The sequence below is a fragment of the Paroedura picta genome, chromosome 15, assembly GCF_049243985.1.
Source record: "Paroedura picta isolate Pp20150507F chromosome 15, Ppicta_v3.0, whole genome shotgun sequence".
Lineage (NCBI taxonomy): Eukaryota > Metazoa > Chordata > Lepidosauria > Squamata > Gekkonidae > Paroedura > Paroedura picta.
The window spans coordinates 7,931,461-8,061,920 of record NC_135383.1 but is presented as its reverse complement, the minus strand read 5'-3'; the positions used below and the strand labels follow the sequence as shown (position 1 = coordinate 8,061,920).

Genomic DNA, 130,460 nt, shown 5'->3' with positions numbered 1-130,460 from the left:
AGCCACATTTGACACCAACCCCATGGACTCCTTTTCCCCTTTCTGCAGAGCTGCTCCACCCGGTCAGGGGAAAGCTCCATTTCTCTTCTTTTCTTTGTACAATAGCAGGAGGCTTGGCCACAAAGAGAACAGCCTCTCCCCAAATCCACTTCTCCAGATAATGGACTCCAATCGGGCGGCTTTTATCAGATAACAGGGCCGATCTATAAAGCATGTCACTGCAGGTTAAACTGTACCAAAAAAAAAAAGCATTTTCTTCTCTCTTGGTGATCCGCACTATTGATACCAAGGCTTTCAGTTGTTAGCAATCTCACACGGCGGAAGGGGGGAGGGAGGCGGTCGCTTTGATCCGTCTCTTGTTGCACAGAATAAATGGTGTTTACACAAGGCTGGTTGCATCGGAGTGTGGACGCGGGGGTAGGCTGCAAGGGATCTTGTACAGGTCTGGACGCATGCATTCTGGGGGGGCATCTCAGCCACTGTTCGCCAATACCCGTTTCAAGGAGTTCAGTGGGAACATTTGAGATGGATGGGTGGATGGATGGATGGATGGATGGATGGATGGATGGATGGATGGATGGATGGATGGATGGATGGATGGATGGATAGATAGCAGAGTGTTGGGCTGGATGGACCATTGGCCTGATCCGACATGGTTTCTCTTATACTCTTATGTCTGAGGAAGTGATGGTCTGTATTTTTGGTCTTTGGGAGGTGACAGTGGGAGGACTTCTGGAGTTCTGGCACCACTGGTGGACCTCCTGATAGTAACTGAGTTTTGTCTCCTGTGAGCCACAGAGTGTGGGACTAGATGGGTCCCTGCCTCGATGGATGGATGGATGGATATCCATATATCTATGGGTGGGTGGGTGGGATGGATGGATGGATGGATAGATGGGTGGGTGGATGGACAGGTAGATGGATAGATGGATGGGCAGGTAGACAGGTGGGCAGATGGAAAGATGGACACATTGATTCTTCATGCATTTAGTGATAATGGTCACGTGAAGAGATCCATGCCCACGTCATCAGATGACAGATCCGAGAGACCAGAGTGTGAATCTCCTCTCTGCCATGGAGGCCTGCTGGCTGACCTTGGGCCAGTTCCTATCACCCCAGCTGAGTTCACAGGGGCATTGTTGTGAAGCAGAATGACAAGCCCCATTGGGGAGAACAGCAGGATAGACATGATGAAAACGAATGCTGCTTCCCTGGTCTCATCCCCACCGCCTGCCCACCCCCACCCTCCTCCCACGATTTATAATGTTCTATATCAACTCTCTTCTGCTTGAATTATCAGTTGGAACATTACTTGTCTGCCACATTTCTGAATCCTGAAATGCTCGAAAAAGTTTGCATTCTGTCGAGCTCTCAGAATTGTTCTTGCGTTGCAATTGTTCTCACACCCCTGTCTGGCAGCTCTCCTTGTTCTCCGTCGACTGTTTGCCTGCCTGCCTGCCTGCCTGCCTGCCTGCCTTGTAGAAAAGAAATCCTAACACATTCAATGGTTTCAGTAGTTGTCTCGATTCAGCAGGGCTGGTGTCTCTTGAGTTCCCTCTTTGTCTGTTTTTTTTTTTTTTTTTTGCCTGCCTCCCAACATGGAGCATGTTTTGTCCATGGAGAGCTCTCAATTTGATGGCAGATATTCACACGTTCTTGCTCTACCTCGCTGGGAACCGGAGTGCAGTACAGTAACTGGGGCTTGAGTCGATTCTTCCCACACCTACTCAGAAACAACCAGGATCCGAGTGAGCCAGTTAAATTCTGAGCGCGGATCAGTGACTCCTTGGCCAATGGCCAGCAGACTCTGAGCATGGATCGGTGGCTGTGTTCCCAGCAATGAGCAAATTCTTATCAGGTGTCTGGAAGGGCTCCTCCGGAATTATCGCAGTTCTCCTGTGAGGGGGGTGAGGCCGAGAGAGCCCTGATATTACTGAAGAACAGTTGGCTCTTCTTTGCCACTTTTCTCTATCTGAAGGAGTCTTGAAGCAGAGAGAGCCCTGAAGAAGAAGAAGAGTTGGTTCTTATATGATGCTTTTCTCTACCCAAAGGAGTTTCAAAGTAGCTTCCATTTGCCTTCCCTTTCCTCTCCCCACAAGAGACACCCTGTGAGGGATGTGAGGCTGGCAGCTTTCTCAGTGCTGTGGTGAGACCAAGGTCACCCAGCTGGCTGCATGTGGGGGAGAAGCAGGGAATCGAACCTGGCTCACCAGATTAGAAGTCCGCACTCCTGACCACTACCCCAAGGAATATAGCAAGCAGAGAGAATAGGCCAAAGCCAATTTCCAATAACTGTATGATCAATTAGAAGGGTGTAATCATTTCCTTGAACCCCACTGCATCACCAGTGAGGTCTCTGCCCTCTGCAGGTCCCACTCCAAATTGCCTGGTTTTCCCCAACCTGGATCTGGCAACCCTGCCCGCCCCCAATTTCCTGACAGTGATCAGGGGGCATTCGGCAACCCTACATGTATCAGTGGCTATTTGACATTCTGAGCATGGACTAGTGTATAAAGCACTGAACCCATCTCCGATATGGAGCGTCCAGCTTAAGAGAACACAAACTGTGGCCAGTTTCCTCGATTCCATTTCCAAACGCCTCGGCGAAAATTGAATTGCCTCTCCAGATCTCTAATCCTGCATTCTCGCCGAGCCTGGGTGGAACGAAGCCAGGGGGACCCACGGCGAGGTTTCTCCCGTCGCCGGAGAGCCGGGTCTCCTCGGATTTATTTTTTCTTCCGCCAACCAAATCATCACATCCTTCCAGGGTGGCGGATGAGCCTGAATCGCCTCGAAAGGTTTATGTTTCAGGTGATTAATTTAGAACATTTGTTACAGAAAAGTCGATACGACATTGCAACCTAATGTGGTTAATACACCAGAACACTGTACTCCTCGTGTGTCCGTGGGAAATCGATGCCTGACACCGGGTGACCCTCGACACACTGTAATGAATGGCTGCTCTACAGGCAACCGGCACAATTACAAGGGAAGCCTTGGCTCTGCATAGAGGCGGGAGCCAAGCAAGGGAGCCGAATCCTCACCTGGATGTGCCGCAGATGAGCCTTGAAGGGCAGCCGGGGTGCGTCCATGGTCCGTGACAACCCAGCAAGCAGGACACACAGCATTACTGCCCCTCTCTTTAAAGTCAACGTATACGTTCAAGGCCATTCTGAAAGATGGGGTCTATACATAGTCTTGCTGGCCTGGAGACTTGGTGGGCAGAGCTGGGATTTGGGATGCTGTGGGACCTCAGTGGAGTCCACTCTCCAAAGCACCCATTTCCTCCAGGGGGACTGATCAGTTTAGTCTGGAGATGAGCTGTAATTCCAGGAGATCCCCAGGTTCTTCAGATTCCTCAGTGTGGGGACAGGTATGGGGATATCGCAGGAAAATACCTTCCCCTTTCTTATCCCATCCCCTCACTCCTGAGGTAAAGCAGTGATAGATGTAGCAAAGCAGTTGGTTAGACTGTTGTACTAGGCTAGCGTTTCTCAACTTTTTTGCCCTTGAGAAACCCCTGAAACGTCCTTCAGGCTTAGAGAAACCACAGAGGTGATGCAATCATGCAGAATATGGAAGTAGAGCTGTGACACGCCCACCCGGGGCCCCTCCCCTTCCTGTTCTCTTCCAGGCCATTTTGGGAAGTCGAGGGAACAGGTCAACATGACGATATACGGTCATATCTCCTGATAAATGTTTAACAAATTTTTTAAAACCATGTCAAAATTAATGAATTCCAACCAATTCTGGAAACTCTTCCGGGGCTATTAAGAAACCCCACGGTTTCAGGAAACCCTGGATGAGAAAGCCTGAACTAGCCTCTGGGACACTTGAGTTTCGATCTGCACATTGTCACCAAGCTGCCTGGGCCCAGTCACGATTTCACAGTCTCATCTCCCACATGGGGGAATGGGTGGCCACATGTCCTCCTGTGCTTTTCAGAGGGAGGGCAGAAAAGACAGAACACCCTGCCCAATGAGAAAGACATAGCTTGAATGTGAGGTATGGAGCATGTTTCCCCCCCCCCTGACTTTCTGCCCAGTGGGGATACGAAGCAGGTCACAAAAATATACTTCTAAATCTATATAAAGTATTTTGAAAGGTAAAAAGTAGATAAGATATTCTGGGCTGGTCCCCACTCATATGCTTCCTTGGGAGGTGGCGGGTTCTCCTTCCTTGGAAACTTTGAAGCAGAGGCTAGAGAGCCATCGGACAAAAATTATAATCCTGTGAATTTAGGCAGATGGTGAGTGGGTGGGCAGAAGGGACTGTGTCGGTTCTTGGCTCTTGTGGCCTTTTCTCACATGCCCAGAGAAATGCCAATTGCCACTTTGGAGTCAGGAGGCAAATTTCTTCCAGGCCAAACTGGCCAGGGGTTCTGTGTGTATGTGTGTGTGTGTGTTTTTTGGGGGGGTGGCATTAGGGTCCCGGTGGATGGACAAATCATTGTGAGTTTCCTGCATTTTGCCGGGGGTTGGACTAGATGACCCTGGAGGTCCCTTCCCACCCCATGATACTACAGTAGCACCAGAAAACTGAATTCTGCTAAGCCGAGAAATCTACTACCAGGGTCAGGGGGAGGAAATATTAAGCTCCCTGCTGTGAGTTTTTCACCTACCTGAGTATTGTCCATTTGAGATTTTGTACACGTGCACACACATATATCTGTGCAGGGAAGGACAATACATAACGCTAACAAGACATACCCTATCCGAGGTCTCTCCGTGGTCTTGAAATAAACCAGGCAGCCTTTAGTGTCTGGGGAGAAAAATAATATCTATGACCTTCGTCGTCCAAGGAACAGTATCCTTGGGCTTCGAAGGCCTTTGATAGATGTATCTATGTATTAGGAACCATTTATATAGTATGGGCCGGCTTTGTTTCCTTTCGACAATACAGGCCGCCTAACGGAGATCCAAGTACGGAACCAAGGGCAGCTCTGCTAAATTAGGATAAAGGTCCATCGGTGCCAGCGTTCCTTTCCCAACCACCGCCTGCAACACGCTTCTGATTATCTTACAAAGCAAGGCCCAGAAACAGTACTCTCCTGTTTTTTTTCTAACTCAGCATCTGGAATTGGAGGATTTTGGACAAGTTTCTCAGAAGCCTCCTCAACAACCCTCCATTATATAAAACTGAAATGTTTCTGTATCTGATTAGCCCTGCGGTTCAGGAAAGGCATAAGAACATCAGAAGAGCCCTGCTGGGTCAGACCAGTGGTCTGTCTAGTCCAGGATCCTGGCTCACATAGCTGTCAACCAGTTCCTATGGAGGGTCAACAATAGAGCAGAGAGGCAGCTGTCGCCCTTCACCTTCAACCAGACCATTGAGAAACCCCTGAAACATTCTTCAGGCTTCGAGAAACCCCAGAAGGGGCGCAATTGTGCCAAATATGGTTGGGAAGTATAGCTGTGGACACGCCCACCTGGGGCCCCTCCCTTTCCCTCCCTCTCCAAGCCCATCATTGGCCATTTCGGGAAGGGGAGGTGGGTCAACATGGCCATATATGGTCATATCACTCAATAACTTCTTAACAAAATTTTAAAAATTTGTATCTTAAAAAATTAATTTTCACCCATTCAGGAAACCCTTCCAGAGCTGTCAAGAAACTCCAGTGGTTTCATGAATCTCTAGTAGAAGTTACAGTCCAATATGGAAGCAGGTCTTCTATTTCCCTTTGGTCACCACTACAGAAGCTTTGCTCATGTGGTTAACCCTGCAGCATACTCCCGCGCACAGCAATGGGCATTACATGGCATCTCAGGTTGGGGATAGCCATCCTCAACTTCAGGTGCACCAGGCACCCAAAAAATCCAACTCACAGTGTTTCTATCATGGCTTGAGGAGCCGGTTGCAGCCTTCCTGGAGAAGATTGAGTTCAGGCTTGGCCAAACCGAGTTCTGCCTTCAAGCCTATATTCCGGAGTGGTGCGTGCATACAATAAGGAAGGGCTGTTCTAGATTTGCTCCTAAACCAGATCAGAGAATCTGGTCTGTCCCCCCCACCGCACCCGCCCACCCCATGCCGCTTGGCTGGTTTTTGCCTCAGCCGACAATTCTCTCGAGATAGCTAGCTTTTGCTTTTCGCTGAGCCATGTGAATAAACCGAGGCGATCGTCCTTTAGTCACCCCGGGAGAAGATGAGAGTGACCGGGCAAGACGATGGTGCTAGGAAAAGCTGAAGGCAGCAGGGGGAAAAAAGGAGGTGGGCGGACGCGATCAAAGAAGCCACGGCCCTGGTTTTGCGAGGCCTGAGAACGGCTGTTAAGGATGAGATGTTTTCAAAGACATTGATTCATTGGGCCGCCATAAGTGGGAAGCAATTGGATGCAATTTGGGGGTGCAATCTGAAGCCATTTTTGGTGCAACTTGAGGGAGACCCAACAGGTCATTGTGCACTTTTCACACAGGCGTATAACATCTTGGAATGTCAGTGGCATGTCACTGCTGGAAACAAAAAGCTGAGTTGCATTGGTCTTCTGCCAGCCCAGCAGAGATGATGATGATGATGATGATGATGATGATGATGTTATCCATTCAGTCGTGTCCGACCCTTGGCGATTCTATAGGAAAGTCTTCGCCATGCGCCCCTGTCTCTGACTGCTTCTTTTAATCGGTTCATGGTCATCCCTGTATCGGCTTTGATCGTGTCGAGCCAGCAGATCCTTTGGCGGCCACGTTTCCTTTTGCCCCTGACCATGCGGAGCATTAATGATTTTTCTAGCGACTTTGATCGCATGATGTGTTCAAAGTAAGTGAGCTTTAGCCATAATAGCTTCCCTTCTAATGACATAGTTGGTTTGCTCCTCTCTAAAATGATCTTGTTGGCAACTTTGGCTGTCCACGTTATTTGCAGCATTCGTCTCCAACACCCAGCAGGGATAGTTTCTTGCAATTCTGCAGCCCAGACTGAACAACAGCATCTGCTGGCAGGGGCTCGTGGGAATTGTAGTCCATGGACATCTGGAGGACCACAGGTTGACTACCCCTGCAGTAGAGCAGTCCAGTCAAGGGGTTCCAAAACCAGATGGGGCTCTGTCCAGGATGGAGCCCCTTCAAGGCCAACTTGGAATGCTGCAGGATTTTCCAGCCTTCCTTTCGAAGTGTTGTGTAAGCAGCTTTCGGCGCAAAGAAAAAAATGTGAAAGGCAGAGCCGCAAGGACAAGTGACAAAGGGACTTCTGTAAGGAGGTGAACGGCTTGAAACGCCGCCAGGAATTTTCGGTTGCATAAATATATTTCTGATCATTGCGGCTAAATCATCCCGATTGTCCCATAAATAAAAGGAGAAGGGGATGTTGTAGATTTCTCTACCTTTGCTTAGAACAATTGCTTTTCTTGTCTGAAAAGGACTTTGGGGGAATCATGCAGGCTTTTCTCACTCGGTCTTTGTGTGTTTCTCTCTCCCCTTCTGGCAATAGGCATGGGCGATTGTTTCCCCCCCCCCTTTGTAAATTCAGTTCTTTCTCATTTGACATTTGAAGCGTTGCTTTCAGGGAAAGGCTGCTAAGACTCCATTAGGCAAGCACTTTTTTGCTCAGGTCCTTTGGTTCATTTTGACACCAGTCCTGTCGCGGACGGATGCCACCTTTCTCTGGAGCATCCGGCTTTCCCCCACCCTGCTGCCCAAGACTCTGCAACTGAGAAAGCTGAGGGCTGGACCCAGAATCTTGTTGCTAGACCCCTATGCTACGGGCAGGGCTTTTACGGTCCATTTCATCCAGTGCATTTCCTGAACAGGAGTCACCTCCAAATGGCCCCAGCAGAGAGCTATGAAGTCCCTAGATCTAAAGCACCTCAGTCCAGAGGTCTCTCCAGAGGTCTCTCCAGAGGTCTCTCCAGAGGTCTCTCAGTCTCGGACCTCCCACTATCTGCAGCATGGAAATCACAGGACAAAACTGACAAGAGCCCCTCCTTTTTCTATCTGCAGCAAGGCAATCACAATCCCCACCGTTGCAAGGCTGTTCTTGAAGAATTAACGGAAGGAGATGCATTGGTGGTGCTTTGAACGCTTAAAAAGCACAGCACAAATGGGAAAAGAAACAGCAGATGATGACATCCCCTGAACGGGCCCTCCTCGAAATAATCCCATCCTTAAATGGGAGGAGGGAATAGAGAAACTCAGATCTTTGCCCAATGCGGGTATTGGATAATTTAACAGTTTTAACTACACCAGCTGGGTGTCATGGTTAAGAGCAGCGGCTTCCAATCTGGCGAGCTGGGTTTGATTCCCTGCTCCCCCACGTGCAGCCAGCTGGATGACCTTGGGTTAGTCACAGTCCTGATGGTGCTGTTCTCACAGAGCAGTCCTGTCAAGGCTCTCTCAGCCCCACCTCCCTCACAGGGGGCCCGTTGCGGGGAAAAGAAGGGAAGGCGATTGTAAGCCGCTTTGAGACTCCTTTGGGCATGAAACGAGGGGGGGGGATTAAAGTCAACTCTTCTTCTTCTATTTTATGTTACATTATTTTATTATTTAGGGTCATTATGATATGTTTGCTCAAAAGTTGTGAACCGTCCCAAGCTGGCAGTGCCAAGAGGAGCGGTATAGAAATTCAATTACAAATGAATCAAATGAATGAAAATGTGACGATTATTTCCAAAACCTTCACCCTCTGTGCAATTACAAAGAAGGTAGTCAAAGTGTGAGGATTCCACAGACCTCTTCCTTGCTTGGTGGATCTTGATTAGCCTCCCCCAAAGGAATTTGTGCTGTTGAATGGGAAACGGCATTTGTAAGGCTTTGAATTCAGCACCATGGAAAGATCCCAGTTTCCCCTGGTTCTTCCAGCAGAGGCACTAATGCCAGGGATAGTCAACCTGTGGTCCTCCAGTTGCTCATGGACTACAATTCCCATGAGCCCCTGCCAGCCTTTGCTGGCAGGGGCTCATGGGAATTGTAGTCCATGAACATCTGGAGGACCACAGGTTGACTACCCCTGCTAATGCAACTCTGCGACTTAGAGGTCTTGTCCCCTGAGAATGTCCATGATGGCTTACCATGTGTCCTGATGTCAACATATCACGAGTTTGCCCAGCCCCATAAGTACCTGGGAATTGGGAAAGCCATGGTGTTAGGATTCGAGCCTGCAGAGGAGGAATGGATCCAGAGAGTCACCGTAGAATGCATAGGGTTCGGGATTTGCATCTGGAGACCTGGCTTTGACTCCTTGCTCATCTAAAAAGCCCCCAGGGACAACTTCTTCAGTCCAACCTGCCTCGCAGGATTGTTCTGCGATTCACATTGCAAGTGTGCAGTGGCTACTTTGGTCAAGAGAGGTTACAGACAGGATCGGAAAAAGCAGGGACCCGTTCTCAAGAGCAGCCCTGTGTGAAATGTTGTGTTGTTCCACCCCAAAATGAAGAATTTATTGACTGTATCACTGCCCGTCTCTACTTCCCACTGAGGATGCAAGGGGAGGATGCCACCGTTCTCCTCTCCTCCCTTTCATTCTCGCAACCACCTTGGGATGTGCACAAATACCCAGGGCTGACTCAGACTGTGGGTCCATCAAGGTCAATATCTACTCAGATTGGAAGCAGCTCTCCAGGTTTTTCAGGCAGAGCTCTTTCACATCATAGACCACCTTGTCCTTACAAGTGGAGACGCTGGAGGTAGAACCTGGGACCTTCTGCATGCTAAGCAGATGCCCAACCAAAGAGCCATGTCCATACCTCAAGGTAAATTATGCTGAAAGTCTGTGATGGGCCCAAGTTCATTCAGGTAGCAGCCAAGGTATAGCGTGTATTAGAACCCGGGTCTTCTGGATTTTAGATCAGTGGTCTAAATATTCCCTCACATTGGACTGGGTCCTAGTGCTCTTCCAACCATTTCACAGTGTCTCTCCAATGGAAAGTTCTTGCAATTTGCCAGCGGTTCCAAAACTTCATTTTTAGGCTGGGGAAAAGGTTGCTGCCAGGAAAAGGATTAATACATATTACAATATTTCCCTCCTAAATAAATGCATGGGTTTTTCCCCTCTTGCTTTCTGGCTTTACAATCATTTCCTCTCAACGCCTTGCTGCAGGAATCAAACATTGTTTGTCGAGCGGTTTCCCAGCCGTTCGGCGCTCCATGCAGAAAGGCAGCAAAGAAATGGGATTTTTCAAAGCTCCGAGCCCTTTAAGAGCTAATGAGCTCGGATGGTTGTTGGAATATATGAGTTTTCTGTTGCGCGGCTCTGGCTGCAGGGCTATTTGGTTCTCATCAACTCTGATTTTCCTTGCCTACATGTTCTTAAACTCTGGTTTATTGCAAAACTCGGCTCAGCTGCTCCTCTGGATATTGTTGTTGTGATTGTTGAGGTGCCAGGAGCCATCGAGAGAGCTCCGCTGCTCCGCTTTTTTGGAGAGAGCTTCCTCTCGCAAGCAAGAACGTCGCTGTTTATTACGACACCTGCCCACCGCCCGTTCCCTCTCTGGGTGACTCAACAAGAAGATGCAGGAGGTGGTGCGGAAAGAAAGAACTGGAACGCACAGCGACACAACAGTTGGGTTGCAGAGAAAGCGGGCAAGGAGCACAGAAAGGGGGAAAGGGTAATGCAAGCAAGCAGGAACAGCATATGCTGGTCCACTCAGCCCGGGATGTCATTACTGCTCTAGCCAGATGCCTCATTAGCAGGGAATGGAGGCTGCCTTCTATCACAGGGGTCCCCAGCAGAGTGCCCATGGGTACCATAAGCCAGCCTGCTGATACCTTTCCTGATAGCCACCAAGAGTTTTCAGAAAAGTGGGTGGGCTAAGTCGAGCTTTTGCCCAGCAGGGCTTCTGATTGGTTGCGCAGATTTAAAAGCCAACTTCTGCCTGACGTATTAAAGACATGATTAAAGTGGTAGATAACCTTGCTTCCTGTCATTGTGTGGTTGGCTCCACCTCCTTCAGCAGCCATTTTGAGACTGGCTTTGCCTCTTGGGGCAAATATATCGTGCTTGCACCCACTGACCATTCACGGATAAGAAACAGTGAACAACCATAGGGGGAAAGGATGAGTTTTGCTCAATATTTTAGGATCTCTGAAAGCTTCCCCCCTTCCTCTCCAAAATGCTTACATGGCTACATTTGATGCTGCCCTTGTAACATCTGACATCAGTTACTATGAATATTACAAATACCCAAACAGCTTCCGAGACAGCATGCTTTATAATCTCCCCAACACAGGCCAGGAGCTGGCTGGGCACCAAACCTACATAGAGTGCGTTTTGTCTGAAAATTCCCAGTGACTTGACATTTTGGTGTCCTTTGCCCTGCTCTGACCCTTTGTGCATTCCGAAAGTAGATTCAGGTCAGAGCACATGAGAACCATCCAAATGTTCCACTCCCTGAGAGAGTGCTGGGCTTCAACGGCAGGTCAGGTTACCGAGCAATCGATGCCTTTTTCAGGATTTTCCGGCGAGACGTGGAAACAAATCATTTTCTCAGACTTTGGAGCACCTGGAGCTCTGGAAGGTCTTCGGGTGAGGGCCAGGGCCAGAGAGAGGTCACACACAACTTCTTCTGATCACTTGACCACAGATCCGTGGGACTGCATAACGGTGGAGGCAACGGACAGATTTTTCTTGTATGTGGTATGAGAACCATTCTATGGTGCATTACAAAGAATGATTTCAGGCAAGCAGACATGCTGGTCTGCAACAGAAGAGCAAGATGTGAGTCCAGAGCATCTGAAAGATCAACAAGGTTTCTAGGGTGTAAGCTTTTGAGTGTCAAAGCTTCCTTCATCTTGCTGATCTTCAGCAGTGGAATGAACTGAGAATTGTAAGCCTCTTTGAGATCGATAAGGAAGAAGGGTAGCTAATAAGAGTATTAAAGTAATAAACTGAACAGCAAGTTGGACAACATCTAGATAAGGAATTTCTGATCAGGAGCAGCAAGTAAGGAATGTTGAGGGAAGCCTTAAAAAATGAGCAATATGTGAGGAAAGTTGAGGGAAGCCTAGAAAAATATGTAATAATTAAGGAATGTTAAGTGTGTAATAAGTGAGGGATGATGAGGGAAGCCTCAAAAATGTGTAATAGGAATGTTGAGGGAAGCCTCAAAAATGTGTAATAACTGAGGGATGTTGAGGGAACGCCTCAAAAATGTGTAATAACTGAGGGATGTTGAGGGAACGCCTCAAAAATGTGTAATAACTGAGGGATGTTGAGGGAATGCCTCAAAAATGTGTAATAACTGAGGGATGTTGAGGGAACGCCTCAAAAATGTGTAATAACTGAGGGATGTTGAGGGAAAACTCAAAAACACTTAACAAGACAAATGAGATGTTACAGACAACCCCCAAGAAAACCAAGGTTTCTTCCATAATTCCCAGCCTTGCTTCCAAATGGAGGTGAATCTGAGGCTAGATTTCAAATGTTCAAAACCAGCTCTTTCTCTGTCACACCAAATCAACAGAAAGGCTCCAAATGAATCATACCAGTTATGCTACGAAAACTGCTGGTCCTCTCATTAAAGTCAAGGCAGGATATTTATTGCAGGCTCACAAGAACAAAGGTGTTCATTTGCCAAAGTGTTTAAAGCACATGGGGAAGGCTGTGAAAGCTTGTCAACTCTTCACTGAATTTCTTGGGCAGGTAATGGCTCTCCCCTGTCGGAACGAGATCTATGACCAGGAGAGATTGCCTCCTGCTGCCACAGTAGATCTCTCCGTACACCCTTCAAGAGAGGTTAGTCCCTTCAAAGCTCTCTGCAGGCATGGCCCAAGTTACCTTTTGGGCCTTATTTCCCATGATGCACTGGGCCACAATTTCGATTCTACTAGATCTTTAGTTAATCCTCTCAGAATTACAATTAATCTCCAGGCAACACGAGTCAGTTGCCTGGGAAGAAGAGCTGTATTTTTCTCTTTTTTTGTACTCCACTTTTTACTCCCTCAAGGAGTCTCAAAACAGCCTACAATCGCCTTCCCTTTCCTCTCCCCACAACAGACACCCTGTGAGGGAGGTGAGGTTGAGAGAGCCCTGATATTACAGAAGAAGAAGAAGAGTTGGTTCTTATATGCCGCTTTTCTCTACCCAAAGGAGTCTCAAAGCAGCTTACATTCGCCGTCCCTTTCCTCTCCCTGCAACAGACACCCTGTGAGGGAGGTGAGGCTGGGAGAGCCCTGAGAGAACTGGGTCTGGCCCAAAGTCACCCAGCTGGCTGCAAATGGAGGAGGAGTGGCTTTCCAAATTAGAGGCCATCACTCTTAACCACAACACCAACCTGTCTCTTCAGAGGGCAGACTCTATGGCATCAGGTCTCCACGGAGCTCCTTCCCCTCCCCAGGGACTCCCCCCTTACCCTTGAGTTTCCCAAGCTGGAGTTGGTGACCCTGATCTTGTGCTTGCTCTCTCTTCTTTTGCTCTCTGGGTCGGAAGCAGATTACACAACATCAGCATGAGGGACACCTGTCTCTTCCTGAAGGCCAACCTATTTCTCCAAGCGCGAAACCCCTCACGAGAATAGAGCCCTCAAGTTCCACCCAACACCACCTTTTAGGACCGGCTGTAGCCATGTCTGGCCGATCCCCTTTTTCTCTTTGTGATCTCCCCTTGTTAATATTTCACAAAGCCATTCGCTCTCCTAATAGCTAACGGTTGCCTCCGGCTTTGGGGCTGCGTAATTTGCTTCTCTGTCCACTTCTCCCTCCTCATCTGTGTTACACGCAGGCCCTGAGCAACCTGTGAAAGGGGAAGTTTTCTAGAAAATTTAAGGCTAGAACACGATGTAGCACCGCGCCTGACAACAGCAATCCGAGGTTCTCTCTTCCTGTCACATCCAGTCCTGAGAAATGTGTGACCCCACTCCTACACTTCTTCGGGTGCCATTTGTACAAGAGGAACTTGCAAAGACGTCGTAGGGTGGGAAAACTTTGGGTAGCAAAAAGCAAGGTACAAAAACAAATTATTATTATTATTGCTGCTGTTGCTGCAGCCGTTACTACTACATCAAACTCCCCAAAATGAGAGAAATTGATGAGATTCGTCCGTGTTCTAAAAAACAGATGATACCCTTTGCTACTTGTGGCGCAGAGTGGTAAGGCAGCCGTCTGAAAGCTTTGCCCATGAGGCTGGGAGTTCAATCCCAGCAGCCGGCTCAAGGTTGACTCAGCCTCCCATCCTTCCGAGGTCGGTAAAATGAGTACCCAGCTTGCTGGGGGGTAAACGGTAATGACTGGGGAAGGCACTGGCAAACCACCCCGTATTGAGTCTGCCATGAAAACGCTGGAGGGCGTCACCCCAAGGGTCAGAAATGACTCGGTGCTTGCACAGGGGATACCTTGACCTTTACCCTTTGCTACACAGTTATCCCTTTTATACTTATGCCAAGGTAAGTATTCCAAGTTCATATGATTAATCAATGACGTTTGCTTCCATTGACCCAAATATTCCCCTTCCCCTGCAGTGTGTTCTGGCTTCTCCAGAGGACACAGACCTCTCTTCACACACGGTGCCGCCCGATGGCCTCCTTTTCTCCCTGCCCCTCGTGTCATTCAGAGAAGGCAACACAAAAATAAGGGGGTGGATCAGCATGCGCGTTTTCTTGGTTCTGATAGCCGCTATCTGATCGGGACGCAACGCGGCGGGACCGGCTGTGATGAACTGGCTCTCGCCTGCCCTGTAATTTCACAGCGGTCTGGCTTTCTGGGCCTCTAATCCGAGCATCCTTGCGTTCTGTGCTTCCTTGTTCCATTAAAAGCTCTGCCTCTTGGAAGCCCTCGGACAGGAGGAGATGAGGACGGCTGTCATGTCCCTCCTGAACAGCACTTTGCTTGGAGCTGCGGCTGCTTAAATTTTAAGCATGCTGCTCTGCTTTCTGTGTGCAATGTTGTGGTCTGATATTCTGCAAGCAGGGCTAGTCAGGGCTCCTCAAGCGGTCATGTCCTCAGGCTTGGATCAGGAGGCCTGAGCATCAACCAGAGCTGGAGGCAAGGAGCTGGACCAGGGAGTCTGGCTTACGCCTAGTGGACCAGTCATTCAAGAAAACTCCCCCTCTTAGCCCATGGCTGAAACAAAGGGAGAGGACAGCAGCTCCACCTATTCTCTGGAAGCAGCCCCTGGCATTCCTCCAGCCAGAGTTATCTAGCTCAGGAGGCGGAACATGAATTGTCAGCCTGGCATGGCATCCTTGCCAGACTCTCTTGGCCGGAGCCCTCTGCCTTTGTCAGGTTAGGGTTGTCAGCCTCTTGGTGGCACTGGAGATGTCCTGCTATTACAGCTTATCTCCAGAGGGCCAAGAGATTGGGGAGGGAAAGGGTATAACTCCATAGCACAGCAGTGACCAAACTGGCTGGCAGGAGCTCATGGGAATTGTAGCCTAGAGACATCTGGAGAGACAGAGTTTGGCTACCCCTGCCGTACAGCTTTCCTTCCAAAACACCCATTTTGTCCAGGGGAATGGATCTCTGGAGATGAGACCTAATTCTGGGAGCTCTCCAGCTGCCACCTGGAGAACAGCTACTTTATTTAAAAAAACAACACTTCCAAGTTTGTTTGTTTTTTCATTCTTGCTCCAGCTGCTCATGTTCCTCTCCACGGAGCCTCAGATAGTCTTCATAAGACCTCAGTGCAGTGGCATCATCCCTTTGCCCATTGTGGTCAGTCTGGGCCACTTGCCTATAGACAGCACGGGCCTTTTGCAATACCTGGTCCTTTCAACTGGAGACCCTGGGGATTGAACTTGAGGCCTGCTGCATGCCAAGCTGGTGCGTCATAGCTGAGCCACAGACTCTTCCTCGATCCATTGTCTTTTGCTGCTTTCTTTTTGCCATCGAGTCCCAGCTGATTTACGGTGACCCCGTAGGTTTTTCAAGACAAAAAACGTTCAGAGATGGTTGGCCATTGGTCTGCCCCCGTGGAAGGACCCTGGTGTTCCTTGGAGATCTCTCAGTTTGGTGAGCCAGTTTGGTGTAGTGGTTAGGAGTGCGGACTTCTAATCTGGCATGCCAGGTTCGATTCTGCACTCCCCCACATGCAGCCAGCTGGGTGACCTTGGGCTTGCCACAGCACTGATAAAACTGTTCTGACGGAGCAATAATATCAGGGCTCTCTTAGCCTCACCCACCCCACAGGGTGTCTGTTGCGGGGAGAGGAAAGGGAAGGAGATTGTAAGCCGCTTTGAGCCTCCTTCAGGTAGGGAAAAGCGGCATATAAGAACCAACTCTTCTTCTTCTTCTTCTTCTTCATCCAAATCCTAACCACGGCTGACCCTGCTTAGCTTCGGAGATCTGATGTGTCTGGGCTTGCCTTGGCTATCCAGGCAGGTAATTATGAACTTTGGCCTGGTTACTGAGGCAAATTATAAGCTCTGCAGTTGAGCAGAGAGCCTCTCCAAGAGGCCCAGCATGACTTCCGCACTCATGCGCACTTCACACTCAGTGGAGCTGGGGGATGTTTTGCAGTCAAGCATCCAGAGACTGAAAATCAAGCAGGAAATGAAGCAGGTCCCCTGCTGCTAAAGATGAAATATGGAGGACTCACCACCCAGGTCCCTGAGGTCCAAATCCAGCTTTCCAGCTGCTGAACCCCAAGAGTTAAATACATTTCCCTCTCCTTTTTTCCCCAAAAAAGGGTCGGCAGAAATCAAGCAGAACATCATTTCACCTGCCAGAGAGCCAGAATAAATCAGATTTCGGAGAGGGCGGGGAGTGAATTACATTCAGAGAAAGCCGAGTAATAAAAATGATGTTTAAATGTGACTGGGGAAAGTAATTACATTTCCTTTGGTGGTTTTTACCCTTTTCGGTTCCCTTTGGGGGACAGAATAGTAGAAAAAAAAGACAGTGCGGGAGAGGAGAGAAATGAAAACCGGAGTGGTTAAAACTTCCTCGCCTCAAATTGCTAACAAATGAAACGCGGGGAAGAAGCATTTGGAGGAACAAATCTGTTTTCAAACGACGTTGATTGATGGCTGACCCCGCAAAAGGGCCCCTGCACCTCTGCAGGACTGGCCCATTTCACGGAAGGAAAAGCAAAGCTGAGGCCAGGCGGTCGAGCAGGCAGCTGTGTGGGGAGAGAGCAGCAGTACCGCCAAGGTCCTTCGTGTCTCTGCAGTCAAAGGTGAGCACAGGTGACTTGGAGAGCCAATGGAGAGCCAATTCAATGGCAGGGTGGCCCAACGAGGCAGAAGATGAAGAAGGAAAAGGTTGCTGCACTGGAAGGATGGCACTGAAAGCAACGGGATAGAGTCTACCTTCCAGGGCAGCCATTTTTCTCCAGGTGGACAGATCTCTGTCACTAGAGAGGAGCTCTAGTGTAATTCCAGGAGACCTCCTGGTGGCAGGCAGGCAGGCAAGATAGGCAGGCAGGCAGGCAGGCAGGCAGACTGACTGACTGATAGATGATAGGTAGGTAGATGGATGGATGGATGGAAGGATGGATGGATAGATTAGATAGATAGATAAGATAGAGAGAGAGAGAGAGAGAGAGAGAGACAGACAGACAGGCAGGCAGACAGACACATAGACAAGTAGGTAAATAGGTAGATAGGCAGGCAGACAGATAGATGATAGATAATGATAGATAGAACCAAGACCTTGAACTGGATCCAGAATTCAACCGGGAGCCAGCCGTTTCTACATCACCAGTGAGGAAGCAACACTGAGGGTGAGGGTGGAGTCCATGAATAGAAGAACATCTAGCAAGAGCACAAAAACCAAATTGTCATAACAAGGAGGTTTTTCTCAAGAATATAGAATCGTAGACTCATAGAAGGAGGTTTTTCTCAAGAATATAGAATCGTAGACACATAGAAGGAGTTTTTTCTCAAGAATATTCTTGGAAGAACTGTGAGGAGCTCCCATTCAGCTTTACGCTGGATCGAGAAGTGCATTTCCGGCCGAAGTTTTGACTCCTGGTTTAGATTTGCCAGAGAAGATGTCTAGGCCCTGGAAGAATGGCTGTAGCCGTGGGGAATCCAGCTAAGACAGCTGCCCAGGGGTCATGCTGCAGGAACGGGTTTGCAGCTCCGAGCCTGGAAGATTATGTTACATAAGGAGAAGGGATGAGGGGGGGAAAGAGATATCAAGGACTAGTCAAAAAGTAAATAGGATACTTTGGCACTGCTGCACAAATTAATACTGGGGGAAAAACAGATGGGTTTTGATGAGATTAGACAAGATGGTTTGGCACGGAAAGCATGTTAAAAAAAATAATATTGTGAGACATTCCAGAAGGTGCATTGCAGTGGGATGGAGACACAGCCTCGGTTTTTCTCTAGGAGAATATATCATGGGCAGGCTGAAGGCGGTGCGGTTTGCAGAAGGGCTGGCAGGACGTGCAAATGAACGCGCCGGGGCTCAAGTCCCAACCTGACCCTTATGGATTCCATCAGTCCTGTCGATTTGGTGAACTGTTGGGTTCTCCTATTCTGGGACTGCAATCAGGGCAGGTAGTGCCAGGAATACAAGCCTGGAAATAAACAGTAGAGCCAGTTTAGTTGGAGTTGCCAAACTCCAGGGGGTGGCTGATCTCTCGGAATTCTGACTGAGAACAGAGACCAGTTCCCCTGGAGAAAATGGCTGCTTTGTAACATAGACTCTATTGTGGCCTTCCAGCTGTCCATGGACTACAATTCCCATGAGCACCTTTCAGGAGTTATACTTTTCAGGGGCTCGTGGGAATTGTAGTCCATGGACGGCTGGAGGGCCACAATTGCCCACCCCTGTAGAGATTTCCAAGGAGAGAGGGGGGTGATTTTCAACCATTTACCCTCTAACTTGGGGGACCTCCCCCTCCAACTGTGGGCCTCCAGCTTCCTCCCATCTGTTCCTTGGGTGGGGCCCTCTTGCTTCCAGGAACAGCATTTCGGGGGGCATTTGGGGATTATCCCAGGAATGTGGAGGCAAGGAATCAGTCCTCCGTGGATAGAAATCTCTTCCATCTGCTGAAATTATCTGTAGGAGCAGGAAGACCAGTCTGACTCATAGCTATCAGCATCGGCATCATTACAATATCAAAAAGCATGACTCTTTCCATAAGGATACAACCCAGGTCTCTGCCCCGGTGACTCTGCAATTGCTTCTCGGCCTTTTGGCTAAGATCAAGTGTGGCATTTGCAATCTACCTTTTGGTTGTCGGGGTGGGGAACAGAACAGAAGGAGCAGGAAAGGAAATGACGTGGACACGTTGACTATAAGATGGCAAGAGGTTCAGACCAGGGATTCTGACCTGCTGCCTTATTCTCTGCATGGCCTTGACTGAGGAGGGAGGCCTGCATCTGACCTCATCACCACCACAGGCAGCCTCAATATGGCATCGCAGCCATCTTTGACAAGCAGCCCGCAGCTAAAAGTGATTTCCAGCATCTCACGTTTCCAGTTGGTTATGCCATATTCAAGACATTTACCCTCCTTTTGGACTCAAGTCTCCAACTATGGGTCCTACAGCTCCCTAGATCAGGGGTTCTCAGTATGGAGCCTTGTGATGGATTCCCAGCCCCCCATCTTCAGTCTGTTGTTGTTTATGTTGGACCTACAGGGATCTTTTTAAAGGCTGTTTCTCCTGCCAGTAGGTTCCGTTCCACAGTCATGGGTGCGTTTTTTTGAATCTCTGAGGGAGGCAGTTGGCAGTTGGAAGCCGGGCTCTCTGAGGAAAGGTCAGCGCTGTCCTGGACTGAAAGGAAATAATAATACTATTTATTTATTTATTTATTTTAGATTTATATCCCGCCTCTCCCGACAATGTCGACTCGAGGCGGCTTACAGATTAAAACAAGAAAACGACGCCCCATAAAACCCCATACAATGTTAAAATTAGCGTATCCCGACAACCCTGCAGTTAACAAATTTTAAACATCAGGATGGCGGTAAAACTTAAAAAAAAAAACAACCCACAACTTCACTGCAACAACTTCAAGCCACAAACGTGGATCTAGATGGTATACATGCAGGTTATTGATCGTCTTTGCTTCACGTGTAACTCTCAGCATTTAACATAGAGTGGGACCCCCAGATTGTAACTCCGGGCATCACCACTCCTGGCCTCAACCAAATGTCTGGCGGAAGAGCTCAGTAGTAGTAGTAGTAGTAGTAGTAGTAGTAGTAGTAGTAGTAGTAAATCTTCCTGGATTGAGGAGGTGAGGGAAAGAAAGGTTTTAGGAGCAAGGCTCTGGGATAGAACAGGTTTTCTATTTTCTTTCCCTGAGGTAACGCTTACACTGTTACTTCACCCATGTACATAATCCCTTTTCCTCCGCCTGGTCTTGGGGTTTTTGGTTCAATAAATCAACGGTCATGGTGGTTTTGGCCTACTGCTCCTGCTGTGTTTTTTTAGTGACTAAATCCGGATAGTTGATGGCTGGGCAACTAGGCAAAAGGAGGAGGGGGAATATAACCGCTTCTGTTCGCCCAAGCATGGGTAAGACGCCTCCTGGTTTAAAAAAAGAGGATCTTACCGGTGACACTTTTCTTGATGGCCCCCAAGTGTCCTTTGAAAGTAAGTGGGCCAAATGAGTCCATTGTAGACCTGATCTGTGCAGTTTTTTTTTCAAAAGGTTACTTTGGCAGCACTTTCCCATATTAAACCAATTTGCTCAGCCTGTTCGACAGGGCTTTTGCTTGAAGTGTTGAAGCATTGCTATTAGAGTTTCACATAGCCTCACTCCCTGGTCTTTTGAGAAGAGAGCTGGTGTTTTGAATCCTGTTTTCTCTACAGGAAGGAGTCTCAAAGGGGCTTACATTCGCCTTCCCTTTCCTCTTCCCCCAACAGACACCCTGTAAGAGAAGTGAGACTGAGAGAGCCCTGATATTACTGCTTGGCCTGAAGATCCAAGTTCACCCGGCTGGCTGCATGCGGAGGAGCGGGGAATGAAACCCAGCTCGCCAGATTAGAGGTCGCCTCTTTTAACCACAACACCAGGCTGGCTCCACCTCTTATGGCCACCATCTTGTCATTGCATTCACTACCCTGTGCCAGAAAGGCTCCTGCAGGCTCGGAAAGGTTGGGACCCTGCTCTAAATACTAGCCAGACAACCAGCAGTGGGCTCCTTCCTCAAACCACGAACACTCACAGCCTGACCATCCATTGACTTCAAAAATGGGAAACCGTCCCTGCTGAAAACTCCTATTGGCTCCCATTTGTATTCCATAGACCGTCCTGGATCCAATGCATTTGCCAAGTTTGCAGCCCTAATTTCTCGTTGAAGGGTTTCTTTCCCCCCCCCCCTTCCCTCCTTCACGGGGCTGTTGAGACAGCTGCTGAGTGAAAAGCCAGGAGAGCTGCTTGTAACCTCAATTACCCACGGATAATGAGGCCCAGCACACCTTTCAGGTGCGCGGCTCCATTCCGCATGCTCAGCGTTAAAAGGAGCCAATTTGTTTCCATTACAAAGTAGACAATCGGGTCTTCGGTCCCAGGAACGTTTCTAGAACTCGGCTTCTCCTTGAAGGGCGACACACGTCAGCCGTTCTCCTCGTCTGCTGATGGGTCAAATTGCATCGTGGGACTCTCGTTGTCCTTACCTGGCAGAAAAGCTTCTACAAATCCCAGACTAGATGTTTCAGGTGATATTTGGGTTGCCGCCGAAAGAGTCTGTCTCCTTCCTCACCCCCACCCTGTTCACTGTGCATATTAGGGAATATGCCCTCACCTGGATAGCCCAGGCAAGCACGATCCTGATTGATCTCGGAAGCTACATAGGGCCGACCCTAGTTAGGATTTGGATGGAAGACCTGTGAGGATTGGAGTAAGAGTTCCTCCAAGGAATGATGCAGAGGCAGGAAATGTCAAACCACCTCCAGATGTCCCTTGCCTGGTTGCCAGACAATTCTTGGATCACCTTATTGTTGTTAGGTGCAAAGTCGTGTCCGACCCATCGTGACCCCATGGACAATGATCCTCTGGGCCTTCCTGTCCTCTACCATTCCCCGGAGTCCTTTTAAGTTTGGATCACCTGGCTACACTAAAAACACCATACAGCAGTTCCACGGGGCCTGCAAGACAGGCCTATGGTTGAGGCCCCAAAATCGACCAATGCACTGGTTTCCCTTTGCCTCTGTACAGACAGCGGTAGACAAAGGAGGGCTGGTTTTTCTACCCCACTTTTCACTGCTGAAGGAGTCTCAAAGCAGCTGACAAGTGCCTTCTCTTCCTCTCCCCACAACAAGACAGCCTGTGAGGTAGGTAGTGCTGAGAGAGCTCTGAGAGAACTGTGGGTGGCCCAAGATCACCCAGCTAGCTGCATGTGGATAAGTGGAAAAATCAAACCCAGTTCTCCAGTTTAGGGTCCGCTGCTCTCTTAACCACTGCATCAAGCTGGGTCTCAACCAAACTGGCTCCAAAGGAAGCTCCGCAGGTAGTCAAAAACGTGTAGGCTTCCTTCACCCTTGCTCCAGTTCCTTGACCAGTATCTGGGGGAGCTGGGGAACTCTCAAAGAGATTATGGCACTCTCTACAATTTGGGCTGCAAGATTGCTCTGTGGGAGAAAAGAGCCAGGGTCTTGGGGCTCCTGGGCAGGCGCTGCTGTGACAATGAACGCTAGAGACCATACATTTTCTGCTGGAAACCCCCCCCCCAAAAAAAAAAACAAAGTGATTTGCAATTCCATTTTCCTACTACGCAGACTTGCTGTGGTCTGGCAAAAGCTGAGGTGAGGGAGGTCACTCGCCCCAGCTAATATTTTGCATTTGCGAAGTGCTTTTGAATGCAAAATATTCTCTGTGAGGCAGGTTTGCCCAGCTTGCAAACAGCAGAAGATCTTTGTGGGTGAGGCTAGAGGTCTCTCTGGTTCAGCATTCTGCTCTCCGCGATGGAGCCTGGATCTCACAGTTGCTATGAGGAATCCCCTTCATGCCTCTGTACTCCGTTTCTTCCTGAAATCCAACCATCTGCCCCTTTCCTCCTTTTTAGAAATTCGGAGTCCGTTTGTAATCCCTTCTGGTTTGAGCAAAGAGGAAAGTCAAAGAGAGGAGGGGCAGGAAGGGAGATTCTGCAACTTTTCGTGATTTCGCTCTGTCAATGCTCAGAGGCATGCAATGTATACTCAGCCCTCCCCGCCTTCTTGCATCAGTGCCACCTTGTGGCGTGCCACATACAAACAAATGAAAGGACTCAAGTTCCAAAAAAGAGAAAACGAGGAGGGACGGGGAATGAGAGGAAACATGGAAGATGTTCCTGACAGAGCTGTTTCTCAGTGGAACAGGCTTCCTCGGGAGGTGGTGGGTTCTCCATCTTTGGAGATTTTTAAACAGAGGCTGGATATCCATCTGACGGAGAGGCTGATTCTGTGAAGGCTTAAGGGGGTGGCAGATGGCAGTGGATGAGTGAGAGGGTTGTGGGTGTCCTGCATAGTGCAGGGGGTTGGACTAGATGACCCGTGAGGTCCCTTCCAACTCTATTATTCTATGATTCTACGATAAGGGACACATCTTTTAAAAAGTAAATGGGGGGGATCCTCCCTCCACCCCAATAAAACCGTTACCAAATTGCCAATGAGAGAATTTACCCTGTAGATCCTGAAAGCTGCAGCAAATGCCTGGCTCAGATGAAATAAGAAGAATCAGTGGCTACATCTTAAAAAATGACATTAGGAATTCCCTTCCCTCATAACAGTCTTAACTAGATGTGACTGGAAATTCACAAGGAGTGCATCGAAAAGACAGTCTTGTCAATATGCAGCATCTCCCATCTGTGATCAATAAGATCCTGTTGAATTATCAAACTTTGGATGATGGGGTGCAGGAAAAGGTTGCTACCTTTTGACCCTCCCTCCGAAGAAACCGTATGGTGGCCTAGAGGGACCACTGGCCCGATCCAGTGGGACTCTTGGCGTAGTGGTTAAGAGTGGTGGCGGCTTCGAATCTGACAAGCCAGCTTTGATTCCCTGCTCCTTCACAGGCAGCCAGCTGAGCAACCTTGGGCTAGTCACAGTCCTGTTAGAAGCTGCTCTCACAGCGCAGAGCTATCTCAGCCCCACTTCTCAGAGTGTCTGTTGTGGGGAGAGGAAGGGACGGTGCTTTGAGATACCTTTAAGCCGTGAAAAGTGGGGCATCAAAACCTTCTTGTTGTTACATTTATGAAGGCTGCTTATTTTTTTTTAATTTCCTCTGTTTTCTTTCAGTTATCGATGCTGTAAACATCACCTTTTTCACATTCTGTAATCTTGAATCTCAACCGGAGAGGCAGCATATAGATGATGTCAATCCACCAGTCAATTGGTTTGGGGAACTTATAGGACAGTGCCACTACACTGGGAGGGAAGGTGGCCTGGTATCACCCAGTCTTGGCAGATCTCAGAACTTGGATGGGAGACCAACTGGGAAGGCTCTGCAGAGGAAGGCCATGACCAACCATTCCTGCTTCTCTTGTGTCTTGAAAGCTCCTTGCTGGGGTAGCCATAAGTCTGCTGTGATTTGACCCCGGTTTGCACAAGCAGAATTACATTATGGATTCTATAAGAATAATCAAACTTCACCCTTCACCTTATAAACTTGCACGTTTAAACGGCTTGTTTGGGGTAAGACTGGAAGGGCGAGAGAACTAAATATGAATGAGGATTTTTTTTAAAAAGAAAGAAAATTACGATGTCTCTAAAGGTAACCCAAATACCATCCTAAATTAATAAGCTACACCTACAGTTACGCTTTCAAGAATGACCTTCCACTTGTAGTTAATGATTTTTTTAAGGTTAACTTTTTTTTTTTGCACTAGCTGAGCCATATATTATTTAATTGATGGCAGAATTACTGTGTTCCTATAAATTAAGTCTGAAAGAGACATTTGTTAACTGTTCTGACTTGGAATATTGTAGCTGTAATTTCTCTCTCTCTCTCTTTCCTGTCTTCTTGTCCAAGGTCAGTTCAGCTTTCAGTTGTGTGTCCCGATGGATCCGCAAGTAGGGTACGGGCATCCACAGCAATCTTGTACGTAATTTGCTTTTTAATTTATCATTTCTCTTGGATTTACAAGGGGATAACAAGCTTTTAACAGCCATTTCGGACCGATGCATCTTGACCTACAAAACTGACTGGGATAGAATCTTGAAGATCTGTGCTGATTTATGACAAGCGATGGTCCTTAGTGGAAGGGGTTTCAATGGTCAGCAATTAATGGCCTGACACTGGTAATTTTACCATCCATCACTAATTACAAACACTTGCTATGTGTTTGGTTCACAAAATTGGGGTCTGTGCCTTCAAGAGGAGCTACTAGACCTAGCTTAATTCTGTGTCAAAGAAAGGCAAAGCTCAGATTCTGAAATCTGGACACACTTCAGCTTTAAAAAAAACGTTGCTTGTTTACATTGCCCTCACTTGCCTTCACTCTCACTTTGCCCTCAATGACATTATCATGTTGCAGAACATGGCGTCTGTGTAGTTCCATGATGTCATACATTCACTGGGAAATACTTGACTGGGCTAGTGATGTAATGTTTAAGAGGGGCAGTTTCTACTCTGGAGAAAGGCAGGTTTGATTCCCTGTTCCTTAACAGTTTATTTACCGTTTAATTTACTATTAACAGATTATTTACCACTTACTTATTTTCTGTTAACAGCTAATTTAAAGACATTTTACCATTATTTTGAATTGCTTTAATTCTATTTTAATTTATTAAAAATAGATTGTATATGCACTGCCCAGAACTGGTTCTGGGATAGGCGGTATAGAAATATAATAAGCTAAACTAACTAAACTTGTTCTCCTCAGAGTCGTCCCCTCTTCGCAAATCTCTAGAAGTTTCCCAGCCTTGGTCTAGGAACCCTAGCCTTCTGTTCCCCATGGGTGGCCAGGGGGACCCTACCAGTCTCTGAGGCCCACACACACACACACACACACACACACACACACACACACACACACCTTCAGTTCTACTCCATTGATCTGGGCTCTCTCTCCCTCCGTGCTCCTGAAATGACCTTTCCAGAAACAACTCCTTCTCTGGGTTTGCCCTACAACTCCCTCCCGCCAACAACTGAACCCCAAGTGTGGACTGTGGATTGACAATCTCCGCCCCCCTAGTCTTTCCCCTACCTTGATATTCCCGGAACGTTTTGTGTACACAAAAGTATGTGAAAATGAATGAATTTAATCAACTCTCTCCCCGCCTCCCATTGTTAATAATCATAATGTCAAGGCGATATTAAGTCCGTTAATTTTCCCCCTCCGTTTCCCCCCCCTCCATCCCTCGTCTTCCATTTTCTTTTTTCTTTTTTTGTTTTCACACAGTTGTGCTGTAATTTTCGGTTTAATTAGTTTCTGTGGTTTTGATGACAACAGGTTTACATTTATCTTCTTTTTTAATATGCCTAATTGTTTATCCTTCATTCAGTAATATCTCATTAATTTTATAGCCCTCCTGCTCTCGGTCTCTCTGTGTCTCTCCCCTCAGCATCAGAGGAATTAATTTCTGCGCTATCTGGTGGGCTTGAAATTTGGAAAACACCTTTCCTGGCTCTCTGGCTTCTGAAAAACCCAGCTTGATCCTGCCCACCCCCTGGTGTGCTCCGTGTGAGTAAGTAATTGTTGCACAATAATCATATTGGTGCTCTCCACCCTGGACTCCTTAAAACACGGAGCCAAACCTGGTCTAGACTTTCCATTTTCAGTATTTTGGACGCAAGCAGAGATCTGGCTCACATGCATTTGCACTTCCAGTGCTGTCCAAACTGAGCTACATCCTTCTAAGTTGATTGAATGCCATGGGCTGAGAACAGCATTTATTTATTATCTATCATGTAACACATGGGTGTATAATGTAGCCAAGAGATCTGCCTCTGCTTAAGTATTTGAAAGGTTGTCACTTTGAGGAGGGCAGGATGCGGTTTCCGTTGGCTGCAGAGGAGAGGACGCGCAGTAATGAGTTTAAACTACGATATAGGCTAGATATCAGGAAAACATTTTTCACAGAGTAGTTCAGCAGTGGAATAGGCTGCCTAAGGAGGTGGTGAGCTCCCCCTCACTGGCAGTCTTCAAGGTTGGATACACACTTTTCTTGGATGCTTTGGGCTGATCCTGCGTTGAGCAGGGGGTTGGACTAGATGGCCTGTATGACCCCTTCCAACTCTAGGATTCTATGATTCTGTGCTTCCAAGTTTTCATGGGATCGGGCTTGCCCTAAGGAGGGCAATGTCAAACATCTTCCTTGTCCTCAGAGTCAGAAGTGGGACAGCCCACGCATGAAACTGCTCATATCCAAACCGGTAAAGCTGCCATCTTCCCGTTCCTCAAATCCAGGTGGCTCGATTTGCATAGCATACAAATCATTTGCTCGTTATGCAAATCAAGTGTATCTGTTGTTCCATTGTCTGTTCTCCCGTTGCTTTGTGCCTGCTCTTGGCAACTAGCGATGGGGGGGGGGGGGAGAGATTTAGGGAAAAATCAGTGGAAGCTTCTTTCATTCACGCCAGGCCACCTTCTTGGACAACAGCAGAGCTGTCCGGGGAGAGATGAAGCAAGCGTGTCAATCAGAGATTTGACTCGGCCCATTGGTTAGAACAATGGGAGGCAGGGGCCGGCTTGTTTCTCATTAATCAGTTGGGCAGGAGACCGCTGTTTTGCCTTGTATCTCTGGATCTGTGCATGGTGAAAGCTCGGAAATCCAGCCTAGCTGGCGGTCCAAGTGGGTAGGATGCCCAGAATCCAGACAAAACCAAGACAATGGCACCACATGGCAAGCCTGATAGCTTGGCACAGATGCAACACAATTGTCCTGAGTTGGGCCATTGTTCACCTAGCTCAGCAATGTCTGTGCCGACTGGCAGTGACGGTCGAGGGTCAGGCAGAGAGAGATCTTTCTCCATCCCTGGCCAGAATCTCAGCTCTGTTTTCTATTGGAGATGCCAGCAACAGAGCATGGGCCCTTCTATGTATCCTCTCTGCCATGGAGATATGACCCTTTTTCTTTAGATCCTGTCTTTTTTGCCATTGATGTTAGCGAAGGCAGATAAAATGGATTAAAATACATTCCAATTTGTTGGTCAGAGTCGTCACAAAACTGGTGCCAGCCGCCATGAACGGAATGCACACAGTACTGGGCTGGACACAACCAGTCTTAGGGATCATGGGCCTTCGAGCTGTGCCTCCATAGCTTAGAAGCAGACCAAGAATGCAGGATTGGTGGAGCAAGCTCCATTTGGTTCACTGTAGGGCAAGTCCGGCCACCACGTTTAATTCCAACTAAAGCTTCTAAATTGTCTTCAAGGGCAGTCCTAGAGTGGATTGCAGTTGTCAGAGCTCAAGGCTGCTGTAGGATGAATCACTGGGGTTCAAAATATTGTGTGTTTTTTTTTAATTGTAGATATGTACAGCAGGAAAAATACAAACCGCATCGGTTAAATACCTCATCAAGAAAGATATTGAAACATGTTTATAACATCTGATTAGTCCCACAGTAATCCTGTGACTTTAAATGCTTCTGATTTGGGTCCTAAACTGGGATTCCGCTGCTTCCAGGAGCAATTCGCTTCCTGCAAAACAGCAATTCATGTTCCACCGAAATAGTTTTTATAATAAGGAAGCTTTGGAACAAGGATCCAATCCAGAAGCTCATTATGTTTGAATGATAGTGACTTCCCCGATTCTATATACGCTTTGACGTCTTTCTGTATGAGGTATTTACCCATCCAATTTTGCACTTCATTTGCAAGGACCCGTTTGCAATTTCACTTTGGGCCTTCGTCTTCTTTTCGTACTGAGGACCTGTTCTGCCTTCAAACATGGCATGGATGGATCTAGCTAGACGGGGATTAAATCGATGTGCTCACACCAGCTTGTTCCCATTCACAAGCAAGCATATTTGGTACCAGCTGAAGCTTCTGCAGGGTCTCCCAGGGCAGCCCCATACAGAATGCATTACAGTAGTCAAGCATAGAGAATGAAGCAGCCCAGCTCAGCGTCTTGATACGACCGTGTATACGGCCAGGGTGAGTTTCATTGCAGCACTTGATCAATATGCACATTTGCATCGGCATGTCCAGGAGAGGGTGTTGCAAATGAACAAAAGGAAGTGAAAGGTGTTGCAAATGAACAGAAGGAAGTGAAAGGTATGGCAAACTGCCACATCAAGATCTGCAAATCAAGAATGGGGTTACGAAAGCACCAGTCCCACATCAGAAACAGCGCTGCATAATTCAAAATCTGGAAAATGCATAGGGTTAAGGCAAGCTTTTCTAATCAGGGGTTCCCAAAGGGGTGGGAGTTCATTAAATTTTAAAATGTGTTAAATGTCTATCGGCTGATATGACCATTTGTGGTCATGTCAACCCCCCTCCCAAAATGGCCGATGATGGGCCTGGAGGGGGTGGGATGGGGGGGTCCCTGGGGAGACGTGTCCTCAGCTCTGCTCCCCAGCTATATTCTGCACGATTGTACCACTTCTGGGGTTTCTCAAAGCCTGAATAATGTCTGAGGTTCCTCAACAGTAAAAAAAGCTGAGAAAGTCTAGGTTAGGATCTCTGAAATCCCAACAGAACATCAAAAGATGTGCATGAATTCAGATCTAGTCATGTGGCTTCCTGATCTAGCGGGCTACGTTTTATAAATGATCTTAGATTCTAGAGGCGTAACGGAGCGGCCGGGGATTTGCGGAAGGCTGCGTTTCCCCCAAAGATAAACCTATATGCAAATGGAGCAATGTTTCTTCTCACCTCTTATTGACTTTGGCTCTCCGGATCAATTTTCTTTATTAGCTGATGAATCTCTTCGAAAGACTTTCTGTACTGGATCGGGATAAATTATTTAAGCCGTAAATTGTCTCCACTTTTTACAGGGTTACCGCCAAGTGATTGAGCAGAGTAAGGCGGGGAACAAGGTCACCTCTAAGCAGTTCGAAGACAATCACCGAACATCTAAATGAACAGGCTCACGACTGGGGGCTTCAGGAAACAAAGAGGAGAAAGCTTGAGTTAGACAGATTGCCGGATCCCCACCACCACCATCCAGGGGAAGTGCTTGTTGCTAAACCAGGTGGGTCTTTGGGCCATTATGGTCATCTTCATAGGCCCTGCTTTCACCTTCTGAGATTACGGAGTTGTCAGGTTGCCAGCTGTGGGTTAGAATAGGGGTAGTCAACCTGTGGTCCTCCAGATGTTCATGGACTACAATTCCCATGAGCCCCTGCCAGCGTTTGCTGGCAGGGGCTCATAGGAATTGCAGTCCATGAACATCTGGAGGACCACAGGTTGACTACCCCTGGGTTAGAAAATTCCTGGGGATTGGGGGCGGAGCCTAAGAAGGGCAGGGACCAGGGAGAGAACGGACGTCAACGTTCCTAGTTTTGGAGAAGCTTCGGATCAGTGACTGTAAATGCCTGAACCTTCGGTCTGATGCCATCAGACAGTCCTGCCCTCTTTGCCTGTCTCTCTGTCTCCAATTATTTTGCACTCCTGCCCGAACGTGGCCGGAAAATTCCGGGGCACTCTCTGAAAGCACGCTGGAACTTATTCCATTTCCTCCGCACTCGTCTGCCGAGCGAGACAGCGGAGTCACCTCCCCGGGGTCAGAATTCTGCTTTTAATCTGCCATGCTCTGCTCGAAACCGAGTCCTCCTCGGCCCAAAAGAAATCAAATCACCGAGGCGAGAGCCGATATTAGTCTCTGATCCCCGCGACCGGCTTCAGACTGGCTGGGTGGACCCTGCCGAGTGGGATAATGACGTTCTTGGAAGTATAATGAACAACTGGTGCTTCTGGAGCGCATTCTCCTTCTTCATCCCCCCCTCCCCCCGTGGAATACAATTACCTTTATTTGTGCCAGGGGGGGAGTCACGTCGCAGGGAGAGCCCTAAGCAGACTTGCGCCTTTCTAAGCGTATTGACTCCAGAAGCGAGGAATTCTACATAGGAGTACACCGTTCATCACCCAAGAGCCTGGCATGGTATGTGCCCAGGGACATATGAATGTACAGCATAAGTAAGGGTACTTGCTTTGCTTGCAAAAGAACTTCCAGTGCCATTCTTAACAGACTCATAGAGTTCAAAGGGGCCAGACAGGCCATCTAGTCCCACCCCCTGCTCAATGCAGGATCAGCCTTAAGCATCCAGGAGAAGTCTCTGTCCAGCAGCTGCTTAAAGACCGCCAGTGAGGGGGAGCTCACCACCTCCTTAGGCAGCCCATTCCACTGCAAAACTACAATCATAGACTCCTAGAGCTGGAATTCATCTCCAGACTAGAGCAATCAGTCCCCCTGGAGGTAAGGGCTGCTTTGCAGGGTGGGCTCTATAGCATTCTACACCACTGAGGTCTCTCCCTGCCTCAAATCCTGCCCACTTCTTGCTCCACCCCCAAAGCCTCCAGGTATTTCCCAACCCATAGCTGGCAACCCTAGCTGTTCTGCAGAGTTTCCATTTCCTTACTGCCAGCAGAAGCTGAACAAACGGAGCACATTTTCACAACTGGTACCAAAGGATGTACATTTGCTCTGTCCAGGATTAGGGCTTTTAACACAATATTCCGAGGGGTGGGTGGCTGGATGGGTGGCTGGGTGGCTGGATGAAGAGCGAGGTTAACCTAGCGCCGCCCCCTGAAATGTATTGAATTGTGCAAATACCAACAGAACTTTGGGTGTCTCCATTTGCCCTTGGCAGCCAAGAAATGCTCCAGGCTGTGTTCGCAAGTGATTAATGCATTTTTGGCAACACATGTTTTCCTCTGTCGAGTGAATTACCATGTTCCTCTCAGGCTGCATGACAAATACCTTTATTGATTAAAGTACTTAAATATTTACACTCCTGGGTGACCTTTTCCCTTTAACTAGTCGGTTTTTAAATTGCTTTTTAGTCTTTCCCCGTTCCCCCGCCACTACCCTTACTTCTTTAAATGAAAATGCAGCCAGACCCATCTTTTAACTCGGGACCGAGCTCCTGCCGCCCCACCCTAATCCTAAACTTGGAAGTAAAACCTGTTGGTTGGTTTAAAAAGCCCTTCCTTGCAAGTAAAACTGGAGCGAGTCATTTGGAGATAGATTTTGGTTAAACAATGGCAAATTGGGGGGAGAGGGGAGCACAGTTAAAAGGGTAGAATTGGCGGGGGGGGGGGAGGGAGAGATGGTGATCCACCTTTCCTCCCTCCCAGAGTTTGATATAGCTGTTTACATCAAATGGAAGGTTGCCAGCACTAGTTTGGCAAACACCTGGAGAATTTGCGGAGTGGGTGGGATTTTTGGTTGGGAGGGGATCTCAGTGGAGTCTAATGCTATGGAGCCCACCCTCCAAAGCAGCCATTTTCTCCAGGGGGACTGATCTCTGTCAGCTTGAGATAAGCAATAATTCCAGGGGATCTTCAGGTCCCGCCTGGGGATTGGCATCCCTAATCAAACAGGGTGGGATGGGGGCTCCATGGGAAAAGAAGGGGAAACAGTTGAGAACCTCTCCCCCGATCAGCTGCTGGTGTTAGAAATGGCCATCAAGCAGCAGTCGACCCATGGTGACCCCAGATGGGGTTTTCAAGGCAAGAGAGGGAGGTGGTTGGCCATTGGTGTCCTCTGCTGAGCAACCCTGGATTTCGGCAGCAGGTACTAACTAGGCCCGTCCCTGCTGAGATGATGAGATCTCTCTGCTTGAGACCTTTGGTTAGCCCCTGCCAGCCTGAGCAGGCAATACTTTGACGGACCAGAGGTCTGAGCCAGGATCAGGCCACTTCAAGTGCTGCTTGTTACTGACCCCTCCTCTGTCTGGGGGAAGTCGGGAGTTGTCGAGATTCAGGCGCAACCCCTTCCAGGTTCATCCAAGCCGGAGATTTGCTTCAGCTATTGCAGCCAGAGAAACTCTGGGGCCCATGCTAATAGTGACCGTTCTATTATCGTTCGTCGCCATTTATCATTTCAGCCAGAGGGGTCATGAGGGAGGCGAGGACAGATTGGAACGGAAGGACCAGACGGAGAGCCAATTGGTATTCCAGCTGCCCTGCCTCTCGTAGGATCAAAGATTCTATGAGATCTTTAGGCAGCCACCAAACAGTTGCTCCCGATTTCTCTTTATGCAAATTTCATGCAGATGAGTAAAACCTGGTCCTGTTAATCAGCTATGAATAGAAGGCATCAATTAACAGGAGCAAACAAAAGAAAATGCACAGCTCAGGATAAGGGAGGGAGGTGTCTGGTCTCCAGATCGCTCTCCTTCTGGAATTGCATGGATCTGTGTCACATGGAAATGAGCAAGAAGGAGGCAAAGTTGGAGGCAAGATTTGTTTCCTTGGGTATTCTGTTTCTGAAACAAGAGGTGGGTTCTGCAGTTAGGAAAATCACTTGGGAATTCTGTTTAACAATTTCTAAGCATTGGGAAATGGGAACTGGGAAATGGGACCACAAGGGATCCTCCAGAAGACAAGGTGAACCAATGGTCTATTGCGGCCTTTCTCAACTTTTTTACGACTGAGAAACCCCTGAAACATTCTTCAGGTTTCAAGAGATGGTGCAGAATATGGTTGGGAAGCATCGCTGGGGACACACCCACCTGGGGCCCCTCCCTTTTCCACTCCCTCCAGGCTCAACATTGGCCATTTTGGGAGGGGGGAAGTGGTTAACAATTGTTTAAAAATAGATTAAAAATTAATTCATTCCCACCCATTCAGAAAACCCTCCCAGGGGCATCAAGGAAGCCCAGGGTTTCACGAAACCCTGGTTGAGAAAACCTGGTCTATTGAGATGATAATAGTTGGAAATTGTTCAACGGTGAAATATACGTGAACTGTATTAGATGGAAAGGGCAAGTTATCAATAAAAAGGGTTTGCAATGAAAACGGGAAATATGAGCACAAGAGATTTTGGATATTAATTTTTTTTTTTGTTATCCATCAGCCGTCTCGTCAGTCCTATTTTTCGTTTTACTACCTGGAGGCCGGCAAGGTAGAACAAAACGGGAGAACAATGCCAAGCACAATCACTGGCTGGACTCAAGTGTGGGGAATGGGACCAAAATAACATTGAAGCCACAGTCTCAGGGGAGACCATCTGTGGCAAACAGGATCAGGGGCGGGGATGAAGCTAGAGGGTGAATTTTTGCCTTGCCCAAATGGATCGTTTCCAGGCGAAAACTCGAACGAGAGAACGTCTGGAGTTCTTCAGATCTCCTTATCTCTTCTTTCAGAGCACATAATCCTCCCGATTCCGGGGACAGGACGACGGATGGAATCGTAGAAGCAGATCAAGCAGGTCCTTTCCAGGAAGGTGAGGAACAGAAAAAAGTCAGGGAGGGGAGCGGGTATCTTTCTGGCTGTCATGATTGAGAGGAAAATATTTCCTGCTTCAGCTCCCATGGCTTTATAGCCGCCTATCGCTTGAAAGTACCTTGGCCTATGCAAGGGGGAAAAGCTTATCGGGAGGCAAAGAGCGAAAGTCGCTTCCCCTCAATCTCTTTGAGGCGTAACTTATTTCCTTCCCTCTCCTGCTTAGTGTGAGAGCCAGCTTGGCGCGGTGGTTAAGATCGGCGGCCTGTCATCTGGAGAGCCAGGTTCCCCACTTCACGTGCAGCCAGCTCGGTGACCTTGGGCCAGTCTCAGTTCTCTTAAAGTGTGTCCTTGCAGAACAGTTCTTCCAGAGCTCTCTCAGCCCTGCCTACCTCACAGGGTGTCTGTTCTTCCTCCCTGACAACCCCCCTCCTCACTGTGAAAGCTCAAAGGCCCTCCATGTTTCTGCGTCCTTGGCCCAGGTTTAATCTTAGCAAAGGGACGTGTCGCCATGTTGCTGGCATGACATAATTTCTGGGCTGAATCCAGTCGAATCATAGAGTTTCCGGTAAATGCTAGAGTGGCACATGGTCAGCAGGATGTCCCATGTAGACGTGCCCCAGAAATGGTGTCTTACAATTGACCCAATGGCAACATTTGGCTATTCTTCTTCCTGCCGCCCTCCAGAGCAGAGGCTGTGGATAGAGGCTGCTGCTCTAGGCCTGGCATCCCTGAACCTGTTTTCCTCCCCTTGTTCCACCCTACATCCCATCCCGACCACTTCTGGAGACTGGCAGTCCAGCTGAGCACCCGTGTCGTTTTTCCGATTCTCCTCTACAGGAGGTGTCCTTTCGGGAGCATTCGAAATAGCTCTCCTTGCGGCGGGCCGTGCAGGAAAGGTCGCCAGGCATCTGGGGTGGCAGCCAATTTAGTCGAAAAGCCGACAACTTCAAAGCAAATGCGGGATGTTTGGGAGAAGCGTCCAATGCTTTTGGAGGGCACGCCAGTTGCGATTAGATGCTCGCCATTTCCCAGGGGAGGGAGATGGTTTGAAATATATTTTTTTTATCCTGTTGAACAAACCTCCCGAGGGGGCTTTAGAAATGCAAACGGTGAAGCTCAGAGCAGCGGCTGCGGCAAAACGGCCTTTCATAAAAGCCACAGATCTGCGCAACCTTTTCTTGCCGCTGTGTTGGGAGTTACTGGGCTTCAAAACACACAACCCAGCCCTCTCCAGCACCCACGGCCATCGTTTTGCTTTCTGTTTTTATTTACTTCATTCATATCCTGGCTGTCTCTCCGGTGGGAGCTCCAAGAGGCGTGTCTCCTCCATTTTAACCGCACAACAACCCTGTGAGGCAGGTTAGGCTGAGAGGGAGCGTGTGACAGGCCCAAGATCGTCTCGAGCTAGCACAGTGAAGTGGTTAAGAGCGGTGGCTTCTAATCTGGCGAGCCGGGTTGGATTCCCCGCTCCTTCACACGCAGCCAGCTGGGTGACCTCGGGCTAGTCACAGCCCTGATAGTGCTGTTCTCACAGAGCAGTCTGGTCAGAGCTCTCTCAGCCCCACCGACCTCACAGGGTGCCTGTTGTGAGGAGAGGAAGGGAAGGCGATTGTAAGCTGCTTTGAGACTCCTCCGGGCAGTAAAAAGCAAGGTATAAAACCCAACTCTTCGAGCCCATCTCCCAGATTCTAATCCCATGTTTTTAAGCATTGCATCACACTGGCTCTCTCATCGCCACAGCATCAATGGCAGATCCAAGCTCAGTTATTGCAGAGGACAGTATTGCAGAGGACAGTTATTGTAAGCACAATTAGAATCCAGGACTCCCAGAGATCTCCTTGCATTGCTTCTTCCTGCCACCTCACCCCTCCCTCGGTGCTGGAGATTTTACGTAGCTCTCCTGATGGAAAGCTTAGACGGGTGGCTCCTTCTGGGGTCTCGCTCCTTAAATATATACTGTATCGCTCCGCATCTCATCCGAAGCTGCCCGGTAATAGGCAATTACTGCTCTTAAGCAGACAAGCCCTTCGCCAAGAGAACCAGCGGTGTCTTAAACTCTTCATAAATCCTCTAATAGTGCTTCTATTAATACCCAGTTTCTGGCACGTTCCTAATTACTACGCTCCTGAACAATCCGTCGGCTGGCGTGCTGATGAGACAATGCACCTTTGCTGGCCGGGGGTGGGAGGGTGGTGGGGGGGGAAGAACCATGCAGCCTGGTCCCTTGCTAACTGGCCTCTGAGTGTGGAACTACTGCAGCACTAGATATGTGGATGGGCTAACAACAAAAACAACAACAATTTTTATTTAAATGCCGCCCTTCCAATGCTCAGGGCGGGTAACAGCGCAAAAACAAATACAAAAGTTAAAGTTTTAAAACATCATCGTTTATGCCCCCGACCAAAATCCCAACAGGGGAGGGTTGTAGCCAGAGTTAATCTTCAGCATTCCCTTCTCCCTCCTTCTCCTAGCGGGGAGGCCAGGCTTATATGGGAGATGTTATTTCTGGCCTTGAACATAAGCCTGGTTGAATAGCTCCATTTTGCAGGATCTGCGGAACAAAGCGACTTACGATCGCCTTGCCTTTCCTCTCCCCACCACAGACACCCTGTGAGGGAGGCAAGGCTGAGAGAGCCCTGGGAGAACTGCTTGGTCAGCTCTATCAGTGCTATGGCGAGCCCAAGGTCACCCAGCTGGCTGCATGCGGGTGAGAGGGGAATCCAACCCAGCTCACCAGATTAGGAGCTTGTGCTTCTAACCAAGCTGGCAGGTAGGGATGCCAGTTTCCAGGTAGCACCTGGAGATCTCCGATTGCAATTGATCTCCAATTAAAATCCGTTCCCCTGAAGAAAAAGGTGACCTTGGGCCAGCTGCTGGTCTCCCAGAACTCTCTCAGTCCCACCTACTTCAGAAGGCACCTGTCGTGGGGAGAGGAAGGGAAGGTGATGGCGAGCTGCTTTGAGACTCCTTAGGGCACAGGAAAGTGGCTATGAGAACTAGCTCTTCTTCTTCTTCTTCTGGTAACTCGGTCAGCATGCTCGAGCACCCCCGGCCCCCCACCTCGCTGGCGGCCTAGTTATAAATGCCGTCGTCTCTCCCTTTTGAGCTGTTACATGCCACACGCTGAATGAGAAGGAGCAATTCACGTCTCATTTAAAGAATTCTTCCCCCCTAAAAAAAATTATTATTATCCCTTTACCTTCCCTACGGTTCTTCCCTTATTAAAACAGAACCCAAGCTTCCTTTGGAGAATACAAGCAATTTGTTACCATAACAACACCTCTCCTCTCCTACTTTACAAAGTTTAACTACCGCCTTGTCTCAGCTGGTGTTTCTCCCCTCGGGAGCCGAGGTCCGGCACTGTTCCTCTCGCAAACATGAGCCTTGAAAGGTGGGGAGGGGGAGGAGAGGACAACCCAGGCTAGGAGACGGGCGTTGGGGTAGAGTTCGTGGTGGGCTTGGACCTTCAGCCTTCTTCCCAAATGTTGCATACCCTGATTCCATAGTCAGCCACCTGGATTCTTGTTAAGACACTGAGCTGCCCATTCTAATTCACATGGGTTGGATCCAACCAGGGTTTCCATGAGAGAAAGAGTGCAAGAGCTCTAGTCCCCTTTGACCACCGAAACAGGTTCAACTGGGGTGGGGATGAATGACACTTCCATCTACAAAAGCCACGTGGGACAGGTTCTATAACAAGTAGGAGGATTGAGGAGAAATGTTTGGATCTAGCCCACGTTTGAGCAGAACAGTGTACCAATTGTCTCCTTTACAAAAATAGTGAACCCTGTTTGCCATGGATGGGTACTTCTGTCGCTCAACTGAGAACGGAAATAATCTCTGATGGGGAGTAACCGTAATACGTTGGCACCGGAATGCAGACACGTTCGTCACCAAAGAACAGCTCAAGTTTTGCTCCGCTGTTGAAGAAAATCTGCCATCCGAAGGTATGTTGCCTCTGATCATGGAGGTTCTGTCTAGCTATCATGGAAACCAAGAGCTTTGTTGCTGTTCTAGGGGAACCGATGCTTGTCTGGAAAGGAGCTGGAATTCCATAGGATCCCCAGGTCCCTCCTGGATGCCGGCATCCCTATTATTATCTCAGATGAGACTATTTTACTGATCTGGGGTTTAGAGGTTCTAGCATTTGAAAAGGGAAGAACAGACTGCAGAATACAGGTGCAGAATGTTCAGGTTACAGGTGGGAATACCTGTGTTGAATAGTCCCTTAGGGACTCAAAAGGCTTTCACACAGAAGAAAGGGGGCAGAACAAAGCTGTCTGGAACAGAACCTTCATTTTGCAGATTTATATTTTAAGTTGTCTTGGCAGTAGTATGTGTGAAAAGGATCTAGAAGTCTTAATAGACCAGACATCGAACATGAGTCAGCAGTGTGACTTGGTGGATAAAAAGGCAAATGGTATTTTGGGCTGTATCAAACGGAGTATCGTGTCCAGATCACGGGAGGTGATGGTACTGTTTTACTCTGCTCTGATTCGGCCTCACTTGGAATGCTGTGTTCAGTTTTGGGCATGTCCAGAGGAGGGCAACAAAGATGGTGAGGAGTTTGGAGACCAAAACGTAGGAGGAAAGGTTGGGGAGCTTGGTCTGTTTAGCCTGGAGAGGAGACAACTGGGAGGGGATCTGATAGCCATCTTCAAGGGTGTCATGTAGAGGACGGAGCAGAGTTGTTCTCTCATCCCCCGGAGGGATGCACCAAAGCCAATGGTTTCTCAGTGGAACAGGCTTCCTTGAGAGGTAGTGGGTTCTCCATCTTTGGACATTTTTTATCAAAGGTTGGTTAGCCTTCTGACAGAGAAGCTGATTCTGTGAAGGTTCAAGGGGGTGGCAGGTGACAGTATTTCAGTGACAGGGTTGGGAGTGTCCTGCATGATGCAGGGGGTTAGATTAGATAACCCAGGAGATCATTTCCAACTCTATTCTAATGTTTGTTTGTTTTTTGTATATTCAGGCAAAATTAATCAAGGGCAGCCACCCCTCACACACACACACACACAGTCAGCAGTGGTACAGCCCAATTGACAGTCCCCCCCCCCTACCAAAGTCCCTTTGACCCAGTTCCATTCCTGGTGACCTAAGCCTTCATCCCAAAGGAAGTGCAAAAAAAGAAAAAAGAACTTGCCCTCAGACAAAAAAAAAAAGACGAAGACGAAGACAACAAAATATAGGTTTAAAAAACAGCCATGGTTTTATTGCACATGATGGTGCCTCTCGGAAGCACCCACCATTTGACTCATCGGGAGCTGCAAGGCCAGAAAGAGCAACTCAGGATGAAGGCAGTGCAAAGAAGGCAAAAACCCAGGTCCCCCTCATGCCAATCTGGGGTTCCACAGGGAAAAATTCCTTCTCGGCCCCAATTCAGGCAGCCAGCGAAGCCTGCACTGTCAGGTTAAATGGAGGGTGGGGCATCCTTCCTCCTTGCCTGGAGGCCATTCAATCAACAGGGAGGATGCTTCGTAAGGGGGGAGGGGGAATTAACACATCTATCCATTACGGGTCCTTTCCTTTGGACAGGATCGCCCGGCAGGATGTTGAAGAGGAGAGGAAGAGTAGGCGATTATAATCCACTTTATAAATCCTTCAGGAAGGATTAAAGTGGGTTACAAAAACCCAGGTCTTCCTTTTCTTTCTTCTTTTACTCTTCTGCCTTCTTTCTTGTGTCTTCTGCCTTATTTCTTCGGTCACCTGTATTCTGTCTTCTGCCTTCTTCAATTTTCTTTCTTCAATCTTCTTCTTCTACCCTAAGCACACATGTCAAAATAGCTACTCTATAAAGTTGTAAAAAGGAATTTTTCTTCTGCCTTCTGCCTTCAATCTTCTCTTCTAACTACTATCTTCTATTTTCTTCTGTTTTCTTCTTCCCTAAGCCCTCTGCCTTCTGCCTCCTGCCTTCTGTCTTCTACCTTCTTTCTTCTGCCATCTGCTTTCTATCATCTCTCTTCTTTCTTCTTCCTTCTGCCTTCTATCTTCTGTCTTCTGCCTTCTATCTTGTGCCTTTTGTCTTCTGTCTTCTGCCTTCTCTCTTCTGCCTTCTGTCTTCTATTTTCATCTATTTTCTTCTATTTTCTTCTACCTTCTATCTTTTGCCTTCGGTCTTCTAACTTCACTCTTTGGCCTTCTGTCTTCAATCTTCTCTCTTCTGCCTTCTGTCTTCTATTTTCATCTATTTTCTTCTATTTTCTTCTACCTTCTATCTTTTGCCTTCTGTCTTCTGTCTTCACTCTTTGGCCTTCTGCCTTCAATCTTCTCTCTTCTGCCTTCTATCTTCTATCTTCTATTTTCTTTCTTCTATCTTCTTCTTCTTCCCTAAGCCCTCTCAGCACAATAGCTACACTATGTAGTTTTAAAATGGAATTCTGCCTCACTTACCTCACAAGGGTGCCTGTTGTGTGGAGAGGAAGAGTAGGTGATTGTAATCCACTTTGAGAATCCTTCAGGGAGGATTAAAGTGGGTTACAAAACCCCAGGTCTTCCTTTTCTTCTCTCTTCTGTCTTCTGCCTTCTATCTTCTTTCCTCTATCTTCTTCTATCTTCTTCTTCTTCCCTAAGCCTTCTCAGCAAAAAAGCTACACTATGTAGTTTTAAAATGGAATTCTGCCTCACTTACCTCACAAGGGTGCCTGTTGTGTGGAGAGGAAGAGTAGGTGATTGTAATCCACTTTGAGAATCCTTCAGGGAGGATTAAAGTGGCTTACAAAACCCCAGGTCTTCTTTGTCTTCTCTCTTCTGTGTTCTGCCTTCTATCTTCTGTCTTCAGCCTTCTGTCTTCTTTCTTCTGCCTTCTGCTTTCTATCTTCTCTCTTCTTCTTCCTTCTTCTGCCTTCTGTCTTCACTCTTCTGCCTTCAGCCTTCAATCTTCTCTTCTGCCTTCTGGCTTCTGCTTTCTTTCTTCTTTCTTCTGACGTCTGCCTTCTGCCTTCTGTCTTCTGCCTTCTGCCTTCTGTATTCAGCCTTCTGCCTTCTTTATTCTGCCTTCTATCTTCACTCTTCTGCCTTCAGCAATCTTCTCTTCTGCCTTCTGGCTTCTGCCTTTCTTTCTACTTTCTTCTGATGTCTGCCTTCTGCCTTCTGTATTCGGCCTTCTGTATTCAGCCTTCTGCCTTCTTTATTCTGCCTTCTATCTTCACTCTTCTGCCTTCAGCCTTCAATCTTCTCTTCTGCCTTCTGGCTTCTGCCTTTCTTTCTTCTTTCTTCTTTCTTCTGACGTCTGCCTTCTGCCTTCTGTATTCGGCCTTCTGCCTTCTTTCTTCTGCCTTCTATCTTCTCTCTTCTTTCTTCTTCCTTCTGCCTTCTATCTTCTGCATTCTATCTCCTGCCTTTTGTCTTCTGCCTTCTGCCTTCTCTCTTCTGCCTTCTGTCTTCTTTCATCTATTTTCTTCTACCTTCTATCTTCTGCCTTCTGCCTTCTCTCTTCTGTCTTCTGTCTTCTTTCATCTATTTTTTTCTACCTTCTATCTTTTCTGCCTTCTGCCTTCTATCTTCACTCTTCGGCCTTCTGCCTTCAATCTTCTCTCTTCTGCTTCTATCTTCTATTTTCTTTCTTCTATCTTCTTCTTCTTCCCTAAGCCCTCTCAGCAAAAAAGCTACACTATGTAGTTTTAAAATGGAATTCTGCCTCACTTACCTCACAAGGGTGCCTGTTGTGTGGAGAGGAAGAGTAGGTGATTGTAATCCACTTTGAGAATCCTTCAGGGAGGATTAAAGTGGCTTACAAAACCCCATGTCTTCTTTTTCTTCTCTCTTCTGTGTTCTGCCTTCTATCTTCTGTCTTCAGCCTTCTGTCTTCTTTCTTCTTTCTTCTGCCTTCTGCTTTCTATCTTCTCTCTTCTTCTTCCTTCTTCCTTCTGCCTTCTGTCTTCACTCTTCTGCCTTCTGCCTTCTGCCTTCTGTATTCAGCCTTCTGCCTTCTTTCTTCTGCCTTCTATCTTCTGCCTTCTATCTTTACTCTTCTGCCTTCAGCCAATCTTCTCATCTGCCTTCTGGCTTCTGCCTTCTTTCTTCTTCCTTCTGCCTTCTATCTTCTGTCTTCTGCATTCTATCTCCTGCCTTTTGTCTTCTGCCTTCTGCCTTCTCTCTTCTCTCTTCTGCCTTCTGTCTTCTTTCATCTATTTTCTTCTACCTTCTATCTTCTGCCTTCTGCCTTCTATCTTCACTCTTCTGCCTTCTGCCTTCAATCTTCTCTCTTCTGCCTTCTATCTTCTATTTTCTTTCTTCTATCTTCTTCTTCTTCCCTAAGCCCTCTCAGCACAATAGCTATACTATGTAGTTTTAAAATGGAAATCTGACTCACTTACCTCACAAGGGTGCCTGTTGTGTGGAGAGGAAGAGTAGGTGATTGTAATCCACTTTGAGAATCCTTCAGGGACGATTAAATTGGCTTACAAAACCCCGTCTTCTTTTTCTTCTCTCTTCTGTGTTCTGCCTTCTATCTTCTGTCTTCAGCCTTCTGCCTTCTTTCTTCTGCCTTCTGCTTTCTATCTTCTCTCTTCTTCTTCCTTCTGCCTTCTGCCTTCTCTCTTCTGCCTTCTGTCTTCACTCTTCTGCCTTCAGCCTGCAATCTTCTCTTCTGCCTTCTGGCTTCTGCCTTCTTTGTTCTTTCTTCTGACATCTGCCTTCAGCCTTCTGCCTTCTGTATTCAGCCTTCTGCCTTCTTTCTTCTGCCTTCTATCTTCACTCTTCTGCCTTCAGCCTTCAATCTTCTCTTCTCCCTTCTGGCTTCTGCCTTCTTTCTTCTTTCTTCTGCCTTCTGCCTTCTGCTGTCTTTCTTCTGCCTTCTATCTTCTGCCTTCTATCTTCACTCTTCTGCCTTCAGCCTTCAATCTTCTCTTCTGCCTTCTGCCTTCTGCCTTCAGCCTTCTTTCTTCTTCCTTCTGCCTTCTCTCTTCTGCCTTCTGTCTTCTATTTTCATCTATTTTCTTCTATTTTCTTCTACCTTCTATCTTTTGCCTTCTGTCTTCTATCTTCACTCTTCGGCCTTCTGCCTTCAATCTTCTCTCTTCTGCCTTCTATCTTCTATTTTCTTTCTTCTATCTTCTTCTTTTTCCCTAAGCCTTCTCAGCACAATAGCTACACTATGTAGTTTTAAAATGAAATCTACCTCACTTACCTCACAAGAGTGCCTGTTGTGTGGAGAGGAAGAATAGGTGATTGTAATACACTTTGAGAATCCTTCAGGGAGGATTAAAGTGGGTTACAAAACCCCAGGTCTTCCTTTTCTTCTCTCTTCTGTCTTCTGCCTTCTATCTTCTTGTATCTTCTTCTTCTTCCCTAAGCCTTCTCAGCAAAAAAGCTACACTATGTAGTTTTAAAATGGAATTCTGCCTCACTTACCTCACAAGGGTGCCTGTTGTGTGGAGAGGAAGAGTAGGTGATTGTAATTCACTTTGAGAAACCTTCAGGGATGATTAAAGTGGCTTACAAAACCCCAGATCTTTTTTTTCTTCTCTCTTCTGCGTTCTGCCTTCTATTTTCTGTCTTCAGCCTTCTTTCTTCTGCCTTCTGCTTTCTATCTTCTCTCTTCTTCTTCCTTCTGCCTTCTCTCTTCTGCCTTCTGTCTTCTGTCTTCACTCTTCTGCCTTCAGCCTTCAATCTTCTCTTCTGCCTTCTGGCTTCTGCCTTCTTTCTTTGGCCTGTCTGCCTTCTGCCTTCTGTCTTCTGCCTTCTGTATTCAGCCTTCTGCCTTCTTTCTTCTGCCTTCTACCTTCTCTCTTCTTTCTTCTTCCTTCTGCCTTCTATCTTCTGTCTTCTGCCTTTTATCTTCTGCCTTTTGTCTTCTGCCTTCTGCCTTCTGCTTTCTCTCTTCTGCCTTCTGTCTTCTATTTTCTTCTTCTACCTTCTATCTTCTGCCTTCTGCCTTCTATCTTCACTCTTCGGCCTTCTGCCTTCAATCTTCTCTCTTCTGCCTTCTATCTTCTATTTTCTTTCTTCTATCTTCTTCTTTTTCCCTAAGCCTTCTCAGCACAATAGCTACACTATGTAATTTTAAAATGGAAATCTGCCTCACTTACCTCACAAGGGTGCCTGTTGTGTGGAGAGGAAGAATAGGTGATTGTAATACACTTTGAGAATCCTTCAGGGAGGATTAAAGTGGGTTACAAAACCCCAGGTCTTCCTTTTCTTCTCTCTTCTGTCTTCTGCCTTCTATCTTCTTGTATCTTCTTCTTCTTCCCTAAGCCTTCTCAGCAAAAAAGCTACACTATGTAGTTTTAAAATGGAATTCTGCCTCACTTACCTCACAAGGGTGCCTGTTGTGTGGAGAGGAAGAGTAGGTGATTGTAATACACTTTGAGAATCCTTCAGGGAGGATTAAAGTGGGTTACAAAACCCCAGGTCTTCCTTTTCTTCTCTCTTCTGTCTTCTGCCTTCTATCTTCTTTCTTCTGTCTACTTTTATCTTCTTCTTCTTCCCTAAGCCCTCTCAGCACAATAGCTGCACTATGTAGGTTTAAAATGGAATTCTGCCTCACTTACCTCACAAGGGTGCCTGATGTGGAGAGGAAGAGTAGGTGATTGTAATACACTTTGAGAATCCTTCAGGGAGGATTAAAGTGGGTTACAAAGCCCCAGGTCTTCCTTTTTTCTCTCTTCTGTCTTCTGCCTTCTATCTTCTTTCTTCTATCTACTTTTATCTTCTTCTTCTTCCCTAAGCCCTCTCAGCACAATAGCTACACTATGTAGGTTTAAAATGAAAATCTGCCTCACTTACCTCACAAGGGTGCCTGTTGTGTGGAGAGGAAGAGTAGGTGATTGTAATCCACTTTGAGAATCCTTCAGGGAGGATTAAAGTGGGTTACAAAACCCCAGGTCTTCCTTTTCTTCTCTCTTCTGTCTTCTGCCTTCTATCTTCTTTCTTCTGTCTACTTTTATCTTCTTCTTCTTCCCTAAGCCCTCTCAGCACAATAGCTACACTATGTAGGTTTAAAATGGAATTCTGCCTCACTTACCTCACAAGGGTGCCTGATGTGGAGAGGAAGAGTAGGTGATTGTAATACACTTTGAGAATCCTTCAGGGAGGATTAAAGTGGGTTACAAAGCCCCAGGTCTTCCTTTTTTCTCTCTTCTGTCTTCTGCCTTCTATCTTCTTTCTTCTATCTACTTTTATCTTCTTCTTCTTCCCTAAGCCCTCTCAGCACAATAGCTACACTATGTAGTTTTAAAATGAAAATCTGCCTCACTTACCTCACAAGGGTGCCTGTTGTGTGGAGAGGAAGAGTAGGTGATTGTAATCCACTTTGAGAATCCTTCAGGGAGGATTAAAGTGGCTTACAAAACCCGTCTTCTTTTTCTTCTCTCTTCTGTGTTCTGCCTTCTATCTTCTGTCTTCAGCCTTCTGCCTTCTGCTTTCTATCTTCTCTCTTCGTCCTTCTTCCTTCTGTCTTCTCTCTTCTGCCTTCTATCTTCACTCTTCTGCCTTCAGCCTTCAATCTTCTCTTCTGCCTTCTGGCTTCTGCCTTCTTTCTTCTTTCTTCTGACGTCTACCTTCTGCCTTCTGTATTCAGCCTTCTGCCTTCTTTCTTCTGCCTTCTACCTTCTGCCTTCTATCTTCACTCTTCTGCCTTCAGCCTTCAATCTTCTCTTCTGCCTTCTGGCTTCTGCCTTCTTTCTTCTTTCTTCTGACATCTGCCTTCTGTCTTCTGTCTTCTGCCTTCTGTATTCAGCCTTCTGCCTTCTGCCTTCCTTCTTCTGCCTTCTATCTTCTCTCTTCTTTCTTCTTCCTTCTGCCTTCTATCTTCTGTCTTCTGCCTTTTGTCTTCTGCCTTTTGTCTTCTGCCTTCTCTCTTCTGCCTTCTCTCTTCTGCCTTCTGTCTTCTATTTTCATCTATTTTCTTCTATTTTCTTCTACCTTCTATCTTCTGCCTTCTGCCTGCAATCTTCACTCTTCTCTCTTCTGCCTTCAATCTTCTCTCTTCTGCCTTCTATCTTCTATTTTCTTTCTTCTATCTTCTTTTTCCCTAAGCCCTCTCAGCAATATAGCTACACTACGTAGTTTTAAAATGGAATTTTGCCTCACTTACCTCACAAGGGTGCCTGTTGTGTGGAGAGGAAGAGTAGGTGATTGTAATACACTTTGAGAATCCTTCAGGGAGGATTAAAGTGGGTTACAAAACCCCAAGTCTTCCTTTTCTTCTCTCTTCTGTCTTCTGCCTTCTATCTTCTGTCTTCAGTCTTCTGCCTTCTTTCTTCTGCCTTCTGCTTTCTATCTTCTCTCTTCTTTCTTCTGCCTTCTATCTTCTGTCTTTTCTGCCTTCTATATACTGCCTTTTGTCTTCTGCCTTCTGCCTTCTGCCTTCTGCATTCTATCTTCTGCCTCCTGCCTTCTCTCTTTTGCCTTCTGTCTATTTTCTTCTAATTTTCTTCTATTTTCTTCTGCCTTCACTCTTCTTTCTTCTGCCTTCTTTCTTCTGCCTTCTTTCTTCTGCCTTCAACCTTCTCTATCTTCTCTCTTCTGCCTTCTGTCTTCTATCTTCTATTTTCTTCTATTTTCTTCTGCCTTCTCTCTTCTTTCTTCTGCCTTCTTTCTTCTGCCTTCTATCGTCTGCCTTCTGTCTTCTTGCTTTCTTCTGCCTTCTGCCTTCTTCCTTCTGCCTTCTTCTGCTTCCTACCTTCTATCTTCTCTCTTCTGCCTTCTGTCTTCTATTTTCTTCTGCCTTCTATCTTCACTCTTCTGCCTTCAATCTTCTCTTCTGCCTTCTATCTTGTTTTGTTCTGTCTTCTTCTTCTTCCCTAATCCCTCTGCCTTCTGCCTTGTCTTCTGTCTTTTGCCTTCTTTCTTCTGCCTTCTGTCTTCAGCCTTCTGCCTTCTATCTTCTGCCTTCTGCCTTCTTTCTTCTGCCTTCAACCTTCTAACTTCTCTCTTCTGCCTTCTGTCTTCCATTTTCTTCTACCTTCTATCTTCTGCCTTCTATCTTCACTCTTCTGCCTTCTGCCTTCATTCTTCTCTCTTCTGCCTTCTGCCTTCTATCTTCTATTTTCTTTCTTTCATCTTCTTCTTCCCTAAGCCCACTCAGCAAAATAGCTACACTATGTAGTTTTAAAATGGAATTCTGCCTCACTTACCTCACAAGGGTGCCTGCTGCGTGGAGAGGAAAAGTAGGTGATTGTAATCCACTTTGAGAATCCTTCAAGGAGGATTAAAGTGGGTTACAAAACCCCAGGTCTTCCTTTTCTCTCTTCTGCCTTCTCTCTTCTTTCTTCTGCCTTCTTTCTTCTGCCTTCTTTCTTCTGCCTTCTGCCTTCTATCGTCTGCCTTCTGTCTTCTTGCTTTCTTCTGCCTTCTGCCTTCTGCCTTCTGCCTTCTGCCTTCTTCTGCTTCCTACCTTCTATCTTCTCTCTTCTGCCTTCTGTCTTCTATTTTCTTCTGCCTTCTATCTTCACTCTTCTGCCTTCAATCTTCTCTTCTGCCTTCTATCTTCTATTTTCTTCTGTTTTCTTCTTCTTCCCTAATCCCTCTGCCTTCTGCCTTGTCTTCTGGCTTCTGCCTTCTTTCTTCTGCCTTCTGTCTTCAGCCTTCTGCCTTCTATCTTCTGCCTTCTGCCTTCTATCTTCTCCCTTCTTTCTGCCTTCAACCTTCTATCTTCTCTCTTCTGCCTTCTGTCTTCTATTTTCTTCTACCTTCTATCTTCTGCCTTCTATCTTCACTCTTCGGCCTTCTGCCTTCTTTCTTCTGCCTTCTGCCTTCTATCGTCTGCCTTCTGTCTTCTTGCTTTCTTCTGCCTTCTGCCTTCTTCTGCTTCCTACCTTCTATCTTCTCTCTTTTGCCTTCTGTCTTCTATTTTCTTCTGCCTTCTATCTTCACTCTTCTGCCTTCAATCTTCTCTTCTGCCTTCTATCTTCTATTTTCTTCTGTTTTCTTCTTCTTCCCTAATCCCTCTGCCTTCTGCCTTGTCTTCTGGCTTCTGCCTTCTTTCTTCTGCCTTCTGTCTTCAGCCTTCTGCCTTCTATCTTCTCCCTTCTTTCTGCCTTCAACCTTCTATCTTCTCTCTTCTGCCTTCTGTCTTCTATTTTCTTCTACCTTCTATCTTCTGCCTTCTATCTTCACTCTTCGGCCTTCTGCCTTCATTCTTCTCTCTTCTGCCTTCTATCTTCTATTTTCTTTCTTCCATCTTCTTCTTTTTCCCTAAGCCCTCTCAGCACAATAGCTACACTATGTAGTTTTAAAATGGAATTCTGCCTCACTTACCTCACAAGGGAGCCTGCTGTGTGGAGAGGAAAAGTAGGTGATTGTAATCCACTTTGAGAATCCTTCAGGGAGGATTAAAGTGGCTTACAAAACCCCAGGTCTTCCTTTTCTGTCTTCTGTCTTCTCTCTTCTTTCTTCTGCCTTCTATCTTCTGACTTTTGTCTTCTGCCTTCTGCCTTCTATCTTCTGCCTTCTGCCTTCTCTCTTCTGCCTTCTGCCTTCTATCTTCTGCCTCCTGCCTTCTGTCTTCTATTTTCTTCTACCTTCTATCTTCTGCCTTCAGTCTTCTCTCTTCTGCCTTCCATCTTCTATTTTCTTTCTTCTATCTTCTTCTTCTTCCCTAAGCCCTCTCAGCAATATAGCTACACTATGTAGTTTTAAAATGGAATTCTGCCTCACTTACCTCACAAGGGTGCCTGTTGTATGGAGAGGAAGAGCAGGTGATTGTAATCCACTTTGAGAATCCTTCAGGGAGGATTAAAGTGGGTTACAAAACCCCAGGTCTTCCTTTTCTGTCTTCTGTCTTCTGCATTCTGCCTTCTCTCTTCTTTCTTCTGCCTTCTATCTTCTGACTTTTGTCTTCTGCCTTCTCTCTTCTGCCTTCTGCCTTCTATTTTCTGCCTCCTGCCTTCTATTTTCTTCTATTTTGTACTGCCTTCTCTCTTCTGCCTTCTATCTTCTATTTTCTTTCTTCTATCTTCTTCCCTAAGCCCTCTCATCAAAATATCTACACTATGATGTTTTAAAATGGAATTCTGCCTCACTTACCTCACAATGGTGTCTGTTGTGGAGATAGGATGAGTAGGTGATTGTAATCGAATCCCTGAGTTAGGATTAAAGTGGGTTACAAAGCCACAGGTCTTCCTCTTCTTTCTCTCTTCTGCCTTCTGTCTTCTCCCTTCTTTCTTCTCTCTTCTCTCTTCTTCTCTCTTCTACTCTAAGCTCTCTCAGCAAAATAGCTAGTTAAATTGCAAAATGGAACTCTTCCTTAGTTACCTCACAGTGTCTCTATTATCGGGAGAAAATCTTGATAGGAACACCATCTACAGACAATTCAAGCACCAAGAGATGTTGTAACCCTGTGGGCAATAAGATGTTGATACCAAACAGGCCTAAATATGCAATATGACTAAAGTTGTGCAAGATGGATGCGTTCAGGATTTTTTTTTTTTTAAGTATTCAGGCAGGAAGGATTTTGACTAATTGAACATTTTCCCAGTGGTGCAGCTTACCTGTTTACAATCACAGCAGAAGAGCTAATCTTACCATATATGATAAAATGGCAAAAGTATGGGAAAGGACAGGGGCAGGAAGAAAGGCAGGGAAATTGCCTTTGAGAAGAGAAAGAGAGAGGACATGTGCCTGTCTCTGAGTGCCTCAAGGACACTAAAGCAAAGCTCATAAATCATGTGCTTTTCCAGGGAGCGGTATTATGACATGTGATGACACGTAGCATTGTGGATGACAGCACCCGCTTGCCTCATTGTGACCTGCGGAGAAACCCTTGCTGGCATATGCAGGACTGAAATATTTCAGGAGCTATATTAGGACGACTTGACAGAAGGGGAAACTAGAAGGGGAGGAGAAAAAGGCAGAAATAGAAAGAGTAGAGGCCTTGTCTGATGCATGTTGATGCAGAAGGAACCCCCTTTGATTTCAAAGGGACTTCATAAGACTGGAACCTCAAGGATGTAGGCAAGAGGTAATGGCTGATGGGCCATCTCACCTTGAAGATGCTGGGCAGACATCTGTAGTGCACTTTCTTTAGATACTTCTTCCTTTGCTAACAAAATAAACTTTTCCTTGCTACTCAGTGGTCTCACTTTGATCTTTTGGGCTGGAGGGATGAGGAGCATCCTTGTATGCAACAGCAGGAAGAAGAAGAGAAGAAGAGTTGATTTCTATACCCCACTTTTCACTATTCTAAGAAATCTCAAAGCAGCTGACAATCATTTTCCCTTCCTCTCCCCATAACACGTACCCTGGGAGGTTGATGGGGATGAGTGAGCTCTGACAGAACTCTAAGAGAACAGCTCTAACAGAACTGTGCCTAGCCCAAGGTTACCCAGCTGTGGACAAGTGGGGAATCAAACCCAGCTTGCCAGATTAGAAGCTGCCGCTCTTAACCACTACACAAAGGTGCCAAGATAGTGGTTACCATGCAGCTTCTCCAGGCTGGCCTGAGCACTGGGGCCTTCCTCTGCTTCCTCTGCTCATTCCCCCAGGTGTGCGTGTGGGGGAGCTCAAAGGGTTCCTGAAGCCATCAGCTCTGCTGGGATTTGTTTCCCAGTGACAATAATGGCCAGGTCAGTAAAGCAGCCTCTAATAAAAATGTCCTTGGTGGCTCCTCAAAAACAGACTGAACTGGTTCAGACTGCCAGGTGATCACATGACTGGTTGGTGGAAGGAAGACCATCTACTAGCAAGATGGTCACAACATGTGGTTCAGGCCTGGAGGAGGAGGAGCTAGGCCCATTAGCACTGGCTCCTCAGAACAGCATCTTAAGCAACCGTTTGTCGCCATGGCAATGGAGTTCCATGCTTCTGCCCTAAGAAGGCCATTCCAGATGGCCTTGGCTGCCCCCGATGAAGACATGTTCAAAGCAGTTCTGACACCCGTATGCACATGGCTTCCGTTTCTGTGTACCTTTCAGTCTAAGCGTTAAGGAGAAATGGCATTGTAAGAGATTAAAAGTGCCCTTTTAGGTCAATTTCTATCCACTCAAGTCAAAAATTATCTCTGGCCCTCAGCCTTTTGGGAGAATTTGGGCAGGGCGGGGGGATCGGGAAGGCCTCTGGCATATATGCGCAAACACTCTGAAATGTTTTGCCAGAATGTCAAAGTGACCCACATGGTTACCATGGTCAGATCCATGACTGTTGAACCAATATTTAGAGGCACTAATCCTCTGAATTTGGGAGCCAGGAGGGAACATCTGGGAGAAGGTCTCAGTCTCCATGCCCTGTTGATGGCTTCCCAGAGGAACTAGTTGGCCACTGTATGAGACAGGATGCTGGACTGGATGGACCTCTGGTCTGATCCAGCAGCAGGGCTCTTCTTGTGTTCCTTCCTTCCTTCCTTCCTTCCTTCCTTCCTTCCTTCCTTCCTTCCTTCCTTCCTTCCTTCCTTCCTTCCTTCCCATTCTAATTTAATCCTGACAAATGGAAGCTGTTTTGACTTTAAGTTTAAATCCCCTTGAATGCCTCCCAGGTGCTTGGGTCTGAAACGAAAAATTTGACAGGCTCCCCCATGTTTGTTATGCACCAAATGTATAGGGTTTTTTTTTTCCTTTTAACTAATGCTTGTTAGAAATTCCAGGCCTGGTCTATGGACCCTCTCTGTGCAATTATATAATCTTGTTATGTTAACATGAAAATTAAACACAGGAGATGAATCAGCTAAATTGGATTCACTTATATAGATCGAGAGCCCAGTGGCATATCCAGCGAGAGAACATGCCTGAGCATTTCGGAGGGGACATTTCAATCCGATTGCAGGAGGGAGGAGGACCAAAAATCTTGACCCGAGGGCTCGGCCGATATTAGCCAAAGCAATCAAGGCCAAGCCGCCTTCGCAGGTCCAGGTGTACTGTGGATGCTGCTTAAGAATATTAATTGCAGAACTGCATGGGAAACTGAAGAGCGGCAGAGGGAAGGCAAACCGGCCACAATCTCAGTCTGAGCCGGAGACCCCAATGGTTCCCTAGACAGCAGGGGTCAGAAGAGCATGGCCAGAATCAGAGCATGGCATTACCGCCCTGTTCTCAGCAGGTGGGTGCTCTTGCAAGTCAACAATAAACCCTCACCATTCCCAGATCGGTGACTCATCCCTGGTTTAATTATGTAGAATCATAGAGTTGGAAGGTACATCCTGGGTCATCTATTCTAACCTCCTGCACTATGCAGGACACTTACAAGCCTATCGCTCATCCACTGTCACCTGCCACCCCCTTGAGCCTTCACAGAATCAGCCTCTCTGTCAGATGGCTATCCAGCCTCTGTTTAAAAATCTCCAAAGATGGAGAACCCACCACCTCCCGAGGAAGCCTGTTCCGCTGAGAAACCGCTCTAACTGTCAGGAACTTCTTCCGGATGTTGAGACGGAATTTCTTTTGAATTAATTTCATCCCATTGGTTCTGGTCTGTCCCTCTGGGGCAAGAGAGAACAACTGTGCTCCATCCTCTATATGGCAGCCTTTTAAATACTTGGTTATCAGATCCCCTCTCAGTCGTCTCCTCTCCAGGCTAAACAGACCAAGCTCCCCCAACCTTTCTTCATACGTCTTGGTCTCCAAACCCCTCACCATCTTTGTTGCCCTCCAAACCTATCAGCCATTTTTGGAGGTGGGGGGGACTGTTGACATTGACCACATATGGTCATATCACCCGATAAACATTTCACAAAGTAAAAAAAAAAAACCATTCAAAATCCATTAACTTCCACCCACTCCGGAAACCCTTCCAGGGCCATCAAGAAACTTCAGGGTTTCATGAAACCCTGGTTGAGAAAGCTCGGGCTAGACCTTACTGCAAAATCCAGTGCTCAGAAATTAGACTAATAAAACAGCAGATGGAGCTGGTGAGCAAACAGCCGCTTCCAGAAGGAGCACCGCACAAGCAGGCAGGAGAGCTATGAGACAACTGCCTGGCTTTGGCATTGCAAGAAGAAGAGGCTTCTGGCTCAAGAGTAGAGCCTCTGCTTCCCAGGCAAAAGCTCCTGGGTTCAATCCCCATTGCAAAGAGTCAGGTAATGGGTGGTGTTCTTCAGTATAAGGCAGTTTCATTTTATGGGAGGGGCCACAGCTCACTGGCAGAGCCTCCGCCTGGCATGGCAAAAGTCTCATGTTCGATCCCTCACATCTCCAGTTCAAAGGTTTGGGTAGAAGGTAATTTCCTTCCTCTGCAGAGTCTTCCTTAGTGGTCTCCCACCCAAGTACCAACCAGGGATGACCCCACTTAGCTTCTGAGATCCGACGAGATCAGGCTGTACCATGATGCTGGCGAAGCTCCCCATAAAGCCTGGCATTTAGTATTTTAAAAAATTAAAAAGAGCAGGAAAAAAAGAAGAGAAAATCAGGATGTTTTTCAATTTTGTCTTCCACTTCCAGAGATGGGACAAGCGCTTCTCTTTCCTTTTAGATGTTTTATTGTGATATGAAACACCGGAAGATTTTTTTAGAAATCAGACTAAAAGGGATATTTAGTTCCCTTTTTTCCGGCAAGCGTTTGCATGGCAGACTGGTTGTGAGTCACCTTTTATGCTATGCTAACCTTGCAGGTCTTTATTCACAAAGTTCAAGCCGCCACCCGGCTTTCTGACAAACGACGTCTGGGCCCAGAGAAACAGAACGGCATGCTGGCCACTCGCCTTGCAGTTCTCCTTTGACCAACTGCACCGAAGTCTTCCCTAGGATTTCCTTTCAGTGAGTCACGGGGAGAACGATCCATGCTGCACTGAGCTCCGTGCAAGAAGTGTATCTACCCTCCTCTCCCCTTTCCCCGTCTCTTGAGACCAATCCCAGGAAGATGTTTGGGAGTCTCTCCTGTTAGAATCTGCAAGAGCTGTCATGTGCATGATTCAACAGCATACAACAGAATACCCTACAGGGGGCATCGGAGGAGAGGTGTAGTTAGCATATTTCGAAGAGGAACTTCCTGGTATTTTTAAAATAATCCCCGCCTGCATCCTGATTGGGTCAGTTGGAGACTTCCTGCTCCCTTAAGCATCACTTCCTCCCTGATCGTCTCCAGGAGTCCAACACTCAGACTGATAGGACTATCTCTCTCCTGGTCTACACTGTTGTAATATGTTGTCAGCTATTGATTTAGACTGTCTTTATTGTATATCAGGCTTTCTCGACCAAGGTTTTGTTGGCCGAGACCCTGGGCTTTCTTGACAGCCCTGGAAGGGTATCCAGATTTACAATAAAACAATTTAAAAAGTATGACCATATATGGTCATGTTGACCCCGCACCCACCCCAAATGGCCAATAATTTCAATCCGAATGTATTCTCTGTCCATTCACAGGACGCTTTGGGAAAGCTCTCTTGGATTGTCATTACCTGTGCAGAAGAATGAGAAGGGAGGGCCGGGACAGGAGCAAGGACTGTACCACTTTAGACCACAGGAGGAGTCATCTTTTTGACTGTTCTCCTACATCAAGTAAAATACCTCGAAGTTCAGGAGAATTGGCATAGCAGGCAGCGGACTGGAAGAAGGGCCTTCTCCTTGAAGTCCTGGCTGTCTGTGTCCGGGGAGGTTTTTTGGCATGAGTTCAAGAGCTCTAACCCCCCTCTCCGAGTTCAGAGTGCTTCAGCCTTTTCTTTCTTCTGCTGCATATGTTGATCCTGCTTAGACTGAATCCCGATCAATACACAGTCTAGAGAGCACCGGGGAAATGCATACCACCCTTTCATGTCTGCGGGGATAAGAGCTTGTGCTGAATAAAAAGCCAATCTGGAGCTCAGCCACCCTCTCGATCCTATGGGTTCGGTTGGGTCTAAATCAAAAGGAGCCCGAGCATAAACACAAGGAAAACGGTGCGTAATTGAGCGATAAAACATAACTTTAATAAGATTCGGGCTCCCCTGAATGTTTATGGGGCGGGCTGATCTGCCATTTCTCTCCCCCCCCCTTTCCCCATTCCCATTCCAGGTTGATTCGTACCCTAATTAGATGCCATTACGGCTCTCGTACAAATAATCTTTGGAGCCAAAGTCCGTTCCGCAGAGAGTGATCAGCCGATGGTTTAATTAAATTTTCATGTTTAATCTCCCTCTTTCTTTCCCTCTGTCTCCTTTTGCCTAATAAAAGCTAACACAGCAGGAGGCGCCATGGCTCGAAAGCCACAAGCCCAGAGTTGCAGGCCGCTCCCAGGCCTTCGTCTCGGCCCTCCTCGGTATAAATTACCCCACAATTTTCATATTAACCAAGGGAGACCTTCTGCCTTGGCCAGGCGAAGAGAACAGGGCTTTCCGCCAGCTGTAATGGAAACCATGTGCCGTGCAGAGAACATCCGACCGGCTCTGGTACCAAGAACAGTGGCAGATGGGGAGCAAAGTAATTTGTACCGTACCCCCCAGTCAGTCAAGTTGGAAGACTTCCGCAAGCCCAAAGGTACCAGCTGGCAGGTTGGGCCTGGGGATCTCTGGGTCACGAGAATACAGAGATCAGTTCCCCTGGGAGGGATGTGGTTGCTTTGGAGGGTGACCTGGAGAGGTCCCGCCCCTCCTCAAAACCTGCCATTCTCAAGCTCCAACTACCAATCTACAGAAATGTCTCCATCCAAAGTTGGCAAGCTTGCTAAGGAACTTAAGGTTGACCATTCTGGGTTGGGAAAGGCTTTTGTAAACCACTTTGGGACACCTTTGGGTAGCCAGCATGGTATAGTGATTAAGAGCGGCGGTTTTTAAACTGGCGAGCCGGGTTTGATTCCCCGCTCCTCTACATGCAGCCGGCTGGGTGACCTTGGCCTCATCACAGTCCTGATAGGGCTGTTCTCACAGAGCAGTTTCTTTCAGAGCTCTCTCAGCCCCACCTCCCTCCCAAGGTGCCTGTTGTGGGGAGAGGAAGGGAAGGGGATTGGAAGCCGCTTTGAGACTCCTTCTGGTAGAGTAAAGCGGCATATAAGAACCAACTCTTCTCCTTCTTCTGTTCTGACCAAGCAGTAATATCAGGGCTCTCTCAGCCCCACCTCCCTCCCAGGGTGCCTGTTGTGGGGAGAGGAAGGGAAAGCCATTGGAAGCAGCTTTGAGACTCCTTGGGGCAGTGAAAAGCGGGGTATAAAAACCAACTCTTCTTCTGGTGGAAAGTGAGATATAAAAAAACCAACACTACTCTCACTTCTAAAGTTCTTTGCAGGCCGTATAAGAGCCCTGGATGGGCCAAGTCGGTCCTACATGTCACGTGTTTAATGCCCTTCGATGGCCACTAGGGGTGTCAGAGAGCACTGAGGGAACCCTTCCCTCCTCATACTTGAACGTTTGTTAACGCAACCTCTGCTGGGGGAACGAAGACCGTTCCTCATCCTGCTTTGGCACACGTGGCTTAATATGCTCAGCTCCAGCAGGAGCCTCCCGGCTTCTTGCATGGATTGGGGAATTTTTTCTCTTTTTTTTAAAGAATCATTTCGCGTTCCCGCGTCGCTTTATGATTTTATGTTTAAGTGTCTCTCGCAAGTTTGAAATGTTATAGTTAATTTAGGGCAATAACATTTAAATTATGAATCATCTGCCATAACTATAAATTATACATTTTGTGCAAATGAATATTCAAGCCCTCCATTCAAAGCGGCAGCTGGGCTTGGAGAACGCTCCCGTGCAAATCGCGCTCTAAATCACGGGTTTGTTTTTTAATCTTAATGGAAGGCTCAGGAGGGCCCGCCCACAGCCCCGCAGAGGGGCTCCTCGCCTTCCCGTACACTGAAGGGTCCATGCAGAACAAACAGAATGGAATTAATATCATTCACTGTTAAGTCTCTGCCAAAGCGAGGGAGGGGGGTGGGGGGAAGCAAGCCCTGCATGGATGATCCATTTGAAAAACAGAAGTGGAGAACAGGGTAGAGTGACGTTCGGACAGCCGTGCTGTGCTTTTCTTCTCCCCGAAACAATTCCACGTGTTCTTCTATGCAGAACTTTCACTTTGCGCAGCATGTCAGCATGGCCCATCCATGACCTGGGCCTCGCTTGCGTTGTGTTTGCATGAGCGATTGTGCTGGGAAGGGAACTGTATGATCCCCTTGCAACTAATGCAGAGATGAGATACGTTCTCTTATCCCTGGCAGAAGCTGTCTGAAGGAGGCAAGGCTGGAACATTGCATCTTGCAGGGAGCCAGCAGGCAGCCTCATTTCTGCATGGGTATTTGTTTAAAAATAGATTCAGATGGGTAGGCGTGTTGGTTTGAAGCAGCACAATAAAATCAGAGTCTAGTAGCACCTTTGAGATTAATTCAAGGCGTGAGCTTTCGAGTGCAAGCAATCTTCCTCAGACTAAGAACTCCCTATATGACAAGTGGGAATATATAGTACAAATGAATTATGTTAAATTAGTAAACTATGTCACACATATTCCCACTGTCATGTAGGGAGTTCTTAGTCTGAGGAAGAGTGCTTGCACTCGAAAGCTCACACCTTGAATTAATCTTTGTGGGTCTTAAAGGTGCTGCTGGACTCTGGTTTTATTGTTTAAAAATAATCATGGAAGATTGGCGTTTTGTAACAAATGAATGGGTTGTAACATTGATACGGTATGTGAGGGAGGGTCATACTCCAAATTGGGACTCCCTACCGGTGCAGTTGCTATTTATTTATTAACTTACTGTTTTAAGAGCCTCTTGTGGCGCAGAGTGGTAAGGCAGCAGACATGCAGTCTGAAAGCTCTGCCCATGAGGCTGGAAGTTCGATCCCAGCAGCCGGCTCAAGGTTGACTCAGACTTCCATCCTTCCGAGGTCAGTAAAATTACCCAGCTTGCTGGGGGGTAAACGGTAATGACTGGGGAAGGCACTGGCAAACCACCCTGTATTGAGTCTGCCATGAAAACGCTGGAGGGCGTCACCCCAAGGGCCAGACATGACCCGGTGCTTGCACAGGGGATACCTTTACCTTTTTTTAACTTACTGTATTTTGGGCTGGGATTCTGACCGACGCTGATGGCTAATGATTCCCTTGTCTACACGCTGTGCCTGGGAGCAGGACACTAACTTGAGGCAATCAGCAATGTTAGTTCAATGCATTGCTTGGGCCCTACTGTACAAAATCCACTGAAGCTTGGTTGGGTGGGTGGGCAGGAGGCCGTAGGAACAGAGAAACAAGCAGGGTGGGAAGAGGCTGTTCTGAGGGCATGGGAGGAGATTTCAAAGGAGTTCTTTCTTTGCTTCCTAAATACATCATCTGAAGCATTTCTGTTCTTTGACATTTCTCAGGGCTTTCAGACAGTGTTTTTGAAAGTGGTTGGCAGTTCAGAAAACTGCCTGTCGTATAATAAACAGGGCCCCAGCGGCTAGGGAAGGCGAGCCGAGTTCAGTCACCGAGAATGGCAAATCACTTACCTCACTGTGTGTCTGTTATGGGGGCAGGAAGGGAAGGTGATTCTAAGCTGTTTTGAGATACCCAAGGTATGCTGGGTGACCTTGGGCCAGTCATGGTCCTCTGAAAGCTCTCTTGGCCTCACCCACCTCACAGGGTGTCCATTGTGGGGAGAGGAAGGGAGGGCGATTGTAAGCTCCTTTGTGATACACAAGGCCTGCTGGGTGACCTTGGGCCAATTCCAGTTCACTCAGAGCTTTCTCAGCCTCACCTACCTCACAGGGTGCCTATCATGGGGAGAGGAAGGGTAGGTGATTACAAGCCACTTTGAGACTCCCTTTGGTAGTGGAAACTGAGGTACAAAAGAGAAGTTCTTCTCTCTTCTCAGTGGGTAACCACCTCTGTGCAGCTTCCCCCTTGAAAACTGTACAGGTTGCCTCGGGATGCTCGATTCCCTGGACAAGGAGAACCCTGGGCTGGCGTCCCTCCTTGTAGCCCCTTGAAGGTGCTTTCTCTAAGCAGCCGCCGGGAGAGCAGGGAATCAGAGCCCCGCTCCAACCCCGCCCTGCTCGACATACAGCCATCCGGAGAAACAAGCAAAGGAAATCTCTTTAACAAATCTCTTTGTCGTGCATAATTTACTTTTACACGGCAAAAGGTATATTGCTGATTAGCGGAAACGGCATATGCTCTTTTCCTCCCGATTCGGGCCCTCTGATTTCCAGCCTGCGCCATTGTTCCATCTGGCACTTAACTGACAGCGAATGCTGAAGGAAGCAAGCCTCTCCTTGCATTAAAGTCAGATGTTACTAAAGAATTTATCAAAGTGACAAGACTACAAAAGCCAAGCATTACAGCTCCGGCGTTCCCTTGCCACTCACAAGGAAATAAATGGAAACTTGGATCTGGTTCAGGGTTTTTTTTTCCCCACTCTCTTTTAATTTTCGGCATGCTGGTAAACCACCAGTATGGGGAGAGAGATTCTGCAGCAGAGTTTCCCCGACTCCCGTTCAATTTTGTTCAAAGTTTCCTTGCTGCAATGTGGCGAGCGATGAATGGATTTGCATCAAGGGGTAAAGGAAACAGGAAAGCCCCCAAAAGCATCTATGTGAGACTACAGAGGTGTACAAACGCCAAATGCCAATACAGTTTCAACAAAAAAAGGAAGAGAGTTTGAAAACCATTAATCTGGCTACCAGATTTTAAAAAACCAGAATTAAAAAAATACATGGGACTTTAAACACACCTCACAAAAGTTCATCAGAGAAAACAAGCAAGACCATGACTAATGGACTTTCTAATGAACTCCAGCCAGACACAGGAAAAATACTTCCTAATAGACTTGCTAATGGACTGTTGGGTAGATCTCCTCCCCTTTTGATTGCAAAAACATTCCTTTATTCATTCCAACTGCCCTCACTTGCTATCCATTGCCATCACTGACCCTCAATAATAGAGTGAAACTGCCACAAAGGCTAGAGAATATTTAAAAGGGACATGGTCCCACCCATTACGTGATTCCTGATCGGAAGAGATCGATCCTGTTGCCAATCCAGGAAGAATGAAGCATCAGCCCTTAAAGGAACTAAAAAGTTTTGAATGTCCGGGCATCTGGGGGGCTGGGGTGCAAGAGGGTCAACCCAAAATATATTTGTGGCAAGTTGGTACAAGACAAAGAAGAAGGAGAGTAAGGAGGAGGAAATAATACTTTGTGGGCACAGATTTGCAATTCCTTCTGGCAAAGACTAGAGGGTCAGAGATGTTATCATCCTGTTCCTTTTTCGGCATCATAAAAAAAAGCAAATGACAAATTGTTCCCTTTGCACTTCAAAGCATAACAGAACACCTTCCCCCCCCCCTTTTTTCTGTGCACTTAGCCTTTTAAAAATAGGTTTTAATTTTTTTTAAAAAAATCACCTTTATATCAGTGAAGGAATAGCAAATTCCAAAGGAAATCTCTCTCCTTCCTTGTCTAAACGATTCTTCTCCCAGGGGGTAGAAAATTACTGAAAATGATAACAGTCAGGAACAAGAGAAATCTTAAACCCTAACCTTTATAGGGCCTTCATAAGCACATCAAATGTGATTCATTTCCCTTGCAAATCTTTGCCTTGCAAACATGTGAATGCAAAAGCCTTCAAAAAAAAAAAAGCAGTTCGGATATTAAGCAGAGACAAATTTAATGTTTATTATTAATCCCTGAATAAAATACTTGAAACCACTATGCCTTTGACAAGGATGGATGACACCAGGTATGTGGATAGACTCCTAGAGTTGGAAGGAGCTGGACCGGCCATCTAGTCCCACCCCCCTGCTCAATGCAGGCTCAGCCTCAAGCATCCAGGATAAGGATCTGTCCAGCTGCTGCTTAGAACCCTAAAATCGGAAGGGTCCGGATAGGCCATCTAGTCCCACCCCCTGCTAAACTCAGGTTCAGCCTCAAGCATCCAGGATAAGGATCTGTCCAGCTGCTGCTTAGAACCCTAAAATCGGAAGGGGCCGGACAGGCCATCTAGACCCACCCCCTGCTCAACGCAAGCTCAGCCTCAAGCATCCAGGATAAGGATCTGTCCAGCTGCTGCTTGAAGACATGGTTTTTTCTGCAGGCCTCAGCTGGAAGCAAAACCCTGGGTTCCAGGAACATTCCAGCCTGTCCCTCTTCTGCCTGTGGTCAGTGTACTCAGAGCCCGGCTCGCCTGTCGGAATGAAAGCCGAGGTTGTTAGGAAAGCAATAAAGAGCTAACAAAACAGACGTCCGTCTCTTGTGATCGAGAGATGACCCGCGCTGAACCGAAAGCCTCAGATGGCAGCCGAGACCGTCCCTGTGCCTCCCGGCATACCGATGGCGGACAGCCTGCTTCCTCGCATCGCAATTACCAGTTGCCAGGCCCGCCGCTGGGGAAGACAGGCGGCTGGCAGGCGGGAGTCTGTCGCCCAGCGAAGAGCCAGTGGCGTTTGGCACCTGGGGGACGAGTCTCGTGAAGGCCTGCGATGACCCTTCCAAATTTAACTCGTTGGCGTAGCGGCGGAGGCAAAATGAGCAGCGGGGCTTCCAGAGTTGTTCTCTCACACACTCCGGTGAAGCTGAATATCAAGCGAAACCCCCTCTGGGTTAAGTGGATTGATCCCTGACCCGACTCCAAATTGATTTCAGTCTGGTTCAAGGAAGCCGGCGCTGGGGGTTGGGCCGGGAATGCGGACTCAGCACTCCGAATGTGTAATAAAGGACTCGGCACAAGCGAGGCCTGTCAGGCTATTAAAGGAACCCCCGGCGTTGACCCAGCTGGAATGCTGCACAGGACTCTGGTGGCTCCATCTAGCGCCTGCCGACTTCCAGGCCTCCCCCGGCATTCCAGCTCCTCTCCATGTTACGGAGATTGGTTCCTTTGGAGAAAATGGATGCTTAGGATGGCAGACCCTAGGACGTTGTACTCCACTGGGGTCCCTGGCCTCCCCAGGTTCCATCCTCAAATCTCAAGGAGTATCCCAACCTGGATCTGGCAACCCTTCCTCCCCATGCCGCCCCAGTAGCCAAGGTAGACCTGGCAACTTTAGCTCCATCTCAGAAGCTTGTAAAAACTGCTCTGCTAGATCAGACCAGTAGTTCATCTACCAAACTGTGGTTCTCCAGGTGGCTATGGGATACATGGTGGCAGAGGCTCATGGGAATTGTAGTCCATGGACATCTGGAAAGACATAGTTTGGCCACTTCTGACCTTGGGGGAAAGAGCCAGCTTGTTGTGGGTTAGGAACAACGGCCTCTAATCTTGTGAGCCTAGTTTGATTCTTCCTCCTCCTCCATATGCCTCTAGCTGGGTAACCTTGGTCTAGTCACAGTTCTCTTTGTTCTAGCAGAGCAGTTCTCTTCAAGCTCTCTCAGCTGCACCTATCTCATGGGGGGGGTCTGTTGCAGGGAGAAGAAGGGAAAGGTGTTTGTAAGACCCCTTCAGATAGTGAAAAGTCGAGTATAAAAAACAACTCTTCTTCTTCTTCTTCTTCTTCTTCTTCTTCTACTCCAGCATCCTGTCTCACACAGGGGCCAACCAGTTCTCCTACAAGGCCTGCACCTTTTCATTTCCAGATGTGAGGATTGAAGCAGACCCCTTCCTTCAGAGCAGTTTCTCTGCCACTGAGCTACAGACACTCCCCAGGTCTATGCAGAACCTGGTCCCATTAACCACAGTGGATTTAGACCAGCCTTTTCCCAACCTTTGGACCGTGAAGGATCCACTAAAATAACCTTTCAGACTTTAAGGAGCACCGGATGTGAGTTCACCTGGCCACACCTCCTGCCCCGCCCCCTCATGCCCCTGGAAGTGACATCACCACTCTCGTTAACAAACAGGCTCAAGGAGGCTGAAGGCGGGAGTAGACGTGCAGGCTCCGCCCCTCCATGAGAGAACTCATTCATACTTGGGAGGGGAACCAATGGAAGCAGATGGATCCCCACCCTTTGGCTGAGTCCATTAAGGCAGGAGGGGGAAGGGCACAGACCCCCCCCCCCAAGTTTTGGTGGACTCCTGTTTGGGAATCCCTGCTGAAGCCACACTGCCTCGGCATTACAGTGTCTGATGTGACCTTTCTCAAGACCAACCCTGCGCGCAGGTTCTCCTGAATCCCCTCCTGTGAGTGTCAATGCCGTCGGCTGGCATCTCAAATGCCCCAGCCAGCCTCTTCTCCCTTTCTAGCCATCTGCCTGTTCAGGGTAAAGCTGCATAAAGTATTTATGAATGAATGCATAGGAGGGACATAAGGAAGCGCTTGAGCATCCCCCCCATCACTTTTCCAGGTTGCAAAATAACTATCCTGTCTGGTCCGCTGAAGGATTGCCTATTCTTTTCGGCTCTATCTCCGTTCATCGCATTCCGCGTGGGAAAGGGATAATTTATCTCGATAAACATTTATTTTTCAAATGCTGCAATAATACTTGGATTTATTCAAGTGCTCTCTTGGAAGGCAATGCTTTCTTGGAAAAAAATAAAATAAAATCTTGAATGCTTCTCCTCCCAGGAAGGTGATGTCCTTTTCTAACCTGTGCAAAACCTTTTTATTTTATTTTCAGACATATATACACACACCTGCTTCTGGGTCCAGTGACCAAGTCCTGAAACTCAGGGCGGGGATACACAGAGAAGGGGGTGGAGCTATGCAAATAAGCAATGACTCCATGTCTCCTACCCGGTTCCTTGGGACAAAGTTGAACGGTTGCAATTTGGGGAGCAAATGAAAAAGTGAAATTCTGCGTCCTGCCCCCGAGACAGGAGTCACCATAGTACAGAAGCAGGTGGTATAAGCAAATCCCAAATGCACCAAACATCTACTCCCTTTCTAGCCATCTGCCATGTAAAGATGGAGGAACTCTGCACAGGGTGGCCTTGGTGGAGGGGAGACAGGGATGCCAGCTGAGCATGTGAGCTCATTGCCGGGGAGGAAGCAATGGGGAGGAGTCTGTAAGTACCATTGTCTCACTGGTAAGCATATGTCACTTCCTGTAAAATCAGGAAATGACATGAGAGACGCTCTAGTCTTTTACAAAAAAAACCTAGTCTTTTACAAAAAAAACCATAGAGTTTTACAAAAACCATAGCGTTTTTGTAAACACTAGAGTAACGGTGGCCAAATTGTGGCTCCCCTTGGCAGGGTTTCATGGTAATTGTAGTCCATGGACATCTGGGGAGCTACAATTTGGCCATTCTTGCATTAGAGCATGTTTTGGCTGGAAGTGACATCAGAGCACCCCCAGGATTCTAGCACCCCACACACACACATGCACACACACACACACACACACACTGCCTCCTCTGGACACTGATTTCTTCTCTTACCTTCTTCCCAGTTCCTGCAATGTATTGTGGGATCAAGGTAGGTACTGTAGGATCAAAGTAAGTGTACTGACACGGGGCATGTCTAATCCATTCTGACTTTTGGGGCAGCTGTCATTTATCTTATTCGGAGCATTCGGAATGTTTCTCTTGTTTTCCTTTCTCTCTCGCCCTATGATTTCTTATATTCGGGCAGTCTCTCCACGTCTGGAAGACTTTTTAATGCTTCTTGCAAATCTTGTTGGAACCAATCTTTCCAGCATGCAATTCTGCACAGATAGGTCTGATTTATTCCCCCAGTCTGGCTAACATATACAGAGTCAGACTCTCTCCCCACGATTTCCCCTTGGGAAATTCCTGCAGGTGCCTGGGGAGAAAGGCTGAAGTAGTGCATATAATTTAGGAAGGGCCCTCCATGGGGATATGATTTGCCCGGGTCCATGGTCAGCACACCCACATCCTCCCTTTGCTGTGAAGTTACTTCCTTCCACCCAAATTTGCAATGTAAATGTCCTGCTTCACTAAGAACAGAAGGGCGATATGTCAGTTTTTAACTGTAATATTTCGATGATATTCTCTTGCCGTTTCATCTTCTGATGGGTTGTGAGCCATCCAGAGGCTGCCTGTGAGGCGGGGCGGCCTATGAAGTAAATAATAATAATAAATAGATAATAATTTTGCATCTTGTACCAGACTGGGTGCTATTTCCTGGCTCCTCTGGAGTTGTGGCATGCACCCAGCCCTGGCGAGACTCTCATGTCTGCGTTTAGTTCCTTTTGGAGCAATTCGTACGCCGCTACAAAGCCTGAAGTGCTTTGTTCAGCATTTTTAGCATTTCTGCCTCTCCTCCTGACACTTGGCGCTCAACTTGGCCGCGTTTCCCCACCAGGAGATCAAGTGTTTAAAAACAAGGATGTGAAAGAGAAATCTGGCTTTTATTAAAACGACTCCATCATTCGGAATGGATGCCTCGGAGTGTTCTTCCTCCATTCATCCTCATAGACGTAAAATTATCATCTCGAGGAAGACTGTTAATAATGCTGACATCCCCCCCCCCACCCATCAGTCAACTTAATTCACAATATAACACTTCCCACAATCCAATTACGCCAGCCTGACGACTGACATTCGGTTCAACGTTCTTGTTCATGCGGAAAAGAGGATCAGAAAACGGCGCAGCTTTGAGTGATTCATTACGAAAGAAGCAACGGATCGGGTCTAAGATGTCAACTTGGCAATGTACAGGGCAAAATGCAACCAGAACGCCAGCTTGACTACCTCAACATCCTTTTGGAGTATCCGCAGTCCCTTGCAAGCTTTGACCAGACGGTCCCTAACGGTGGAGAAAGTTTGCTGCAGAGCCACCATACGCTGATGCAACACTGTGTATCAGACCCGATTGGAACAGCAGAAGGTCCAACGGAAACTGAAGGCAAGCGGAAGGATGTTTCGGAGCGGAGTCATCTTGAAGAGTCAGAGTAGGGGGGCCCAAACGGTGGCTCTCCAGATGTCTATGGACTTCAGGCTCATGGGAATTGTAGTCCATGGACATCTGGAGAGCCACCGTTTGGCTATCCCTGAGCTAGATGCGACTCTAGTCGCAACTGAGATACCAAGTACAGTCGGGAGGGGGAGGATAAGTTTTCAGGTCAAACCTACCCTGAAAATCTTGCTCATCTCTAAGGTACTAGAAGGAAACTAACCCAAGCCAAGTGAGGCCTGTTAGGTTCCCCATATCTGCCAGATGCACATGTATGATACAGGCTGCCTCACAAGGTGGGGAGCTCCCCCTCATTGGCAGTCTTCAAGTAGCCACTGGATGAAGACTTCTCCTGGATGCCTTAGGCTGATCCTGCATTGAGCAGGGGGTGGGACCAGATGGCCTGTCCGGCTCCTTCCAGCTCTATGGTCCTGCATTGAGCAGCGGGTTAGACTAAATGGCCTGTCTGGACCCTTCCAACTCTAGGATTCTGGACCCTTCCTACTCTAGGATTCAAACATTAAAATGCCCATTGGGTGAACAAGCTGGGGACCCCTGACTAAAGAGGTTGCCTGTATAGTCCCATAAGATGGGGTTTGTGACAGCGTGCAGATGCAGCATGACACTCCTGACTCGGCTCACCAGATTAGAAGTCCACGCTCCTAACTACTACACCAAGCTGGCTTGGTGTAATACAGGGCAAAAATACAGGGCAATGCCATTATAGGAAAACCTCCCCGTCAGCGTAAATGTTCCATTGCTCTTGCAAATGTCTCCAGTTCCTTATTTCCTCCAGCATCATTTATATGCTATGCAGAGTCTAGAATCGATGGATAAGCCACTTAAATATAGGTCAATCTGCATATATTGATTTAAGGAAATTGAGACAGTAAGAAGAAAAATATCTGTGGAAAAAGCCAATTTGAACAGAGGACGGGGAAGAGGATTTGTGGTGTCGGATGCTCGATTGTTCCAAAACATTTAATGAGTTTAGGATTGTGAGTGAAGCTGGCTTTTTGCAACCTAGATCCGTCATCCTGCAGAGTCGTTTGTTATAATTTAGTGTCTTTATTATAATTTTAATCACTTGATTTGTACACTCTACAATATTCATCTCTTTCCTGGGAGAGTCGCTCAGTTCATGATAAAAAAGGAAGGGAAAAAAAACAAGTCCGAGGACTGAGAGGAGGGTTGGAATTTCAGATGTGATTTGGGGCCTAAACTGCTCTTCGGAAGATGCAGTATTGACCTTGACAGGCAAATGGTCCAACTCAAGAGCCCTGGTTGCAGTCCACGAAAACCTTTGAAAGCCAAACATTATAGGTACTTTCAACATGCTGAGCTGTGCACTTTCAATCCACTTTCAATGTACTTTAGTGATCACCCGCAGTCCAGACTCAGAGTCAAAACTCCCTTGGCCAGATAATTGAGCTACCTTGCAAGAAGCTGATATTCTGGCCATCTTGTCTGTCTTTAAGACCCTACTGGATTGGACTCTTGCTCTTCTCCTGCAAACCAACATGGCAACCCACCTAAAAACTACGGACCTTGTTTATGATGGATCTGTAGGCTCGGTGACTGATTTAAACAACTGTGCTGTGCTGAGCAGATTTATTTATCGTATCAGGACAGGGATGGCCCACCTGTGGCTCTCCAGATGTCTATGGACTGCAATTACCATAAGCCAATTCCAACTGGCCATGCTGGCAAGGGCTCTTGGTAATTGTAGTTCATGGACATCTGGAAAGCCACAGTTTGGATGTCCCTGTATTATAAACAAAAACAAAAAGGAGTACAAAGTAACAATTATGTAAGAGAGGGAAAAAAGGTCAATTGACCATGTAAGGTCAATGAAAAAACTTAGCCATGTCTTCTTGCTCTTTCGTTATACCTTTATAGTTTTGGATGTCTACAATAATTTCTGGTTCAACTATTTCCAGAACCAATATACAGGTATAAAATATTGCTTTCTCAGGAACCTGTTCAAAAGCCATGCATGGGTTGATGAACCAAGCAAACCCCTACTGAAAACCAGCTCCTTGTTCGTGACGGGCAAACAGGATGTGAACCAAACCGCTGGCATCCAAGTCTCTCTACAAGAAATTATCAAGAGAGCTGCCGACACGGCTGGCTTCATGCTCATGCACAACAGTCACATGGTTTCTCCTCACACGACGACGCGACACTTCTCGTCCAGCAGCTGACAGAGCGCAAAGACTTGAGTGAAAATAGCGGTGCCTGAGGTAACGTGACTGTTCATTCAGCCGGCTCACCATGACCCACGCCTGTTCATTCAGAGGTGAAAGTCACTGAGCGAAGCTCTGAACAGGCAGGTGATGAAGCACCCCTAAGTGGCCACTGGTTCCTGAGATTAAAAATCTCTGGGCTTGATTGGAAAGAGGCTCAAAGAACATCCGTGAGCCAAATTTCTCAGGATGTGTGGTGGGGGTCATACACCTCCCCAAAAGGTGGAACAGGGAACAGCCATCACACAGTTTAGCAGTCCTCTCCTGTTGCCCTCACATTTTAAAAATCCCTGCCTCTGAGTCTCTGGAAGGGGGGTCCGTTCTCTGTCGCTGAGTTCTTGCCGTTCGGAGCTCATCTCTCTCCGCTGACTCACAGTGCAGCTAATGGTGCATTTAATTGCCTCGCGCCTGTCCCCTCACGTACACCGTGGTCCAGCACCTGGGCTCCATCCATATTCTGCTTTCCGAAGGCCCTTTTATCTTCATTCCTCCGTTTTCACTGTTTCTCTAAACTGGACCTCTCGGACAAAGGTTCTGCTCTCCAGCAAATCCTGCCTGGCTCCCCTGCTCTCGCCTCTGGGTCTCCTGGCTTCCTTTCAGTCTGGAAGAAGATGGTGAGGCACAGTCCATTGCAGAATAAGGATCAAAGGAAACCAGCCCAGGAGCAAGCTGTGCTGAATTTTGCTTCCCCCAATGTTACAATCGCAAGGAACAGGGAGAGGAAATTTCCGACAGCACCCTCGCCACCTGCCTTCTTCCACGTTCTGTTTGAAGGCCTCTTCCTCAGGGATTTGGGGCTGGCTCTCTAATGAGGCCTCCTGAGATGTTTACCTCAGGTGGCAGGTTTGGGGAGGAGGAACCTCCCATGCTGCCTCAGGCCAGCGTCCTCCTGTTGGGATTCAGCCAGGGTCTCCTATCTTCTCACCACCACTTCTCTGTCCATCTGTCCATCTGTCCACCTCAATGGCATCCTTGTCCAACGTCCTAAAGACACACCCCCTTTCACCCCCAGATCTCTCTCTTTAGACATACATGGGAAGTGACACGGTCCAATTCTTGCGCTTTGGGGAGAATTCCTCCTTCTCTCGAGCGTTCAAGCCACCATCTTGGATTGTCTGTTGCCGGGGCAACCCAAATGGTGGCAAAGCTCTCAAGCAAGGTTACCAGCTCCTGGTTTGGAGCCCGTGCTTGGTGGGAAGAAAGATATTCCATGTTCTCTGTCTGGGAGGTAGACCCCTCCCGAACCCCCTGGTACTGAAAAAATACTAGTTTAGTTCTGTCTGAGGGGCTGGTTTACCCATGAAGCACAAAATAGCACATGTGTTGGAACTTCACTGTGCCTCTCCCCCCCCCCCATCAGGATCAGGGCTGTAGCCTCTCTCCTTCCCCTTTTCCCTCTTTAAGGACACTCGGAGTGACACCCCTTTCAATTGTATTCTACTAGGGCCCTGCAGATCCTGAAGCTGGCTCTGGTGCTACGGGTCCTGCAAATCCTTAAACCACTCCTCCTGTCTGGAATGAAGAAAGTCTAGTAATCGCCTCGGAGCCTTCAGATTCAGCCCCTGTCCAGTCCAGTCTTTTGCTCCTCTTTTGCTCCTGTTTCCATAGCTCCATTGCTCAGATTAAAAACTGTCTCCATTTTCGCGTCAGAAAACCATCGGTGTCCATTGTCCAGACCCCAGAGTTCCAAAAGGGGACATGCGAAAATGCATCTCACTGTGAGAATTGCTTCCTGTAACTTCCTTTTCCAAAGCCTTTTAACTTCTGGCCTTGTGCCCCCATCCTCACCAGAGGAGAAAAGCGCCCATTCTTCTTCCTTCGGCTTCGTCGATGACAGATTCCTCACTCCCATCTGCGTTCCGTGCATTTAAAGAGTGGCTTTCGAATCACACCGACAAGACTGATCAATACCCTGCCCGGAGCGTGTGCATTTTGATGATTGTCCCGGAGGGCTGGTGGGGGACCCGCAAGGTCACAAGGTGCCGCTTGGCAGAGCAGGCGGTCACCCGCGGCTCGGATTTGTGAGTGAGCAGGCAGGAGGAGATGGAAGCACGCAAACCGAGGCCGTGGCGGTGCTTCGAGAGACGGTTTTGCTTTGTGAAGAGGAGGAAAATTGTTCCAATTTTCCCCTAAACACTATCATCAGAGGGACCTCGTTTGCTGGCGTTGACCGACTGAGCGGTGCAGAAGTGAAGTCCAACTTGTCAGCTGCCAGCGAAGAATAACGTCGCTCTTGGAGAAGAAAAGGACTCGCTGGTTGTTCAAGAGGGAGATTTTGTAACTCTGGGAGATCTCCAGACCCCATCTGGAGGCTGGTAACCCTAAGCGTCATTTGGTGTTCGAACCAGTTTGAAACTAGTTTGAATGTGTGGTGTAGATGCAACTGAAGGGAGGTTTGTCCCCTCTGCCCCCTGCTGGTTTTCATGGAGCAAAGTCACTCTTCTTGCTCCGATGCTCTTTCTGGGGAGTTTTCTTTACTCCCAACTGTTGACCTGATAGGAGGGTCCCCAGGATCCACAAACCGGGCCTTGACCTCCCCCCTTCCCAGAACCACCCTCTTCCCCAGCCCCAAGCCCCACTCCAAGTTTTCAAAGCTCTTCCCGTCCTTTCCCTCCCCGCTCACTTCAGAGATACATAACCAGCCGCCAAGGCCGAGTTTGGATGCGGGAGGGTAGAAGAGCAGGAGTGAAAGAGGAGATTTGGACTGTTTTAGTCGCCTCCTTTCTAAGCTTGTGATCTGAGGTCCTCTGAGATTAAGAGATAATTGCCATGGCAATCGGCACCTTTTATTAGCCTGCCTCAGTTGGTCGTTTATAGGCTGTTAAAAACCACCCGTGAGAGGGAGAATTGAACACCTCGGCCTGCTCCTAGCCAAAACCTCCTGAACAGAGGACCATGGGGTCACCAGCTCATCCCCCTAAGCCTTCTGGGTAGCCTGATCTGCAATGCGGTTGGACGACAATGCTCAAACTTAAAGCTCCCTGGATGCCCAGACCCCACCTCAGAGTCCTTTGGGATTTGTCGATCAATTTTTGGCCCTGGAGACCAGTGGCCAATGCAGGGGGGTGATATTGGCTCTGAGGAACCAGTGGTTCACCTCAGGATGACAGTTTCATGGGCATGTGTGGTGGGTGACTACTCTGGCTCATCAACCAGGAGTAGCCTCAGGACCCCGGTCCTGAGGTGAGGGCCAGCCGGAGTGGTTGCCTAGCAATGGCCTACACTCGGCACAATTCAGCCTCACCCCTGTCAGGGAAGCTGGTCCTCCAGGAGGTAGGCCTCTTGAAGGAGGGCCTGTGGGTCAGGCAAGCGAGGGACAGCCACCGCATGGGGTGGTTCTGTGCATTAGCTGTCTAGGGGGAGGCAGCATCGCCATCTGAAGGAGGTTTTGCCCAGTCTCACCAAATTGGTAATCGCTCCTGCCAAGCAACCCAGGAGTGTGGGACAAACCCTCAGGGAGGCAGGAAGAGAAAGGGACCGGACGTTTCCCAGAGAGTCTCCCTCATAAGGGCCAGGAGTCAGGCCTGGGAGGACAGGTTAGGCCTCCTGTTAGGGAACTGGTGACAGGAGAGGCCCACAGGGGTATTGTGAATGCTTTTTCCTCTCGAGTCTAAGGCCTCACCCAACCCTGGCAATGTCACAGAAACTCCCACCCTGGTAGTGGACACCTTCCACGGGCATACAGTTAGCTTGGTGCAAATAAAATCTGCAAGTGGATGGATCATGGCCTCATCCAGCTGAACTCCTGGCCTGTTTGTGCGAAGGTCTGGGTGTCCAAATATCCCAGCTCCGCAGCAGGGATGCAATGAAAGCACACACTGTCTTGTTCTCGGTTATAGGCGGGGAGGCAACCCACATCGTGCCACAAACAGGGAGAAGCTTCTCCCGAAGTACTTTGGAGGGGGGGGGTTTGAAAATGAAATTTCCCTATTAGCCATGAGCAAGATCTTCACATCTCCGAACACAATGTCCCCGGCACTCTGCGTATTCCTCTCTCTCTCCTTAGCTGGGTGATTTGTTTGGAGGAAGAAAACCTCATTCGATTAGCAACGTGCAGCAGCCACTTAGGTGTTTATGGCTCTTTGGGGAGACAATTTGCATGTCGTCGCGGATGTGACTGTCTTTTATCATTGGTGGGGATGGTTAAAAAGAGAACGGAGGTGCATCTATCAGGGAATCAGGATGAGCTAGCGGGGGAATTGGTCTCTGGTGGGAAGGACGGGGCTGGGAACGAGTCGTCCTGGGGGGAAGGGGAGGAGAAATGAGCTACAGCAGGTGGGTTAGAAGTCCCAGCAGCTGAAGGGCCCGAATTTCAGTCTAGCAGGTGCTGTGGGTGATGGCCACATGCATCATATTCACACACACACCACAATGTCACAGGGCTTTCTGGGGACAGCAGTATCCTTTGAAAGTGTAAGCCTCATGTCATGGCTATTTGAGACTGTTAGTTGTAGGGTATCAATGAGATGTCAATAATAACCTTTCAGCGTCAGCTGTCAAGGTCTGATTCTTTGTATGGGAGCGTTGCGGGCCTGAGATAATTGCTCGCTGTGTGTATAGATCTGTCATAGGTGGGAAAGCAAACCCATACCACTTTCTGAGCTCCTTGGACCACCAGCATGCACAGATTTTGCTGTAACAACAACATCGCTTGTTCCCTGCTTGCTTACGGGCAGTCCAGAATTGCTCCAATCTTTGGGTGCTCCTGTGCCTGGTTTTCCTTTTCTCTGTCCTACTTTGCCTCATCTTGCCTTGGCAGTCCTCCCCACAGACCTCAGACTACAGCAGAGAGCCCACTGGATGAGCAAGGCAGAAGAGCAGAGTAGCTAGGGAGACCATTTATAGCCCACCCTTCCTCTAAGGAGCTCAGAGTGGCTTCCGTGGTTCTCCTTTCCTGCGTTTGTCCTCACAACAGGTCTGGGAGCTAGGTGTGACCAAACAGAAGTGACTGGCCCAAGAGCAGAAGAGGTCCATGGTGGAGAGGAGATTCGAACCAGCTAAACTACCCATTACAGCAATCAGGCTCTGTGGGTAGTAAAGGGATGGATTTGTTTGAAATTAAGGAGCCATTCTGGTATAGTGAATATAGGACTGGGAAGACCTAAGACCCTATCAGTAATATAACAACATGCTAACTGATCCTCTTGTCCAGTTGAGGTCCACCACGAGGACTTCAGATCAGGCATTCGCAGCAGTTTCCATGCTCAGGATCCCAAGTGTGCAAGGGCTGATTCAGGACCATGGAGAGCGCCTTCCTCCCCAAGCCGTTTTCCCAGCTGGGAAAGGCCACAGGGAGCCAGTAGTTTTTCCAGCAGGGAAATTCACTAGAATTTCCTAGAATTGTGCTAGAAAAGAGGCTAGAAAAGGAAAGAGGCTTACAATCACCTGCCCTTCCTCTCCCCACAACAGGAGAGGCTGAGATAGTTTAGAGAGATCTGTAACTGGCCAAAGGTCACCCAGCTGGCTATGGGTGTAGAAATCAAGTCCAGTTCTCCAGATTAGAGGCTGCCGCTCTGAACCACTACACCACACTGGCTCCTAATTCATCCGAGTAGGGTATTAATTATTCCGTACATGATACCTGCGAAGGGATGATAACGATGATGGTTTTTGCAAGCATCGCTGCACCTTACAAAGGGTGTGATCTTCACTCTTGAGGTGAGAAAGAAGAGCGACACAGAAATAGACAAGGTGCATTGTAAGCAACGATGCCATTTCTAAAAGCCTCTAAGAGCGCTTTGTCTATGAGCAAAATTGTATCATGATATGAGCCACAATTAGTTCCATTGGCCCAGTTTGGGCCCTGGAGCAGTATCTCTAGTTCCGTTCCCAAAGTTATTGCTTTTAGAAGCTACACAGCCCACACAGCAGATGAGCTTTGCATTTTATGTCCCCTGACTGCTTTTGCACCTGCACAGTAGGTGAAATCAATCTTCACCCAGCATTGTGTTAAAGTCAGGATGTTAAAGTGCACAGATCACTCAGTTTGTCCCTGGTTTGCACCTGCATAATAGGAAGCACCATTTAAATGATTTTCTCTTTGTCTCTGATTTGCTCCTGCTTTTGCACAGTAGGAAAGAGCATTCAGAGGATCAGTACTTCATCACCTGTTTGCTCCTGCACAATAAAAGCACCAATTAAATGGCCTTCAGTTTGTCCCCATTTGCTCCTGCACAGTTAGAAGCACCATTTAAATGACCTGCAGTTTTTCTCCAGTTTGCTTCTGAACAATAAGAAGCGCCATTTAAATGCCTTCAGTTTGTTATCAGTTCGCTTTTATGCATTCAGAAGCACCATTTAAATGGCCTGCAGTTTGCCCCTGCCTGGCTCCTGTGCAGTAAGCAGAGCCATTTTGATTACTTTTTCTTTGTCATTAGTTTGTTTTCACACAGTGAGAAGCATCGTTGAAATGACCTTCAGTGAGTTCCTGGTTTGTTTCTGCACAGCAGGAAGCACAATTTAAAGTCCATACTGGATACAAAGTTCAACAGCCACCATAACGCAAGCTATTAAACATACGACTATAGCCCCAACTAGTAAGCAATAGATTTTTTCTTCCCCATGAAATCCTTTCTTTGATCACCATGCAATCTGAGCTTGGCAATTTCATGGATCCCTTCTCTCTAACCTTTCCAGGTCAACATAACCTCTTTGTCCCTATCTGCCCGGCTGGAGCTTTGCCTGTTTTTCGCAACTTGGCAAATTCCTTTCCTTGGCTCATTACAGTTTGCCAAGGAGAGCCGAGGTCTTCTGTTAGAAGGCAATTAACAAAATATTAACTGTTAGGATGTCGGAGCTCACCCCAAAGCCTTTAATTGAGTCTAAGTGCAGGCAAGGACTGGCTGGCATGGAGCCAGACCCAAAGCCGGAGGCCAGGGCTGGCCCCTGAGAGCAAGTTGAAAAAGTGAGAGCAAGTTGAAAAATGAAAGGGCCGTCTTCCTTGTTTGCTGTCGCCCCTACAGAATAAGGAAACAGATCATGTAGGCTAACTAGTAAATACTGGAGCAGCAATAAAAATTCCAAACTGCAGCCAGCTGCTTAAGAGCTGCACTGCCAGTTCCTTGTGCTCAAAAGAGATTAGCTCTTGTTTGAGAGAGGGTGCTGTGTGCTGGTCAGAGTGTTGGACTGGAATTGGCTAGACTCTGGTTCAAATTCCCTATTCTGCCAGCAAAGCTCACTGAGTGACCATGGGCCAGTCATCTGTTCCTAGTCTCTCTTCTGCAGACCTGAGTGTCAAACATCCCTCAAATAGTCTCCAAATAACATTTATTTTTATTTCATTTACTTATAGCACATCTTTTGCACTGAGACTCAAAGTGGATTGCAGAACCAGGCTGCAGAGAATTCAAATTAATGGTTCAGTGACCTGTCCTGGATAGCCCAGATTCCTGAAGCTAAGCAGATCAGTACTGGAACAGGAGACCACTAAGGACCTTACAGGGTTGTCATAAATCAGCTGCAACTTGATGGCAAAAAAAGCCCCAAAACACAATACTATTAGCCAAAGGGGGGGGGGGGGCTTTTTGAGGTAAGGCATGCAATAATCCAGGAAGCAGGCAACAAAGTTCGAAGGAAGCATTGCAGTCAAAGGAAAGGGAGTTATCCTTATCCATGGTTCCTCTATATATTTGCGAAACGCCCCTGTGGGAGGAGCTTGTCCAGGGTGTCCCCGCTTGGTTATGGGCCAATCAGGCACCCTGATTGGGCCAGCCCCTTTGCTTGCCACCCTCCCTAGCAGCATCCCTCACAGGGTGCCTATTATGGGGAGAGGAAGGGAAGGCACTTTAAGCTGCTCAGAGGCACCTGAGGCCTGCTGGGTGACTGTGGGCCATTAACAGTTCTCATAGAACTCTCTCAGCTCCACCTCTCTTCCTTTCTACTTCCCTCTCTCTTTGCTATTCCCCCCTCCCCCCTGCTAGCACCCATTGTAGCAGCTACAACGGGCTTTAATTCTAGTATAAAAATATCTTGCAATAGGCTACGAACCATCTCCCTTATCAAACTGCTTACCTTGGCATACAGTTCCGATCCCTTTACTAAAACGCCCTCCAGTTGCCCGGCGTTGGTTAAACATTTAATTTCTGCATTTGACATTCCGATACCTGACAACTCATACAGGACAGCAGCACGACTGGATCTCATTGCTGGGATTTGACAGGGGGAGGGGAAAGCCCCCAAACTGAGTCATTGAGCCTAATGAAACTAGCGACGGAGAAACATTTCCAATTTTCTTCCTTTCGGGGTTCATTTATATCTTTGCCGGCTGTTTCGGCCCTCAGTCTTTCAAAGGCAGGTATGTTGCTTTGTTTCTACTGTATTCTCAAGCTATAGATTTGCATTCCCAATTTATATAACATGCATATACATGATATGTGTTGGGGTGGGAAGGGAAGAGGCTCCAGGTAGATTATATTCTGCACAATTGCACCACTTCTGGGGGGTTCTCAAAGCCTGAAGGAAATTCCAGGGGTTTCTCAACTGTAAAATGTTGAGAAAGGCTGGGACAGACTAACAATGAAAGAAAATGTTCTACCACTCCTGCAGCTGGTTCGATGTTTGAAATCCAGCTGGTGCAGAAGTCAGGGTTTCCTCCTGAGCCCCCCAGGGTGGTGGGCATCTTCCCCTCTTGCTCCTCTCTGCTGGAACGCTTCCAAAATAAAACCTTGTGATCTTATCGAGAGGCAAAGACCCTGAAGAGCAGAGGGGAAGTGCAGATAAAAGAAGAACACTGTGAGGTTTTTTTTCTTATTCTCAAAAGTTTGATGAGTGGAGGAGGAGGGAGTCCCCTCGGCTGTCTCCTCCTTCCCCTCCTTCCCAGGTGTCACAGCAGTGATTTCGAGGCAGGGCTGAGACATCCATAAATCAGCTCTCTGTCAGCACAGCCAAATCCGTTTTCCTTTTATTTCAACAGTATATTTCCTATCTGGCTCACTTGGCTTGAGATTTATAAAGAAAAATATGAGCTTGTCTTGATAAAAAAAAAAAGTCAGTACTGAAGAGGGAGGAGGGAAAAGATACTTTTCTTCTTCCAGAGTTTCAGGGGAAGATTATATAAGGCTGCATGGCCCAAACTTACAAGAGGTGAGGCATATTTATTTTTCCTGCTCATCCTAACCCCAGGTGCACATTTTCCACCCACGCCTTCAAAGTTTTGTTTCTTGAGGGTGTGAAAACCGTAGCCCTCCAGGAGTCTATCTGCTGTGACTCTCTGTGAGTCATTGTTCTGGGTGTATCTCCTTATTTGGAAGGGTTCCTGTAGTGATTCATCCAGAAGTGCAATCAGCAGCTTGTTTTTCTTTGTTTCCCCCCCCCCGCAGTTTTGATGCATCTCTGCATTGAGACACCACCAGGCCCTGATAGACTATCTGATTCAGAGCATCCCTGCACACATGGAGGGGGAGTGGCAACTGGCAACAACATGGGTAGAGTTCATCCAGAGGATTGGAAACACTGGAAAAGCTAGCATTTTTTGACTATTTCCTAAACGCTATCATAAGTCAGCCCTGGGCATAGGAGGACTCCTCAGGTGTCAGCAAAGAGTTTGAAGCACAGTCTCCGGAGAAGAGATTCTACAGAATGTTAATCTTCTGACCACAAACCTCCCACAACTGAGCCATCAGCCCTGCCAGAAAAACAAGTACTCAGCTGACCAAAGGAGCAAAGACAAGAATTTAAAGGGAGAAGATGTAGTGCTCATCTATAGGTTTGCTATTGCAGCGAAATGGAAGAAGAAGGGAGATCTTCGCAGGATGAGGGCTGAAGGCAGGCAAAGACCCGGCTGCTGGAAGGAATTCCAGATTCAGGAATTGGGGGTTGCCGGGACCGATATAAGTGGTTTGCAGCAGCAGGTCAGCATGGGTGCAACGTGGTCCACAGAATCCACCTGGTCTGCTCTGAAACATTGCCCTGGGCCTGTTGGACTGCTTCCAGAGCATGTGTTGACCCTCTACCTGCCTCACAGTTTGTCCCAGCCTCTGACCATGCTCCTGGTTGCTGCCTGCCCTGACCTTAGGTTGTATTCTGACTATACTTCTGACTGCTGCCTGTCCTGAACTTGGACTACATCTCTGACCTAGGACTGCAACCGCCTGGTGCCATGCCTCTCCTGCTAAGCAGCACAAACACATGTGCTCTATGGTCATGATCCAGTCATCTTGTGCTAACAGCAGGCAGGCCTCAAAAGTCCCTTGCTTGCTGGGGTCACCAAAAGTCCCTTGCTTGCTGGGGTCACACGCCAATTGCAAATGGCGTGTAAGGATGGAATTCTGAAGAGAACATCCAAAACATTCAAGCAGATGCACCCAAAAAGATTTAGGGATCAACCAGTGGTACTTCGTTGGCTTGCACAGCTGCCTTCCCACTACCCAAGGGTGACCTTCGATCCCTACACAATACGGCTCTTCACATATCCCTCACCTTAGCACTCCTCTTGTCCTCCCTTAGTCGGCTCTCCGCCCAGAATTGTTCTGAAATATCAGGCTCAGCCTGTTTGATGTAGCTGTCTTTTGGGATCGAGCCCTCTTTGCCCCAATGAGATCTGTGCTTCCCCCTTTGCTTTCCCCTGCCAGTTCTTCCTTTCCTTGGGGCCACCTGCAGCCACGTCCCCCGGGACAACCCGATGGCCAAGCAGCATAGCCAGAAGCAAAAATTCAGGACGTCTGATCACCAGCCGGAAATGAAGGACAGTGGAAGTTCTTTATTTGATTCCATGCTGGATGTTACTGCCCTAGCAAGAGAGAGAGGGGGGGAAATATTTTCGAGGTAGAGGCATTCAACAACTTCTGAAAGGAAGAGGGTGGGGAGAGTTATTTGCTTCTCTCTTCGTGGGGGCGAAGCGCGTTCTTTGTGGCACAATGGAAGATTCGGGGGTGGGAGTTCACAACCTCCGCTGCGCAGACAGACCTGAATGTGCAGCGAGCACAAAACTCTTCAGGGTACCGGCAGGTGGGGCTTCTCCTCCCACCAGCCCTCTGCACCACAGCTGGAACCCAGGGGCTGCCTCGATATCCCTGTGGGCAGGGGAGAAAAGAGAGAGAGAGCTGCCTTTGTGTTGGCAAGAGTCGCTCAGGAGTTCTGCGGAAGAACATTACTATAGAAACCATCAGCCCTTTCTGCCTGGCAAAGGTAAAATCGTTCAAGCCAGGTAGGCGAGAAATCTATTCTTATCCCGGTGCGTGGGGTGGCGGGGTGGCAAGGTGATGTTTGTAGCTCCCCGGGCCTGAAAACATCCCCTCGCTCGTTCAGGCCTCCTGGAAAGAAATGCCCACTTTTTCTCGAAGCCCATACGGGAGCGAAAGCGATCCAAGAGAACAAGAACCGGGCTGCGTGAGGTTTTTCCCGTCCAGATGTGAAAGGAGGCGACCGGATGAAAAGAACGCCACATGCTGCGGTTCTTCCTTTTTTGTTTGTTTTTTTTGTGGTTCTTGTTTTTTTTACGAGGCGAGCACAGCTCAGGATGGTACATCAAAGAGCACACCAATGAAATGTGCCAGGTGGCGCTCTGGATATGGGTGGTGGGGAAGACTTTCAAGCGTCCTGGCTGATGGACAGAGATAGAAGGCTGGCACAGCTGTGCCGGTGAAAGGTCAAAGAAACAGGAGCTAAACAGCGCATCTCCTCTGTGCAGGTCGATTCGAAAGAGGTCTACGGATGGTCCAGATGCAGGGTGGTGGTGTGGGACGTTGTTATGAACATTGAGCTCGTGGTCTGCAGTGGGGGTGGCCAAATTGCGCCTCTCCAGTTGTCCACAGACTATGATTCTCATGGGAGGAGCAGGGGCTCATGGGAATTGTAGTCCATGGACATCTGGGGAGCCACTGTTTGGCCACTCCTGGCCTAGAGGGTTCTTGTGTGGTCAAGCACAGCTCTAGAGGCAAGGCCAACATAGGAAACGATGCAGAGGGGCAGCGGGCACCCTCCTCAGTAAGGGGAGATTTGACTTGCTTCGTTGAAGGATTTTGAATCCTCATCAGAGCGCCTTCCCCTTTTGACCCAGTGCTGAATTTCCGAACGTTTGCTGAATCTCTCAATTCAAGGGTTGGTTCCTCTCGGTGCTTTACCACTGAAGGTTGTAATGATCGTGATTTCAATCCATTAGCGTGAAGAATCAAAGCTGTTGGATCCGTAAAACGCCCCAGAAATACTGTCTGGGGGGGGGGGGGAGAGAAAGGCTAACATTATGTCCGTAATCTTTTTATCACCGTGACCTTTCAAAACAGGTCTCCCTGGTCCCACCTCCATAATTTGGATGAGGAAAGCCTGGCCCACCATATTAAGGGAGCTCGCAGGCAATTCTGCGGGATCTGGACCTTTGCGGCTGTGGAGGTTGTGCAGCGGAGTTCTTTCTCCCGCCCGCTGCAGCTGCTACCGAGGGTGTGTGATGTATGGGTGACATTTTATCAGGTATAAATCAGCTTGACGGAGACACTAGAGAAATGGCAAATTTTTTTTAAATGAATGTACTCAAAACTTCTTTATTGGAGAGAAAAGCTCAAAGTGCAGAGCTCTGCAAGAAGGAAAAGGAAATCCGGGCCTGATGAGCTACCCACCTGGCAGAGACTCCTGGCTCTCTGAGCTTCAATGCCTGCTGGAAGGGGCAAAAGGAAAGGGACATTTATGGGAAAGAAGAAGGTTTGGGGGAGAGGTCCATGGTCAACACCCCCACCTCCAGACTTACCCTGGCCTAGCAGATCCCAAATGGCTTAGCCATTTCTCTCCCTGCTGTTTTTTCACCCACCCATTTCCCCTGAAGCCTGGGGGACGTGCTTCTACAAGTCCCACAGAGGGAGGGGGGACCTCTAGGATCTTGGGATGAGGTCATTTGCATCACTGACCACCTGAGAGTGGTGCAGTGGTTAAGAGCGGATGCCTCTAATCCGGAGAGCCAGGCTTGATTCCTCACTCCACATGCAGTTAGCTGTGTGACCTTGAGCCAGCTACAGTTCTCCCAGAGCTCTCTCAGTTTCACCTCCCTCACAGGGTGTCTGTTGTGGGGAAGGAATGTGCTTTCTTGCATTGGACTGGAAGCCAAAGGTCAATGAAATGCCACGCTGGCAGCATTCCACCTGACCTGCTGCCCTTACTAAGCCTCTGCCCAAGCTGGGTTTTTTCACCCGCCATCTCAAAACCATATCTAGATTGTTTCAGATTGAAAAGAAACCATTCATGTTCGAACCAGACCATTTTCCCCCCGCATGATTCTCCCCTGCTTCCCCTCTCCGTTGCTGTTTCCACAGGTGCCCTGGTCTCCAGAATGGCTTTTTCCTTCTTTGAATAGCAGAAGAGACAGAAGGCTCCACCCCCCAGCCCCCAACCCGGATTTATTTAAATAGCTGTCCGTGTATTTCGACAGCTGGGTTATGCTCCTGCCCTGTTCAAACCCCAGAGCAGAGGTTCTGTCCGCCGGTCCCTGAAGGCTCAGCCCTGTCCCTGTTCACGAGTGTTCGGTTAGCAGCGAGAAGGGAATCGATTTCGCTGCACGGAGTGAGGAACAAATGGAAAGTGGCAAAAGATCTCGTACAAACCGTTCCCCGGGCCCCTTGCAATAAAGCAAGTGCCAATGGGAATGGGAAACAAGGGCTACTCTTTTGAGAAGCAATTTCGAGACGACAACGCACAAATGTTCCCTGGCTCTCATCGCGGCGGCCGCCCGTCCGTGTGACAACAGCCTCTGCCTTTTCAGACCCTGCTGTTTGTACCATTTCTACTGCTGGAAGCGGGAAGAAATCGCTTGGAGTGGGACGGAGCCCCTGGAGACGAGCAGCCAGACGACGCCCAGCGCGTAAGATCGGCCTGCTCCTGAATGAGACTTTCCATCTATTCCAACTGGCAGCCGCTCTCCAAGGACCTTCACATCACCGCCTGCTTGGTCCTTCTATGGAGAAACGCTGGGGATTGAACCTGAGACCTTCCGCACGCAAAGCAGAGGCTCCTTCACCGAGCTGTGGCCGTCCCCCAAAAGCTTTTCAGGGCATAGAGATAAGCAAGGAGCAGGGCTCTGGTTCCGAGGCAGGAAATCCCCAGTGCCTTGGGAGCACCTCCAGCCAAGTCACCTCCTGGCCTCATAACCTCTTGCTGCAGAAGCCAATCCGCCAGCCGTTTTGATCACAACGAACACTGCGGTGTCATCTCTGAATTTGTGCAGCGGTGGTTTCTGGGTGGTTTCTGTAGTGGTGGTTTCGTGGTCGTCCTGGGCAGGATGGTGGCTCAGCGTCACAAACCTGCGGAGAGAATGTTCTCACCAACAACTGCGGTTGCAAATGGGAAAGCAGCAGCTGCCCCCTCACCATGTTTATGCCACAATGGGCTGGCGACAGGATGCCTTCTGTGATCGTTTTACACCAGCGTTTCATTAATGTAAATTATACGGTTTCCCGCACCACTCTAACTTCTTGAGGTTCCTTTCTTACCGACATTGTTCACTCTTTCCCGCCCGCCGCCTCCCCAATTATAATGCATGCTTAATTCCTCCTTTTTTATGAACTTCAAAAGCTATGTTAACATTTGGGTAGGGCTGCCTATGCTGTGTGGAATGCATTCTTTTTTTTTTTAATGTTGTATTTGAAGGGGCCACCACCACCCCCCTACATACACACACACACACACACACACAAATTGTTGCCTGCCTTGAACCAGATGCCAGCTACCCTTCCAGAATGGTATCGCAGGGTGCATTCAGATGTCAAAATCCAAAGCAATGATTGCAACTTTCTGCGTGCTCCTCTTAGTCCTTCTATGCCCCCCAGCCCACCCGACCTCCATGCCAAAACGCTGATTCCAAAGCTTCCGCATTTCTTCACTGTGAAATTCAGGCACTTTGACGCACTGGGGTTCGTTTTCCCTGAACGGTACAGAATTCTAAACTGGCCCCTTATTGCTTGCCAAAGTAATTTGCCGTCTTCTGACGCATCGTTCACTCTCGCCAGGCTCTTTCCACGAGCAACGTGGTCTCCTGTGAACACCCCTGTGTGTGTCTCTGAACCGGTCGGAGCAAACGGCCCTGCTTATCCCCCATCACCGTTTTGGCACATCATTAGGACGCAATGTCGACTGGCACGCTGCCTCTTGCTGTCAATGTCAGGCTCCTCTTTCGCCCGAGTTAAAAGGAGGTAGATACATCAGACAGCAGGCCTCTATCAAGAGAGGCTGTTTTCTGGGCACGTCTGTCCTTCCACAGAGCTCATGAGAAAACAAAAGTTTGGGCCTTTTCTTTCTTCCCCTAATTAAGGCCTCGATGAAATGTTGCAGGGTGCAGGCTGTGAGCCACTCGATTTTTTGTTCTCCGAATCGTCTGCCTTCTCCCCCGGGCTTTTCGTCTTCCCTCTTGACAGAGCAGCACCGAAAAGATGGAAAGCAATGACTCCGGCTTTCTCCCTGTCTCTCTTCCTTTCTAGCAAATCAATATTAGTTATTATTTGAGAGGGGACAGTTCTCCATTGCACAAAGGATCAGGGCCCTGGAAGAAGTGAGTGGAGAAGAATTTGTTCTGTGAATACAGAGATGGGATTGGCCTTTAGCTAATGAAGACAAAGGGAAGCATGTGTGTCTCGTTCTGCAACCCAGCCACCCAAATACTGCCCCAACATAAGAATCATAGATTCTGTGACTTACTCTGTGGAATCTTGAGTTTCAGGGAGAAAGGTGGACCTTAAAACTGATAACCAAACAAACTTTGCCATCCAAATGCAGACAATGAGGACGAGAAACTTGACTCATTCTTCCCAGATTTAGTCACACTTTAATCCCATATTTCTGGCTCCAAGCTTTCCTGAGCCACAATGAATGAACGATGCCATTTCAGGGATCTGCAGTGTGGTGCTCATGGGCATCATGGCACCTGCGGATGCCTTTCCCGGAGCCCACCAAGTATTTTTTAGCAGGCTGGGACCAGTTTGGATTTGTTCCCAGCGAGGCTTCCGGCTGACCACTGGAGATTTCGTGAGTGGTGCAGATTTTTAGAAACATTGTTTCGGCAGCAGCTGCCAGCCTCTCCAGCACAAAAATTTACACCATGTGACTGAAGGAAAGCTGTGACAACCATTTTGGAGCTCGTTCCACCTGATGCGGTAACCATTTTGTAGCTCATTCTACCTTATGCGGTAGCCATTTTGTGGCTCATTCCACCTTATGTGGCTCATTCCACCTTATGCGGCAGCCATTTTGTGGCTCATTCCACCTGATGTAGCAGCCATTTTGTGACTCATTCCACCTTATGCGACAGCCATTTTGTGGCTCATTCCACCTGATGTAGCAGCCATTTTGGGACTCATTCCACCTTATGTGGCAGCCATTTTATGGCTCATTCCACCTTACACAGCAGCCATTTTGTGGCTCATTCCACCTGATGCAGCAGCCATTTTGTGGCAGCACCCACCATGCAGTGTCAGAATCCCATAGGTGCTCATGGGCTCAGAAAAGGTCCGGAACCCCAGGGCTATATCATGATCCCTCTTTTACCCAAGCAAATCGTGATCCTAAGGAAGACTCTCAAATGGCTCCCCGCACATACCTCCAAAGCCCTGTGAGGTGTGAGGGGTATTAATAATCCCAATTTATCTTAGTTGTTATTGGGGGGAAATGTTGTGTTATTAATGCCAAGTTTAGGAAATGTTCTGATTAAATCTGAAAGGAACAATAAATCGTGGAAGTCCGGGCTATTGAGGCAGGAGAGGAAGCGACTTTGCAGACTGTCAGCTAAATTTAAATGAAGGAGCCATTGAATTAAGGGGCAATAAAGTTTTTAAAAGCTAAGTTACAGTTTAAAACACTATTAGAAGGCCTGGAACTGTTCAGGTTTTTTTTAAAAAATAAAGTCGGGAGAAAAATCCTTCTCTAATGTCGTTTCAATTATGGAGCATGTGACAATCCATAAATATGTTTTATCACCTGCTGGAACAAATCATCTTTGCTATGCACAGGCTTAAAAGGGTTAGGCTTTGAATGAGAGAGGTTATTAGTGTGAAGAGGTATAAAGACTCATGACTGACATTGGTCTTCCAAGCATCTTCTGCAAGGATGCTCCAGAGAGTATCTACAACACGCCGGTGTTGTCACCCAGGATCCTGAGAATCACCGCTAGAGCACCTGCATCTCTGTGGATCAGCAGTAGAACATCTGCATAGTATCTGTGTAGTAGAGTATTATTATTATTATAATTATTTAATTTTTAGACCGCCCTTCTCCCAATAGGTCTCAGGGCGGTTTACAACATAAATAGTTAAAACACAATAACATCCCCATAAAAACCCCAATTAAAAGTTACATATAACATATAGCGGCGGTGGTCACAATTCTGATCTTAGTTCAGCCTGGTGGAGAGAATAATGTTCAGAAGAGGGTGGCACCAATACAATAGATCTAACCATGATCTCGATGTTAGAGATCTCAATATTGGGACACAGTATCTGTGTCTCAGCCGTAGAACATCTGCATAGTATCTGTGTAGTAGAGCATCTGCATAGTATCTGTGTAGTAGAGCATCTGCATCTAGCTGGACTAGATGGACCAGTGGTTTGATCCAGCAGGGCTAGGGATGCTGGTCTAAGGATGCCGGAATTCCTACTCTCAACTGTATTTTGCAGCTAGGGACATACTAACAATCAGATCAAAATGTCTTTGCAATAAACTCTCCAGGATCAAAACTTCTGTGTGTTTTTTTTTATATTATTATACCAAATCCAGTGTGCTGGAAAGAAGCCAGTCACATTATGGCTAAAACTAATGTCAGTAGGCTTTGATCACATTTTGGGATTTATTTCTTTAGGCAATCACATTGTGTCCATAGCTACATGCTATCTGGGCAACAGGGTCTACTGCTGCTCCATGGGGCAGTTGCAAGATGCAAAACCATCTTGCGGGGATGGCTGAAGTCACTTCTGTACGTGCAGAACGGCTGCAAACACCAGCACGTACCCAGGAAGCACAACCATTCTGAACCAAGGCCAATTTCCCTGGAGGAAACAGCAGCTTTGGATAGCAGACTCTGTAGCATTGCATCCCAACGGAGCTCCCTCCTTTGGCCCCGTCCCCAAATCCCCAGGCATGACAGCCACCCGATGCATTGTCTAATGGCAAACACCAACACCTATAGCCGTCTCTGCCTGGTGAGAGCCAGCATGGTGTCGTTGTTAAAGGGTTGGCCGGGGTTCTGGGAAACCTGGCTTCAAATCCTCACTCTCCCATGGAAGCTTGGGCCAGTCACATGTTTGCAGCCTACCCTGCTTCCATGAGTTGCTGTGTGCATAAAATGGAGGAGAAAATGATGTAAATTGCTTTGGGCCATTGCTGGGAGAAAGTCACCATTGGAGATAGATAAATGCAGGGGAAACCTCTCAGTTTGAAGCAAAGTTCCTCTTTGAACATCTCCTCCTGATGAGCTTAGCCAGCTCTGGCCTCCACTGCAAAAACTTTGACTTAATCCAAGAACGCAGCAGTGCGCCAGAAGAGCCCAGCCTCCGTTTTGGGGAAGAGGAGAGAATAGATAATTTTCAAATGCCAAGCAAACAATCATGGACAATTGCAAAGCTCATTTAAAAGTAAAGTGCTTCACACAGTCCAAAATTGAAGGCCTTCCGCCTCCCCAGGAAGCGGCCTTCCCTGGGGAAAATCAGCAGGGGAGAGAATTGCCGTGACTAACCGCGAGAAAGAGAAGGACAGGAAGAAATTAGCGGCACAGCATTTAGTCCTGGGGGCACAGTCTTTATCCGAAGGAGAAGAAAGACGTCGCTGGGTGTTAAGGGACATGTGGATGCCTCATCCGTGTTTTCCTAGAGAGCCAGCTTGGTGTAGTGGTTTGGAGCGCAGATTTCTAATCTGGCGAGCCAGGTTTGATTCCCCGCTCCCTCACATGCAGCCAGCTGGGTGACCTTGGGCTTGCCATAGCACTGATAAAACTGTGATATCAGGGCTCTCTCAGCCTCACCTCCCTCACAGGGTGCCTGATGTGGGGAGAGGAGGGGAAGGCGACTGTAAGCTGCTTTGAGACTCCTTTCGGGTAGAGAAAAGCGGCATATAAAAACCAACCCTTCTTCTTCTAGAGCAGGCTTTCTCAACCAGCGATCCATGGTTTGACCCCCTCCCCAAAAAAATGGCCAGTGATGGGAAGTCCCTTGCTGGGATTGTGATAAAGTGGCTGTCCCTTGGCTGTACTTTACACACATACAAGGTGAGAGCCATCAAGAAGGAAGGGGTCCAGCAAGAGCAGGAGAAACAAACAAGAGACAAGATCGATCTCACCTGGAATTTCTCTCCTCTGTCCCTGCCCTTTTCCAAGGACTCCCTTTTATTATTCGGTCCCATCCGTGTTTCAGCTCTAACCCAGCATTAAATCCTACCCATCCAGGTCTTCTAGCGAGTGCCATTTCAAACTATTTCTTTGCCACTCGGTTTTTGCTGTAATGAGGCAGCTCCAGCGTTTGGGGCTAATTGAGCAGCTTTTTAACGAGCTGCTATTCTTGGATGGCTTGCTGCTCATTTGGCCAAGGGTGATATCCTGTCCGGTCGGGGGTGGATTTTCTCCCCTGTTTGCCTCTTTCTTGAGAAAGGAACAGACTGGGTGCAGGGCCGGGATCTAGCTGGAAGGGGTCAGGAGGCTAGCCAGATAAGACAGTGAAGCATTGCTGGCATTCCTCGGAGAGATGAGTTGGGATCAGGGATTGATATAGTCTCCATGTTTTGACATATTGCATGGCCACAGAAGATAGGGTCAGGAGAGCCAGTCGGGTTGCCATCTTTGGGTTGAGAAATACCAGCTGATTTGGGAGGTGGAGCCTGGGGAGATTTGGATTTGGAGAGAAGCGAGTCCTCAAGCAGGGTACGGCGTCATAGAATCCACCCTCCGAAGGAGCCCTTTTCTCCAGGGGAACTGGAGACCAATTGTTACAGCAGGGGTTCTCCAGGCGCCACCTGGAGGTTGGCAACCCTAACTGGATAAGACACATGGTGCAGCCACCTTTCTGAAGCCCTGCAGAGCCTGGAAGGGAAATCCTGGGGAATGCTATTACACGTCACCTTTGAATTCCATCACGAGAGGAAGAAGAGAGAGAATTTTTGTAAAAACACAAGCAATTGATCTTAGGAAACCTTTCTTTTCATGGAGTCCTCATTAAGATTCAAGTTCCAATTTCTGCACGGGGAAAGCTCCTTGCGAGGAAGAACAGGAGGGAGAGAGATGGAGCACAGCCGGTCCCGAAAGACCTCGAACAATGTTAGGCATCAAATGTTTTCATGCCATGCGCTCCAGAGAATTGTGGGGTTCCTCTGCATGCGCTCATCCCACAAACAAAAGGCTTCATTATTCAGTGTCATTATTCAGTGTCACCCATCCATCTCCTTTCAACGAAGCTTGCCAGTTTCCAGGTAGGACCCGGAGTTTTGCTGGAACTATGATTGATCTCAAGGCGGCACCTTGCCCAGCTCCGAAATTCTGTCCCCTGAGTTAGCGGGAGCCAGCTTCATTTCCCTGAAGCTACAAGATACTGCAAGAAGAAGAACTTTTTTGGGTGCCCTGCTTTTGACAAGCTTTTCATCAATGCAGAATTATGCACAATGGAAACCAGCAATCAATTCTCCCCAAAAATGTGTGCAATCGCTGGCATGTGCTTTTGAAAGAGGAACTATAGGGAATGTGCCCGGAAGGGTAATACATGCCTGACTGTCCCTTTTTTGAATGGAGAACCATAGAGAAGAGGGGGGGGGAGCTCAATAGCCTGGCTGCATGTTCAGAAATTGAACCCAACTGCAATCGCCTGGGAATGATGTGAAATAGCCAGACCCATACCTGGAACACGGGACACCGAGCTATAGACAGATCTCCATGTTTGAGCTTGCAAAATCCTGAATCAAATTTTGCGGATGTCCAAACACATGCAGGGCTGGGGTTCCAGGAGGCAGAAATATCCATCAGGGAAAATAAATTGGAAAAGGCGGCGCGCAGCTCCGATCTATTCGAATTGCCATTCTGTGAATTCACTCGAATTACATTCTTGTTCGGCCCCCGCCCGTGGTACAGGTACATCTCGTTCCTCGATGACACCTTTGCGTTACTGTCACGGAGGCCCTGGAGGCCGTTCAGCAAAGCACGGAGCCTGCCTGGGTTTGGAATCGGTTTGGTTCCGATAAATAAGTGGAGCATAATCTCCGGCGCATTTTGTTTTCAGGGTATTAAGAAATGAACCCTTAATGAATCGGAGCAAATGAACCGCATGCGTGCCGTATCTATTTGCCAGATTGCTTCCTCTCTCTCTCTCTCTCTCTCTCCCTCCCTTCCTCTCTCTCTCTCTCTTTTCTTTTTCCTTTTTGCCAAATGGAGGGAGGCGAAAAAAAAGACCCAACAAAACGATATTCCGAATTGTCCCATTACCTTCGCGCACGCCGCCGAGCCCAAATGAGTGCGTATTTTATATATAGTTTAATTTTCTCTTTGCCAAATTCGAAGCGCCGGAGCGTTCTTTGCTTTATTTCCCAACTTCATAGACCTGCGGGGGGCGGGGAGGGAGACCTATTTATCCTCTTATCCTTTCCAACAACAACACACAAAAAAAAAGAATCCTTGAGAAATAAATATGAAAGACTTTCGTTGCTCTATTCGGCTGTTCTCGTGCCTTTCATCTCTCGATTAGCATAGCAACGCCGAACCTGTAGACTGCCTTCAGCAATTCCTCCGCTCTTTATTTTATTTTTTCCCCCATTTGCTTTCTTATCACCTGCGTTCGCATCTCGATATTATTCAGGATGCAAAGAGTGTTAATTTTTTTTTCTCATATGTGTTGGTGTGAGCATCCCATCTGTCCGCTCAACCCTGCAGCCTTTTGAGAACTGCCTGGCTTTTTTTCCTCCCGATGTTAAATTCATTTCCTCCTCTGTAGCTGCCCTGAGCCCTTTACATTTGTAGAGAATGGCGAAAGGGTCTATTTGGGAAATCGTGTTCCCGTGGCTTGCTTTTCTCACGCCTTTGTTTGCCACTGTTTTCTCCTGATACCCATAAGAACCTTGCTGGATCAGGCCAGTGGCCTAACTCGCCCAGAATCCTGTATTGGCCAACCAGTAGGCTTGGAACGTCAACAGACATGGTGGTCAGTTAAGACCACCGAGCTCCAGAAGAGCCGAGGGTTCAGACACCGAGAAAGCAAAATAATATCCAAATGAAAACAGAGTTAATAATAAGACACACATTCTTTTTATCCTTTCATTCAAAATTGTAGCCAAAAATCTCGCCAAGTCACACCCAGGTTGAACACCGCTTTCACCAGTGTTTCCTCAGTGGCAAGATTGTTCTTCCGTATTATTCACCCTTCTCTTTAAGTCAACAATTTATAGATTCAAATGGGTAGCCGGGTTGGTCTGAAGTAGCACAATAAAATCAGAGCCCAGTAGCACCTTTAAGAACCTTTAAGGATCTTTGTTGGTCTTAAAGGTGCTACTGGACTCTGATTTAAAACACTATTTAGTATAGTTGAATTCTGAATCTCCAGGACACAAGCATCCGGAATCTTTTCTGCGGGGGCCTCCAAAGACTATTCTACAAATCAAAGCGCAAAGAAAGTAAATCAAACCTCATTAAGAAAATTTCATTTAAAAAAAAAGGTTTTAACACACAATAGAGAACCCCATCAATATTATTTACTTCCTAATCCAGCTGAAATTTGGATTGCCAATACACACGTATCCAGGATCTTTAATTCTGAGTGGTTTATAGAAAACATGCCCAGCATAGAGTCAGCCACTTGAAGAAGAAGAGTTGGTTCTTATATGCCGTTTTCCCTCCCCGAAGGAGTCTCAAAGCGGCTTACAGTCGCCTTCCCTTTCCTCTCCCCACAACAGACAGAGAGAGCCCTGATATCATTGCTCGGTCAGAACAGTTTTATCAGTGCTGTGTTGAGCCCAAGGTCACCCAGCTGGCTGCATGTCGGGGAGCAGGGAATCAAACCTGGCTTGCCAGATTAGAAGTCCGCACTCCTAACCACTACACCAAGCTGGCTTGATTTGTGTTTGTTGGTTTGGGGGTTTTATGATTTTGTGATGATTTTGTTTGTTAGGGGGGTTTATGATTTGATGGGGTTGGTTTTAAGACTTTGTTCATTGCAAAGGGGCTAGTGAAAGCTTAAGAAAAGTTCCATTCATTTAGCTTCCCAGGATTCCCTTTGCACTGGTTCTTGGGAATGGGCCCAGGCCTGCCAGGCAGCTCTGTATCCGGGATTCCTTTCCACCTCTCACCTGGAAGCAGGAAGTCCTCCCTCCAGATGACTGTCTGATCAGTCCTGTAAGGCACGGGTAGTCAACCTGTGGTCCTCCAGATGTTCACGGACTACAATTCCCATGAGCCCCTGCCAGCATTTGCTGGCAGGGGCTCACGGAAATTGTAGTCCGTGAACATCTGGAGGACCACAGGTTGACTACCCCTGCTGCAAGGGGCAGGGAGTGGTGGGTGGGTGTTCGTCACAGTGAAATCATTGTTCAGGGTGCACTCCAACTCATTGTATGGCACACACGTTTTGGGGGATCGCTGCGTTACAGAAATGTAAGTTGCAATTTCCAGTTATATATCTCCGGTTTATTGCTTATAACCAAAGGTCATGACAATATAAAATGTATATATGCAGTCGAGAAATATCACGTAATAAATCAACGCAGGAGTAAAATTCCTACGAGGTTACCAATGCATAAAGAAAATGACTTTTCATTCCTGGATAACCGTGAGCTTTTCGGCGCATGGCAAATGGCGCAACAGATGCTACCCGGGGGGGGGGGGTGGGATGTGGAATTTGGAGAATGTGGCCTCGGGGTTCATGCTCAACATTTCCCTTTTGCTCAGGAGGGAAATTAATCTAGTAAAGGCAGGTGCGGAATACCAGTAAGAAAGTGACCAAGGTGGTACCTTCTGCTTCAAGCTTCCCAAGAGAAACAGTGCTGGTAAAAGATTGAAATTCTTTCCCCCTCCGACCTTACCTCATTCTTGCCTACTAACACTGAACAAGGACCGCTGGCTGTGGCAAAAGGCATTTATCCTAAGGGTGAGTGACCTCAGGTGCCTTTCTTGACTTCTCTCCGAATGGCGGTCTTCAAGCAGCAGCTGGACAGATACTTCTCATGGATGCTTGAGGCTGATCCTGCACTGAGCAGGGGGTTGGCCTGTCTGGCCCCTCCCAACTCTATGATTCTGTGATTCTATAAAGTCAGACAAGCTGTGTTACCTGTGCCAGTCAGACCGGGGCCAATGTACTGCAGGTGACAACCTTCCATTGACCCGTGGTGAGTCTAAAGGTGTCCCATCAGCCACCAGTTGGGTTTGCAGCCTGTCCACAAGCTGCCATCAGCGCTTTCGAGCATGCAACAGGGCAATGCCTTGCGCTGCAACAGTTTGAATGCATATGCTTGTGCAAGAATGCATGCGTTTGCCATCTGCAGGTAGCTCATGGCAACCCCATAATGTTTTCAAGCCAGGAGACTCGCTGAGTGGTTTGCTATTACCTTCCTCCCCATAGCGACCCTGGATATTCTTGGTGGGCTCCCATCCAAGTCCTCACCAGGGCTGACCCTGCTTAGCTTCCAAGATCTGCCAAGATCAGTCTAGCCTGGGCCATCCAGGTCGGCGGGCCTTCAGGTTTAGCGTTGGGTTAACCTGAAAGAATTCCTCCGGTCGATTTCCACACACAGCAAATCCCCGTGCTATTAAGAAGACGCTCTCAAGGGTATTGCCACGATAAGCTCTTCAGCTCGAAAAGGCATCTCTCCGTAAATCTTTCGTGATGAAGAGTCCCTCTAAAGGGTGAAGGCCTCTTTTCCTGAGAAGGGCTCGAAAGCAGGCTGGAGAAGATTAATCGGGGCCTAAGAGCTTTAGCAGGGATCAGGAAAAGCAAAGCAGGAAAAGCAAAACACACCAATACGATCAGAGGCTTTTCTCTCTTGATAGATCACCAAACCCTTTATCAAACAATGGATGGATTTGCAAAAGGGCTCCACTACCCCTAATTTGCACTGGAGTTGCAAAGAACTCCGTTCTTCCCATTCCACTGAGTGCCAGAGGTGGAATCGGAACTGCTGGAGAAGCAACTGGTTGGAACGTAGAACCCCTGTTTTATTCGGCGCGTCTGTGTCCACACTGTCTTTCTCTCGCTCTCTCAGTTGAGTTACAGCTGCTGGCAGCATATATCCCACTAGGGGCCAAGCCTGTTGCATTTAGGAATACAACGGGTGCTAGATTAAGGGGGTGGGGTGGAAGATCTCTGCGGACGGCCTCCCCCCCCCCCCCAGGTCCTCGAAAGGCTGCAGGCAGCTATTAGGGAATTCACCAGCAGGGGCAGCTCTCACACAGCAGGGATCTGCAGCCTCCGAGCCTCGGAGATAAGTGGGAGGAGTAAAGGGTGGTCAGGGGTGGGGGATAGAAGGCGATTGGCTGGCTGCTGGACAGACAGGCAAGCTAATTGGAGGAGGAGGCACTCAGGTGTGGGATAGATGCCCTGGGTGGGTGTTAAGCACTGAGTGGCACTGAAGCCATGAGACACACACCTCCTCCTTGGCCTTACCAAAAATGTATTATGTGGAACAGATATCTCCTAGGCCCTATACTTAAGATTAAAGTTTGATACCAAAAAGGCTGTTATGGGAAGAGGAAGGGATGGTGATCGTAAGCCCCTTGGAGAATGAGCTTACTCCTGTCTCTGAGGGCTTCTTTAGGCATGGACAAGAGCAAGAAAGTCCAGTATCTTCATAGTCTCCATAACCTTACAATTTTTATATATATTGAAATATAAATAAATAATACATAAATAAATAGCCAAGATAAGTGCTTAGCTATACCATGAAGCATTCCACTTAGGATGCATCAGTCATTTTTCATTGGTTTCCACCGGGGAGTATCCGAATTCTATCCATGCAGAGATACCAGGTTTCCCATGCCAGACATCATATGGATAAGACACATTTCTTTGACTTTGTGACAGACAGAATTTTCAGGTGTTCCAATGATGTGCTGCTTCAAGAGCGAAAGGCTTTAAAGAGGACTGCTCCGCTGGCATCCACATTTTGTTCAAAACTGTGTGTGTGTTTTTTTTTGTATTGTTGGAGTAATAAAGCAATGGACACCTAGGCCAAATTTGCTGAAAAGACATCATGAAGATGGATTTGGGAAAGGGTGCCACCACCACTTCCAAAATTTAAAAACAAATATCTAAAGCTAATGCTAACAGTACTTCTATCCTTCCTTCCCCCCTCTCTCTCTCTCTCTCTCTCTCCCCCTTCCTTCCTTCCTTCCTTCCTTCCCACTGCAAAAGTGTTGACAGGGATTTTCATCTTTGGATGGACTGCCTAACAGGTTTTCACAGGTCACTTTTAATCCTGGACATGTCACTCCTATGAAAAATATCATTTCCGGGGAGAAATCCCTCTCCCTGTTCACCCTTTCCCCCTAGACCTGTAATAGGACAATCCTAAGCTAGTTACACCATCCTAAAAGCACTGACTTCAGTTCCCTTAGCAGGATTTAGCTCTGTTTAGGACTGCTCTGTCCATCCTCCCTCAATGTCGGGAAGAACCAGACAAGTACATCTTCTGGGAAAGGAAACTGGGCAGTGCAGTCTAGGGCAGGGGTAGTCAACCTGTGGTCCTCCAGATGTTCATGGACTACAATTCCCATGAGCCCCTACCAGCATTTGCTGGCAGAAGCTCGTGGGAATTGTGGTCCATGAACATCTGGAGGACCACAGGTTGACTACTCCTGGTCTAGGGGATTTGACCCTCTCTCTAACATGAGGTCCGTTCCTCAGGTTCCACAGGTCCACTGGTGGGGGAGAGATAGTCTATGCCCACCTGCATCACTGGATATAAAGAATGCTACAATGTTCTTAAGGATTGATGCTCACTTTCAAGGCACAAGAGCTGAGTGATGGCCGTTCAGGCTGCACGCAAGACTTGATGCGTCTGAGCGAAGACAAGGCATTTATTTCCAGTTTCTTCGACAGCCTTACTTTTTCCATTTCAAGGAGCAGCAAATGTTGAACGCCCCCCAAGGGACTTGGTGGCACAGCCTGAAACACACACACACAAATGTCTTGGAAAGACATTAGGGGAGGCTGGAGAGCCCTGATATTCCTGCTCAGTCAGAACAGCTTTACCAGTGCCATGGCGAGCCCAAGGTCACCCAGCTGGCTGCATGTGGGGGAGGAGCGGGGAATCAAACCCGGCTCGCCAGATTAGAAGTCCACACTCCTAACCACTCCACCAAGCTGGCTCTTGACTTCCATTCCTCACTCAATGGGCAATGTCCAGGAGCCAGCCAAAGGCCTCCACAACGCTGAGTGGGTGCGAGCCAACAGAAATGGCAGAGCCGAACACCCTGCTACCTGTCATTAATTAATGCCACGGCTATCCTCTCTCTGCACCGAGTAAACATCTCACCTGCGTCACTTGCAGAAACAAGTTGTGAGCGATCTGTCCTTGGCAAGGTTTTCTCGCCGGCTCCCAAACACAATTTTGCCTCCCCCAGGTAACGCTTTTAACCGCTCACGCAGGAAGGGGAGGGCTTGCAAGTAGGACGAAGCTGCCTCTGCACACAGAAACAGCTGTCTCCTTTGCTCTGTGATTTAACATCCCTTTTCAAAGCAGGACGCTCTCCCTTGCTCTATGCCCACTCGATCTCCAGCAAAACAGACGGGACTGGTCCGGCCCCGTCTCCTCCAGATGCTTTCGTGTACAGCTTATCTGGAGGACAATATTCAAACCTGGGGCTCTTCTAGCCACCTGCAGGAGATGGCAGCATATTTTGCTCCTTTGGGGGGGAAAAAGAAGCAAAAAAGACTTCTTGCACTACTGTGTCAAGCCGCTAGTCAAGTGACAAGGATGGTGGCCAGGTGAGTGCCTCGGTCCAGTTACAGCTTTATGCTCTCAAACAGCAAACTTCCTGCTGATTTCTCAGTGAACCTTTTACTGGATTTTACTGGATTGTAAATTATTTTATTAATATCTATTCTTATTCATTGTCATTAGCCCACAAGTGGGATTCGATCACACCACCAAGTCCACATTGCTATGCCTTTCTCAGTGGTCCACCTTTGTCGGGTGAATATGGCTAGCTTTGACAGTGAGTACCAGTGGAGGATCCCAAATATGCCATTAAACTCATCCATCGCAGCCTGAGCTTTGCTCCTGCCATCTTCTCCTGCCCCCCCTGTCATCCAAACAGCTGGGATGGAAAGTTCCTTGCCCGATTCTTGTCTTGAATCTAGACAGATGGTTCAACTGTACCCTCAGCACCTCCTTGCTTCACCTGTCTGACCACAAAGGTCACCTATGGCCAAAGGGACAGGTCAATTTCCTAGAGATGCCTCAGATGTGACCAGAGATGGTCAGTGGCATGCTGGACATGATGATGTGAAGTCTTGAAAAAGGGACTCTGTGTTCTTTTCTTTTTCTTTTTCATGTGTACACATCTAATGTGCAGCCATAAGGAAAAGATTTAACATATGCAACGGAAAATGTGACAGAAACGCATTACGGATGTAATCATTGACTGACAACATTTAACAGAATTGGAGACACAAACTATAAACATCCAGGAGGCCAGGCGCAAGGTGTGCACTTCGCTAGGGATATGGAATGGCCACAGGCATCAAGCATAATGCTCCAGCGTTGTGTCACAAAATCTCCACTCTTTTTCTGGTTGATGTTTTCACGTACATCTTACACAACAGTTCAATTCTCGCAACTTTTTCTTTGTTTTTAAGAAACAACATGGCACGATCAGTAACAAGGCTTGTAAATGTCTTTTTTCGTGTCTAAAACGTCTCTCATGCGCCCTGCGGTCCATAAAGCGGGACACGTTCTCTCCAGGGCCTCTGAAGCCTGCAATTTCTTGGTGGCACATATTCCGTCCAATATCTCCCAGTCTATGGGACCGTTGTCATCAGCCCCTCCTTCAAAACTCACGTTTTACAGTCACATCATGTTCTTCCACTCTGCATTTTTTGCTGCAGTTAATAAACTTGGGAGTAGCTTACAGAGTTCCGTTCAAACCGTTCCATTCAAGTAGTCAAGCAGAGTGGTTTTTTTAAGATACGTTGTAATTAGTTGTCAGAACAATAGAACATATAATCTTTCCTCAGAAGATTTTAATTTGGGGGGCCGTATCAGCCCAAACATCAGCTTTGGGGTGAAAATACCTCCCACGTTGATTATGCCCCTTCTTATTGAACTTGCTCCACCAAGAAGGCATTAAATCCTAACGAAATGGGATTTTTGAATGATTTCCTTTCACAGTAGCAAGGGGAAACTATTGGATGTTTTTTTTTTAACTGCTCCAAATTGTGAATTAATGCTTCAGTAGTTTAAACCTCAAACTCTTGCTCCTCGAGTCATTCAAGGCCAATAAAAGGTGACACGTTCAAGATGCGATAGCTTTTAAATTCTTGCTGATGTGGATTTAGGTGTCAAAGGAGGCTGTTCTGGATTTCAGCTTCCTTCTCCTTTTTTTGTTGACTTACATCAACCACAATGGGGTTGTCAAGGCTGAAGCAGGCATTAAGGACTAGTCCCTCACTAGATCTTCTGACTGGCCATTGGAGATCTGATGGGCTGTGCAGAACTTCTGCCTGAAACACTGAAAACATATTATTATATATAATACTATCCCTGACACTTAGTGGTTGGGTCCGCCTCCTGTGGCAGACATTTTCTGACTGTGCTCCTCATCCTATGTCAGAATTCCAAAGGTGCCCACAGTCTCCAAAAGGTTGAGGACCCCCCGATCTAAAGAAAGAGGGCAATGTTCCGGCATGTTCTCCTGTACAACCCCCATTGCGATGATCGGGGAGTTGTGGGCACATCGAAGTTGTGAAACAGCCACGAGAGGGCAACCAGCCAACCTCACACTCAACCGCCCAGGATTTCAAATTCGGTGTGCCTCCAAATCCCGCCCCCATGACTATACGGCACGAAAGAGCACTAAGAAAGACAGATTTGCCCATTTGCAGCTGGTCTTGTTAAGAATGCCGCCATTCAAACAGCCCGGTTTCGTGACCCTTCCCAATTCCGCAGCGAGAGTTCCCAGAACGATAAAGCAGAGCCACTGCGATGGTTCCCTTGGGCTGCGTGAGTCACAGGCTTGACCCGTTCCCAGACTTTACATGCTAATGACAAGCTCTGCAGTCCCCTCGCCTGGTCCGTCCCCCCCCCCCGTTTGCTCTTCATGTTCCTCTCTCCCCACACCCCACCCTCCAGGCCGCAGACATCCTTCAACAGGCAGGTACCTTCCTGTCTCTCGTTAACCTGCCAAGATGTAACAGAGAGGCCAGCCCCACCAAAAGGAAAAAAAAATGCTGAATAGGAATAGCCGTGTGGGCCGGCACAATATTTTATTGGCCATTTAACTAGCAGGCTTAAAATTCAAGCAGTCTCCAGAGCCAAAGAGTGTAATGAGCCCCGGAAAATGAATGTGGGCACATTAATGCTTAGGGGAAAGGGCCAAGGAGCTGGAGAGGGAATGGCTATACAGAAAAGGCTCCGACTGTGTGCATTTTTTAAAAAAAGAAAAGATTGGGACCTTTTGGGTAACAACGCTTGACACAATCGAGCCTGGATTTCCAAACGGGGGTCCGTGGACTCCCAGGGTTCCTTGGGAGCTCTGGAGGGGATGGATGGGAAACATTATTCTGTCACTTTGTTGTAACAGTGGGAGGTCTCCTCCTGGAGGTTGGCAGCCCTGGGATCTTGCGAAAGGGTCCGTCACAAGGCGTAGCTTCCTCGAGACTCTCAGACAGGCTTGCTAAAAAGGCCTGCGGCTCAGCCATGGCTGCAGTGCCTGGCGCTAAACTCGGCTGGCACACGTTTTGAGCAGAGTTGGCTCCGAGCGGCCAGTGGAGGAAACTGGACAGGGGGGAACGACCTGTCCCAAGTAATGCGCTAGTAAACTGAGCCCCCGCCTCAACTGCATTTATTGACTTGGGCTGGAGCTATGGAATTGGATCCTTCCCTATCCCACGGGTTCATTGGAGCATCTCTTGCTGGAGCGTTCCTTTCAGACGCAGAAGGCCCACCGTCCCTTAGGGTTGGGAAATCGGGGCTGGGGGCTGGTCCCGTGCTGCTTTGGCAGGTCGATGAGAAGTCCGAATGATTCTCGCCCGAACATTCGCTTGAGAGACCATACCTCCTCGCCTTGCTCCGTCGGTGACACCCGGCGCTGACAGCTCTCGCAAAAGAGCAAAGCTCAAAAAGGCAAGCGTAACAAAAGAATTTCTTTTTTTTAATCATCCCTTTGAATGCAAGGGAACAGGATCAAAACTTAGAGCCTGACACCTTTGCGCCACGAGAACAATGTTCATCCTCAAGTGAAAATTAAGCCTGTCTCCTCCACTAAAAACCCTTTGAAAGAAAGAACTGGGGGGGAAATGAAACAAAGCCAGTGGTGAAAGAGAGAATATTCGTCTCTACAAAGCAAATACAAGAGGGTGGGGAGAAACGTCAGAAAATCGAGGGAGGGCTGGCTGAAAACTCCGTGGTTAGAAGAGCCACGGCTGCCCGAAAGAGAATTCTTTTGCCGCTACAGAGTTTTCTTCCCTTGGCTCCACTGCGGATCCGGAAAGGATTCGGAGCATCAGACAGCAGGCTACCCAGAGTATTTTTTAAAAAATCAGTACAGCCAATACTATCTAGGAGGGGATGTTGGGTGAGCAGAGTAGATTCTGGGCAGGCAGTTTCATGCCAGGTTTGGAAATTAACACCCTGGGCCCTTCCTGACCCATTTCCCATGGGGCAGATATCTTCAAGAGAGGCGGGAGGGGGGACCCTAATCAGCCAACGCTCCTCCTGACAGGGAAGGACTCCCAAGGTTACCTGCGACAATCAAAAGATGGCTCACGTCCGTCCGATAAGCAGTGTGTGTATTTATGCAGCTAGAGACATCTATCTGTACATCAGCCCCAGGAGATGCTGGTGTGCTTGGCTGCTCTCTAGCAGGGGCTTGGCGGCCCTGATTCAACTTCCTTCTGTGCCCTTTACATGTTACAAAGATGAGTGCTATACCCAGAATCCCAGGACCCAAATGGGGGGGGGGGGGGTTGCGTCCTTGGTGTAGCGGTTAAGAGCGGCAGCTTCTAATCTGGAGAGCCGGGTTTGATTCCCCGCCCCTCCACTTGCAGCCAGCTGGGTCACCTTAGGCCAGTCACAGTCCTGTTAGAGCTGCTCTTGCAGAGGAGTTTCTCTCCGATCTCTCTGAGCCCCACCTACCTTGGAGGTGCCTCTCGCAGGGAGAGGGTGTTTGTAAGCCGTCCTTCAAGTGGTGCCTAAAGTGGGATATAAAAAACAGTTCTTCTCCTTCCCTTCTTCTGGTGGGAAATGAGCAGGGCCATTCCTTAAAGAGAAAAAGGCGAAATAGCCTGTAAATTGGTGTGCAACCGGAACCCGGTGGAAGTTGGATGAGCAACTAACTTTTCCACAGAAACAGAATTCCTGTAGAAAAGTTACAGGAATACCAGTGAGATGTAGCCCAAGCTGACTGCAAGTCTACATGCTGCCACTAGATGGAGCCCCACAATTGCCCTTCCTGGCAATTCAAAGGATGGGGTCGGGGGAGAAATAGCATTTGTCATCAGAAGGGATTTTTTGGAGGGGGACCCAAGAAATACCCCCCCCCCATCATCCGTGGCTGCTCTTCAATACTGCAAATGCTCTCTCCGTTTCCCAGAAGTCCTGCACCTCGAAAGAACCAGAGATGAATTTCAATGAAAGGGTCACCCCAGAGTTTGCCAAAAAACATTTCATCAGGCCTTCTACCTCCGGCTAAGTTATGCGGCCATTATGCTGCCGGGCAACCGGACTCGCTTTTCTCCTGCAATGGCTTTTGGGAAGCCGCTGCAGATGAGATGCGAAGCTGGCATGGGCTTTTTCCATTTAATGGTCCCTCCTGCCAGAAGAGACCCGTGATGGGAACGGCCCGGCCCAGGGGAGCTCTTTGTGAAACTGGGTCGTCCTATTACCTAACCGAGTGGCTGAGATCAGGGCTGACCTTGTGACCGGAGACCTGCTCAGAGCTCCTCGCCTCTCTTTAATCACAAAAGGGCTGCCTCAGCAGAGACGAGACACGGAGGTTGAAGCCGAGAACCTCAGATCAGAGGTGAACTGGGAGGGGGGGAAGCCCCGGAAAAACCTCCTCCCCCAAAAGGAGGGGGTGGAAGACCTTGTCGAACCAGCCCTGGACCATGTGTGACAAGGTGGGATGCTTCCTTTGCCACGTAGGCGGGTGGCCAGCCTTCTGGACCAGCAGAAGAAATTCAACACCCAGCTTGGTGTAGTGGTTAAAAGTGCAGACTTCTAATCTGTCGAGCTGGGTTCGATTCCGCGCTCCCGCACATGCAGCCAGCAGGGCTCCACAGCAGGCCCCTCCCTGCCCCAAATCCCACCCACTCCCAGCTCCACCCCCAAAAGTCTCCAGGGATTTCCCAATCCAGAGCTGGCAACCCTACTTGGATCCCTATTCTCCCAGCCAGGCTAACTTCTAATATCGACTAGGATAAAAACCTTTCATGCTTGCTGGGTTGGCCAAACTTGGTCGGCTCTCCAGATGTCCATGGGCTACAATTCCCATGATCCCCTGGCCAAAGAATGCTGCAGTTTGGCCACCCCTGCTGCAGTGGAATAGGCTGCCTAAGGAGGTGGTGAGCTCCCCCTCACTGGCAGTCTTCAAGCAAAGGTTGGAGACACACTTCTCATGGATGCTTTAGGATGCTTAGGACTGATCCTGCATTGAGCAGGGGGTTGGACTAGATGGCCTGTATGGCCCCTTCCAACTCTATGATTCTATGATTCTATGATTCTATGAAGCAAGCGAAGATTCTGCATGGATCAGGGTCAGTCTTTTCCTTCTTATTTTGTTTCCAAAAGTCCAGTCGCTGACCAACACATCTCTGAAGTCTACAGGAGAGCAGGCAAGCCTCCCGGTGCGTGACATCTATTTAGAGCCAGCAAGAGTTTTAAAGCATGGGGATCTTTTCAAATCTTTCTCTCCAGCCACGCGAACGAGCCTGTCAAATCCTCGGGCCGTAGATTTTTTACAAGCTTAATTCTCTTTCAACTTCCAATCTCCTTTTGTGATTTCTTGAACGTTCTGAGCAGTTCCCTTTGGTTCCGTTAAGTCATTTAAACTCGGAGGTAGCCTGCAAAATCAATTTCTTATTGACAGCCCTTGTAACTTTCTGATTTATATCTGACGCGGTTAAACTCTCGAGTTGTTAAATAAGCCCTGCAAAAGCATGGGGACTCCAGTCTGATTTTCACTTGCGCACTGGAGGAGGAGCGGCTAGATAGCCGAGCGACATGCACTCCCTGGATTTCCAGTTTGCTTTATTGTGTTGGATTTACTTCATCTATAACCCTGAGAATTTCTTCCAGGCCAGGGATTCTAGTCTGGCCATGGAATTGGGATCGCTGGGATGAACAGTTGTGAATTTCCTGCATTCTGCAGGGGGTTGGACTAGATGACCCTAGAGAACCCTCCCAAGTCTACAATTTTATGTGTGGATCGTTTTCTAAATGCCTCAGGTAGGACTTTCCAGGAGGTGGGAGCCACCACTGAAAATGCATGCAACCAGCCAGTGCTGATCTTACCCACCTCAAAGTGGGTGCTCCTTCAGAAGGTTTTGCTCAGGTGAGATAAAGGGGGCATAACAGAAGAGGAGGCCCTGCAGGGATGGAGGTCCGAGATCATTAAAGCCCTTGTAGGTCCCAACAGCCCACCAAAAATGGAACTGTGTGAGGGGTGGAGCTAATCATATCCTGTCTGTGTGGCAGTACGAATGCTTGACACCACAGCTGTGTGCCCTGAATCCATTTTGGAAAACCTTCTGACCTAGGCTCCAGTCGTGGTGGAACTCTAGCCAATCCCTTTAAATTGCAGAATAATACAGGAACCAGGATGGAACCTAAAGATTCCCAAGCAGCCAGTCCAAGCGACAGCACCAAAAAATCCCATGCGCTGTTCCTCCCACTCTGCTCCTCGCCTCTCCATTGGAAGCAAAAAGAGGAAGCTGTTTAATCCCAATTTACTCAGCGTATGTCATGCGCTGTCACCATAATGGGCAGACGATCGGGACAAATGGCACCCGGAGCCGTTTTCATGCCGTTTAAACATTGTCATCTTCTCCCAGTATCAATCACTTAGCTTCCTTTCATGATTTCCCTCTGCCGGGTTAGAGGCGGAATGGAACGGGCCGCACGGCGGCGCATTGGATCCCGTCGATGTGTTTCGCAGGTATTAACCTCGCGCAACGCTCTTTGCCATCTCCCCGGTAATTGAAATAGCTCTGCATAAGCAGAATCCCTTTCTAAAATCAATTATTTACTTCTAGCGGACAGGCTAGACTTGGGGCTTATTTACGAGGCGGCTGCCTGTTGATTTCCAAATAAATGAAAGTTGTCTGATTAGAGATCAACGTCTCGAGGTTACCCCCAGCCCCTTTCTCCAAAAGTGTACGATTGGTGCGGGGGGGGGGGGGAATTCTTCCTCATGCTTTGGAAGCTTCCCATGTTGCCATTTAATTGTGCTGAATCTGACCAGTAATTACTGTTCGGGGGGTCTGGAAAATGGGCCCAGTTCTGAGGGTCTTGGGAATTGCATTAGACAGGGCTGGGTTGACTGTAATGCTCATGATGGTAGGGCTGGGATTGCCAGTGGCAGAGCCCCCCTTTCAAGGCTGCCTCCTACTTGCAAAGCCCTTCAAAATTTAACTCAATGTGATGTAGTGGAGCAGGAAAGGCCAAGCTGATTCCATTGTTGAGCTTCAAACACTCCAGGCCAGCAATTGCCACTGTGTGAGGCAGGATGCTGCACTAGATGGACCAGTGGTCCGATCCAGCAGGGCTCTTCTGATGTTCTGATGAAGGTTTTGGCCTCTCTGCCCTGTTGTTGGCCCTCTAGAGGAACTGGTTGGCCACTGTGTGAGACAGGATGCTGCACTAGATGTTCTGATGAAGGTTTTGGCCTCTCTGCCCTGTTGTTGGCCCTCTAGAGGAACTGGCTGGCCACTGTGTGAGACAAGATGGTGGACTAGATGGACCACTGGTCAGATCCCACAGAGCTCGTCTGATGTTCTGATGAAGGCCTTGGCCTCTCTGCCCTGTTGTTGACCCTCCGGAGAAGCTGATTGGCCACTGTATGAGACAGGATGGTGGCCTAGATGGATCATTGCCCTGATCCAGCAGGGGTTTTCTTATGTTCTTATATTCTGTCAGTCCATCAGTCAGTCAGTTATTACAGCTCGCAAGCTGTGGTTGGGCCTCCGACTGATTATATCTACATAAATTAAATAAATATCCCCTGTGTAGTGGTGGCCATCTTAGCTGGGCCTCAGCGCCTCCTACCGGCGTGGCATGATAAAACTTGGGATTCTAATAAGTTTAATTGGTTCGATTTTAAGTACTGCATTATGATACTGTTACGAAATTTGGCGGGGTTTTGTTTTGGCTTTTTTTTTCACCCAGCTACGTTGGCTGGAAGTTGCTCCCGCATCTTTGCAGCATCCATTTGTCTTCCGATGACAGATTTAAAAAATCATTTGCATTTCCAAGTTCTGAAGGGTGTTACCCCCCCCCCTCTTTTCCTTTTATTGAGCCAGAGCTCCATTTCCAGATACAGAAGGCAGCGAGAAAGGTAATAAACCATATTTGGACAAGTTTCCCGCTAGGCAAAATTGCTTCAATTGTTTGAAAGAGTCGAGGGAAAAATTGAACTCATTACGTCTGTGCTGTGCCAGCAAGGTATGGAAATCAAGATCTAATTGTTCCAATGATGGGGGAAGAGTACATGAGGAGAATTTTATTCACGGAGACTAGGAAAGGTTGGCTAAATGTTATCTACAATTTAACAGCCGCGTGAAGGCATTCGGCATCACTCGCTCGCTCATGGTCTCTTTGGTGGAGCAAAAGGCTCCGTATCCACCTGAAATGTTCCTCAAAAATGCGCATGGACCCCTTGCTTCATAACCCACAGCAGGGTGGTGTAGTGGGCCTGCAATCAATGTCTACATCGGTGTCTTAGAGCAGCCTTTCTCAGCCTTTTTACCATTGAGAAACCCCTGAAATATTCCTCAGCCAAGGGCAACCCAGCTTGTCCAAGAGCTAAGCAAGGTCAACCTTGGATGGGAGACCCCCAAGGAAGTCCAAGGGCTGCTATGCAAAATCAAGCAATGGCAAACCCTTTCAAAAACCCTACAAGGCCACCGTAATCCATCCGTGACTTGATGGCGTGTTTCATCCTCCCATTCGGCAGAGTCAGGTGACACAAGAGCCAGCCAGGTCCCGCCTCCTGCTATAAAGCTACTGGGTCTGGTGTGGATGCTCAGACTGAGAACTTTGTTCTCAGGCTATACTTGTAGTGATTAGCATCCATTTCACCTAGCCTTTGGAAGAGCAAAATAAGTCCGGAAAAGGGGAGGAAACAAAAAAACTTCACCAGCTGTTTTTGTTGTTGTTGTTGTTTCCCCTGCCTTATCTTTCTTGCTTTCCTTAGCCCACCCAAGGTCTTTAGGACGAGAGGGGCTATAAATTTAAGTACACAACTCGATGCAAATTTAGTCGATGGCATGCCCTTTAAGCGTCTAACGTAGTGGGTGTTTCGCAGCAGTGTTGCAATGAAGGGACTAATAATGCCACTAATAAAAAAAGACTTCTGAACCTAAGGAATAAAGGCAGCTTCCTCCACACGGATCCTCTCCCCCCCCCCCATTCTCCCTGCTCGACAGTTCTGAAATAGAATACCCACAATCCACTGGGTCATGGCCACGGCTCTATTCAGCTCATGAAACGGGGGGGGGGGGGACAATAGCACGGCCACGAGAAAGAAGGTTTTCGATTTCAAAACCAAGCAAAATAACGGTTCCAATTAAGGACGGCGGGTTTCGGGGCATGACCTCCCACTTGTCCCTTTCTCTGCTAGTCCTCTTTCCTATTCTCTTCCGATCCTGCTAATAAATTTTGGTTAATTCACGGTCGCCTCCAGCAGGCGTTCACCGGTGTGATTTGAAGTCGGCATCGGCTTCACTTCTGCGGGGGACCTTTGCAGACTGCCGCCACCCTGTCCGGAGTACCCTCGATCCTGTCCCCCTCCCCAGTCTACTTGCGCGAATGTGTTCTCCTGACGTCAAGTCGTTCCTGAATCAGGCAGCGCTCTGAATGAATGACCGTATGAATGAATGGCTTCCAAAACACTATTGTTATCGTTATCGTTATCGTTATCGTTATCGTTATCGTTAATTACCCACCATTCCTGGCCAAGCCGGCTCATGGCGGGTTACAAAGCAAAACAATAAAATCCCCTAAAACCCTTGTAAACTCCTAAAACCGATAATTAGAATACAAACTACCAGAAAACACCGGCTACCAACCCACCACTTACCCCCGCTGGGAGCAGCTGACCACCACAGATGGCACATGGTGGAATGCTCCTCCATCCTCTCGTGAACACCCTCGCTTAGGTCTCGCAATCCGAAGGCCGTGGCTTCCCTTATTGATTCAAATCCATCTCATGTCGGCACGTCTTCTGCTTTCGACTGGCTTTGGCTTGTGCGGTTGTACAACTGGAAATAAACGTGATTTACAACATCACGGCCACGCCTCTGGCTTAGCCATATCACATCTACAGCCCCACCTCTAGGGAGGTTTGCTCCGGGGGATAGGGACTGTTTTGGACACCAGCCTTTGTGGTCTGTAGTGGGTCTCAGGACCCCTGGGTACAATGGGAGGGGGGTTATGCAGCAAATTGGCTAGTCCCAAACCACAAAGTCTCTATACCTGCCCAGTTTCTCGAGACCCATCAATCAGCGGGCAAGAAACGTCAATTTGCATTAGCCCAAATGGGTGTTGGGGAAAACTGAGAAAGAGCCACCCCAGTGTGGCGAAAGACAGGCTTCCTCCACCACGGGAGCAGCTGCTTGCTGCCCGGCTCCCCAGGCCTCCCCCGAGGAAATAGAACCTGGCTCCGTTTGGCTGCTCCGACTTAAATATTGGATTTGTGTTTGCAGATTCAAAGCCAATTAAAGAGGTTTAATGAAAACATGACCCTTCACTCCGCTTGGTCAACGCTTCTCCGACAGAAAGCCAAAAGGCATCAGCAGTGCTCGATAAAGAAAAAACAAAGCCGTCTTTGAGCGGGGGTGGGGGGGGGGTTGGACTTATTTTTCATAGCTTAGATTCCTCGTCAGGCTCAAAAGGGAGAGCAGAGGCCAGGCTGGGTGGTCTCCCTACATTCCTCATCCCTTTCCATAGAATTGTAGAATCATAGAGTTGGAAGGGACCTCCTGGGTCATCTAGTCCAACCCCCTGCACTATGCAGGACACTCACATCCCTATCGCTCATCCACTGTCACCTGCCACCCCCTTGAGCCTTCACAGAAATATAAAGGGTGTAAGCTCTGGTGGCTTTACGCCCTCCCCACATCCCAGTTACCACTAACTACCCAGTCTTCTAAATCAGCGTTGTATAGTGGTTAAGAGTGGCGGCCTCTAATCTGGAGAACCAGGTTTGATTCCCCGCTCCTCCTCCACATGCAGCCAGCTGGGTGACCTTGGGCTCGTCACAGTCCTGATCGTGCTGTTCCCACTGAGCAGTAACATCAGGGCTCTCTCAGGCCCACCTACCTCACAGGGTGCCTGTTGTAGAAAGAGGAAGGGAAGGCGACTGTCAGCCACTTTGAGACTCATTCTGGCAGTGAAAAGCAGGGGCTAAAAATCTTCCTCTTCCTCTTCAGCTGGCAAGCCTGTCTAGGTGAGGAATTGCAACTCAAGCCTCCAAACAATCAGGAATCTGGCAACCAGGCCACATCCACAGGGGCAAGGGGAGGAGATAAAGTTCCAGGGCCACCTCCATGAATAAGCAAGAAACCCTGCAAGGAGTGCTCCCAAATCGTGTTCAAAGAAAGAGCTGTTGACTCCTCAGCTGATTATTTTGTAGAGGAGAAAAATAATAATATTAGTTTAAGATAAAGAGACGTGTTGTCAGTTTCAAGGCGATCCTCCTTTGGGGCTTCATTACCTTATATATGGCTCCCTATCTTTTAGAAATGTACTCCCAATTTGATCATTTCCACGAGATGAAATCTTCCAGCTGTGTACAAACCCGTGGCATTAACATACTGCTGCCTCAGATTTACTCCTTAACAAGCCAGAGAGGCTCTTGGAAAGATGCCAGGAAACGCTGGTGTGTTTATTTATTTATTTTTTGGGGTTCGCCATATGAAGTCAATCATTTGGGTATCAACTTTTTCAGTATCTATCAGACAGCAATTACGATGTTTGCTTCTCTTGGAGGGCGAGACAATATTTAATGAATAGTGTGGCTGTTGTTATTGTTCATGTGCATCGTGACATCCGTGTTCTTTGAGGCTTTTTGGAAAAGCATGACAAAAAGGCAGGTCCCCAGAGGAACATCTAATCTAAATTTTGCACAAGGGGGGGAAGCTGAGAAGGAAGGACAAGGGAGAAACGATATAAGGCTACAAGGCATATTTGGTATGTTTTAGAGCAGGAGGGTGGTCAGATTGGGGCTCTCCAGATGTCCATGGACTACAATTGCCATGAGCCCCTGTCAGCATGTGGTCATGGGCATTGTAGTGCATGTGCTGGCAGGGGCTCATGGGAATTGTAGTCCACGGACAGCTTAAAAGCCGCAATTTGGCCATCCCTGCCTTAGAGACTTTTTCAAGATCTAAGCTTTTGAGAGACAAAGCTGCCTTTGCCAAGATTCCCTTTGACTCCTGAAAGCTTATTCCCGTGAAAATCTTCAACTCGGTTCCAGCTAAGCATGAGGAACTGGATGGGGAAATTCTCATGAATGAGGTGGGCTTTAGGTGGCACCACCTAGATTGGGTGAGACTATGTGTCTACAGTGGAGGGGGAACCTTCAGATGGCAGCACCCTGACTTGGTCATGGTTTAGTCTTGGCCATGATGACTTGGGCATGGTTTAGTGGTGTCCCCACTAGAGTATTGTGAAATGCCACAGGAGGCTGGTTTTGATGAGCTGGTAGAAGGAGCAAGCAACCAGGAACATGTTTCTCCTGTCTTGGACCAGGTTATCTTAAGGACCATCTTACCAGGTTCCTCTTCCTCTGGGTATCCCTCTGTCTTTTGAAGTATGGTGGATGAAAGTGTCTTATACCCAATCAACCCAACCATCTGTTCAAGATAGTATTGACTGACTGGCCACAGCTGTCCAGGGTCTCAGGTGGAGGACCTTCAAATCTACTGCTACTTGATCCTTGAGATGCTGGGAACTAAACCTGGGACCTTCTGCATGCTACTTAGATGCTCTGCCCCCCCCCCGAGCCTTCCCTGGTTTTGGAATGCCTGCTTGAAAGAAGACCATCTGCTCCTTTCCATTGGTTCACAGTTGCTAAAAACTCCCTCCTTCCCTCCCTTCCTCCCTCCCTCCCTCCCTCTCTCTCTCTCTCTGGGACAGTTTTGGACTTTTAATAATTTATTTTAAAACTGGACTTTTAAATTGAAATCTTATTTTCTACTGACAGTCCATTGCCCATGGTTGTACTTATGCTACTGGTTTTGCTATTCTGGGGTGGGAATCCTGCCTGCTCTTTTTTTTCCTAGAATGTTTTATATTGTTGTAGGCCTTGTTGTAAGCTGCTCAGGGGACTGTAAATGGCATAAAAAGCTGAGGGAAGGAATGATTTAATATATTAAGTAAACAGAGAAGGGAGAAATAATAGAGGGGGAGGAAGAGAGATTTTCTGCAGCAATCCGTTTCCCCAGAGAACAAAATGGATTTGAAAATTCCCCCTTGTGGGATTTGCGTATATCTTATTCTAACATTAAATTATACGTGGAGGATTGCATAAATTGATGAAACTCGGCATATATTTTAAAGACACTCGATCCTAGGATTTCAGAATTGCACACTTGACAAAAGATCTGTCTTTGTGAAAGCATGAAGGGCAACCAGCAGTTAGCCGTAATTCCCAGGGCCTGTTTAGCTTTTCAAAGAGACGTATTTTGAGGCACAAAAGGAGGCCCGGTTTCTATTTCCGTTGATTTTTGCAGATAATATCGCAATCCCATCAGCCCTCGGTAACATCGTAAGAGCACCGAGTAATTTTTGACTTTGGTCGCAAAGTTCCTACGAAACTAATCCACCGAGATGTTCAACATTTGCCAGCAAGTTCTGCAGTTACAGCTGAGGCAATTTGCTGCTACTGGGGCAGAGAGAGAGAGAGAGAAGCTGGCAGGTACCGAAGGGAAATTTCCAAAATGTGCCTGTTTTTTTTTTTTAATGCCCCCCTCGATTTGTTTTCAAATCTGCATTGGTGTTTTGACAGGAGCCCTGGGAGTCCGGGCAAATATGGAACAGGCAGACGTGGGGAAATTAATCAATAAAATGTCAGCTCCCGTCCCCCAAGAGGATTTGCACAAAGAAACCAAGGGAGAGGCTCAATTAGCTCAGTGGGAAATTGTCATCTGAACAGGAAACAGCAGCCAGCCATGGGAAGTGCTGCTGAGGGAGTCCTCATGGGCTGCCAACTCGGAATGAACGGCAGGGAGGCCGAGACGAAAGGAGCGTTTGCAGATGTCCCAAAATTCAGGATTGTTTCGAGTTGTTCAGTCCTTGGTTGAAAAATGCCAGTTCACCTTTGGGAGGTGACCTTCCCTCCGCCCCGCCTTTCCCCATCTCAGCTTTCAAAAACCCAGTGACATTTAGATTTGTCGACATCTCTGATTTTGGATCACGCCAGGCTTCAGAGATGAAATCTCACAAGCGGTTGGGTGTCACGCTTTCAGGTAGAAGACACAAGGCACTTTTTGCCCCATTCCTTCCCCACCACGGAGTTTGTGCAAGCTCTTTCACACTTTCACAAGCTTGGAAAATTCCACTGGGAAAGGGGAGGGAGGGAGGAAGATCTGTAACAATTCGCATCTTTTGCAGACAGGTGAGTGGATGCAACTCGGCAGGTAAGAGTTGCCCGTGCTCTTTCACTTCCTTTCCCGAAATAAATGCTCGTTCAGAAGCAGCATCCTTTTTCAGAAAGAAAAGCACATGGAAGGTGGCAGAATTCTCACCCGCCTTAGATGTCCTCTTTTTGAAAAGCCGGCCACCTCTCCATTCCCCAGATTGCTGATTAGGAAGATCCCCAAAGAATCTCTTTTGCAGCTCGTGCTATTTGCGGCCTGCCAGACAGTTGGGGCCAGGAAAACATGACATCCCAAAAGCTTCAGGGCCAAGCAGGGATTTCAAACATGAAGGTATAATCAGGCATAACATTTTAAGCGAGGCAAAGGTGGTTTGAAAAGGCCTCGACTGCACGGAAAATGCAAAAGCCGCGTTTTCATTCGGGGTCAGGCTCCCACGGGTTTGCAGTTTCCATTCCAACTGGGAAAGTTGATGCTAATAAGCACCTATTGACCAGGACCTGTGACGTCACGAATGTATCTTTCCCCCCTTTACAATTCGGTCCTTCGTTTTTGGTTAAAAAAAAACAGGCCGGTGTTCATTTTCAGTTGGACCACAAATTCCAATACAGTGAGTTAACCAAAGCACACAACCACAGCCTTGATTGAGGGGAGAGGGCCAGGACAGAGATGTGATCTGTCACAATGACAACCGTCAACCCAAAAGTGATCCATGGGGAATGTCCTCTGGCCTATCACTCATTCATTCCCCTCTGTACCCCACCCCCTTCCATTGCATGGTCCATGACACCCATATCTTAAGTCCCAGGTGCAAAGACACCCATGAACCAAAGGGAAACTGTTCATTGGCTAGGTCTTCCTTTGGTGGGAAGACTGAGGGAGCACCCCACTTTATGACTGGTCCAAGATTGACTCCCTGCTTCTCTGGGTCCCATTTGGCAGTCCTTTGTTAAGTATTCTTCTACTTGCCTGCTGCAGGAAAGGTGATAGGCCTCCAAGGGGAGATTTCTTCAGTCTCGCTCTTTCAGACACCCAAAAAAGTATGCATCGTTTTTTACTTTCTGTGTCCCCTGTTTTCCACTTATTCGATTTCCCCTGTCGCTCATTTGTATGTGCTTAGAATAAAACCTCTTTTCCTTCCAACAGGTTCTTAGATTCTAAGAGACTCTCTAGATTATTTTCCCTCCTGAGCCAGCTGTTTGAGTGCACTCTACCCGCTAAGTGAAATTGAGAGAGGTACAGTTCCTTTTTTCGCCTTCCTCCTTCTCATTCATGCATGCGGATTACACTCAAAAGGAGAATTATTGGCAGGCCTAGATCAGCCTATTCATAAATGTATAAATCCCAAGGAAGTACACAATATACTGAAGGAGTCTTTGGGATTAAAGAGGTTAGGCGTAATATGTAGGCCCTGTGGGTAACAGGAACTCCCTCCTGACGCCGGGAGAAGTTTTGCAACATTTTAAATGGATTTATTTTGCAAGGCAAAAGATCTGGTTATAGCTATGTGCAAAGAATGGGGACCATAGACTGCCAGCATCAACGAGCATGCTAGGAGGTTCCTGAGTGGGTCAGAAGCCAGCCTGCCCAACTGGAGCACACATCAAGGTCGGGACTGAGCTATAAAGCAAGTCTGGAGGGAAGGCATCATGGTATAGCCTGAACTTGGTGGATCAGGTATGGTAGTTGGGTGGGAGAACCACAGATGCAGCCCAAGGCATTGGCCAACAATCTCTGCTTCTCATTTGCCCTGATGCTACATGGGTCAGGAACTTAGCATGCATAAGGCAAGCACCTTGCTGCTGTCCGTGGTGCTGATTTTTTACTTGGCTCAGTAGAATCCTGCAGCTCTCTGACTTCTCTGGCCTCCCTGCCCCTCCGTTCAAGAAACTCTGCCCTTGGTATCTCCCTCACTTCCTGCTCAACCGCCCTGAAAACAGGCAGGCTTTCTCTCTTTCTTTGAGGACTTTGTTGCCTTTTCAGTGAAAAAAAAGCGGGTGTCAGTAAGATATCAATCACGCCTTAAAACACACCAGCGCACGGGGCCGTGAGTGAGCCGGAGGTGGCGATTCTTGTGGTGGTTGGTTGTTTTACTACGTGTTAAGTTAATGGCTTGAATAGAAGCTCTTTTAAATTCTATTAAAGTGCTGATCACTTGATTTGCCTCTTCCGACAGACATTTATTTGTATAATTGGTAGTGCATAAACCATGCTTTTCGTTTTAAAAGGAAACATCAATTTTGCCGCATGCTCCAGAATGTGCAGGCAAATCCACTGTTTCCCACCTTTTGCATCCTTAATAGGCTTGCCAACTCTGGGCTCAGAATCACCTGGCAATTTGAGGGTAGAGCCTCGGGGGGGGGGAAGATTTGGGAGGGGAAGGGCCACAGTAGGATACAATGCCATATAGCCCACCTTCCATTTTCTCCAGGAGATGTGGGATAAATAAAGAAAAGCTACCTATGTAGTCTGGAGATTAGCTGTATTTCCAGGGAATCTCCAGCAGCGCCCTGGCAGTTGGCAACCATAGTCCCCAATGAGGAGTTTGCACTCAACTGTTGTCCTTTCCCCTTCATCTCGTAAGTGCTGGAAGGTCCTGAAAGGCACACAGGCAAAGAGAGGCGGGGGAGACTCAAGCAAATATTGGGGTGGTGATAGCTCCCCCGGAAATGGCGTTATTTAACCTGCACCACCCGTCAGATCTTCAGTAAAAAAATTGGAACTTCCTCTGAGCAAGAAGAAGAAGAAGAAGAAGTGGGTTCTTATATGCCGCTTTTCCCTACCCGAAGGAGGCTCAAAGCGGCTTACAGTCGCCTTCCCATTCCTCTCGCACAACAGACACTCTGTGGGGTGGATGAGGCTAAGAGAGCCCTGATATCACAGCCCGGTCAGAACAGTTTTATCAGTGCCGTGGCGAGCCCAAGGTCACCCAGCTGGTTGCATGTGGGGGAGTGCAGAATCGAACCTGGCATGCCAGATTAGAAGTCCGCACTCCTAACCACTACACCAAACTGGCTCTCCTGGCCCAACAGCCCCGCCTGGCCCAACATGCTTTCTGAAAGGTATTGGCAGGTGCTGCAGTGCCCACAGGCTACACATTGGGGACCCCCGACCCAGGTAAACACAACGAGGAGCAAAGCCAGCATTACTTCAGTCTGTCCTTCCTGTAAGCTCTGGCAGATTTCTGCCTCTTCCAGCAAGCCTGAGTCTTCCTTGGCTCCTTTCCCCCTCTGCAGCCGAGGGTGGGCCTTTGCCGTTATGGTGCAGTTATTCACAGCGGCCCTTAAGTTGTCAGTCATGGGGGGGGGATTAATGGGCGATACGCCGAAGGCGGAAAATAGATGGGAGCCATAACGTCTCGCTCATGTTCCCCTGGAGAATGGCAGCTGCCTTTACTATTGCCTGTTGGCTCGCAGTGGGGCCTCTGGCAGGTGGACAGGAGGGAGCCAAGAGCAGCCTGTGCAGATGAGTAGGAAGGTATAGGAACTCTCTGCAACAAGCTGCAAGGGGGGGGGAGTGGAAGAAGATGCCTCCCATGAGGCTTCTGCAGCTGGTGTGTCATGGCTTCTGCTCAAGCTCATCTAGAACTTTCTGTCCGCACAACGAGCACTTTGCGCCTGCTACAGCTGAAGCCGAGAGGGGGGTAGGGAAAGAGACACAATTCCTGTTTCACAGGGGACGTGCAGAGCAGGGTCCGTGCACGCACCTTCACAGCGCTGGTTCCGTGCACACACCTCCTCCCTCCCTCCCCCCTGGGGCGCCTGACCAGAGTCCAATTCCAGCACACTTGGAGAGAAGCCAACCCAAAGGGAAGCGGAGGATCAGGCAGCGTTTCACCTCTCGAGAACGATCCAGCAGAGGAACACCATGCAGGGAACTTCAATGCTTGTCAGAGCCTGACAAATTGAAAGGCGAACATAGAACTGTCAGTCATTTATGAGTCCCATCCAACTGAGTTTGCATCTGTCTTTCGACTTGTGTGCAAATGAGGAGGAGATTTGGTCTGTCAAGCTTTGCCTCTAGCTGTTCTGGGTGTGTGTTTTCTCTCTCTCCCTCTCTCTCTCTCTCTTCCCCCCCGACTCCCATTTTGTTTAATGAGCATCATTTGAATTTGGGATGCTGGCTTGGAAGAATGAAAAGGCCGGCCCTTCCTGGGCTTTGTACCAGCGCTTCTCTGTGCTTTCCGGGCTCTTCTTATCGAAAAACTGGTGGCGTAAAGGTGGGGTGGGATGGAAAGGGGAAGCTACCCCAGATGACCTTGAGTCCAGGGAGGGAGCCGTATGGCTGTGAGTGGCCACACAAAGGATGCCCTCATTGTTCTCATTTCAGAATGGAACAATGGGGTGTGTTTTCAAGATGGGAAAGCAAGGAGTCCACTTGGTCAGTTTTCAAGGGATCCATTTCACATGTTGTAGAGAACACAGGTTGGGTCTGGGTATCCTCATTAAGGTGGGGAAGGTAGCTGGGTATTTATTTTTATTAATTAATTCATTCATTAATTCATTCACTCATTCACTCATTCACGTGATTTATATCCTGCCACTCCCATAAAATGGCTCATGGCGGGTCACAAAGTCCTCATTAAAATCCCATTGAAACCCCCATTAAAAAGACATACAATACAATATTAGAAATACACAGTGAACAGGCGATAAATAAAACAAGCCCCGCACCCAATACTAATACCCATTGTCGGGGAGGAGAAGGGGCCTAGCTGGCAACGCCTAGGTGCTAACACCAGCCCTGGGGGGGCATGATCTTCTAGTGCTCTTGCCTCAACCAAAGACCTGGCGGAAGAGCTCCATTTTGCAGGCCCTGCAGAACGTGGAAATCTCCCATATGGCCCACAGCTCATCTGGGAACTCATTCCACCAGGCAGGGACCAGGACCAAAAAGGCCCTGGCCCTGGTCGAGGCCAGGCGTGCCTTTCTCGGGCCAGGAATCACCAACAAATCAATGCCCGCAGAGCATAAAGCTCTGTGGGGAGCATATGGTACAGCCAGGCCTCATTAGGCCTTGCAGGGTCGGTACTTGGGTGGAAGACCACCATAGAAGACTCAGCAGAGGAAGGGAACAGCCAACCACCTCTGCTTCTCCCTGGCTTTGAAAGCAAAGGGTCGCCATGAGTTGGCCAAGACTTGACAACCCTGCATGCCCAAATCCAAAGCTGTCAAAACCACAGACTAGGAATGGACGTAACCTTTATCAACCTCTGCTCGATAAAGGAATCAGGATGCCGATCATTACGTAACCCCCCCTTGCTCTGGCGCTCAAACCCCAAGAGAAACAGACTCCGCTGTGCCCGGCGTTGCTGAGTCTGCAACCACAAGGAGTGGTGAATGGATTCACATGCCTTGCGGGGACGCTGCCCTGCAGGTCTCCACTCCATAATACCTGCTTCCTCTCCAGCGGCGATCAAAGTGATGCCGTTTCTTCTACACGACGCTCTTCTGTCGTCTCCCCGCAAGGGAGCCTGTCTGTACCGTGTCTCTGATTTGTCGCGACAGATGTTTCCCTCACTAACCATCAAATATCAAAGGATCAACATTGGCCTTTATGCTTCCCCACTGCTCTGTCGTGGGGGGGGGGAGTGTTTGTATTATCCCAGTATTTTTCCCCCCGGTGGTACCTGCCTGGATCCCAGCCACCCACCCCTGGCCCCTGGTGCATTGCTATTCCACAACCATCGCATGGATCGCGGGAGGAGAAGAATGATATCGGCAAGTTGACTCAGTTCAGAGTGGTGGGGAATTGATTGTGCCTCTCAATTTGTCAGCGAGATAAATCCTTTGATGGGGGGGGAGGAGACGTTCCCTCCAGCAAAACCGCACTCCGTTTTTACCTCCGCTTTTTGTTGTCGTTGCTGCTGCTGTTGTTGTTATCGATCTCCCTTTTCTTCTCCTCCTCTGCTCTACCGATGGGACGGCAGAAGGTAATATTTCATCTAGGCCTATAATGCCAGCAGAGAGAGTTCTCTCACCCGCCACCCCGTTCCTCCCCGGCTTCTGATCTCTCAAAGTTAAAAGGAAGTATGCATTTCTTAGAGATGTCGATAAAACAGGAATCCCAGAGCAGCTGCGTTCCTTAAAAGCCTAATTTGTTCACCTTAACCTCCCCGTTGATCGAAAGATCTTATCTCCTGTCAACGGACTAAGTGGTGAGCCCCCACCACCACCACCACCACCACCACTGTCACAAATTGACGATCCTTGCACGAGCAATGTGTCCGGCGCATGGGTTAGGATTGCATCGGCTGATTGCATCTTCCTTCCATGCACCAGGCATGGCTACTGCATCCCTCTGCAAATCTTATCCTGGCGTTCACAAAACCCCTTGTTCTCCTGGCTGAACATTCCCAAGTCCCCTCCACATTCCTATTGGGACAGGCATTGTCTGGTATACAAAGTTAAGAAGAGAGGAAGACCCTGAAGGGGGCAGCAAGTAGACTGTTGGAAAGGACAGAGAGTTCAGGACCATTTTAAGTGTGCTTTTTGTCTGTCCCTGGACTGATACTCTTGAGCCTCTTGTGGCGCAGAGTGGTAAGGCAGCAGACATGCAGTCTGAAAGCTCTGCCCATGAGGCTGGGAGTTCGATCCCAGCAGCCGGCTCAAGGTTGACTCAGCCTTCCATCCTTCCGAGGTCGGTAAAATGAGTACCCAGCTTGCTGGGGGGTGAAACGGTAATGACTGGGGAAGGCGCTGGCAAACCACCCCGTATTGAGTCTGCTATGAAAACGCTAGAGGGCGTCACCCCAAGGGTCAGACATGACTCAGTGCTTGCACAGGGGATACCTTTACCTTTACCTTCAGATTGCTACTCTCAGGATAATGTCCTCCTTCTTCTCAAAAGCTTCTCCCTCACTTCTCCTTCAGGTAGCCATGTAGGGAAACCTATCCTATCTCTCTCTCTGCGCTATCACAATTGTCCTTCTATAAATAAACCTTTTCCTTCTTTAACCTAAAATATAGCATGTGCATATCTATGACTTCTCCGCCCTGCTAACACTACCCTCATAGGGCTTGGCCCCCAGGCCCCAGATTATCCTCATCGCTCTCATGTGTTGATACTCCACAGCTGTGGCTCAATAGCAGAGCACCTGCCTGGCATGCAGAAGGTCCCATGTTCAATCCCCCAGCATCTCCGGTTCAAAAGGGACCAGGCAGGAGGTGTTGGGGAAGACCCTGGAGGACTGGTTCAGTCTGCATTGACTCTGCTGTATTGTGATGGTCTGATTCATGTGTTACCATCATTGTGCCTTGCCTGTCCAGGAAACGGAAGAAGGCCAAAAGCAAAATATTCCGTTTTCGGCATTTATGGGCCATCTGGAGGAGTAGATGTGCCACCCCGTTTTTTTTTTTCTCCTAAGCAAATGGCTGCCGTTCAGCAAAGAGCACTTTGGGGTATTTAACTGTCTCTCTTTACCATTCCCAGGACAAGCCAAGAGGGAGAGAAAAAACCCAGTCGATCAAAACTGAACATGCCATAAGACGCTTTGGGCATTCTGCCATCTCACCTTACAAACACATTTCCTCCTCTGCGGCAAATAAGCTTACCTCAAAATTAGACAGGAGGAGAAATGCCTGTAATTACTGCTGGGGAGGGGGGTTGAAAATCTCATTAAACCTCATTTGGCAATAACAATCCAAATTTCACAATGCCTTCTGGAGCCAGCGTGCTGTGAGTACCGGGCGGAGGGCTCTATATTTTAAGGCTCCAAATACCTTCCAGCTTCCGAGAAGGGTGAACGTTCTTACAAGTTCATTCATGCCCCGTAAAGCATGGAACATGTAACGGGGGTCCTCACCTTAATTCCCGGGCCATGTAAGCAGTAAAGATATTCTGTAGCCCGACACAGAGCATTAATTTGCGACTGTCTCCGGGGACTCTCACTCTGTCCTGATGTCCTTATGCGGAATAAGTCCAAAGCTCCTTATTTTCTTTGCCAGACCAGCTGCTTCCAGATGCGTGCGCACACACAAAACCCACACACGCATGCACACCCGCATGCATGCATGCATGCAGCAAGGTCAAGGTGGCGATCCGGCTGAAGAAGAAGCTGCTTCATCCCTTGTTCGGCTTGCAGCCTTGAAGTCCCTGCGCATTACAAGAAAAGGACGGGAACACACAATTCCTCGCCGTTGCCCAACATAAAGACTTCGCTGTGGTTGGCTGGTGGTAGGCAGAGAATTAGCACAGTGTGGCTTGGGCTGGGGGTGGATGGGGTCGCTCTCATCTGGTCTGAGGCAAACTCTGGGAGGGATGCAGTGCAAAAACAGGATGTGGGGCACGCTCCAATGGTCCAGATGCATCGGCCCAGGGGCGGTCTGAGCCAATGGGTGATGCTGGGCGCTGCTTTGGGTGGCTGAGTACCCATGAACCCTGCACCCCAAGTGGAAGGGAGTGTTAGCAGAGTAAGTAAGTCACAGATATGCACATGCTGTATTTTAGGATTGGTAAAAGGTAAAGGTAAAGGTATCCCCTGTGCAAGCACCGAGTCATGTCTGACCCTTGGGATGACGCCCTCTAGCGTTTTCATGGCAGAGTCAATACGGGGCAGTTTGCCAGTGCCTTCCCCAGTCATTACCGTTCACCCCCCAGCAAGCTGGGTACTCATTTTACCGACCTCAGAAGGATGGAAGGCTGAGTCAACCTTGAGCCGGCTGCTGGGATCAAACTCCCAGCCTCATGGGTAAAGCTTTCAGATGGCTGCCTTACCACTCTGCACCACAAGAGGCTCTGCACCACAAGAGGCTCTAGGATAGGTAGGAAAGGATTTATTAAGGAACGACCATGCTTGATAGTGCAGAGTAGAGATAGAGATAGGCTGACTACACGGCTGACTGGCAGAGAGAGAAAGAGTGAGAGAGAAGCTTCCGAGAAGAAGCAGGAAATTGCCCCTAAGAGTAGCAATCTAGGGACAGACAAGAAGTAACACTTAACAGGAGAGAAAAGGTCCTGACCTCACTGACCTATCTAATGGCCTATTGCCTCTTCCAATAGGGAGAAGGAAAAGAGCACTTTCAGCACCTCCCCTCTCCCCTGCCCCATCTAGGGCTCGGTCCAACAGCTTACGACAGGGGCAGTGTGTAGGGCTGCCACCTACGGATCAGGAAAAACTTGGAGGTTTTGGGGGTGGAGCCTGCAAAGGGCGGGATTCAGGGAGGGGAGGGGCTTCAATGGGGTAAATGCCATACAGGCTTTTGGAGAAGTCAGTTTGGCCACTGGATACTGGACTTTGGGCTTTTCAGGTCCTTGTTATGTCTGAGATCATCCCTGCCCTATAGCCATGGACGGGTCCTTGCAAAGATCCTTGCAAACGGAACTCCAGCAGCGCAATTCTGCCCTCTGCAGAATTGGGGGTTACTTTGCCAAAGGCTTTCATGACCGGAGGGGGGAGAAGAGGCCCTTTTGTCAAGTCTCCAAAAAGGAAACGAGCTATTTTGGAGTAATTAAATCCGTTTGGTAAACCTGAGCCAGTGAACATATGGAAATCCTGGCTAATGGGCTAGCGCAAACAGGAGGAAAAAAAGTTTTCATTGTTGTTCCGGAATATTAAACACAAAACACAGAGTGGTGGTGGTGGGGGGGGGAGATTGCCTGCCTCTCCGCACGCGCCGAATGCAAGGGAGTTCTCTCTCTTTCGCGGTAAGCACCTTTCGTGGCAAGCCGGAGCAGATGCTTCCTTCGAACGGAAAAGTGATTAATAAATACATTAACATAATGGCCGAGGATGGATGGATGGAGCCGGTTGGATCGCATCTCTGCTGCTAATCCATGGAGATGACAAATGAGGCCAAGGTGGAATGGCACACACGCTGGAGGCTCTCACAACAACCACCAAAGAAGGAGTTTGGAAGCCAACACTGGGCCATGGGTGTGTTTATACCCCAAAGAGCCCTTCGATGTACTCTTCTCCTCCATTCCATCCTCACAACAGCCCTGTGGTGTAAGTTAGGCTGAGAGAGAGAAAGAGAGAGATGCCGGCTCAAGGTCAACCAGGAAGTTTCCATGGAAGAGGGAGGATTTGAACCTGGGCCTCTGGGAACCTAATCTAATCATTGCACTACACCAGGGGTAGTCAACCTGTGGTCCTCCAGATGTCCATGGACTACAATTCCCATGATTATGGTCATAATCAAGGGTTTTGAAAGTCAAAGGTACGTTTCTCCTAGAGGCAGAGATACCACTAAGTGTAGTTTACGGTATTCCTCCTAATGTTCTGAGAAACCAGATTGGGTCTCAGCCTTGTTTGAGCAGAAGTAGGCTATTTTAACATTGAAAACAAAAGAATGTCCATGGAAGTCCACTGAAATGTTCACAGCATTCAAGCCTTGGCTTTTACCATTCATTTTCCACGAAAATCTACCCTGGGGCCATAAAAGGGTTTTATACCTTGAACTTCTTGCTCATTACATCAAGCATTGATTTTATTATTGTTGTTGTTCATTAATACATGCTCATTTTAAAGGAACATGGAATTGTGGCTCTCTTCCCGCAAAGAACAGAAATGGCTTTTTATTGTTCCATGAAAGGACTGGCAAACAGGCTCTGTTTACAATCTCTACAAAAATCCCATGCATAATTTACTTGAACATACATAATTCCAGTTTAAACAGAAACATAATTTTCTGCTGACTGTTGCTTGACCTAGTTTTACTGTACAAGCATGCCCCAGTGGAGATCTGAGCTTATATTTTCTTTTCCTAAACATAACCTTTGTAATTTCAGGAGGACCCAGAGAGGTTACGCACATCTCCACGGGCGCATCTCCTGGGCGCAACAGGATGAATCTGACCTCAATCCATCTTGAATGGTTATTGCCTGGAGTCACATCGTAAGAACTTGACATAGTTTGCTGGTTTTTCTTTTAGCCATGTTTGCTCGAGATCAGATTAGGATCTGGGAGACATGGTTTTGACTCTCCCCTTGGCCATGAAAGCTCACCGGGTGACCCATAGCCAGTCACTATCATATACTGCAGTAAATGTCCCCAAACTAAACAAACGCGGAATTTTAGACAAAAAAAATTCAGAAGTTTGTTTCAAGAAAGAATGTACAGGAATGCAGCATCCTAGGAAAGCCCTGTGATACGTTAGACAAGGGCCTTTGAGTTCCAAAGAGAACTTTACAGAGAGAAATCTCCCACACACACCTCCAACAATACTTTTGCAAGTTTGCAGAGGACACAAAGTGAGAGAATAAAGCCACAGTATAATCATCCATTAAACGTATTTTGGTTTCCATGAGATCATAGAACTCAGTTCTGAGAAAGCTTGCACAAATCTGAGAAAGCTTGCACAAATCCAAGGGAGAGGATACAATGAATTATTTTGGATCCAGTAGCTTCCAGACCAGGTTTAATTCTCTTTGCCCTCCGTATCTGATCATGCGACAAGGATGTTCATAACATTACAATAGGCAAACAAGCAATTTTGTCAGTGTTGGGAAATGTTGAAGATCACGCGTTGGATCCAGCAATTAAGCTTGCCAGCTCTAAGGATATTGCTGCAGATATAGGGGTGAGGAGGGTGGGATTTGAGAAAGGAAGGGGCCGCAGTGGGGTATAATGTCATAGAATCGTCTCCAGAGATTGAAAACCTTAAAACTGGTCTAGTCCAAATCCTAAGTGTGGCTCCTCACTTCCCAAGAATGTGTCCCAAGAAGAGCCTCCAGATTGTGACTCTGTATGAGTTACAGATCTGCCTTTGCCTCTTTCTAGCGACTCAGACTCAGAACAGAGATACATGCAGAAATGGACAGGATGGACTCCTTCATTGGTAGCTAATTCGTAGCCTTTCACAAGCTCACAATAATTTTATTTTAGGGGAGAAAGTGGAGTCTGCCTTCAGTTTTAATACTGGGGGGAAATTATGTTGAGGCACTCCCAACTTCTTCTGAAACAGTTAACAGTCTTAAGCATTTCATGCCCATTGCGTGCACCTCAAATCCAACACAAACAGATGTGGCTTGAGGGGGCATCGGCTGGTGTTCTCTGGGATGGGAATCGAGATATTGTGCTTTCAAGAATGGATTTCCCCCTTTCTTCTTCTTTTTTTAATCTGGTGTCCGCCTGGGAAGAAATAAGAAATATTTTTTAATAATATCCTCCAAGGACACTTTGATAATCTGCCTCGGCAAATAATCTTGGATCAGAAACAGGGAAGGAAAAGACATTAACAGATGAGATTAATCATAAATTCGGGAGGGGGGGAGAGAGAGAGACCGAAAAGAGGTCACTTGTATAACCAGTCAAGCAAAGTATAAGGCTGAAATTGAGCTTTGTGACAGGATATGAGGACAGGACCGCCCGTGAGAGAGGGAACAGAGACCGCAGGGGGGCCTTACATAACCGAAATGAGGCAGCATCTGGGAGAAAAACTGGCTGTTGAGAATTCAGACAGAGAGATGGCCCCTGAGGTGAGACTCCCCCCCACCCTCCAATGCCAGAGGGCGACATAAGAATGGTATCTTTGACGAAACCTCCGCAGCCTCTGCTCCCAGAGAGCGTTTGATATCCGACTGGGTGAATTAAGGGCCCCGCTTCGAAACCGATTAGGAAGACAGCTGGCTAATGAGCCTGCCCAAAGTCCTCGATGGGACTCAGCAGCAACTCAGACAAGGGCAAGGGCCGTGTCTTGTGGTGGGACGCAAGGGACCACCCCCATGGGCCAGAGGCTTGAGCAGGATTAGCGGCAGGAAATGGTGAGACTGGACCCTGGGAAGGGTGGAGCGTTGAAGAGCTCCGTGCCTTTTGCACATCTCTGGGAAATTTCTGGAGATTTCGAGGGAGGAGCCTGGAGAGGGCGTGGTTTGGTGAGGGGGAGGGACTTCGGTGGGGTATAAGGCCCCCGGAGTCCAATGTTTATTTATTTATTTATTTATTTGCTTGCAACATAACTATAGTTTGCCAGGTGCCCCCAGATGTCCCTCCAAAAGTGGGACAATCTGGTCACCTTATTTTAGTGGCTGAATTCCCAAGCACCCTGCATTTAGAGCAAGTGTACGCAGGTCTATGCAGAAGTAAGCGGCATTTTATTCAATGAGACTGACTTAAGGCAAGGAGTTCTTGGAATCCCTGCCTGCAAAAGGGCAAGGTGATAAATATTGTTTTATTTACATATCGTTATGTTTATGTAACAGTGCTTAATGGTTTCTGGCCTCAGCTCTTTTTAAATTATTTCTTCCCTAAAGGGAGATTGGGAAAGAAATGCAGAAAGGGTAGTGGAGGGGCAAGAGTATAACATTTTTTTTTTAAATCACAGTCAAAATTAAATTTTAAAAATCTGAAATGTTGGCAGCTCAGTTTGAATGCAAGACGAAATTTTGACCATGCATCATCTGTATTTTTCTGGGTAACATTTAGATTTTTGAGTTCAGAACATCACTTTGAAGATCCAGCAAAAAGTCTTTGAACAAGACACTGGTTCTAGTTTGCCAAGAGGGAAATGATCTTTTGTTTCATGGGCTTGCCAGTCTGATACCCTCCCACCCCTCACCCAAAGACAGGCTATGGAGACAGGAGGGGAAAGTGGCATTTTGGATAAACTTTCATGAGTTACACAAATATTGGCAAACCCATTAGGAATCCCTGTGAAATAAGAGCTTTTCCTTTGAATTTATATTGTAATGAAAGCTTGTAGCTGTACAGTACCATAAACACCCAACAGCACCATCTTATAAAAATTTCATCTTTATCTATTTTGGGGAGAGAGAAGCCTGTCTCCCTAATTGAAGCATCTGTCATTTTGACATTAAATAGTGCATCCATAGCCCTTTGATTACATTTCCTTTGCATTTCTCATCCACTGTTAAATTGAAATAACACTTCTGGCTTGGAGATAAAGGGAGATAATAGGGATTTTATAATGAGCCAAAAAAGAGGCTTTGTGAGAATTGCTTTATCTTCTGTTTGTTGTTTTGTTCCCCCCTAAAGGGGATTTGCTGGGACTCAAGTCTCTTTCGTTCTTTGAATCAAAGTCGGATTGGGTCAGAGGCACTTAGGCGAATTTTAGGGCCAAGGCAGCAAGTCAACAGCTTAAGGAGGGAGACTTTGGAGGAGTCGTTGTTCCCCTCCCCCCTACAAGTGTTTTTGGACATGCATCAAGAAGGCCCCTTGAAAATAATCTTCCCAGAGAAGCTGGCTTTGAAGGCTTGTCATCTTTAAAGGAAGAACTGTTTTTTTAATACCCCGCTTTCCACTTCTCAAAGGGGTCTCAATGTGGCTTACAATCACCTTCCCTTCCTCTCCCCACATCTTGTCTGAGGAAGTGTGCTTGCACATGAAAGCTCACACCTTGAATAAATCTTTGTTGGTCTTAGAGGTGCCATTGGACTCAATTTTTGTTATTCTCTCCCACAGCAGACATCCTGTGAGGTTGGTGGGGCTGAGAGAGTTCTAACAGAACTACTCTGCAAAAACAGCCCTAAGGGAACTGGGCCTCGCCCAAGGTCACCCAGCTGGCTGCATGTGGAGGAGCGGGGAATCAAACCCGGTTCTCCAAACTGGAGAACATCGCTTTTAACCACTAAACCACACTCCAAGACAACCATCTCTGTGATACATCATGGCCAGGTCTCGTGATGTTACTAGGGGCTTCTTATGACAAAGCAATTGCCATTGGTTGACCGTACAGGTGATTAAAATGTGGAATTCGCTGCCAGAGGGTAGAGTGATGGCCACAGGAATAAACAGCTTAAAAAGGGGATTAGAATGATTTCACAGTGGAGAGGTCAATTAATGGTTACTAGCCATGGTGACGCTCCACATTTAGAGGCATTAAGCCTCTGGGTCACAGAGCCAGGAAGCCACAGGGAAAGGCCTTGGCTTCTCTTAGGGATTCCAGACCGCAGGTAGGACTTGGAATGATAGCTCATCACCAGACTAAAGAGATCGGTTTGCTTAGAGAAAATGGCTACTTAGGACAATGAACTCCACAGCGTTCTACTCCACTGGGGTAGTGCCCTGCCCCAAATTATGTCTACTTGCATATTTATTTGTTTGTTTGTTTAGATTTTTATACCTCCCCTACGGCTCTTGGTGGTTTACATAAGACATTTTGGAACATTTACACAGAACAGTATCAATATCAACATAACAATATTTACTTTTTTCATGTAAAAAATATGTTAAAAATATGGCTTCTTCATGGGTTTAAATTCAGGGTTTTGGTTCAGGTTGGGGAGTGGACAGTTTAAGAGGGAGCGTTAGGACTAGGGAAGAGTTCGAGTCATGCTTAGGGAACGCCATCGGATGTACAAATACTTTCCCCCGTGATTTTACATGGGAAAAAAAATGTGTTTAAAAAAGTGGATTCGTACTGGGTTGGAGTTTCGGGTTAGTGTTGGCTTAAGCACGGCTCAGTTTGTGGAGTGGTTCATTTAAGAAAAAGAGTTAGGGCTAGGGAAGAATTAGAGTAATTCTTAGGAAACACCATTGGAATTTTTCCCATTATTTTTCATGCAAAATGCGTTTTAAAATGTGCATTCCTACTGGGTTGAAATTGAGAGTTAGGGTTAGCTTAAGCATGGCTCATTTTGTGGAGTGGTTCATTTAAGAGAGAAGGATAGGGCTAGGGAAGAATTTGCCATCAGAATTTCTTCCCTCCCCAAGCGCCCCACTCCCAACTGACTGGCACTGGAAGTAGCATTTGTCTCTGCCAATGGTCAGCACTGGCATCCAGACCCCACACAGGGCCAGGGTGAATAGAAACGTCAGGCCTTAAATCAAAGGCAGGTGCCTGAAGACTCCCTGCCCCGAGCAGAACTTGATTTGAGGAGGAGGAGGCCTGGGTGGCACCCAATTGAATTACAAGATGGATTTTCCCCGCCATGTCCCAGCCTCCCGCTGCTTCCAATTCAGAAACAAAGCAGGAGGCACCAAATGATTTTTAGTTAAATTAGCTGGGGGGGTGGGGGAACGGTACTTCTTGGCAGCAGTTTTTATTTCTCAGGTTGCTGCTGTCTCCGAAGTTGACAGGTGCGATTTTATGCTGTGGGAGCGGAGCTCAAGGACGGAGCATGGGGTCACCTTTGTGCAGGGGAAGGCCCGGAAAGTCGGATTCAAATACGATAGGGGCAGGAAGAGAGCCAGTTTGGTGTCGCGGTTAGGAGTGCGGACTTCTAATCTGGCATGCCGGGTTCGCCATCATGAGTTTATGCGCCTCTCCTTAAGCCAGCCAGAGCAATCCACTCTCCTCAGTCAGAAGGGCTCGAAGGTGTCCCGAGTGGGACAGGCCAAATCCCAACAGGCCTCAAATCACTTTTACAGCCTTGCCTTGACATTTTTAAGGCCCATCGAAGGCTCCCAGTAATGAATGGCGAGGGGGCTGTGACAGGCGGCCGGTTTCTCTCCCCGTTATGCAAAGCAAAGGCCCAGAGTGGCACCTCGGCTGGTCTTTCCCCGCCCCACGACATATCCGTCACGGTGGTTGGCAGGATGGTTTCTCACTGCGGCTTCAAGCTACTATCGAGAAAACAGATGGCCGAGTTTCTGCAGCCGTTCGGGACTGGAGGCATCTCAGGAGTTCACACACACACTCGGCCCCTCTCCCCAAATAAGACCCTCACGCACACACGCCCGGTTCCTGCCAAACGTCCCACAGGTCAATCCATCACTTTGCAGACAGGCGAGAGTTACGAGGATGGCGAGGGTATTAATAACAGGAAAGATACCCGGGTGGCTGCAATAATCAAAGCCATCAATCACCTGAGGCCGCCTTGGTGGAGGTGCCAAAGCCAAGGGAGGGAGGGGGGGCTTGAGTGGAATGAGATCATCCGGAGCTTTCAGGCCTGCTGGCTCCACCCTCAGTGGCCTGGACTGGTGGGGGGGGGGCTTCTTCATGTAAAGGAAGAGAGATTCTTGGAGAGGTCCTGGTGACGAGGCTTGCCAGCTTCCAGGTGGGACCTGGAGATGTCCTGGTAACAATAGGCCTGGAAGGGGTGGGGAGGGGAGGGGTTCCGGGTGGGCGTGTCCACAGCTCTGCTTCCAGCCATGTTCTGCAAAAGCACTACAATTCTGGGGTTTCCCGAAGCCTGAAGAATGTTTCAGGGTTTTCCCGATGGTAAAAAAAAGTTGAGAAAGGTTGGAGTCCCAAGAGAGGGCCAGCCAAGCTCTAGCCACTGGACTACGCTGCCTCTTTTAACTCTGGATCAAATAATGACTGAGTTTCCCCAAAAATATAATTTCAAATATCATATCACCAGTTTCTACTTCTGTTTGCTTCCTTCCTCTTCCTTTTTTCATTTGCTTTGGCAGTAATGAGTGATCAGCTTCAAATGTCTGTCCCTTTCAATGAATGTCACTTGCTTAAAAATGGATTAAGATCTGCGAATGAACAGGGGGAGAAGGCATCTTGCCAGTTTTTGAGTAACGGGAACTACATCCAATGGCCTTTTGATCAAAATAAACATCCTTCTATAGCATCTTCTTATGTTGTCAGAGATAATAGGTTCCTCTCTCTCTCTCCTTTTCTGTCTGTCTCCCTCTTTCTGTGTCTCTCATTCTCTCTGTCTCTGTCTCTGTCTCCTTTCTCTCTCTGTCTCTGCCTGTGTGTGTGTCTCTCTCTCTCTTCTCTCTCTCTTTGTCTCTCTCTCTTTGTCTCTCTTTCTCTCTCTCTCCTTCTCCTTCTCTCTCTCTCTGTCTATCTCTCTTTGTCTCTCTCTCCTTCTGTGTGTGTGTGCGTCTCCTTCTCTCTCTCACTCTGTCTCTCTCCTTCTCTGTCTGTCGCTCTCTCTCTCTGTCTTTCTCTGTCTCTGTCTCTCTCTCCTTCTCTCTCTCTATCTCCTTCTCTCTCTCTCTATCTCTCCTGCAGTGCCCACTGAATGAAACCACACATTAGAGCCAATGATTCAGTGGCAACGCCGACAGACATAAATGGCACTTAGAAAACCAAATGTCGAGCAATTGCTTCAAACACACATAAGACGCCTAATTGAGATTTCATTGAAACCCATTGGAAATAATTAAAATTGACTTTTAATACTTCACAAACTAATTAAGAGTATTGGACTGGATAACTGCTCTGAAGTATGGCTTGGTGCTTAATTGGACTAAAATGAATCATAATTGGAAAGGAGCATAGCGGGGAAAAGTAAACATCGATACCAGGGGCAGGGATAGAGCCGGGGCTGTCCGTCTCCAAAAAGTAAGAAGACTTAACCGCAAAAGGAGTTGTAGATGCTTTGGGCAAAAATGGGAAAGAACCACATTATTCCAGATTCTTTTTTCCCCTGCCCCAGTTTGGGGCAGCATGGATGAAATGGTTGGAGACAAGAGTCCTCAACACGGTGTCCAGGAGCCTACCTGGGCCTACCACCATTTTTCCTGGTGCCTGCCTAGTGTTTTTAGAAACCGGGCAGGGCCAGGTGGGACTGCTGCCTAGTAGGGCTTGTGAATGGCCATTGGAGATTTGATTCACCATGCAGATTTTTTTTTAAGGTTGCTTTGGCAGCAGCTTCCACCGCAGCCCAAGGATCATTGCTGTGTTCCTGAATCTAAGCTGTGACAGCCATGGAGTGGCTACACCTGCCGTGCTGTGCCTAAATTCCAAAGGTGACCATAGGCTCAAAAAGGTTGGGGATACCCTGGTCTAAGAACTGGCCTGCTTATCAATGAAATTTGGAACCTCCCACCCCCAACACTTTGGAGGGAACATCTCCTGGCTGGCTTCTAAGGACTGCAGGGAGGATTAAAGCCCTGCAGTTGGCTTCCCTTACTTCAAAACATCTTCTGTCTAGCCTCCCCGTCATGGTAGCTCGCTTCTCTTGAGATTCAAGGGCCGGTGACATCCATAGCCTCCTGCATCCATCTGTTCTCCGGCAATCTTGAGTCAGATAAAAGGTGGAACAAGGTCTGATTCTCTCTCTCTGTGCAATTGGGGAAAAAAATACAACTCCAGACTTTGTTCTGCAAAAGTGTCATTAAAGGATGCCTTTGATGGCTGGGGAATCAAAGCTCTCATCCTGGACTGCGGGAGATGAACACTCAGCCCTGCCTGTCTGAACTGCAGCACAGGCCAAGACCGGATTTCACTGAGACGTCGACAAGCCCAAGAAATTTGCCCACAGGGGATTGGCACGTGTGCAGCCTCTTGTCTTAACGTGGGCTGCTGCCCATGTACATCGCCCATCCTCAGTTTCTCATCGCAACAACCCTGCACGGTAGGCGAACTGAAGGACAGGCTGAGGCTCCAAGCCCGACTCTCTGTCCCTTAAATCTGCCATAAAAGGGCAACAATCGGATTTATGTACTTTGCACTTCTGCAGAGGAATTTCTGTGCAATCTGATTGGCTTAATGGAAGCCATTGCCCTAAGGATGCCAACCTCCAGGTGGGATCTGGCATCCTCCCAGAAAACCCTGAAAAGCAACCATTTTTCCAGGGGAGAGCCAGTTTGGTGTAGTGGTTAGGAGTGCGGACTTCTAACCTGGCATGCCAGGTTCGATTCCCCGCTCCCCCACATGCAATCAGCTAGGTGACCTTGGGCTCGCCACGGCACTGATAAAACTGTTCTGACCGAGCAGGAATATCAGAGCTCTCTCAGCCTCACCCACCCCACAGGGTGTCTGTTGTGGGGAGAGGAATGGGAAGGCAACTGTAAGCCGCTTTGAGCCTCCTTCGGGTAGGGAAAAGTGGCATATAAGAACCAACTCTTCTTCTTCTTCTTCTGTCGTCTAGAAATCAATTATAATAGCAGATCTCCAGGCCTTACCTGGAGGATGGCAAC

General features: G+C 48.0%; 1 long non-coding RNA gene across 5 annotated transcripts; it reads left to right on the top strand.

Annotated features, from left to right (window-relative positions):
- Positions 1-19,543: 19,543 nt before the first annotated feature.
- Positions 19,544-82,218, top strand: LOC143824726 (uncharacterized). Of its 5 annotated transcripts, none has more exons than XR_013226847.1 (9): positions 19,544-19,570; positions 20,683-21,477; positions 24,767-24,835; positions 26,302-26,424; positions 29,680-29,876; positions 33,994-34,073; positions 37,857-38,022; positions 77,165-78,971; positions 81,083-82,218. It is a non-coding gene; the product is annotated as an uncharacterized LOC143824726 (long non-coding RNA). The 5 variants fall into 5 exon arrangements; XR_013226851.1 differs by having other exon boundaries at positions 26,264-26,424; XR_013226849.1 differs by lacking the exon at positions 77,165-78,971.
- Positions 82,219-130,460: the final 48,242 nt, after the last annotated feature.